General features: G+C 41.0%; 1 protein-coding gene across 1 annotated transcript; it reads left to right on the top strand.

Moving 5' to 3' along the window:
- The first annotated feature begins 93,797 nt into the window (after positions 1 to 93,797).
- Positions 93,798 to 137,275, top strand: LOC124722270 (glutaryl-CoA dehydrogenase, mitochondrial-like). Its single transcript, XM_047247457.1, has 6 exons — positions 93,798 to 93,811; positions 94,620 to 94,839; positions 112,758 to 112,987; positions 121,739 to 121,899; positions 121,985 to 122,107; positions 137,213 to 137,275. Exons 1-5 carry the CDS (start codon positions 93,798 to 93,800, stop codon positions 122,047 to 122,049), a joined length of 690 nt encoding a protein of 229 aa, XP_047103413.1. The 3' UTR covers positions 122,050 to 122,107; positions 137,213 to 137,275.
- The last annotated feature ends 6,904 nt before the right edge of the window (positions 137,276 to 144,179 follow it).

The following is a 144,179-nucleotide window of genomic DNA, read 5'->3' as shown; positions in this document are numbered from 1 at the left end:
GATCAGATCCATTTCATGGTACAATATTTGTTCTCCAATAGTGATCTGCAGCATCGTCAATAGAGTGGACTGCGGTCGTTTGATGCAGAGTCGAGTGGAGACTTTGAATCAGTGGCTCAGGCGGTTCTGTGAAGGTATAGGCAGCAGATTCCTTGACTTGCGCCATCGGGTGGTGGGTTTCCGGGTTTTGCTTAATTGGTCAGGAGTCCACTACACACAGGAAGCGGCTATACGGGTAGCGGAGGCTGTGTGGAAGGGACTGGGCGGTTTTTTAGGTTAATGGGCCTCAGGGAACCACAGAAAGGGCGTCTGTCTAGAAGGGGGCAGGTAAAACAGAGTAAGTTAGTTGTAGAAAGGATCGGTATTATAGTTGTAAATTGTCATAGCGGTGTTGGGAAAGAACCAGAGCTACGAGCCCTAATAGAATGCACTGAAGATGAAATAGTTACAGGTACAGAAAGGTGGCTAAGGCCGGAAACAAGTTCAGCATACATTTTTTCTAACGGTCTAACAGTTTTCAAAAACGATAGGTTAAATACAATTGGTGGTGGAGTATTTACAGCTGTCTTAAGTAGTTGACTTGTAGTGAAATTGAAATAGATAGTTCCTGCGAAGTAGTATGGGTAGAGGTTACACTTGACAATCGGACTAAACTATTGACTAGGCCATTTTACCGACGCTCCGACTCAGAAGATGTAGTTGCTGAACAGTTAAAAGGAAACTTGATTCTCATTTCAAGTAGGTACCCCACTCATACAATTACAGTCGGTGGTGACTTTGATCTACCCTCGATTTGCTCGAAAAATTATACGTTTCAACCAGGTGGCTGACATAGAACGTCATCCGAAATTGTACTGAATGCTTTCTCAGAAAATTATTTTGAACAGTTAGTTCATAAGCCAACTCGTGCGTAAATGGTTGCGAAACCATACCTGACCTCTTAGCAACAAATAATCCTGGACAAATAGTGAGTATCGTGACGAATACAAGGATTAGCGACCACAAGGCAGTAGTTGCTAGTCTGAATACCATAACTCCTACAACCATCAAAAAGAAACGCAACGTATATCTATTTCAAAAACTGATAAAAATGCTCTTAACGAATTTTTAAGAGACAGTCTGCACTCCTCCCGATTTGATCATGTAAGTGTAGAAAAGTTGTGGAATGATTTCCAAAAGATAATATCGCCAGCAATTGAGAGATACATACCACATAAATTAATAAGTGATGGTACTGATCCCCCATGGTACACAAAACGGATCAGATCACTGTTGAAGAAACAGCGAAAAATGCATGCCAAATTTAAAAGAACGCAAAATAACCAAGACTGGCAAAGTTTTGCAGAAGTTCGAAATATAGTGCGCACTTCAATGTGAGATGCTATCAGTAATATCCACAACGAAACTCTGTCACGAACTCTGGCTGAAAACCCAAAGAGATTCTGGTGATACATAAAGCACACTAGTGGCAAGACGCAATTAATAGGAGAACTCGGGGCAGAACGGGATACTTAAAGTTTAAGAATTTCTATAAAATAAGGGAACACAAGGAAACACTTTTTAAAGTGATTAAAAAAACACCTTGTAATGTAACCTAATGTACATTATTTTAAAATCACTTAAAACAATACATTTTGCATTTTTTACAATTTTTCGAAGAAAGTGTTGCATATTTCCCATTCTGCCCCACCCACGGGGCAGAATGGGATAAGGGTATTTTTTGTTAAATTATTGCATACACGTTGAATTTGAATTACGAATATCGTATTAAACTATGACAAAATGTTGTATAACAGGCAATTCAGACTAAGGAATGTGTAATTTAAATAATTAAAAAGTCATTCTTCAAAATAAGAAAATATTTTAATGTCATTCTGAAAAATGTACAATGCTTAATAACCACCAAACCACTAACTACTAGCCCTTTCGACAATAGTCACAAATCAGTATTTCCTCTTCATCTTCACTGTCTATGCCAGCACATGAATTGTGTGCCCACTCTGGCATGCTACCCAGCCCTCATTAGAAACGGAGTAGAAGTCCCCACAGTAGAGACACTCAGTATCCTCTCTCTCTGATCTCTCTTCTCCATCACTTCTTTCTTTTATTTTTAAAGGTCTTTGATGTCCTCTGTTTTGGTTTTTTTGGGTGTACAGTTTGATAATTTTGCCTTAAGTTGAGCTGCACCTGACATCTCTGTCCTGACATTGCTTATATTTGATCACCCTCCTGCTTTCTGTAGGCCTAGTTTACGTGCGACAGCATTATGCAGTTCCTTCTTATAAGGAGAATCTGTTAATACGACGTTTTTTCCTTTTCGTCTTGTACTCCGCCGAGTATATTGGCAGATTAGTGGGATTGGAATGACAGCCTCGGGCGATATCTGGAAAACTGTGTTGTTCGCCGAAAGTAGCTGGTTTGGAGAGTCTGGCATCCATGAACGTCCATGCTGGGTTTGCTTTCTACTTGCATCAAAATATGACGGAGCACAACGGGACACTATCCCATTCTGCCCTGTCCCGTTCCGCCCCAAGAGCACTTTTGAGGATAACAACTTTTATGGAGTGTAGTAACTAACGTATTTAAATGCATTAAATAACTAAAGTATAACAAATACCATGCAATTTAAGGGAATGTGTCATTTTAAGGTATACAATTAACAACTTACCTGGCGTTTAAACTCACCAACGTTAGAACAACACAAGCGGTAATGTGATGGACAACAATTCACTTAGATCTCGCACTTCGAACTAAATCAGAATGGCTGCCCTCACTTCCCTTACATTCGGAGAAATAGTTGCATGGCCATACAGCAGGTTGCAACACTGTGTAGTCTAGAAAAATGCAATTTCCCATTGTGCCCCGCTATCCCGTTCTGCCCCGAGTTCCCCTACCTTCACAGCGCGATAACAATACTGAAGTCACTAATGACACTGCCACTAACGAACAGATATTAAACATAATATTCAGAAACTCCTTCAACAAAATAGACGAAGTTAATACAGGCCTATTACAAATGATTGAAGCGATTTCATAAATTCACTGTAGCTCCATTCATTGACATATGGTCACGACACACTGCATATACGTAGAAAAACTCATAAAGTTTTGTTCGGCTGAAGCCGCAATTCAGGTTTCTGCCGCCAGAGCGCTCGAGAGCGCAGTAAGACAAAATGGCGACAGGAGCCCAGAAAGTGTATGTCGTGCTTGAAATGCACTCACATCAGCCAGTCATAGCAGTGCAACGACACTTCAGGACGAACTTCAACAAAGATCCACCAACTGCTAACTCCATTCGGCGATGGTATGCGCAGTTTAAAGCTTCTGGATGCCTCTGTAAGGGGAAATCAACGGGTCGGCCTGCAGTGAGCGAAGAAACCGTTGAACACGTGCGGGCAAGTTTCACGCGTAGCCCGCTGAAGTCGACGAATAAAGCAAGCAGGGAGCTAAACGTACCACAGCCGACGGTTTGGAAAATCTTACGGAAAAGGCTAAAGCAGAAGCCTTACCGTTTACAATTGCTACAAGCCCTGACACCCGATGACAAAGTCAAACGCTTTGAATTTTCGGCGCGGTTGCAACAGCTCATGGAAGAGAATGCGTTCAGTGCGGAACTTGTTTTCAGTGATGAAGCAGCATTTTTTCTTAATGGTGAAGTGAACAGACACAATGTGCGAATCTGGGCGGTAGAGAATCCTCACGCATTCGTGCAGCAAATTCGCAATTCACCAAAAGTTAACGTGTTTTTTGTGCAATCTCACGGTTTAAAGTTTACAGCCCCTTTTTCTATTGCGAAAAAAACGTTACAGGACACGTGTATCTGGACATGCTGGAAAATTGGCTCATGCCACAACTGGAGACCGACAGCGCCGACTTCATCTTTCAACAGGATGGTGCTCCACCGCACTTCCATCATGATGTTCGGCATTTCTTAAACAGGAGATTGGAAAACCGATGGATCGGTCGTGGTGGAGATCATGATCAGCAATTCATGTCATGGCCTCCACGCTCTCCAACTTAACCCCATGCGATTTCTTTCTGTGGGGTTATGTGAAAGATTCAGTGTTTAAACCTCCTCTACCAAGAAACGTGCCAGAACTGCGAGCTCGCATCAACGATGCTTTCGAACTCATTGATGGGGACATGCTGCGCCGAGTGTGGGAGGAACTTGATTATCGGCTTGATGTCTGTCGAATCACTAAAGGGGCACATATCGAACATTTGTGAATGCCTAAAAAAACTTTTTGAGTTTTTGTATGTGTGTGCAAAGCATTGTGAAAATATCTCAAATAATAAAGTTATTGTAGAGCTGTGAAATCGCTTTAATCATTTGTAATAACCCTGTATTCCTGAATTCCTATCAAGAACAACTGTCAAGATGAGAAACATAGAAATAGATATCCTTGGTGTCGCAAAGTAGCTAGAATCACTTAATAAAAGCAAGGCTTCCGTTCCAGATTGTATACTAGTCAGGTTCCTCTCAGAGTATGCTGATACAATAGCTCCATATTTAGCAATTAGATACAACCGGCCGTTCCCAGAAGGATCCATATCTAAAGACTGGAAAATTACTCAAGTGACACCAATACCCAAAACGGGAAGTAGGAGTAATCCATTGAATTACAGGCCCATATCACTAACGTCGATTTGCAATAGGATTTTGGAACATACGCCGTATTCGGACTTTATGAAGTACCTCGAGGAAAACGATTTATTAACACGTAGTCAGCATGAGTTCAGAAAATATCATTCTTTCGAAACACAACTAGCTCTTTATACTCATGAAGTAACGAGTGCTATCGACAGGGGATGTCAAACTGATTCTATATTTTTAAATTTCCAGAAGTATTTCGATACTGGTCCTCACAAGCATCTTCTAACCAACTGCGTGCCTATGGAATATCGCCTCAGTTATGCGGCTGGATTCATGATTCCCTGTCAGAAAGGTCACAGTTCGTAGTAATAGACGGAAAGTCAACTAGTAAAACAGAAATAATATCCGGCGTTCCCCAAGGAAGTGTTACAGATCTTCTATTGTTCCTGATCTATGTTAACGACGTAGGAGACAATCTCAGTATCCGTATTAGATTGTTTGCAATGGTGCTGTGATTGACTGTCTTATAAAGTCATCAGATGACCAAAACGAACGACATTATGATTTAGATAAGGTATCGGTATGGTGTGAAAAGAGGCAATTGACCCTGAGTAAAGTATAGTGTGAAGTTATTCACATGAGTATTAAAAGAAATCCGCTAAATTTCGATTCGCGGTAAGTCACACAAATCTGAAGGGTGTAAATTCAACTAAATAATAAAGGATTGCAATTACAAATATCCTAAATTGGAACGATCACATAGATAATGTTGTGGATGCAGACAACCAAAGACTGACATTCAATGGCAGACCACTTACAAGGTGTGACAGGCCTACTAAAGAGACTGCTTACACAACGCTTGTGCGCCCTATTCTGGAGTATTTCTGTGCGGTGTGGGATTCGCATCAGATGGGACTGGCCGATGACATCGAAAAAGTACCAAGAAGGGCAGCTCATTATGTATTACCGCGAAGTTGGGGAGATAGTGCCACAGACATGATACGTGAATTGGAGTGCCAATCATTAAAATAAAGGCGTTTTTCGTTGCAACGGGATCTTCTCACGAAACTTCAATACCAGTTTTCTATACCGATTGTGAAAACATTCTCTTGACACCCACCTACACAGGAAGAAATGATCATCACGATAAAATAAGAGAACTCCGGGGTCGCACAGAAAAATTTAAGGACTCGCTTTCCCCTCGCACCGTTCGAGAGTGGAATGCTACAGAGACAGCTTGAAGGTGGTTCATTGAACCCTCTGCCAGGCACTTTCTTGTGAACAGCAGAGTAATCATGTAGATATAAATGCTGTGTTCCAAGAAGACATGGTTCCTGTTCGCAGAGATCACATCGTCCATGACTGGTTTGTGACCAAGAGATTGAGTTGTCGCATCTCCCCTGGCCACCACCGTGAAAGATCTCAGCATTATTCAGCCTTCATCGTCAAATTGGGAATGGCGTGTACGTGATCACTACTCAGTTCCATCATCACTACCTGAAGTTCCCAATATTTTTCAGGAACAATGGTACAAGATTCCCCTGAAAACCGCACAGAACCTGTACATCGCCATTCTATGATGACTAGAAGCTGTTTAGAATTGCAACGATTTTCCTTCACCGCGTTAGGCGTGGTAAGATGTTGTACTTTACGTTTTTCCATATTTGTGTCCACGCCCTGTAGATGTAGATATAGACTGCTGTTCAAAAATGGCTCTGAGCACCATGGGACTTAACATCTATGGTCATCAGTCCCCTAGAACTTAGAACTACTTAAACCTAACTAACCTAAGGACATCACACAACACCCAGTCATCACGAGGCAGAGAAATAGACTGCTGTTGAAAATGACCAAGTTACGAAGTTCCTCCTTCTTTCTCTGCTTCTGAAGAGATGGCTGTGTAGTATAAGATTGTTCAAGCGAACGGGAACGGTAGTAAATCCGTCATCTGGCTATCCGACACACGAGAAAGCGTCGTAACGTTCCTGGAGGTATGCCTTCGCGTGTCCTCCGCTACCGAGAATACTCCCTTCCTTAGGCAAAAGCACAAACCCAGCGAGATGGCGAAGTGGGAAGATCCAGGACTCAGTCAGGAGGGCAGTGGTTCATATCTCAGTCAGTGCATTTACATTTAGGTTTCTTTCTCATCATTCTCCAGTCTAAGCTTATGCTTGGAAGACTGCAGGAAACCTAAATGTGGATGAACTGATAGAGATACAAACCGCTGATTCCTAACTGTGACTACTGGGTCATCCCACTTCGTAACCTCGCCGGGTTTTAGTGATGAAATTTTGTGAATGCGGTGGATGCCCTCTGTGGAATTTGTAAGGTTTTATTTTATCTCGAGAGCCTTCGCATTGGCTGTAGCTATTTTTGCTGTAGGGAACGCAACATTTTCAAGTACTTTCCAAAACTTGTTGTTTCAGCAGAATCCAACAACAGATAATAAACAATATCTGCAGCACATCAGCGGCCCGCATTGTATTTTATGTACGATGTGGTGCAGCCATGGAAACGCTGGACTCTCGTTCAGGAAGATTAACAATTTCTGATGTTTCTCTTACTCGTTTTATGCAAATGATGTTATGGCTTCTTCAATTAGGTTATGGCCAACTACTTTCTAAACTTCCCTTTCAAGTAAGATGGTGCCCCTTTGTAATAATTCTGTTTCAAGGTACATTAAACTCTAATCTTCATTACCACAGAGCACAGAGCGAAAGATAATACTCAAGAGTAAGACCATAGATTATTATCAGTGTAACAATGAGGTGGCTAAAAATCCTATGATATGTTTAAGATGCTCCAACTTTGATGTTCCTTACAATAATTGAATTAACTAGTGTTGACTGAAAACGATAGCATTAAGATTCGTGTAAAGTGCTATTTATCTGCATAACACCGGAGTGTTTTGAGCTGATTTTCTAAGAATTTGATGCTCTGAATTCAAACAATTCATTAATATTTGCCAAGAAGTTCAAAATTCTAAAATACAAGATTTTAGAGAAATATATGTTATACTGTTTTAATATAAGTCCATGGATATAAAATGAAACAACAGTTTTGTTATAAATTATTTATACATGTTATAAAAATATTATTATATACAAAATAAAAAAAGTCTTTGATGATAACATCCAGTCCCTGAACATTTAGGTAGCTTCTTGTGCATGAAATTCCTGAATGTATTATGGAGTGGTCCATTTTTAAATTCGAGCAGTAAACTGCCATCACGTGCACATCTGATCTTCCTTGGTAGCATTCGTCCACATGTTTTCATATGCAGACTTGCCTTATTTGTGAATCGTCAAATATTTCTGCTTGAATTTTTCCGTTCTCAGCTCAGACATTTTTCCTATATATGCAAAGCGTGACCCATTCTTATCAAAAGCCTTTACAAATTGCTTCAAAAGGCCCTACTTGATATGCAGTGGACGACAAATGATTATCTCTCGTCCAGCTAAGGGGTCGTTAATGACATTCTTCCTCCCTCTGTACATCTTGTCTCTCTTCGGCCGTCCTTTTCCAACACTTTGCAAACCGAGGAGGTAGTTTACATTCATAAGTCAAGACAAAACATCCATTGATGTTTATGAGACTTAATCTTCTCAAACATCAAAACTATGGTTTTATGTTCTTCTTTCCTTTCCCTTGAAGGAGCAGCTGACATTGAACTAAATTTGTTACCGTTGTGAATTAGTAAAAATTTCAAATTTGCCTTGAGCTGTGACCAAATACAAAAAAATCAAGTAGAAAACATTCAGGAAGACATATTTCCTCAGACGTCCACTAATTTCGTGCAAAACACGAGATTGTCTTCTTTGGGTATAAAAAATAAAAATGAAGGGCTTCCTGGATCAACAGGTCGTTACGACACCAGCCTGGACAAAATCGAATGGATACGATTCCACATCCGTTTGTTTAACATTTATTCCGATTTAGTTCGTATAGTATGAGATTTACGACTCTTATATAGGTACACGATACTTTGAAGTATTTACGAAATAGTATTCTTTTCCAAATTTACCTCTTTAGTGTGAGTTAAACCATGAAGACATAAAATTATGAAAACTGGTTATCCTACAGATTTCACTTTACAGAAGTCTATATTTAGAAGTTATTGTTAACCTTAAAGGTTTTTATTGGATTTCATTTCATATATACAGTTTTTCCCGTATATGACATATACTCAACAAAATTCTAAGTGTCATATGACCTGTAGAAAAACGTAATTGATTGTTTATCAGGCAATAGCCTTCAGTGAATTCAAAAACCGCAGTTAACTTCACCAGAAAATTTCTGCTTGACATAATCATTTAATACTACAATATGTAAACAAATCTTGGGGCGTGATGAATTTTTATATTTTGAAATTTTATTACATTAATATATAAAATTTCTTTTGCAAATCTCATTTTTGTAGCCAAAAAAAGGAATAATTTTTGCACAAATCTCCACTGTTTGTAAAAAAAAGATGTCATTCTAATAATTATTTCGACAAAGAATATTCTAGACTATTTTGGACAACAATTTTGTGTTACATAGAACTGTATGCATCCCAAATCAGATTGGACATAGTTGTTAGCTGAGTTGACTTTTAAGCTTTTGTATGTGAGACACTTGTGTAACGTTTTTGTTATCACCAATCTATTGAAAATGAGCTCTTTCTGAGTAAAAAGAGGTTTTGGTGATGAGACTACGTTTTTTTTTGTCTTATTGATGGGTAAAAATTTGACACCAAGAAAAAACTGTGTATTATGTTTTACTATGGGTGAGAAACTAATTGCGAAGTAAATCAAGACGAAATATTAAGAAATGGTATCTTCACTAGGTAGTAAACAATCTGAGAACCCATTCACACCCAAATTAGGTGAATGCTGCCGCTTCTCATTGAAACAAAATGAGTGTTTACTTTTATTCTACAAATTGTTTAATCATATCTTGAAAAAGTCATTTTCTCATGACGTTCCGTTGAACTAAACCTATTACATAGTTACAGCAGAGATTTATTATAATTGGAATGGCTCATCTGGGATATTTTGCCTCAGATGAACCATTTCAAGAGCAAGAAGGGTAGCATACTTTTTCTGTTCTATGGTGAAAGGTAACTTTGGTTCCTTGATCCAGTACATTTTTGTTGGAAGCCAGTAATTCAGAAGCTTCTTTTGACAGCTTGAGATCCCTGGTGGGTTATTAACTCATCCCAGTTTAAAACCTGAGGAATTAATGCCGTACCCGCATAGTCACTATCATTGTCATTAGTATCACAGGGACAACACCAGGCCTCACAAACAACAGGTTTCGGAGTGGCTTTTGTTTCAGACGTTTTCATTTCCCGGTAGTTCACAATCATATATGTTCTGTACAAGTTTTACAGATTTATTGTAAATGTCTTTACAAAGTCAGTAATAGGTTTTCGGTTTCCTTTCAGCGTTTATCCTTTGTATATGTAGCAAAAACCATCAAGGTGATTTACGCAACTTCTTCTACTTTAACTTACATTATTTCTGTTCAACAACACAAGTGCAAAAAACTACAACATAGATGTTTCCTAACTGAATTATCAAGCGACGTCATCCTCGCTCAGCCCTGAATGGCCTAGCTCACGCAGTAACCTCCAACTCCATCTGGTGGATATTACTGGAACTAATTAGAAAGCAGACCGGCAATATTGCAAACCTACAGGAACCAATCCTCATACATGTTAATTAGAAATGCACAAACCAGAGTTACAAATGCACATTTGATGTAGAAGTGCATATTAAATAACGACGATCAAAAAAATAAGAGCGGATAGAGGAAGACTGATTTCACTTTTTGATTCAACGCCCCAACCGTGGCTAAAATCAATTCTAAAATCCTAGATATAAAAAAAAAAACAGTTTGGTCTTGGCCTGTGTATTTACCTTATTGCTAGTTTCCCTTGAGATCTCTGGTGTGTTATTAACTCATCCCAGTTTAAACCCTGAGTAATTAATGCCATACCGGCTTAATCACTGTCATCATCATTAGTATCAAAGGGATAAAACCAGTCCTCACAAACAACAGGTAAAGGAGTGGCTTTTGTTTGAGACGTTTTCGTTTCCCGATAGTCCGCAATCGTAAATGTACTGTACACGTTTTACAAATTTATTGCGAAAGTCTTTACAAAGTCAATAATAGGTATTTGGTTTCCTTTCAGCGTTTATTCTTTGCATATGTAGCAAAAACCATCAAGGTGATTTACGCAACTTCTCCTACTTTAACTTATATTATTTCTGTTCAACAAGAGAAGTGCAAAATACTACAGCATAGATGTTTCCTAACTGATTTATCATGCGACGTCATTCTCGCTCAGCCCTGTACGGCCAGAGCTCACACAGTAACCTCCAACACCATCTGTTGGATATTCCTGGAACTAATTAGAAAGCAGACCGGCAATAGGGCAAACCAACAGGAACCAATCCTCGTACATGTGATTTAGAAGTGCACAAACCAGAGTTACACCTGCACATTTCATGTAGAAGTGCATGTTAAAGAACAATGATCAAAAAAATAAGAGTGGATAGAGGGAGACTGATTTCACTTTTTGATTCAACGCCCCAACCGTGGCTAAAATCAATTCAAAATCCTAGATATAAAAAAAAAACAGTTTGTTCTTGGCCTGTGTAATTACTTCCTTGCTAGTTTCCCTGAGTATCTTATAAAGGCGTAACAGTTATTAATGGTGACAGTATGTGTGCAAGGCGCCAATATAGATTTGACTTCCTCAGTCTGATGCATTAAATGAACAATAATTTATTTCTGCTTAGATAGTAGACTTGTTTCCATTAGAAATAGAGTTCGAGTAAATGATCTGGCCACTCAGATTAAGGTTGTCTATGGTTCATTTGATTCGATTCAAGCAATTTCCAGGACGATTCTTTGAATGAGACGCAGACGAATTTCTTCCCCATCCTTCTCCCACTGAGGAAGTATTCTGTACATAATCATACCGTCGTCGTTGAGTATTTGAGCCCCAACGTTACATTTTGTCTCCATCGTCTTCGTTGTAGGAAGACTAGTTTCGTTGTTTAGTTAATATCTTTGGTGAGCACGCTGTTCAAAACAGAAGATGGGGTATTGAACTTTCCTTCTTACTTTCTACTGCTCTTCTCTCAACAAAAGTTAGTTTCGTTGTATAATTAATATATGTGCAAAACCAGTACGCTCCACATCCACTAGCTTGGAAACAGCTCCAGTGCTAGATGACACGTTATGTGCTGTAATGCTATATCATGGGAAACCATTACTTGCTTCATACTTGCAACACCAGACAGCCGTGGAGATATATGCAAACATTGTTTTGGAATAGAAATCAGAATCAGCCAGTGGTTTACAAGCGAAAAATATGTACGAGAGATGAACCGCCCCGTCGCATCATGGACACTGCTGCCCTCATTAGGGATAGTGCTGAGGCACTCAGACAGGCAACACAACATGTTCTCCAAGAGTGCCCAAATGCACTGAAGTTGGCGCTGGGATACTCGAACACTGATTGTACACCGAACATCAGCTGTGATGTGACGTGTACGATAATACTTGGAGATGAATGTGCTAAAAAACAAATTTTTAGCTGATATTTTGTTAAACTAATAATGTTATATTTACTAACTGTTGTAAATGAGTGAAGCTGGCAATTTATTGAAGAATACAGAAAATAAATAACAATGTACATTAAATGTGTTCTGTCTCGAAAGTCATTCGGAATAGGGCATATGTCTGTATGAAGTTTTTTGCTTCAAACGATCGTTCCTGTGACCTTCATCAATGTTGACCATTCCTTCTGGGACACTCTGTGCCCCAGGGAAGTGTGTTGGGGCCCTTGCTGTTCATGTTGAATATTAATGACAGCATAGAATATATTAACGGTAACCTCAGACGTTTTGTAGATTGTGTACACTTGCTTGAAATGGTAAGAATGCAAAATTACGCACTTCGCAAAAAGAAAACAATGTAGTATTTTATAACTACAATATCAACGCATCTTAATTGGAATCTGTAAACACGTAAAAATACTTCGATGTAACAGTTTTTGTAGGTATCAAACGGGATGATCGCAGAATTTAAGGAAGGAGAGACACACGGCAATCATTCGCGACCCATTAGTTTTACTGCTCTTGCCTGTCTAGATTTCGGCTCTAAGTAGCCGTCTCCACATATGCAAGGGTTATAAAAGTAATGGAAATGCGACTGAATGCTGTGTTTCTCTCCTTCCTTTTAGTCTACGGTTCCTGTGCACATCAGTTCCTTGTGGAATCAAAGTTGGTCGCAAAACTGGTATGTTTTTGCAGATGATGCTCGTGTTTTAAGAAATGCCATTAAAGGGAAAGCAGTAGAAGACATTGTTAATGATGTTTCTATATGGCTTATTAACTGGTTCTCTGAAATTGGACTCACGTTAAATTGTTGGGGAAATACACTATATTTAGTACTGTACAATAAACAGAATAATATCAACAATAGACGTGGCGCAAGAACAGGAGTCACTAAACAGGGTAGAATGCTTCAAATTTTTGGGTCTACATACTGATGAAAACTTGAACTGGAAGAAGCGAATTGCTGAGTTTCTCAAACATTTAAGTTCACCTACTTTTGTTCTCCAACGCGCTGTAAGTTGTGGTGGCGCGCGCCTCATGGCCTGCATTTAGAGTGAGGGCGCCACGTGGTTCCAGCGCCCAATAGCGGCGCCCCTGATCAACACAGACTCAAAGCAAGGCCTCGGCGATTGTTGGTGACGTCACGTCAACTAGGCACGATGAACGCCAGGTCTGTTGCAGGCAGAAACGCCTGGGCGTGCTTATCACTGTTGTTGTAGTGGTCTTCAGTCCTGAGACTGGTTTGATGCAGCTCTCCATGCTACTCTATCCTGTGCAAGCTTCTTCATCTCCCAGTACCTACTGCAACCTACATCCTTCTGAATCTGCTTAGTGTATTCATCTCTTGGTCTCCCTCTACGATTTTTACCCTCCACGCTGCCCTCCAATACTAAATTGGTGATCCCTTGATGCCTCAGAACATGTCCTACCAACCGATCCCTTCTTCTAGTCAAGTTGTGCCACAAATTTCTCTTCTCCCCAATCCTATTCAATACCTCCTCATTAGTTATGTGATCTACCCATCTAATCTTCAGCATTCTTCTATAGCACCACATTTCAAAAGTTTCTATTCTCCTCTTGTCCAAACTATTTATCGTCCATGTTTCACTTCCATACATGGCTACACTCCATACAAATACTTTCAGAAACGACTTCCTGACACTTGAATCTATAATCGATGTTAACGAATTTCTCGTCTTCAGAAACGCTTTCCTTGCCATTGCCAGTCTACATTTGATATCCTCTCTACTTTGACCATCATCAGTTATTTTGCTCCCCAAATAGCAAAACTCCTTTACTACTTTAAGTGTCTCATTTCCTAATCTAATTCCCTCAGTATCACCCGACATAATTCGACTACATTCCATTATCCTCGTTTTGCTTTTGTTGATGTTCATCTTATATCCTCCTTTCAAGACACTATCCATTCCGTTCAAGACACTATCCATTCCGTTCAACTGCTCTTCCAAGTCCTTTGCTGTCTCTGACAGAATTACAATGTCATCGGCGAACTTCAAAGTTTTTATTTCTTCTCCATGGATTTTAATACCTACTCCGAATTTTTCTTTTGTTTCCTTCACTGCTTGCTCAATATGCAGATTGAATAACATCGGGGTGAGGCTACAGCCCTGTATCTTTCCCTTCCCAACCACTGATTCCCTTTCATGTCCCTCGACTCTTATAAGTGCCATAACTGGTTTCTGTACAAATTGTAAATAGCCATTCGCTCCCTGTATTTTACCCCTGCCACCTTCAGAATTTGAAAGAGAGTGTTCCACTCAACATTGTCAAAAGCTTTCTCTAAGTCTACAAATGTTAGAAACGTAGGTTTGCCTTTCCTTAATCTAGCTTCTAAGATAAGTCGTAGGGTCAGTATTGCCTCACATGTTCCAACATTTCTACGGAATCCAAACTGATCTTCCCTGAGGTCGACTTCTACTAGTTTTTCCATTCATCTGTAAAGAATTCGCGTTAGTATTTTGCAACTGTGACTTATTAAACTGATAGTTCGGTAATTTTCACATCTGTTAACACCTGCTTTCTTTGGGGATGGAATTATTATATTCTTCTTGAAGTCTGAGGGTATTTTGCCTGTCTCATACATCTTGCTCACCATATGGTAGAGTTCTGTCAGGACTGGCTCTCCCAAGGCTGTTAGTAGTTCTAATGGAATGTTGTCTACTCCTGGGGCCTTGTTTCGACTCAGGTTTTCCAGTGCTCTGTCAAACTCTTCACGCAGTATCATATCTCCCATTTCATCTTCATCTACATCCTCTTCCATTTCCATAATATTGTCCTGAAGTACATCGCTCTTGTATAGACCCTCTATATGCTCCTTCCACCTTTCTCAATTACCATTCATTGCTTAGAACTGTGTTTCCATCTGAGCTCTTGATATTCATACAATTGGTTCTCTGTTCTCCAAAGGTCTCTTTAATTTTTCTGTAGGCTGTATCTATCTTACCCCTGGTGAGACAAGCCTCTACATCCTTAAATTTGTCCTCTAGCCATCCCTGCTTAACCATTTTGCACTTCCTGTCGATCTCATTTTTGAGACGTTTGTATTCCTTTTTGCCAGCTTCATTTACTGCATTTTTATATTTTCTCCGTTAATCAATTAAGTTCAACATTTCTTCTGTTACCCAAGGATTTCTAGCAGCCCTCGTCTTTTTACCTACTGTATCCTCTGCTGCCTTCATTACTTCATCCCTCAAAGCTACCCATTCTTCTTCTACTGTATTTCTTTCCCCCATTCCTGTCAATTGTTCCCTTATGCTCTCCTTGAAACTCTGTATAATCTCTGGTTCTTTCAGTTTATCCAGGTCCCATCCCCTTAAATTCCCAGCTTTTTGCAGTTTCTTCAGTTTTAATCTACAGTTCATAACCAATAGATTGTGATCAGAGTCCACATCTGCCACTGGAAATGTCTTACAATTTAAAACCTTTTCCTAAATCTCTGTCTTACCATTATATAATCTATCTGAAACCTGTCAGTACCTCCAGGCTTCTTCCATGTATACAACCTTCTGTTATGATTCTTGAACCTAGTGATAGCTATGATTAAGTTGTGATCTGTGCAAAATTGTACCAGGCGGCTTCCTCTTTCACTTCTTCCCCCCAATCCATATTCATCTACTACGTTTCCTTGTCTCCCTTTTCCTGCTACCGAATTCAATAAATCTCTTATTTTTGGACAAAATGTTTGGTATTGTTTTGGATTCTGCAGTTTTATTTAGATGAAAGATTTTCTTACTATCGGAAAGCTACAAATGAAGGCCATAGTTTTGTATTACTGAATCTTGTCGAAACAAACGTAGGTCAATATGAGAAGATGCTTTGCCCCACCGCAAGCTTCGGAAATTTTACATTCAAGTAACTATATTTACTTGATCCATTTTGTTATCGAAACGTACCCCAAACCCCTTGCAATTACCTCGTTTCTTTTATTTATTTATTTATTTATTTTAGTTTGACATCGTCACTGGAAATGTAAACTAATTTACATGAGTAAATGTCCAACTGTTGCCAGTCATTAGATTACAGTCGTTTTCAACGAAAGGGATTCTAAACAGGAAACAAAATAACTCCATACATCGAAAATACCGCTGAGCTTAAACTTTTTTAAACATGCACATTAGAAAAGATAAATATTCCCCTCCTGCAACTGAAAGGAGAAACTTTATAAAATAAAAAGAATTATTTGATATAACAAGTATCTTTCTTTTGCCTCTTCTTCTGTCCCCCACCCCCTCTCCCAACGTGTACAATCGCAAGATATTTCATTAACATTCAGTGTTCCCCACCCCATATTCAACCAAGATACCTAAAGAAGAGCACCAATATGTTCACAGTTTGTTGTAAAGGCAACCCAGTACAAACGTAACTTCCTCAGATATACAAATAAGGTAAAGAAGCACCATTTCTGTTGCTGCTAGACCATGAAGTTGTTTTTGTATGTCAATCCTTAAAACAGGTGGAAATTTAAGTTCAGTAGTTCACTATTTGTTAAGAAGTGTATAATGAATTGCGGAATTAATTGATTGCAGAAATCTCTCAGAACAATGTGTGTTGGTCAACCACCGCCAATAGTTTCACATTTTCCTGTGTCAGACAGGGAGACACCACCATTATGAATATGCCTGCAACAGACCTGGCGTTCGCCGTGCCTAGCTGACGTCACGTCACGAACAAGCGCCGAGGCCTTCCTTTAGAGTCGGTGTTGCCCTGATAGAGTATTTAAGCGCCTGCCTCTCACTCAGCCAACCATTCGAGGGTTGGATTCCCTCTCTTCTTCATCGAAGAGTTTCACTGCCTGGGCTACTCTCAGGGTGCCACTTCGACGTGGACGATTCCCGCCGTTTCCTTGCCGTGTCGTCTGCTTGCCGTCCATACTGCTCGCCGTCCGGCCCTCCTCGCCGCCGCCTGCCGGTGCTCGCCGCCGCCGCCGTTTGGTCGCCGCCTTCCGGTCCTCGCCGCCGCCGCCGCCGCCGTCGCCGCCTGCCGGGGCTCGCCGCCGCCGCCTGGTCGCCGCCTGCCGGCGCTCGCCGCCGCCGCCGCCGCCGCCGCCTGCCGGTCGCCGCCGTCGCCGTCTACGCCGCCGTTTGGTCGCCGCCTTCCGGTCCTCGCCGCCGCCGCCGCCTGGTCGCCGCCTGCCGGTGCTCGCCGCCGTCGTCTGCCGCCTGCTCGACGTTCCACAGTCTCAGTGACACCCACGCCCCCTCCGTCTGCGTCATCCGCTGCTCAGGGTGGTCCTGCCCCCGCCATCTCCCCCTGCAACCCGTACCCCTGCCCCCTCTCCACCCGGTCGTGCCCACGAAACCTTCAAAGCGCCCGAATGTTGACCCTTCCCCCGCAGTCTCCTCCAAAAAAACCCCCAACCCCCGTGACCCACCCACCCGCATGGACGCGGCTCCGACCCCCGCCCCATCCCCGCCTGCCACCCACACCTTTGTCCTCTCCAATCCTGACCCTCAATTCCTTGATGCCCGCTCCCTCACCCTCGCCATCCGGAAATACTACCCCAATGCTCCCATCTCCCAACTGATTCCTCGCAAGGACTCAGTCCTCATCAAATCCCCCAGTGCTTCCCTCCACACCGATCTCCTCTCCCGCATCCCCCGTATCCAATTTGGCCAACGTGCAACCCTCACCCCCTACCACACCCCGTCCTCTCCCCGTCAGCCTCAACCTCCCCGGCGTCCGCCAACCTTCACCGCTGTGATCACGAAGCTTAGCCCCGTGATCACGGAGGCTGAGGTGTTGGCGGAACTCAACTTCCGGCCCGACATTCAAATCCGCTCGGCCAGTCGCATCTTCAATGATGCCGGGCCGACTTTTCTCATGCGGATATTCACCGAATCCTCCTCCTCCATTGACCGCCTCCTCACCGAGGGAGCCCTCATCTACAATCAGCGCCATAAGGTGGACCCCTCCCGTTCCCCCGTCCAATCCTACCGCTGCCAACGCTGTCTCACCTACAACGACCACATTACCTCTGCCTGCAGGAACCCCCCTACTTGTCCCCACTGCAAAGCTTCCCACTTCCTCAAGCATTACCCCAACCTCACCTCTCCCCCCTTCTGCAACACTTGCAACGAACCACATCCTACCTACTCCTCGAAGTGTAAAGCGAAACCTCCACCAGTAACCCCTGAGCTCACCGTGCCTGTCCGTCCTGTTGATGACCCCATCCACCCCAACAACTCGCTCCGCCCTCCCCCTACTGCTGAGGACATCATCCGTTTCACCACCATTGTGCTCCAAAACATCCACCCCTTCCAGCGCTCACACACTCTTTCCCAAATCGCCCTCGCTGCCCGTTCCATCTTTCATCTTACCACCTATGCCACATACTCCCACAACCAGGCCCACTTCACCTTCACCCCCCTCACCACCCTTGTCTAACTCTCCACTCCCATGGTACAACAACAGTACTGTATCCTGTACCACAACATTCGCTCCCTGCCCACCCACAAACTCCTCTTCCTCCACACCCTACGTCAGCACCGCGTGGATGCCTTTGTCCTAAATGAAACCTTCCTTCAACCCCGTATCTCCGTCTCCACGGCTCCTTACACTCTACACCGCACCGATAACCCGTACCCTCTCGCGTGTGGCGGAGTTGCTATAGGCCACCTCAAGCACCTCCCTGTCCGGCCCCAACCTCTCCTTAACAATCCTGCCAAGCATCTCACCCTCAGCCTCTTCTTCCCCACCCTTCCCATCACCTGTGCCACCATTTATGTCCGCCCTCGCACCCCCATCCCGTACGATTTCCTGGCCCACATTGACCGCACCTTCTCCACCTATGTGATTGCCGCCGACCTGGTTCCCCTGCCTCAGCACACCCGGCCCGAATCCAACACCACTCCTGATGTGATCCTTGCCTCTCCAAACCTCCTTGGGCGCATCACCGCGGATGTCCTTGACCTCATTGGCAGTGACCATGCTCCTGTCCTCCTCACTATCTCTAACGGTCGCCATCCCCGCCACGCTCCTCGCCCTGACGTCCCTCCTAAACTTGTCCATGATTACTCCCGTGCCAACTGGAATGCCTACCGGGATTCCATTCACACCCAGGTTGACGGCCACGACCTTACCCTCCAGTCTCCTGATGACATCGCTCGCACTGCTGCCTTCCTGCACCAGACATTGTCTGACGCCGTCGCCACCCATATCCCCACCAAAGCCATCCACCCTCACCGCCCCGCCCTGCCTCCACAGGCCGTCCTTCTCCTTCGAGAGTCCCGCCGCCTCTACCGCTCTTTTCTCCACACTCGTGACCGGGATACACTTACCCGCCACCGGCAATTACAGCGACACATCCGCAACCTGCTTGTTGCGAAGATACGCCGAGCCTGGCGCCAGACATGTACACAACTCAACACCACGCTCCCCATCAACTCTTCCAAGTATTGGTCTGCTTTCCACCGCCTTACTGGGAACCGCCCCACCCCCCAGTACCCTCTCCTCCTTAATGACCGTCTCTTTCCTGACAACCTCAGTAAGGCCAACCACTTTGCCTCCCACCTCTCTGATGTTTTTTCCATCCCAGATGATCCCCACTTTGATTATTCCCTCTTCCCTGATGTCATGGACCGTACGAATACCTCTGTTCCTCCCCTTGCTCCTAGCTTCCAGTACTTGGGCCACACCCCACCTTCTGCACTTAACACTCCCATCACTACACAGGACATCAGCCTCACACTCCGAAATAAACGCAACACTGCTCCCGGCCACGACTGCGTTACCTACCGCCACCTCAAACACTGCCCTCCCTCCTTCCTTTCCCTCCATACCACCCTCTACAATGTCATCCTTGCCACTGGCTTCTATCCCGACCTGTGGAAAACCTCCAGTATCCTGATGTTCTCCAAACCCAATAAGCCTCCATCTGATGCCTCTTCCTATCGTCCTATCTGTCTCACATCGGTGTTCAGCAAGCTCTTGGAATCCATCCTTTCCCGGCGCATCCATCTCCACCTCCACCAAAACCACCTCCTCCCAAACACCCAATGTGGCTTTCGACCTTCCTTCTCTGCTGATGACCAACTCCTCCGCCTCACTCATCTCCTCTCCCTCCAGCTTAACTCCCGTCGCTCCGCCATTTTTGTCTCACTTGACCTCGAAAAGCCCTACGACCGTGTCTGGCATCCCGGTCTCCTGTTTAAACTCCAAACCTACGCCCTTCCTATCAACTACATCCGTCTGGTGGCCTCCTTCCTCTCCCACCGCCCCTCCTATGTTACCATCCATCATGTCAATTCCCACACCTTCTACCCCTCTGCCGGTGTGCCCCAGGGCTCTGTCCTCTCCCCTCTCCTCTACCTCCTGTACACGGCCGATATGCCCCAACCCCCCCCTCCCTCCAGTACACCTCTTGCAATATGCTGATGACACCGCATTCCTCCCCTTGCTCCTACCCTTCAACGGTCCCAACGCCTTCTCCAGAATCCCCTTGACCTTTTTGCTGCATGGTGTAACCAATGGCTCCTGAAACTCAATCCTTCCAAGACCCAGGCAATCATCGTAGGTCGTACCACTCGCTCCTTCCGGCTCCTGGATTTCTCCCTTACTGTCTGCGCACATCCTGTCCGCCTCACCCCCACCCTCACCTACCTTGGCCTCACCATTGACCGTCACCTCACCTGGATACCTCATCTCCGCTCCATCCAATCCAAAGCCCACAACCGCCTCCGACTCCTCAAACTCCTCTCTGGCCGGACATGGGGGTTGCACCCCTCTACCATCCTCCACACCTACAAATCCTTCATCTGTCCCATCCTCTATTATGCCAGTCCTGCCTGGATATCTGCCCCCCCCCCCCCAAATTCTATCAGTCCCTCCAGATCCTTCAGCGTCATGCACTCCGCCTCGCCTTCCGTATCCGCCTCCCGTCCCCCATGCGGATCCTCTATGATCTCATTCCTTTCCCCCATATGCTCCTATTCCTCGAACATATCCGCATCCTCTACACCTCCCGCCATCTTGAACCCCCTCACCCCCTGGTTGCTCCTCTCCTCTCCCACCCCTGCCCCCTGCCACGTCTTCACCGTTGTGTCCCCCCTACCCTCCATCTCTACACCCTCCATCTCCTTTCACAAGGTGGCTTCCGTCAACTCCCCCTCCCGGATGATGCCCTCTCTCCCTCCATTTATCCTTCCTATCAACTCTGATCCTCAATCCCCCTCCTTTCCTCTGTCCTTTCCCTGGGCTCCCTCTTCCCCCCCCCCTTCTGTCCTGTTTTCTCCCCACTAACCCTCTCCCTACCTCCCTTCTCCCCCCAGTCCTTTTGTATTCCCCTCCTCTGCCTACCCCACTCCCTGTCGCGTCTGCCCCCCCACCCCTCTTATGGGTCCTCATCCTCCTTCAGCTCCTTTCCCGGTTCCCCCCCTTCGCTTTTACTCTCCTTTCCCCCCTTTTTTGTTTTCCCATCTTCTGTCCAGTTTCCCCCCACCTGCTCTCGACTGTGGTGTCACATTTGCTAACTTTTTAGTGCAGCGTTCCAGTAACTATTCAGTGTTGTTTGTCTTTCTCGTGTTGCGAACAGAAACCATGCTGTCGCTAGGTGTGAATTTTATGTCCTTTGCGAACAGAATCCAGACTGTCGCCGTGTTTTTTAATTGTCTATTGTTTTCCCTGTCTGCTTCGTATGTATTTTTATTAGCATCATCATCCCTGTGTTGTTGTTTTAAGTTCCACGATTTCTTTTCGTCTTGTTACTCTCTAAGTCTCCGTTTTTATCGCCTGTTTTTTATTATTTGTTCTCTTGATCCTTGTCACAAAATCTGTCGGCTGAAGAGCGGCATACTAAGCTGCTGCCAGCCCGCCCCCTTCGGGGGGAATTGAAATTCAATAAAGAAGGGGAAAAAAAAAAAAACTCAGCCAACGAGTCTAATCTTTCGTACGTCTGTGGACACATCACTTCGCGTCAGACAGCTTACTTACTTTCTTGTTCCGTGTACGAGTGGACGTGGTTGTAAGGTTTCCTTGTGGCTCCGTTGTTTCGATCTTGTTGTTGTTCGTTATGTCCTTCGTTGGTCGTGTCCATCCTCTCCCGTTGTGTTGTTGTTCGCGGACTGCTCCACGGGTCCCGCCGCACTTTCCGTCACTTCAACCCCACGACCTTTCCCGTCGCAGTTACAACAATCATTTGCACAATAACGTACTATGTCTGACAGGTAGCGCAGCAAGATTTATATATATATTAGAATCATTTTCCGTGGACAACGCAGTTCTACTTCATGGACGAACTTCTCTTTAAAAGCCGGTAGCCTGAGAAAGAAAATATTTTTAAATGTAGTTGAGCGAATAGGACAAAAAAATGTGTTCATTAATGTAAACAGTCGTCATATATACGTACACTGTAAACTGAATAATTCCATATCATTTGCTGAGCAGTATGGAAAGAAGGTCGCAGAATACATTTCATTGTCGGGATACTAGGAAGTACTCAGTCTTCAAAGGAGACTGCTTACAAAACACTCACACGACCCTTCCTAGAATATTGCACTAGTGTGTGTGATCCGTTCCAAATAGGACGAAAAAGAGCACTGAACGTATACAGAGAAATGACACAGCAACGATCACAGGTTTGTCTGATCTACAGGACAGTGTCACGGAAATTCTGGAGAAACTGGACTGGCAGACATCTACATACAAAGTGTCAGGAACCAGTTTTAGTAGACGAATTTTAGAATATACTACAACTCCTCTACAGCAATCGAGAGGACAGGATTAAGTTAACTCCAGCGAGTATAAAGGCATACAAATGGCAATTTTTCATGAAACCCGTACGTGAATGGAAGGAGAAGAAACCCTAATTAGTTCAGTTGGATGTACCCTCTACCACACATTTCATACTGGTTTGCAAAGTCTGTATGTAGATACACAGGGGTTCGACAATGGATGTAGATATACAGGTGTTGGACAAAAACTTGGAAGCACTGAGAGAAATACAAAGCATGCTTGAACATAAATGCGAATGCTATCAAACCTGCTGGGTGCGCTGTTGTATTTGATCACGAACGGCACCTGTGCAATGCCCTCAATACGTTGCAAGTATCAGTCGTGGTCAGGAGAGTGTTCTGTGCAACTGTAAGTGTGTTATTTCAGAGGTAAGTGAATTCATAAATGGCGATCTACATCTACATGATTACTCTGCAATTCACATTTAAGTGCTTGGCAGAGGGTTCATCGAAGCACATTAATACTATCTCTCTACCATTCCACTCCCGAACAGCGCGCGGGAAAAACGAACACCTAAACCTTTGTGTTCGAGCTCTGATTTCTCTTATTTTATTTTGATGATCATTCCTACCTATGTAGGTTGGGCTCAACAAAATGTTTTCGCATTCGGAAGAGAAAGTTGGTGACTGAAGTTTTGTAAATAGATCACGCCGCGACGAAAAACGTCTTTGCTTTAATGACTTCCATCCTAACTCGCGTATCATATCTGCCACACTCTCTCCCCTATTGCGTAATAATACAAAACGAGCTGCCCTTTTTTGCACCCTTTCGATGTCCTCCGTCAATCCCACCTGGTAAGGATTCCACACCGTGCGCCCTTTTTTGCACCCTTTCGATGTCCTCCGTCAATCCCACCTGGTAAGGATTCCACACCGCGCACCAATATTCTAAGAGTGGACGAACGAGTGTGCTGTAAGCTGTCTCTTTAGTGGACCTGTTGCATCTTCTAAGTGTCCTGCCAATGAAACGCAACCTTTGGCTCACCTTCCCCACAATATTGTCTATGTGGTCTTTCCAACTGAAGTTGTTCGTAATTTTTACACTCAGGTACTTAGTTGAATTGACAGCCTTGAGAATTGTACTATTTATCGAGTAATCGAGTTCCAACGGATTTCTTTTGGAACTCATGTGGATCACCTCACACTTTTCGTTATTTAGCGTCAACTGCCACCTGCCACACCATACAGCAATCTTTTCTAAATCGCTTTGCAACTGATACTGGTCTTCGGATGACCTTACTACATGGTAAATTACAGCATCATCTGCGAAAAACCTAAGAGAACTGCTCAGATTGTCACCCAGGTCATTTATATAGATCAGAAACAGCAGAGATACCAGGACGCTTCCCTGGGGAACACCTGATATCACTTCAGTTTTACTCGATGATTTGCCGTCTATTACTACGAACTGCGACCTTCCTGACAGTAAATCACGAATCCAGTCGCACAACTGAGACGATACCCCATAGGTCCGCAGCTTGATTAGAAGTCGCTTGTGAGGAACGGTGTTTTTATGGTATTTGCTTCTGTTACCAAGTAACTGAAGTGGGTCGTGTTTCATGAGGCACCGTATCAAAGATTTATACCGAATACAAAGAGAGCGGAAACGCGCCCTCTTAGTCACAATGCGAACGAAAGTGCGTGTTGAGTAACTGTCGCAAATGATCACTGAAGAGGACTGTGACGAAAAGAAGTGGACCACAGCTATAATAATCACTGCAGAACTCAATGTCGCACTCGAGTATCCTGTCAGCACCAAAAGCCAGGAAGGGGTCTCCATAAGCAGAGGACTGCAGGCCGATATGGAATTTCAAAACCAAGCATTAGTGACTGCAGTGGGTGGAAAACGAAAATGCGGTGCTGAAGCCATAAAACCTTAAATACGGAGCAATGGATGAAAGTCATTTGGTTGGGTCAGTCTTGTTTTACATTGTTTCCAATTGCTGCACGAGTTAATGTCTGGCATATGCATGTTCCAAGCCTATGTTACAGACTGCTTGCTGCAAAGAGCGAAACATGGCGAGGGTTCGATATTAATTTGGTCAGCCATACCCTGGTATTCCTTGGACACCATGGTTACTCTACAAGGTCATATTGCTGCCAAGGATTGTGTGTCAGTTTTGTCTGATCAGATCCACTACATGGTACAATATTTGTTCTCCAATAGTGACCTGCAGCATCATCGATAGAATGGACTGTGGTCCTTTGGTGCAGAGCCGAGTGGAGGGTCTGAATCAGTGGCTCAGGCGGTTCTGTGACGGTGTAGGTTGCAGATTTCTTGACTCGCGCCATCAGGTGCTGGGTTTCCGTGTTCCGATTAATAGGTCAGGAGTCCACTACACACAGGAAGCTGCTACACAGGTAGTGGGGACTGTGTGGAAGGGACTGGGTGGTTTTTTGGGTTAGTGGGCCTCAAGGAACGACAGAAAGAGCGTCCGTCTAAAAGGGGGTAGGTAAAACACAGTCAGTTAGTTGTAAAAACGATGGGTATTATACTTGTTAATTGTTGTAGCTGTGTTGGGAAAGAACCACATCTCCAAGCCCAAATAGCCAGCACTGAATATCAAATAGCTGGGTAAAGCCGGAAACAAGTTCAACAGAAAGGAGACAATCTCAGTAGTCGTCTTAGATTGCTTACAGATGATGCTGTTATTTACCGTCTTGTAAAGTCATCATATGAACAAAACGAACTGCAAAATAATTTAGATAAGGTATCTGTATGGTGCAAAAAGTGGCAATTGACCCTAAATAAAGTGTGAAGTTATTCACATGTGCACTAAATAAAACCGCAAAATTTCGATTCACGGTAAGTCACACAAATCTGAAGGCTGTAAATTTAACTAAATGCTTAGGGATTATAATTATAAATACCCTAAATTGGAACGATCTCATAGATAATGTTGTTTGTACAGATAACCAAAGACTGAGATTCGATGGCAGAACACTTAGAATGTGTGACAGGTCTACTAAAGAGACTGCTTACACCACGCTTGTCCGCCCTATTCTGGAGTATTGCTGTGCGGCGCGGGATGCGCATCAAATGGGACTGGCGGATGAGATCGAAAAAGTATAAAGGAGGGCAGTTCGTTTTGCATTATCGCCAAGCAGGTGAGATAGTGCCACAGACATGATACGTGAATTGGAGTGGCAATCATTAAAACAAAGGCGTTCTTCGTTGCGACGGGATCTTCTCATGAAACTTTGATACCAGTTTTCTCTTTCGATTCTCTTGGCACCCACCTACATAGGTAGAAATGATCATCACAACAAAATAAAAGAGAAATCAGGGCTTGCACGGAAAAATTAAGTGATCGTTTTATCCGTGTGTCGTTCGTGAGTGGAACGCAAGAGAGACAGCTTGAAAGTGGTTCATTGAACCCACTGCCAGGCTCTTTATTGTAAATAACAAAGTAATCATGAAGATATAGATGCTGTATTCCAGGAAGACATTGCTCCTGTTCGCAGCTCACATCGTCCAAGACTGGTTTGTGACCAAGAGATAGAGTTGTCGCATCTCCCCTGGCCACCACAGTGACAGATCTCAGCATTATGCAGCCTTCACCGTCAAATTGGGAATGAAGTGTACGTGATCACTACACGCTTCCATCATCACTACCTGAAGTTCCCAAGACTTTACAGGAACAATGGTATAAGATTCCCCTGAAAACCGCACAGTACCTGTATTTCGCCAGTTTGTGACTACTAGAATCTGTTTAGAATGCCAACGATTTTCCTACACCACCTTAGGCGTGGTAAGATGTTGCACTTTTGGTTTTTCCGTATTTGTGTCCACGCCCAGTAGATGTCATTATAGACTATTGTTGGAAATGACCAAGTTACGAAGTTCCTCGTTCATGGGGTTCGTCCTACAGGCCGCATGTTGTATTATGCTTCTGCAGAGATGGCTGTGTGCTATAAAATTGTTCAAGGGAACAGGAACAGTAGTAAATCCGGCATCTGGCTATCCGACACACGACAAAGCGTCCTAACGTTCCTGGAGGTACGCATTCGCGTAGTCCGCTACCGTCGCCCCAGCCCGCCTTGCGCCGAGCACACACACACACAAACAGACACCTGCGCATGCGCAATCACTTCCATATTTCTGTGTAGGTGAAAACTCCTCTCCGTAGACGAAAGCTTAAACCCAGCGAGGTGGCGAAGTGGGAAGACTCAGGACTCACAGTCAGGAGGACAGTGGTTCGAATATCAGTCAGGGCATTTACATTTAGGTTTCCTTCTCATCATTCTCCAGTCTAAGCTTATGCTTGCCTTCTGGGTCATCCCACTTCGTCACGTCGCTGGGTTTTAGTGATGAAATTTAGTGAATGCGTTGGATGCCCTCTGTGTAGTTTATAACGTTTTATTTTATCACGAGGGCCTTTGCATTGGCATTTGTGGATCGTCAAATATTTCTGCTTTAATTTTTCCGCTTTCAGCTCAGACATTTTTCCCTATATATGCAAATTGTGATCCATTCTTATCAAAAACCTTTACATACTGCCTCAAAAGGCCCAACTGGGGTGTGTTTTTCTCTGCTATTCCAGAGTCACAAGAAGCACTTTGCTAACCAAGGAGAAAGTTTACCATTCATATGTCTAGACAAACCATCCATTGATGTTTATGATACATAATCTTCTCAAACATCAAAACTAGGTTTTTATGTTCTTCTTTCATTTCCCTTGAGGGAGCAGGTGATATTGAACTAAATTTGATACCATCGTGTATTATTACAAATTTCAAATTTGCCTTGAGCTGTGCACAGAAACGAGAAAATCAACTAGAAAACATTCAGGAAGGCCCATTTCCTAAGGAGCCCACTAATTTCGTGCAGAACACGAGATTGTCTTCTTGAGAGTATAAAAAATAAAAATTAAGGGCTTCCTGGATCAACAAGTCGTTACGACACCAGCCTGGGCAAAACCAAAAGATACGATACAACATTCATTTGTCTAACATTGATTCCGATTTAGATCGTAAAGTGTGAGATTTACGACTCTTATGCAGGTACACGATACTTTGAAGTATTTACTAAATAGTATTCTTTTCCAAATTTACCTCTTTAGTGTGAGTTAAACCATGAAGACATAAAATTATGAAAACTGGTCAGTCATCCTACTGATTTCACTGTACAGAAGTCTGTATTTAAAAAGTATTGTTAACCTTAAAGATTTTTATTGGATTTCATTTCATATATATAGTTTTTCCCGTATATGACATGTACTTAACAAACTTCCGAATGTCATATCATCTGCAGAAAAACGTAATTGATTGTTTATCAGACAATAATCTTCAGTGTATTCAAAACCGTAACTAACTTTACCAGAAAATTTCCAATTGACATAATAATTTAATCCTGCAGTATGTAAACAAATCTCGGGACGTGGTTTAGTTTGGTATTTCTAAATTTTATTTCAATAACACATAAAATTTCTTTTGTAAATCGCATTTTTGTAACCATAAAAAGATATAATTTTTGCATCAATCGCCACTGTTTGCAAAACCAGATATCGATGTAATATTTATTTTGACAAAGTAAATTCTAGAACATTCTGGACAGCAATTCTGTGTTATATAGAACTGGATGCATCCCAAATCAGATTGGACATATTAGTTAGCTGAGTTCACATTTAAGCTTTTGTATGTGACACATCGTGTGTAATGTTTTTGTTATCAGCAGTCATGTGAAAATGAGCTGCTCCTGTGTAAAAAGAGGTTTTGATGATGAGAATACCTTTTAGTTGTCATCTTGACTATTGAAAATGTTGACTCTAAGAAATAACTGTGTATTGTATTTTATTATGGGTGACAAACTAATTGTGAAGTAAATCAAGACAAAATATAAAGAAATAGTATCTTCACTAGCTAGTAAACAATCTCAGAACCTATTCATACGCAAATTAGGCGGATGCTGCAGCTTCTCATTGAAACAAGATGCGTATTTACCTTTATTCTACGAATTGTTTAATCACATCTTGAAAGAGTCTTATTCTCATGACGTTCCGTTCAACTAAAACTGTTATGTAGTTACAGTAGACATTTATTACAATTGGAATGGCTCATCAGGGATATTTTGCCTCAGATGGAATATTTCAGTAGCAAGAAGGGTTGCAGATCTTGCATCAGAATGTCAGCTGGTTGGCTTGAACATGAACCTTTCCAAAACAAAAGTAATATCCTACAAATGGGTCCCAGCTGGAGATGCGAAAGTCAAGGACAGTCTACTAGAAGAGGTCAGTGAATATGTCTACCTTAGCCAGTTTATAAATATGAAGGGAGACATAAGGCCAGAAATCTATCGACGCATCAAGCTTGGCTGGCAACCATTTGGGAAGAATTCAAAAGTATTAAGATCAAAAATGACAGTAAATCTGAAGAATGCCGTATTTGATCAATGCATTCTTCCTGTGATGACGTATGGCTGCGAGACATGGACACTGAACTCATTCACAAAAGGGAAACACAGTGAGCCATGGAGAGATCAATGCTGGGCTATACAAGAAAGGAATGGAAAAGGGCAGATGACATCCAGTCTGTGACGAAGGTTAATGACATCTTAGAGAGAGTAGGTTCCTTGAAATGGCAGTGGGCTGGCCACGTTGCAAGAAGAAAAGACAACAGATGGACGAAGCTAGTACTGGAGTGGAGTCCGAGAGAGCACCGGAGGCCTAGAGGAAGACCACCAGACAGATGGGACAAAGACATCAAGAAGATCGCTGGTAACACCTGGCAGAGAACTGCCCAAGACCGTCCCACTTGGAGAAGACTTCTGAAAGCCTACTTGAATCCATGACTCGCAGAGGCCACATCATCTAATGATTGATTCGGCTGATGAAGATGATGATGATGATGGTAAAAGATAACCTTGGTTGCTTGATCGAGTACATTTTTGTTGCAAGCCAGTAATTCAGAAGTTTATTTTGACAGCTTGAGATATCCCACTTCAAACCTTCAGGAATTAATGCCATACATGCTTAATCACTGTCACCGTCATTAGTATCAGAGGGACAACACCATTCCTCACAAACAACAGGTTTCGGAATGCCTTTGGTTTCAGACGTTTTCGTTTCCTGGTAGTCCACAATCGTAAATGTTTTGTACAAGTTTTACAGATTTATTGCAAAAGTCTTTCCAAAGTCAATAATAGGTTTTCGGTTTCCCTTCACCGTTTATTCTCTGCATATGTAGTAAAAACCATCAGAGTGATTTACGCAATTTCTTATACTTTAACTTATATTATTTCTGTTCAACAACACAAGTGCAAAAAACTACAACATAGATGTTTCCTAACAGAACTGTCATCTGACACCTTCCTCGGTAAGCCTTGGACGGCCAGAGCTCACATAGTAAGCTCCAACTCCATCTGGTGGATATTCCTGCGACTAATTAGAAAGCAGACCGGCAATAGGGCAAACCTACAGGAACCAATCCTCGTATGTGTGGTTTAGAAGTGCACATACCAGAGTTACAAATGCACATTTAACGTACAAGTACATGTTAAACGACAATGACCAAGGTGATTTACGCAATTTCTTCTACTTTAACTTATATTATTTCTGTTCAACAACACAAGTGCAAAAAACTACAGCATAGATGTTTCATAACTGATTTATCAAGTGATGTCATTCCCGCTCAGCCTTGTTCGGCCTAGCTCACACAGTAACCTCCAACTCCATCTGGTGGATATTCCTGGAACTAATTAGAAAGCAGACCAGCAATAGGGCAAACCTACAAGAACCAATCCTCGTACATGTGATTTTAGAAGTGCACAAAATAGAGTTACAAATGCACATTTCATGTACAAGTGCAGGTTAAACCACAATGATAAAAAAAAAAAGAGTGGATAGAGGAAGACTGATTTCACTTTTTGATTCAACGCCCCAACTGTAGCTAACATAAATTCTAAAATCTCAGATATATAAAAAAACTGTTCATAGCCTCTGTAATTACTTCTTTGCTAGTTTTCCTGAGTATCTTAATATGGCGTAACAGTTATTAATCTTGATAATAGGTGTGCAAAGCGCCAATATGGATTTCACTTCCTCAGTTTGATGCATTCAATGAACAATAATTTATTTCTGCTAAGATAGTAGATTTGTTTCCAATAGAAATAGAGTTCGAGTAAAAGATCTGGCCACTCAGATTAAGGTTGTCTATGGTTCACTTGAATCAATTCAAGCAATTTCCAGGACGATTCTTTGAATGAGACGCAGCCGAATTTCTTCCCCATCCTTCTCCCACTGAGGAAGTATTCTGTACATAATCATACCATCGTCGTGCAGGATTTGAGCCCCAACGTTCTGTTTCGTCTCCATCGTCTTTGTTGTACGAAGACTAGTTTCGTTGTTTAGTTAATATCTTTGGTGACCACGCTGTGCAAAATAGAATGATGGGCTGTTGAACTTTCCTTCTTTCTTTCTACTGCTCTTCTCTCCACGAAAATCAATTTCTTTGTATAATTAATATCTGTGTAAAACCAGAACGCTCCACTTCCTCTACCTAGGAAACACCTGCAGTGCTAGATAACACGTTACGTGCTGAAATGCTAATTCGAGGGAAACAAATACTAGCTTCATACTCGCAACACCTGACAGATGTGCAGATATATGCGAACATTGTTTTGGAATAGAAATAAGAATCCGCCAGTGGTAACAGTTGATGACACCCGTGTAACACGTTGTAAGAACGATCGAAAATACGTTGCTGACCGTTGAAACTGCTCACCAGGAAGGATAGGAAATAATGACATTTTACTCATAGTGCGCATCAGTCTAGTAGAAAGAATACGTGAATAAATCTGTAGGTGATTTGGAAGTTTACAAGTTCCGAATTTTACACGGTCCACCACCTATGTTCAATGTCTTTGTAAACTGTTCATGTGCCACTGTGGTTAAAGTATACTGCACAGCCGCCGGAGTGGCCGTGCGGTTCTAGGCGCTACAGTCTGTAACCGCGCTACCGCTACGGCCGCAGGTTCCAATCCTGCCGTGGGCATGGATGTGTGTCATGTCCTTGGGTTAGTTAGGTTTAAGTAGGTCTACGTTCTAGGGGACTGATGACCTCAGAAGTTAAGTTCCATAGTGCTCAGAGCCACTTGAACCATATACCGCACATCCAGAACCGGCATTGAGGCAACTGTGGTGCACCACGGGCCATAGGTAACAGAGGTGAACGACGGCTGCAGTGTTGTGTATGAGGGAATAGACGTGCGACTGTTAAGCAATTGACCACCTAGATGACCCAAGGTAGCAACAGTGTCTCCTCAACGACCGTTCAGAGAACTTCGCTGTGTATGAGCCCTGGAGCAGGTCTCTGGTTCATGAACCCATGCTGACTGCGGAAAAGGCTGTAATTTGCACGCCAATACTTCAACTGGCGGCCACTGAGTGTCTCGAAAGCTGACCTTTTCAGATGAATTACGTATTATGTTCCATAGGAATGTCTGAAAGGAAACACACTGCTTACAGGAGGGAGCGTTATGATCTGGGCAATGTTTTCAGTGGCATTCCCTGGGTAATCTCATCATTATGGAGGCACAATATTTCAACAAAATGCTTATATCCATCTGTCCCCTACATGAATTTTGTTTTTCCTTGACATGATGCCACCTACCAGCAGGCCAAACCATCGTGTCACATAGCTTGCAGTGTATGTGCGTCTTTCGAGGAGCTATAGGATGAGTATATTGTGCTCCCCTGGCCACCAACCTCCCCGGATTGAACCTAGTTGAGAATCTGCGGGACCAGCTCGATCCCACCATGGAGCCTCAACGAAGAAACCTAGCTGAGCTGGTAATGGCACTGGAATCTGCATGATTCCACATCCCTCTCTGTACCCCTAGAACCTCACTGACTCCTTCTGCACATCTCACACTGCAAAAGGTGGTCAGTCAGGTTCTTGTCAGGTGGTCACATTAATGTGAGTGGCTCAAGGAGTAGGCAGAATTTCCACTTCTGGCAGCAACGGTGGCTCTAATCTGGCTGGGCATTGAGTTGAACTGAGCTTGTATGACAGACATGGGTGCAGCACGCTATGCTGCTTCAATTACATGCCAATCGTTGTGTCGAGTGCAAGCATCCTAGTCTCTTGGCAACCTGTGACCAAATGTATTCAATGGGCGAGAGATCTGGAGAACATGTTGGCCAGGACTATAGTTGCACACCCTCTGTATAGAGGTAGGTTTGGACAGTGTGGTTACATGTGCTCTTCCGTCATCTTGCTGAAAGATAACGTTTTGGAGTCCTCAAATATAAGGCAATATCACTGGGCTTAAGGAGTCGGAAATGTAACGAGTGCTGTCCAAGTTACCGGCTGTGAGAACCAGAAATGGACATGTCCTGTACCCATTGGCCCTCAATAGCATGATGCCAGGTATTGGGGCATGTATGACAATGATGGGACAGCTGGAAACCGTGATGGTATACGCAGAAAGAGTGTCATGCTGCCAATCCTGTGTTAGGGTTGCCACCAAGCCTCCCTCTGCTGCTGTGTCAAGGGTTGCAGCAGCAATGGTTTCTGCACTGATAGTCCGTAGTGCCCGAGACGTCACCTCACTCTCCGCGTGGATACTTGTCGTGTAGCAAACAATCCCGTTTATGGTTCTTGGCATGGAACGTTACTTTGTGATCCTGCACAGCTGAGTGAACATGTCTGTCCCTTGGGCTCCAGACATATGTGATTGTTGCGATCGCTGATGTCGCTGAATAGGAATCTACTGAAGGTGGTGGTACTCCTACTACACTGCGTAGTGACACTACGCAGAATTCTGGTAAAAGTATTAAATCTTTAATATAAGTGCTGAAAGTAGCTTGGAGGCCACCACGGAGAATTATAGTGACAGCGCTGGCCATCTGCCATGCTACGTCGACAAGTAGGGCACAATACAGATGCGTAAGTGAGTTATGGAATAAGTAAAGCTGATGGTAAATGAATAATGAATCAAAGAATATTGTTATATTTACTAACTGTTGTACATGTGTACATGTGTGAATTTGGCAATTTATTCAAGGATACAGAGAATAAACAAAGACGTACATTAAATGTGTTCTGCCTCGAAAATCATTCGGAATAGGGCATATGTCTGTATGAAGTTTTTTGCTTCAAACTATCGTTCCTGTGACGTTCATGAATGTAGACCATTCCTCCTGGGACACCCTGTTCCCAAGGGAAGTGTGTTGGGGCCCTTGCTGTTCAAGTTGAATATTAATGGCAGTGCAGAAAATATTAATGGTAACCTGAGACTTTTTGTAGATGGTGTAGTTATTTTTGCGATTGAAAGCTACCTGAAATACGGTCCACAGACATTCAGCCTAATCTTTGTAGGATTTCAGAATGATGCAAAACCTGGCAACTTGCTTTAAATGTTAAGAACGCAAAAGTATGCACTTCGCAAAACGAAAATAATGTAGTATCTCATAACAACAATATTAACGAGTCCTTATTGGCATCTGTCAACACATACAAATACTTGGATGGAACAGTTTTTGAAGGCATGAAACGGAATGATCGCAGAATTTAAGGAAGGAGAAGCACACAGCAATCATTCGCAAACCATTAGTTTTACTACTCTAGCCTATCTAGATTTCCTCTCTAAATAGCCGGCGTCACATATGCAAGAGTAATAAAACTAATGTAATTGCGATTGAATGCTGTGTCTCTCTCCTTCCTTATAGTCTACGGTCGCTGCGCACAACAGCTACTTGTGGAATCCAAGTTGATCGCAGAACTGGTACGTTTTTACACATGATGCTTTTGTTTTAAGAAATGTTATTAAAGGGAAAGCAACAGAACACATTGTTAATATACTTTTTCAAAGGGTGATTAACTGGTTCTCTGAAACTGGGCTCTCCTTAAATTTTTGGGAAAATACACTATATTTAGTTCTGTACAATAAATAATATCAATAATTGACGTGCCACAAGAACAGGAGTCAGTAAAAAGGGTAGAATGCTCCAAATTTTTGGATTTTCATACTGATGAAACTTGAACTGGAAGAAGCGTATTGCTGAGTTTCTCAAACAGTTAAGTTCAACTAATTTTGTTCTTCGTATAATTCCTAGCCTTGGAAACAAGCGAACAAACATCCTAAAATATTTTGCGCATTTACACTGAATAATGACCCATGGAATAAATTTCTTGCGAACTTACTAGTTAGAAACAGAGTAATGATTGCCAAAAGAGAGCAGTAGGAATAGTATGTGGTGTTCACCCGCAGTCGTCATGTAGGTACTTCTTCACTGAGCTGCGCATTTTAACTGTAGTGTCACAATTCATATATCTGCTAATGAAATTTGTCATAAATAATCCATTACAACTTGAGAAGAATAGTGATTTCCACACCTACAGCACTAGAGGAAAAAATGAACTTATTGCTCATTATTAGGCTGTGAGTGCCTCAGAAAGGAGTTCAATACGTAGAAAAAAATTGTTTGATTATTTGCCCATTAAAGTACTACGTCTGACGGGTAGCGTATCAAGTTTTAAATATAACTCAAGATCACTTTTCCTGAGCAACCCCTCCTACTTCTTGGGCGAATATTATTTTAAAACTGGTAGGCTGAGAAAAGGAATATTTTTAAGTGTAGTTGAGTGAGTAGGACTAAAAAACAATGTGTTCATTAATGTAAAAAGTCTCCATATATACGTACTTTGTAAACTGAATAATTCCACATCATTTAGACAACAGAATCGTTCAAGTGTTCTAGGGAAGATATGCTCAGCCGTAGGTAAAGTAGATGGCAGACGTCGTTTCATTGGTAGAATACTAGGGAAGTGCTCATTCTACAAAAGAAATTACTTACGAAACACTTGTGGGACCCTTCCTAGAATATTGCTCTAGTGTGTGGGACCTTTTCCAAATAGGACAAACAAGAGTATTGAACGTATACAGAGAAGGGCAGCAGGAATGATCACAGGTTAGTTTGATCTGTGGGAGAGTGTCATCGAAATGCTGGAGAATCTGAAGTGGCAGACACCTGAAGAACGACGCAGACTATTCAGGGAAAATCTACATATAAATTGTCAGGAACTAGTTTTGGATGACGAATCTTGGAATACACTGCAACGCCCCCATAGCACAAGATTTGATTAATTACAGTGAGTACAAAATTGTATAAACAGCCATTCTTCTCGCACGATGCCCATGAATGGAAGGAAAAGAAGCCTAATTAGTACAGTGGGAAGTATCCTCTACCATACATTTCATAATGGTTTTGCACACAATGGATGTAGATATACAGGGGTTGGACAAAAATATGGGAACACTGCGAGAAATGCATTGATTGCCTGGACATAAATGCAGTTACTAGCAAAACCTGCTGGTTGTGGTGTTGTATTTGATCACGAACAGGAAAAGTACAATATCGTCAATGCGTTCTGTCAGTCGTGGTCAGAACACTGTTCTATGTAGCTGTAAGTGTGTTATGTCAGAGGTAAGTGAATTCATACATGGCCAAATTTTTGGTGTTTTTATGGTATTTGCTTCTGTCACCAAGTAGCTGAAGTGGTTGGTGTTTCATGAGGCACGGTATCAAAGATTTATACCGAATACAATGAGAGCGGAAACGCGTCCTCTTGAGTCACAAATGCAGACGAAAGTGTGTGTTGAGTAACCATCGCAGATGATTATTGAAGGGGACTGTGACGAAAAATAAAAGGCCAAAAGCTATAAAAGTCACTGCGCAACTCAATGTCGCACTCGAGAACACTGTCAGCATCAAAACAACAGGAAGGGGTTTTCATAAGCAGGGATTGCAGGTCGATTCCAAAACCAAGCATCAGCAATTGAAATAGCCGTAACAGAAAAACGTGGTACTGAAGCCATAAAACCTTAACTATTGAGCAAATCAAAGAGAGCCATATTGTCAGATGAGACTTATTTCACAGTGGTTCCAATCTGGCCGAATTTAGGTCTTGCATACCCATGTCGTGAGCCTATGATACAGACAGCTTGCTGCCAAGAGCGAAACATTGCGAGGGTTTGGTGATGATTTGGGCAGCCATACCCTGGTATTCCTTGGACCTCATGGTTACTCTGCACGGTCATATTACTGCCAAAGATTGTGTGACAATTTTGGCTGAGCGGATCCATTTCACGGTACAATATTTGTTCTCCAATAGTGATGCTGTGTTCCAGGAAGACATGGCTCCCGTTCACACAGCTCGCATCGTCCAGGACTGGTTTGTGATGAGGAGATAAAATTAAAATTGTCGCGACTGCCCTGGCCACCACAGTCACAGATTTCAATATTATTGAGCTTTTACGGTCAAATTTGGAAAGAAGCGTTCGTGATTGGTATCCATTTCCATCATTGTTAGCTGAAGTTGGCATTATTTTGCACGAAGAATGGTATAAGTGAAAACCGTACATGACCCGTATTTAGCCATTCCAGGATGATCAGGAGCTGTTTAGCACGCCAACGATTTTCCTACACCGCGTTAGGTATGGTAAGGGTTTGTGCTTTTGGTATCTCCATATTTTTTTTCATGCCCTGTACATGTAAAAATATACAGATGTCGGAAAGTGACCTAGTGACGAAGTTCCTCCTTCGTGTGGTTTGCCCTACAGGCTGCTTGTTGCACGATACTTTTATAGAGATGGCTGCGACCTACGACATTGCTCAAGCGAACAGGAACAACAGTAAATGCGGAATGTGTGTATCTGCCACCTTAGTTTTTCGAGTGGCAAAGCGTTGCAATGTTCCTGGAAGTACGCCTTTGCGTGCCCCTACCGTCGCCCCAACCCGCCTTTCACTGAACACACACACACACACACACACACACACACACACACACACACACACACATGGGCACTTGCGCATGTGCATACACTTCCATATTTCTGTGTAGGACAAAACTCCTCTCCGTAAACAGAAGCTCAAACCCAGCGAGGTGGCGAAGTGGGAAGACACAGGACTCACAGTCAGGAGGGCAGTGGTTCGAATCTCTGTCAGGCAATCCACATTTAGGTTTCTTTCTCAGCAGTCTCCTGTCCAAGCTTATGCTTGGAAAACTGCAGGAAACCTAAATGTGGATGGACTGATAGAGATACAAACCACTGATCTCCTAACTGTGACTTCTGGGTCATCCCACTTCATCACCCCGCTGGGTTTTATTAATGAAATTTGGTGAATGGGGTTGATGCCCTCTGTGTAGTTTATAACGTTTTATTTTATCACGAGGGCCTTCGCATTGGCCGGTTCACGTGATGTAGTTATTTTTGGTGCAGCCTATCTAACATGTTCGAGTACTTCCCAAAACTTGTTCTTTCAGCAGAATCCAAACAGAGATAATTAACAATATCTGCAACACATCAGCAGTCCACATTGTATTTTATGTGCGATGTGGCGCACCCATGGAATCGTTGGGCTCTCGTTGAAAAAGATTAACAATTCCTAGTGTTTCTCTGACTCATTTTATTGTGACGTAACAAGACAGCTACGCCACACTGAAGTAGCCGAAAGGCACGCGTAATCTCACGTAGGCTAGATAGAGGTCTGAAACAGGATACTTATTAATGTTATAAAGAAAAGTATGTAGCTGCTGGAATACTTAACTTTTAATCCTTGTTGTATACATCGTTCTTGATGAGACATTTCATACGATAACTATCAAACTATGTAAGGCTAATGGCGCCTTGCTAGGTCGTAGCCATTGACTTAGCTGAAGGCTATTCTAACTGTCTCTCGGCAAATGAGAGAAAGGCTTCGTCAGTATAGTCGCTAGCAATGTCGCCCGTACAACTGGGGCGAGTGCTAGTCCGTATCTCGAGACCTGCCTTGTGGTGGCGCTCAGTCTGCGATCACACAGTGGCGACACGCGGGTCCGATATGTACTAAATGGACCGCGGCCGATTTAAGCTACCACCTAGCAAGTGTGGTGTCTGGCGGTGACACCACACATTTCATGCAAATTATGTCATGGCTCCTTAAACATGATTATGCCCAGTTCCTTTCCCACTGCCCTTTCACGTGAGATAGCGCTCCTTTGTAATAATTCTGATTCAAAGTACATTAAACTCTAACCTTCATTACCACAGAGCACATGATAATACTCACACGGAAAAGCATAGAATTATTATCAGTATAACAATGAGCTGGCTAAAAATCCTATGAAATGTTTAATAATGCTCCGACTTTGCTGTTTCTTACTATAATTGCATTAACTAGTCTTGACTGAAAACGATAGCATTAAGATTCGTGTAGATTGCTATTTATTTGCGTACCACAGATGAATAGTTGCTTTGGTGCCGAAGTATTTTAAGCTGATTTTCTAAGAATTTGATGCCCTGAATTCAAACATTTCATAAATATTTTCCTAGAATCTCAAAATTCTAAAATATAAGATTTTAGTGTAATATATGTTATACTATTTTAATTTTAGTCCATGGATAAAAGATAGAAACAATAGTTTTACTATTGTATTATAGAAATATTATTTTATACGTAATAAAGGAAAAAAGTCACTCATGAAACCACCTAGTCACTACACACTTCAGAAGATTCAGGAGATTTTGGAGCAGTCCATTTTTAAATTCCAGCAGTAGGCTGCCATCACGTGCATATCCGATCTTCCTTGGTAGCGGACCTCCACAGTTTTCATATGCAGAATTGCCTTATTTGTGGATCGTCACATATTCCTGCTTTGATTATTCCATACTCAACTCCAACGTTTTTCCCTGTATGTACAAGGCGTGATCCATTCTTATCAAAAGAATTTGCAAACTGTTTCAAAAGGCGCAACTTCATATGCAGTGGAGAAAAGATGATTTTCTTTCGTCCAACTAATGACATTCCTCCTCCTAGCGTCCATGTTTTCTCTCTTAGACCATTTTTTTCTAACCCAGTGGTGTGCTTTGGATCTTCTATTCCAGAGGCACAAGAAGCAAGCTTATTTAGTGACGCCACTTTGATAACCGAGGAGAATGTTTACCTAAGTCTAGACAAACCACCCATTGATGTTTATGATACTTAATCATTTCAAAAATCAAAGCTACGGTTTAATGTTCTTCTTTCATTTTCATTGAGTGAGCAGCTGATATTGAACTATATTTGTTACCACTGTGTATAAGTACAAATTTTAAACTTGCGTTGAGGTGCCCATAGAAAAGAGAAAATCATCTAGAAAACATCCAAGAAGACCCATATTCTCAGCAGTCCTCTAATTTCGGAACAAAACACGAGATTGTCTTCTTGAGAGTATAACAAATCAAAATTAAGGTATTTCTGGCTCGAAAAGACGTTACGACACAAGCCTGGGTAAACCGAAAGATACGATTCCACACCCATTTGAGTAACATTTATTCCTATTTAGATCGTAAAGTATGGGATTTACGACTTTTGTATAGGTATGCAATACTACGAAGTATTTATGAACTAATATTCTTTTCCAAATTTACCTTTTCATTGCGAGCTAAAACATGAGAACATAAAATTACGAAAATTGGTCATCGTACAGATTTTGCTTTACGAAGTCTACGTTTAAAAAGAATCGTTAACTTCAAAGGTTTTTATTAGATTTTGTTTCGTATATGCAGTTTTTCCCGTAAATCACATCTATTCAACAAAATTCCGAATCTCATATGAGCTGTAGAAAATCGTAATTATCATTCATCAGAAAATAGTCTTCAGTATACTGAAAAGTCGTAATTAATTTCAATTTCGGATGACGTAAATTATATAATTTTGCAATATGTAAACAAATCTTGGGATGTGCCGTATCTTGATAGTTCTAAATTTTATTCCAGGTATATAAAATTTCTTTTGTAACTCAGATTTTTGTAACCATAAAAGATACAAACTGACACTGTTTGTAAAATCAGATGTCATTGTAATAATTATTTTGACAAAGGAAATTCTAGAACATTTTGGACAACAATTCTATGTTATACTGAACTGGATGTGTGCCAAATTAGACTGGACATAATAGTTAGCTGATTTAACTTACAGGCTTTTGTACATGACACATCGTGTGTAATCACTTGAAAATGAGCTCCTTCCATGTAAAAAGAGGTTTTGGTGATGAAACTACGTTTTTGTTGTCTTGTTGATTGGTAAAAATGTTGACACTAATAAATAACTGTGTGTTGTTTTTTACTATGGGTGACAAACTAATTGTGAAATAAAACAAAAAGAAATATTAAGAAGTAGTATCTTCACTAGCTAGTAAACAATCTGAGGACCTATTCATACCCAAATTAGACGAATGCTGCCGCTTCTCATTGAAACAAAATGAGTATTTACCTTTATTATACAAATTGTTAAATCACATCTAGAAAGAACCTTTTTCTCATAAGTTTCGTTGACTAAAATAGCAGAAAAGAACTTTAGCTATAAAGATGCATAACATTTTCGAATAGGTGCGCTATTACGTAGTAACAGTAGAGACTTATTACAACTGGAATGGCTCATCGGGGATGAGTTATTAACTCATCTCAGTTTAATCTTTAAGCAATTCATTGCAAACCCGCATAATCACTGTCATCTTCATTAGTATCAGAGGGACAACACTAGTCCTTACAAACAAAAGCTATTGGAGTGGCTTTTGTTTCACACGTTTTCGTTTCCCGGTAGCCCACGATCGTAAATGTTTTGTACAAGTTTTACAGACTTCTTGCGAAAGTCTTTACAAAGTCAATTATAGGTCTTCGGTTTCTTTTCAACGTTTATTTTCTGCATATGTAGCAAAAACCATCAAGGTGATTTACACAACTTCCTTTACTTAAGTTATTTTATATCTATTCGGCAATACAAATGCAAAAATCTACATCGGAGATGCTTCCTAACCAAACTATCATGCGAAGCCCATCCTCGCTCTGTTTGGTACCGCGGGAGCTCACACAGTAGCCTCCAACTCTATCTGGTGGATATTTCTGGAACTAATTAGGAAGCAGACTGACAATAGGGCAAACATACAGGGACCAATCCTCATTCACGCGATTTAAAAGCGCACAAATCAGAGATGAAACTACACATTTCGTGTAGAAGTGCATGTTAAATAACAATAATCAACAAAATAATAGCGGATAGAGGAAACCTGATTTCACAACTGTTTGTTGTTGGCCTGTATAGTTATTTCTAGTTTACTTTGAGTATTTTAAAACAGGGTAACGTTGCAGTAGGCTGGTGTACAATTATTAATGTTGATAATAGGTGTGCAAAGCGCCAATATAGATTTGCCTTCTTCAGTCTGATGTGTTAAATGAACAATGATTTATTTCTGCTTAAGATACTAGATTTGCTTTCAGTAGAAGCAGAGTTCAAGTATTATGGGTTGTTGAATGTTCCTTCTTTCTTTCTATCGTTCTTGTTATAACGAAAATTAGTTTCGTTGTCTAATTAATATCTGTGCAAAACCAGAACGCTCCACTTCCACAAGTTAGGAAACAACTGCAGTGTTAGATGACACATTACGTTCTGAAATTCATGGAAAACCATTACTAGATTAAGACTTGCAACTCCTGCAAGATAAGGAGTTATATGCAAACATTGTTTTTGAATAGAAATCAGAAGCCGTCACTGGTAATCGTTGATGATACCCTTGTAGCACATTGCAAGAACGATCGAAAATACATTACTGGCCATTGAAACTGCTCACGAGGAACGATAGAAAATAATGACATTTTACTCATAGTGCGCATACGGTGTAGTAGAAAGAATGCGTGAATAAATCTGTAGGTGATTTGGAAGTATACAGGTTCCGAATTTTACACGGTCCAGTAACATTAATGTGACCACAGCCTATGTTCAATGTCAACATGCAATAACCACTCAAAGACATGACGTGACAGATGACACCACCAGCAGTGTCGGGGGGATGCGGAAAACAATGCAGTCGTTATCATAATGCGGAAATGGAGTGATTTATATGATGCCCAAAAGGAAATGATAATTGGCTTTTGGACCAAGGGTGGAAGTATTTCCGAAATGGCTATTTTTGTAAACTGTTCATGTGCCGTTGTGGTTAAAGTATACCGTGCATTCAAAACTGGCACTGAGGCAACTGTGGTGCACCTCGGGCCATAGATAACAGAGGTGAACGACGGCTGCGGAGATGTGTATGGGGGAATAGACGTGCAATTGTTAAGCAATTGACCACCTAGATGACCCAAGGAGGTATCAACAGTGTCTCCTCTACGACCGCTCAGTGAAATTCGCTGTGTATGAGCTCTGCTGCAGGTCTCTGGTTTATGAACCCATGCTGACTGCGGAAAAGGCTGTAATTTGCACGCCAATAATTCAACTGGCGGCCACTGAGTGTCTCGACAGCTGTCCTTTTCAGATGAATCACGTATTATGTTCCATAGGAATGTCTGAAAGGAAACACCCTGCAACCAGGAGGGAGCGTTATGATCTGGGGAATGTTTTCGATGACATTCCCTGGGTAATCTCATCATTCTGGAGGCACAATATTTCAACAAAATACTTATATCCATCTGCCTCATACATGAATTTTGTTTTTCCTTGACACGATGCCATCTACCGGCAGGACAAAGTTCGTGTCACATATCTTGCAGTGTATGTGCGTGTTTCGAGGAGCACCAGGATGAGTTTACTGTACTGCCCTGGACGCCAACCTCGCCGGATTGAACCTAGTTGAGAATCTGCGGGACCAGCTCGATCCCACCATGGAGCCTCAACCAAGAAACTTAGCTCAGCTGGCAACGGCCCTGGAGTAGGCATGACTCAACATCCCTCTCTGTATCCGTAGAACGTCACTGACTCTTTCTGCACATCTCACATTCCAAAAGGTGGTCTTTCAGGCTTTTGTCAGGTGGTCACATTAATATGAGTGGCCCAAGCAGTACACAAAATTGCCTCTTCTGGCAGCAACGATGGCTCTTATTTGGCTGGGCATTGAGTTGAACTGAGCTTGTATGAGAGGCTTGGGTTCAGCACGCTATGCTCCTTCAGTTACATGCCAATCGTAGTGTGAAGTGCAAAAATGCTAGTCTTTCCGCAACCCATGACCAAATGTATTCATTGGGCGAGAGATCTCGAGAATGTGTTGGGCAGGGCTACAGTTTTACACCCTCTGTATAGAGGTAGGTTTGGACTGCGTGGACCATGCGGAGTGGCCGTGCAGTTAGAGGCACCATGTCATGAACTGGGCGGTTACTCCTGCCAGAGGTTCGAGTCCTCCCTCGGGCATGGGTGTGTGTGTCGTCCTTCGCGTAAGTTAGTTTAAGTAGGGTGTAAGTCTAGGGATCGATGACCTCAGCAGTTTGGTCTCATACGCATTCACATGCATTTGAACATTTTGTGAAGTGTGGTTACGTGTGGTCTTGCATCATCTTGTGGAAAGATAAAGTTTTGGAGACATCAAAGATAAGGCAATTCACTGTCCTTAAGTAGTCGGAAATACAACGACTATGAGAGTATTGGAAGAAAGCTGACATCACCCCAAAGTACTGTTATCCAAGATGGCGGCGATGAGGTCATCCAAGATGGCGACGATGACGTCTATCAAGATGGCGGATTTTGTCGGGAAGTTTGAATTTTGGCGGGCGAGAAAGTGCCATGCCCCTGTCGCCCAGAAAAAATGCCGCGATGTTCAAATTCCACCATGATAATGCATGACACCCCCGCTACCTCTACTAAGCAGAGAAAAGGGTGGGGAAAAGGACTTGTCTTTATTATTTAACGAATTTCAGGCAGGTGTGTTCTCCACTGGGTCTGGACTGGAATTGGTTTAGTTCATATCGGTGCCAGCAGAGGGCGCTCTCCTGATGTCAGTTGATGACACAAGTAGCGTTATTGAAGATGGCTGCACCCAGTGTGTTCACCACGACCTCCAGAACCCAACTGGCTTAGTTCATATTGGTGCCACAGGAGGGCGATCACCTGACGTCAGATCACAACGCAAGTACCGGTATTCAAGATGACGGCACCCAGTGTGTTCACCGCGAGCTCCATAGCCCAATTGACTTAGTTCATATCATGCCCACCAGAGGGTGCTATCATGAAGTCGCGTGATGACACAAAATAGTCTGCTCTCTCTCCACACTTTCCCACTATCAGCATGGTGTTCATTCACGACCTAGCACTCCTATTGGCTACTGCATTAGTCACGTGATTCGGCATCATATAGGTAGGAATAGGTGTTCACTATACTTTCAACTACTTTTCAAAGTCCAGACCGCCACCTCTTCCTAGGTAACAGCGCCGAGAAATATGTGAGGGGTTTTCTAGAATGTGTTCGTGTATGCAAAGTCTGTGGTGGTATTGATACGCGTTCCCATGTTAATGGTAGCAGTCTTTCAAATGCAGAGGCCTGTTGGATTGTAGGAATGTATCATAGTTAACTTTACCATCTTCTAGACGACCGAATAGCGAACTAAGTATGTGCTGGGCGACTTTCGTGATCAAGTGTAACTTTGAGAAGATGGTGCGTTTGCGGTGGACTGTTATTCCCTCCCTTGTAAATTGTTCGGTCGACTGCTTCTGCACATTTGGTGCCTTTATTTAGTTGAGGGAATATCGATTGCGGTGTGTTGGACACATGTTTACCTGTTCCCTAGACGTGGGAAAGACCCTAGTTGGCTTGTAAGCAATATTAATCATCTGGAATCTGTTACATCACCGACTTCGGTATTCGAATGTGCAAATATTATTTTACTCTATTTGTTTGTAGTTAGTCAATTGTTTACAGCATGCTACACCTCGCTAAAATTTGGTGTTTGCGGAGAAATAATGTGTAGTCTATATCTTGTGCATTATGTTGCGTTACCGATCGGGAGGCTACTGCTGTCCTCTTCATATCGGGAAGCACGGCGAAAATTGTGTAATATTATGGCGAAAATATGGTTGTTCTATTAATCGAAGAGTCTAGAGATGTCTGTAGAAATGCGAGCAAGAAAGCGGAAATAGTAACGCGTTTGTGCCGGGGGGAACGAGCCTGTCTTTCATATCAGTTCTGAGGGAGTGACTTCGGTTCGCTGATGTAAAGGGGATGATTTGGTATGGTGGGGGATATGAACTGCATGTTTACTAGATCGAGACAGTACTCGGTGAAATATTCCCTGGTTGGAGATCGGTTTGATGCTCCAATATTCTTGCGAGTATCGTATGTATTTGATGCAGACAACTTTGCGATGTTTAGTTGTTGGTGCAAAATGGTGATCAGTGTAAAATAGTTTATTACCAATCAGTGTAGCGTCTGTAGAAAGAAAGAACAGGTTGGGCGTGTGTAGATTGAGGGAACTGTCGGTGCAATTTAGCAATCTTTGCAAAATAACGACTGAAAGCCCCAGGAAGAAAATGCTCGATTGATTGTGGTGGGATTTAGGAGCGATCAGAACATTTGCGTATGTTGAGAGCAGGAATGCTATCACTGTATGTCTGGGAGGAATACTAGATTCGGCGATATTTTGGTAAATAGGTTCTGTTAGGGCAGGAATTTTGGCACATACAAGCTGAGACAATAAGAAAGCGAGTGTTAACTATTTCTGGAGGGCCATAGAATTTAGTAGAGTTAGACTTGGTTATTATTTTAGATAGCAATGTGACTTGAATATAAGATTGATAACGTTGCTAGATGCGTTTGCGATGGTATATAGCTACACGCGGTGAAGCGTGAGTCAAACGTCATGTATGGTCCATTAGAATTGCTAAGGAGAAAGCAGGTTCTGCTACTGTGGAACGGAATTCTGCAGCGCCTTCGCCGGACTGCAGTTAGAGTGAGGGTAGCAAGGAATGCCGAACGCGCACGGCTCTGCTTGGAGTGCGCGCACTGTAAATAAGACCTCGGTCATTAACAGCGCCTGCATACAACTTTGGCCTGCGTTCGGCTGCAGCTCGCGGTTGCGCTTCCGCCCGATCACGTCAGCACGTGTGTGTAGGTGAAGACGTATTTGGATAGGAATTTCTCATGTGTTACGTATGAATTGGGGTGCATCTACCTTATGCTTGCGGAAGCCGAGCAGGGGCTGTACGCGGTTTCACATCTGACGGATGCATCACTTATCGCTACCTCCTGTGTACTCTATTGAACAGGGGGCAGTGGACTGTGTTGGGTGCGTTGATTGCATTAATTCGCAAGTGGCTCTGTAGTACCTGCTGTGCACTATTTGGACAGTTTACGAGTACTGAGCGTGTCTACACATCAGTGTGAAGAATTATTTAGGAGCAGTTTGCTATTGTGTACTGAAATTACGAGTTGGTTGCGTGTCTGTGGGCTGTGAACATGACCCCAGGCACATCGCGGTGGATGTTTTGTGTGAGTGTGATAGATATACTGTATCCTTAAATAAGTTGTTTGAAAATAAGTAGAGTGCACTCCATCCTTACTCTGCCCAGCAGCACAGAGCAGGCTGAGTCGTTTTGCCACCATTATCCCTGACCATCTCGGTTTACGTCAGGAAACGGACGACAGTGTCCTCTGCTTGTGGTACTGAGTACTAGACCTCGTGGAGAACACACTGTTTGCCGCTATCATGGATAACTGTACTTGAGTCATCAGTTGGTGTCACGGTGGCGTCCTCTGGCGGCGACGAAATGTACTAAGCCAGCTGGGGTCTGGAGTCGTGGTGAACCCACTAGGTGCAGCCATCTTAGATTATGGTACTTGCGTCATCACCTGACGTCACTACAGCGTCCTCTAGTAGCATCGATATGAACTAAGTCAGTTGGGCTATGGACTCAGTGGCGAATACACTTCGTGGTGGTGCTGGCTCTAATTGTTTAAATAAAGACTGGTGTATGATTTCGACTGTTGACGATTAGCAAGCAGAGTGTTTTAGATGGATTATTATTTTGACAATTTAGGAGTTGTTTGGCTATCTTGACGTAAATGCATTGCATTGTTTGTGAGTGGTTCGCATGTCTGTAGCTTGTGCAATATGTTATTTTTGACGGTTTACAATTAGCAAGAGTGTGTGTAGAGCGTTATACATGAGTTATGTAGGAGTAGTTTGCAGGTCTGTATGCTGTGGGGCATGTCAGAGCGTGTGTTCTGTGATACATATACTCCATCCCTAAATAAATTGCTCTCAAATAGCCGACCGGTGTGGCCGTGCGGTTAAAGGCGCTTCAGTCTGGAACCGCGTGACCACCACGGTCGCAGGTTCGAATCCTGCCTCGGGCATGGATGTGTGTGATGTCCTTAGATTAGTTAGGTTTAAGTAGTTCTAAGTTCTAGGGGACTGATGACCACAGATGTTAAGTCTCATAGTGCTCAGAGCCATTTTTGCTCTGAAATAAATAAAGTACACTCCTTCTCCTCTCCATCTGCCTAGTGTGGCTTGAGTCCTTTTACCAGCAACCCCTAGGAAGAGGTTGCCCTGGAGGCTTAGGTTAATGGCAGTGAGTTTTGTTTGCAACCATTTTTTTAGGTTGGTAGTGAAAGCCCAAGTGACCTTTCTTTACTGCCAGAATTCAAAATCGGCGCCGGTTCCTAGAAAGAGGTGGCGGTCTGGACTTTGAAAAGTAGATGAAACTAGGTAATTGAAAGTATAGTGAACACCTATTCCTACCAATATAGTCGAATCACGTGACTAATGCAGTAGCCAGTAGGAGTGCAGCATTCTAGGGGTGGGGGTGCTAGGTCGTGAATGAACACCGTGCTGATAGTGGGAAATTGTGGAACTTCTCATTTGATCATTGAATATTGAAATTGTAAATTGAATATGATTAAAATTGAAATGGAATTAAGTACTTGGGTAATTGATAGGTTATATGCGCGATGTGGGTGTTACTTTAGTTAGCATATTTACAGAAGACTATGTCCGGCGTGTGCATGGAGGTGGAGGCCGAGGGTGTGCGACGTTAAGGTGTCGGACGCCCGCGGGCCGGTGGCGCGGCGTGTGTTTAGTTATAACGCGCGTGCGCGAGAGAGAGCAGACGATCCTGTGTAATCACGCAACTTCATGGTAGCGCCCTCTGGTGGGCACGATATGAAGTAAATCAGTTGGGCTATGGAGCTCGCGATGAACACACTGGGTGCCGTCATCTTGAATGACGGTACTTGCGTCATCAGCTGACGTCAGGAGAGCACCCTCTGCCAGTTGCAGTCCAGACCCAGTGGAGTCACACCTGTCTGAAATTTGTTAAATAATAAAAACAAGTCCTTTTTTCCCACCATTTTCTTTGCTTAGTAGAGATAGCGGGTTTGTGATACATTGCCATGGTGGAATTTGATCATCGTGCCATTTTTTATGGGTTTGGGGGAGTGGCACTTTCCCGCCAAAATTCAAATTACCCTCAAAAATCCGCCATCTTGATTGACGTCATCGGATAACCAGAAATTGACATGTCCTGTACCCTATGGCCCTCAATAGCATTATGTCAGGTATTGCGGCACATATGGCGATGACGGGACTGATGGAAACCGTGAATCTATATGCAGAAAGGACATCATGGTGCCACTCCTGTGTCCAGTGTTGGCACCACACCTCCCTCAGCTGCTGTGTCGAGGGATGCAGCAGTAATGGTTTCCGCACTGGTAGTCCATAGTGCTCGAGAGGTCACCGCACTCTCCGTGTGGATACTTGTCCTGTAGCAAATAAACCTATTTCCTGATTCAACGCATGTATAGTTACTTTGTGATCCTGCACAGCTGAGTGAACAAAATGTCTGTATCTTGGGCATCAGATGTATGTGAGTGTTGAGATCCCTCATGTTGCTGAACAGCGATCTACTGAATGCATCAGTTCCATATCTGTTTGACAATCGTGGGATGTCAATCAACGGAAGTAGTGATATCACGGAACGATAAACCACTGTTTCGAATGTTCACGATGCTGTCACTGTCGAATTTTTACACATGCTGGTAGATGTTTCTGTTCTTACATGAGGTATAACACGATCATCTAACAAGCAAACAACATTCTGAGTGAGACACCCACATATACAGACTGTAGATAGTCTTACTCCTACTACAGTGCGTAGTAACACTACCCAGAATTCCGGTAAAAGTATTAAATCTTTATTGTAAGCGCTGAGAGTAGCATGGAGGCCACCACGGAGTATTGCCGGCCGGTGTGGCCGTGCGGTTCTAAGCGCTTCAGTTTGGAACCGCGTGTCCGCTACGGTCGCAGGTTCGAATCCTGCCTCGGGCATGGATGTGTGTGATGTCCTTAGGTTAGTTAGGTTTAAGTAGTTCTAAGTTCTAGGGGACTGATGACCTCAGCGCTGGCTGTCAGCCATGCTACGTCGACAAGTAGGGCACAATAACAGATGCATGATTTGTGAAGCAAGTGTAGCTGAGCGCAATGGTAAACTGCCCCACGCAGCAAAGAATGATGTAGTAAGTGGGTCATTGCCACTGCACTCAAGCAGGTCTCTCTGTTATGGGAAATGTGACTAGACATCAGGCGTTAGAGAAACAAATGGGCAGTAACGGAGTATAAATGAGGCTGAATTTGAGGACAGGAAGTTATCCGATTCAGGGATAGCCGCACTACGATGCTGGAGCACCACTGGACCAATAGACGACTGCGCATCGCCAGCAGCAGCCTCTGGTTCGAGACCAGGCTGTGTCTGCCGCCTGCTGTTCGTGTCTGCTGCCGCCGATGCTGAAACAGCGAACTCAGGGAGGGACTCGGCGTCACAACGTCAGCCACCGTCTGCCGCCTGTCTGTGGGGCATGGGTGGAGACCCGCGCACAGTCTTCTCCGCAACTGCGCAGCGAAGAGCACCGGGGCCGTCTCCTGGGGCCCTATTCTGTTCCGTTCATACCGATCGGTGTAGTACGTTAGTTTCGGTAGTGACGTCATTTTCGGTTCTTTATCGAAATATTCTATTCAGTAAGCTTCTGAGACTTGTTACCGAACGGTCCTCCCACCGATTTTACGACAATTGTAGCGTAAGTTTTGGACTTCGGTCTGGCCCTGTCTATCGGTGATGTGTGGTTTATGTACACCTATAATTTGTTGTTTTAAACATAGTTAGCGGTTTTAGCTTTGGATTTAGTGATTGCGTTACTAAAGAATCACGAAATGACGCATCAGGTTGGCAAGTGAGTTCATAATAGACTATTTTCCTTTGTTAGAAATATGGTTAGGTTAGGTTGTTACTGTGAATGATCACAACAAAAAAAAAGGTTTCCGGTCAATATTCTCTCAAAATAATTGTGTTTTTTATGCAAATAAGAGTTTAAAGATAATTAAATATCAAGACATTGGCTCAGCTTGCGTATATTACATGAGTGTGAACTGACGTTACTAGTGCCTTTGTGTATTTTTTCCCACAAATACATCTATATCCATACTCTGTAAGCCACCTGACGGTGTGTGGCGGTGGGTACCTTGAGTACCTCTATCGGTTCTCCCTTCTATTCCAGTCTCGTATTGTTTGTGGAAAGAAGGATTGTTGGTATGCCTCTGTGTGGGCTCTAATCTGTCTGATTTTATCCTCATGGTCTCTTCGCGAGATATACGTAGGAGGGAGCAATATACTGCTTGACTCCTCGGTGAAGGTATGTTCTCGAAACTTCAACAAAAGCCCGTACCGAGTTACTGAGCGTCTCTCCTGCAGAGTGTTCCACTGGAGTTTATCTATCATCTCCGTAACGCTTTCGCGATTACTAAACGATCCTTAACGAAGCGCGCTGCTCTCCGTTGGATCTTCTCTATCTCTTCTATCAACCCTATCTGGTACGGATCCCACACTGCTGAGCAGTATTCAAGCAGTGGGTGAAAAAGCGTACTGTAACCTATTTCGCCACGCGAGATTATCTGAGCGGTCGGGGGTGCTGCAGTCGTGTACTGTGCGGCTGGTCCCTGTGGAGGTTCGAGTCCTCCCTCGGGCATGGGTGTGTATGTTTGTCCTTAGGAAAATTTAGGTTAAGTAGTGTGTAAGCTTAGGGACTGATGACCTTAGCAATTAAGTCCCATAAGATTTCACACACATTTTTTTTGTAACCTACTTCTTTTGTTTTCAGATTGCATTTCCTTAGGATTCTTGCAATGAATCTCAGTCTGGCATCTCCTTTATCGACGATCAACTTTATATGACCATTCCATTTTAAATCACTCCTAATGCATACTCCCAGATAATTTATGGAATTAACTGCTTCAAGTTGCTGACCTGCTATATTGTAGCTAAATGATAAGGGATCTTTCTTTCTATATATTCGCAGCACATTACACTTGTCTACATTGAAATTCAATTGCCATTCCTTGCACCATGCGTCAATTCGCTGCAGATCCTCCTACATTTCAGTACAATTTTTCATTGTTACAACCTCTCGATATACCACAGCATCATCTGCAAAAAGCCTCAGTGAACTTCCGATGTCATCCACAAGGTCATTTATGGACCAACGCAGCACCGTTTGGCAATGAAGTCAACCTTTGTTCCTCTACGCAATAGTACAAGAATTGAGCGCTATGTTTTCGTTGTGTGGAGTGGGCCAGTGGTTAGAGCGCGGGAAAGCACTACGAAAGGACAAGGGTTTGCGCATGGGTGGAGGCAAAAATTTTTTTTCCCCTTCACATATGCAACACTTTCTGAGACATTGTTATTCGTGTAAGTTAAGATTTTTCAGTAATATTCGTTATTACTTACATGTAAGAGCGCACTTCCTCAGTAATGATTTCGTGATTTCTGTGTGTTTAAAACACGAAATATGAAATTGTCGGAGATGAAATTTCTGTGAGTGAAACAACCGACAGTGACCTTTATATTTTTTCTTGTCAGAAATAATTCACCATTTTTTCCGAATATGTAGCGATTTCCGAGTATGCGGTTAGACAGGAATCTAAGAGCAGAACTTAAATTACTGGGAATGTAACTAGCAGCAGTCATCTTCATAATCTTGCTTGTCACAAGTATTTATCTGCGATCGAATCCTCAGCCACAGTAGACAGAGATGAAAGATATCTGCCGTAATATTTTTAGACTGTTGCACCATATACGAAACATTCTCATTCATGAGATGCATGTTATAAACAGGAGACCTCGAAAATGCGTTTTTTCAATTTTGTTTTTAAGACCCAAATCGTTGACGTATCATATAGGGAAGTGGGCTACGTAATCATTTGGATCTCTAGGAGCGAGTTATAATCACATTCTGTTTATCTTCTTATTCTTTGAAACTCTCAGAATCAATTTTTCGGGTGTTTTTATAGATGTATTAGTACAATGTGGTACTACGCACTATTCCTAACTCATTTTCCGAAGCGTAAAATCCAAAACACGATGTCAGTGTGAATGAGAATAAGATGACATAATGCGGCATTTACGACAATCTGCAGAATACAGTCAAATACGCTATCGTTATTATGCATGCACGGAAACATGCGGTCAGAGAAGCTGTAAAAATTCATATGCATTTCAGCTGAGAATCATGGAGATGGATATACTGCACCTGGTACTGTTAAGGAGGAGGCAAGGGCGATGAAGGCGGGCATGCCGGCTTGATGGAATGCGGCGCATGCGTTATGGCAAGGTAATCACAATTTTCGGTACTTGGAAGAATAGCGCGCCTGTGTCGTCTGCTAGCCGCTTTGTGTTTGTGGCGCTGTGCGCGCTGCAGTGCGCATGCGCGGATCTGCGGCCGCTTGCTTTTGATTGGCTTGCGCGACACGCACCGACAACAGCGCTTTGGTTCTCTAGACCTGAACGGTATCGCTACCGAAATGCATACTGAATAATGCAGGGACTCTAATTCGAGTACTAGACGGTTCGGTGCTCTTGAGTACCGAAACGATCGGTACAATGGGGGAAAGATACAGAACAGGCACCCTGGAGTGTCGCTCCGCCGGGGAAGCGCCGCCATTACAATTGGCCATGGCCTCGCCTTCGCAATCAGGACAGAGTACTGACGTAGGATCGCTGAGCGCCGTCCTAGCAGCCAAAGCCAGCTGCACCGTCCGGAGCTCACGAGGAGAAGTGTGCCTGCTTCATGTAGAATTGAAGATGAAATAAAGTTATATTGTTTAATTGTGCACAGCGTTTCCACTGGTGCACTACCACCTACACCATCACCAAACAAATACGCTCCAGCCCCTACAGAGGTGCTACTAGAGAGTGGTCCATACAGTTGTGTGGTTGTGCTGAAATGTTAACCAATTCGGTAGCAAAGTATATTGTACACATCATTCCAATGTGGTGTTTGTTGCATGCTATGTTTGTGGTGTTGCAGTTTTCACGAGCAGCTGTGTATACCTCTTTGGTTCAAAGTACGATTGTGAGTATGTAGACACAGTGAAAGCTCTAAGTATTCTGGTACTGTAGCCAAACATTTCATACGTCAACCTCCTGTCCCTCATCCACTTTTAGTACTGCCCATCTCCCCCCTCCCCTCCCCCAAAAACGAAAATAACATTGCGAATTGGAATATTATGTCAGTTAGATGGATAATACAACAATTACACTCTAAGACAAAAAACGACACACCATGAAAGAATTATTCTAATGGCATGGAAATTGGTAGATGTGATGTACATATACAGATGAAAAAATGATTGCAATTTCAGAAAAATTGAATAAGCAAGTCAACAACGCGATGGTCTACGTGTGGAACTTATGCAAGCATTTATTTGGCCTGGCACTGATTGACAGAATTGTTGGATGTCTTTCTGAGAGATAACGTGCCAAATTCTGTCCGACTGGACCGTTGGATCTTCGAAATCCGAGCTGGTTGTATGTCCTTAGCCATAATGCTCCAAACTTGCTCAATTGGAGAGAGATCCGGCGACCTTGCTGCCAATCCATGGTTGGCGCGGACGAAGAAAAGCAGGAGAAACTTTCGCTATGTGCTGGCGCGAATTAGCTTGCTGAAATGTAAGCACAGGGTAGCTTGTCAAACGGGTCACTACATGAAATTACGACATACAAGTAATATCAGATAAAATAAAATGTTTATGAACCCGAAAAAAGTCATACCATAAGTTTAAGTAAACGCAGTCAGCAATATAACATAGGAATCGACATAATTTCTCAAGGAACTTCTCAACAGAATAAAAGGAGTGACCGATGAGGAAACTCTTCAGTTTCGATTTGAAAGCACGTGGAGTACTGCTGAAGATTTTTGAACTCCTGTGGTAACTTATCGAAAATGGATGCAGCAGTATACTGCACACCTTTTTGCAGAAGACTTAAGGAAGTGCGATCCAAATGCAGATTGGATTTCTGTCTAGTATTAACTGAGTGAAAGCTGCTAACTCTTGGGAATAAGCTGATATTGTTAATATGAAACGACAGTAAAGAATATATATATTGAGAGGCCAATGCCAGAATACCCAGACGAGTGAGCAGGGGTCGACAAGAGGTTCGCGAACTTACACCACATATTGCCCGAACTGCCTGTTTCTGAACCAAAGATATCCTTTGAGAATGGGAAGAACTACCCCAAGATATAATACCATACGACAAAAGCGAATGTAACTATGTAAAGTAGACTAATTTTCGTGTCGAACTATTGCTTACTTCAGATACCGTTCGAATAGTTAAAAATAGCAGCATTAAGTCTTAGAACAAGATCCAGAATGTGGGCTTTCCACGACACTTTACTATCTATCTGAACACCTAGGAATTTGAACTGTTAACTTTCACTAATCACTTGCCTATTCTGTGAAATTAAAAAGTCGGGGTTTGTTGATTTGTGTGTAAGAAGCTATAAAAAACTGACTCTTACTGTGATTTAGCGTTAGCTTACTTTCTACAAACCTTGAAGTTATGCCATGAATTGCACTACTTGAAACACAGCAAATGTTGCACACAACATCCTTTACTAGCAAGCTAGTGTTATCAGCAAACAGAAATATTTTAGAATTACTTGTAATATCATTTACATAAATAAGGAACAGGAGTGGCCCCAACACTGATCCCTGGGGCATCCCCCATTTGACTGTACCACACTCAGACCCCATATCACAACCATTCTCATCACTGAGAGTAATGACCTTTTGCTGTCTGTTGTTAAAGTAAGAGGTTAACCAATTGTGAGATACTCCTCGTATTCCATAATGGTCCAACTTCTGGAGCAATATTTTGTGATCAGCACACTCAAACGCCTTAGTTAAATCAAAAATATGCCTAGCGTTCGAAACCTTTTGTTTAATCCATCCAGTACCACACAGAGAAAAGAGATTGTAGTATTTTTCAGTTGTAAACGACTTCTAAAGCCGAACTGTACATTTGATAGTAAATTATATGATGTAAAATGATCAATTATTCTTACGCACACAGCCTTTTCAATAACTTTAGCAAACACTGATGGCATAGAAATAGGTCTAAAATTGTCAGCATTGTCCCTTTCTCCATTTTTATAAAGCGGCTTTACTACTGAGTACTTTAATCGTTCAGAAAACTGGTCATTCCTAAAGGAAAAATTAGAAACATGGCTAAATACAGGGCTAAGATGTGCAGCACAGTACTTTAATATCCTGCTAGGCACTCCATCATATCCATGAGAGTACTTAGTCTTCAGTGATTTAATTATTGACTCTGTCTCCCCCGTGTCAGTATCACCGAGGAGTATTTCAGACATCAATCTCGGAAAGGCATTTTCCAAGAGAGTTATATGATTCCCGGCAGAAACTAAGTTTTTATTTAATTCCCTCAGCACTGCTCCGAAAATAATTTTTAAGTACTGTACGTATATCTGACTTACCAGTAACACAAATGCCGGCGGCGGTGGCCGAGCGGTGCTAGGCGTTTCAGTCCGGAACCGCGAAACTGCTACGGTCGCAGGTTCGAATCCTGCCTCAGGCATGGATGTGTGTGATGTCCTTAGGTTAGTTAGGTTTAAATAGTTGTAAGTTCTAGGGGACTGATGACCTGCCGGCCACGGTGGTCTCGCGGTTCTAGGCGCTCAGTCCGGAACCGCGCGACTGCTGCGGTTGCAGGTTCGAATCCTGCCAAGGGCATGGATGTGTGTGATGTCCTTAGGTTAGTTAGGTTTCAGTAGTTCTAAGTTCTAGGGGACTGATGACCACAGATGTTGAGTCTTGTAGTGCTCAGAGCCATTTGAACCATTTGAACTGATGACCTCAGATGTTAAGTCCCATAGTGCTCAGAGACATTTGAACCATTTTGAGTAACACAAATATTTTTATTACGAACTGACTTTATATTGTCGACCTTGTGCTGCTGACCAGAGACTTCCTTCACAACTGACCATATGGTTTTCATTTTATCCTGTGAATTAACTATTCTATTTGCGCACCACATACTCATTGCCTTCCTAATAACATTTTAAGCACCTTACAAAACTGTTTTTAACGGGCTACTGTAGCTTGATTGTGACTGCTTCTAACATTTTGATATAATTCACACTTTGCTCTACATGATATCCTTATCCCACTAGACAGCCACCCACGCTGCCTTTTACTGCTAGCATCCCGTTTAGAACGTTTTGCTGGAAAGCAACTCTCAAAGAGCATGTGAAATGTGTTAAGGAAAACATTATATTTGTCATCTGTGATATCGGCACTATATACATCCTGCCGCTCTTGTTCCTTAATGAGGTTTAAAAACTTCTCTATTGCCGTTGGATTAGCTTTCCTAAATAGTCTGTAATTATATGTGTTTTAGCACAAAAGCCTTTTAGTGTTAAAATTTGTGCATCATGGTCTGAAAGGGTATTCACCTTTTTACTAACAGAATGCCCATCTAGTAATGAAGAATGAATAAAAATATTGTTTATGGCTGTGCTACTGTTCCCTTACACCCTGATTGGAAAAAACACAGGGTGCATCAGATCATATGAGTTTAGGAGATCTACCAACATCCTTTTTCTTGCACAATCATATACGAAATTAATACTAACTAATTTTTGGTACGTCCTACAAAGTGAACCAAGAACCCTCTCTAGCTTGAGCAGAAATGATCTGAAGTCAGAGTTAGGGGACCTATGAACAACAACAATTAGAAGTAACTAAATTCAACTGCCCCTACATAACATTCAAATATCTGTTCAGTGCAGTGCCGCGATACGTCTACGGACTGAAATAGAATACTGTTTTTTACGTACATGACCACTCCCCCACTCCCGAAGGAAGTCCTTGAAAAACAGCCAGTTAATCTGTATCCTGATACAGGAAGCCTCTGAATTGTCAAATTATTTAAGTGGTGCTCCGATATACCAATAATGTCAGAGTCAACATCTATACGCAGTTCGCTAACTTTATCTCTAATACCTCTTATATTTTGATGGAATGTGCTGATTCCTTCTCTACTTAGATACCTGGCCTCTTCTGAAGGTGATTCCTTTGTTAAAGGGCCTTACTTGAAGCAGGTATACCTACCAGCTGACTGTAATCTAAAAAAGGTGCAGCTCTAACACCAGCTACTACAGGAATTTTTCTATGAGTGATCCCACCACCCTCCACTACACTGTCACCTATAAGCTTTGCCAGCCTCCCCTTCCCATACCTTTTGACGTGCATGCCATGCCTAGTGAAACCCGATCTATTGATAGATTCAACTGGCACCACTGCAATGTGATGAAGTAGAATCGCCTTCAGTGGTTAGTCTCGAGTCGGTGGGATACCAACGTGACTGCGCTTAGGCGTGGTGGAAGAAACAGGGAGCAACATTCCGCATTGCCAATAGTTACAAAGCGTTGCTGAGGACAACAGTGAATAAAACTTTACTGCCACTGGAGTATGAACACGGCCCAGTCTAGTAAGCAGTTATCGCCGCCAAGCGTTAATGTGCGTTTAGATGGGCTGTATTTCACGGCAATATTTGGCCGGAATAGCGTTGCCGTCAACTATGCTGTTATGTGCTTGCAACAGACAGCAGTTACGCGCTATGGTTGCGCAGTATTGCTCATGTTGAATGCTGCTGCAGATAGTTGCCGCCGTATTGCCGTTGCGTTGCCGGTGTTGTCCACCAAGGGTGGAGAATGTTTTGTATTATGGGATGATATCCATTTCTGTCCTTGTCTGTAAATGCTTCCCTCTCTCCCTCAAGCTCGTTTCCTACTTATCTCACCGCCAGCGCTATAGTTTTGTGCCTGAACGAAAACGATATCGCTTCGCTTTTTTTTTTTTTAATGTTTTTGTTGTTACATATAGCCGCATATTCTGTAGTTGTTGAAGTCGTAAGAATTTTTGTGTTCAGTAATGGAGTGTAGAAGCATTTCACAAATACAACATAAATTGGTCCCATTACAACTAACGTAAGCGCTATACTTACACAGAACAGCGCATACAGTTCGCAATAACAATACTAATAGATTTTTACTGCATGTTGTGTTCATAGACAACAACAGATGAATTTTCCCTCATTTGTTAATGCATTTTGTAGGTCTTTCGTAATATCAAAGAGCTTGAAGTAGAAGAAATATATTTCGCAGTAGCGGAAATGAACAAGTGCTCTCCGGGCACTACACAGTGGGCTTGCGTCATTATCGTTGTCATGAGGGTCGTTGTTGGTTTATTCACTGAGACATGGTTCGAAAACAAGATCTTTTACCTCAGATGGTATTCGTTTATCTTCTCCCGTAATTTTCTGAAAGCTTGAGATGAGTGGATCTGAAGGCGCCAGAAGCCGATGGCATACCTCATACATCGTTTTTTCATGGGCCCATTTGCGCGTAACACATTCTCGACGATACAGGATATACTTATGTCGAGCTCTCTCCGCATCTGCAGACAGCAGGCTAATCGGCAACGGAGCACTTAGATTATGGCATATCTGTGAATCAAAACTGGACAGATGTCAGCATCGCGAGTCATGAGTTTAATAAACGTAATGGTGCGTCTGGGGACATTAAAGCAGTACGGTTTAAATTTCTCAACATCAGTGGCACGCCCGCTTGACATTGTCTGCAAGATTAATTTGCTTTTCACCGTAAGCTATTCATCAATCCCCAAAATCTGTACAATTAATGGCACATCGTCAAAATGCGCTTAACAGTTTTACCATATATTTCACCAATGTACCCAGTCATTGTTTGGGAACGTCAATGAGCCAACCGAAATTGTGTCTGAAACCGCTTTGAATTTTCCCTTCGAGAGCCGCGAGACGCTATTTCCGCTCTAGAGACCGAGCCTTCCATGTTTTCTCCGTTTCGTCGTAGCAGTTCTGCAATCTAAGTGTGTAAACCAATCCTTAAACTTTATCCAGACCTGGAGTGAAGACACTCCGAGAGTAAGTTTTGCGGAGTTGATCTACTTATCCACAAGTGAATCAACTTTGTTTGGATGTCGCCTTACAAATATAACAACGATGGCCAACAGTAAAGTGTCCGTCACAGCAGTTTTCACTGTGCTATCGACCGCAGTCAAAACCAAGTGATTTTTATCCACCATATTTCTGTCATTGGCAAGAAACTGAATCTGGTTTTTCACATATTGTTTATCAATACGAATATTGTCAACAGACTCTTGCCAGCCGTAGTGGCCGTGCGGTTCTGGGCGCTACAGTCTGGAGCCGAGCGGCCGCTACGGTCGCAGGTTCGAATCCTGCCTCAGGCATGGATGTGTGTGATGTCCTTAGGTTAGTTAGGTTTAATTAGTTCTAAGTTCTAGGCAACTGATGACCTCAGACGTTAAGTCGCATAGTGCTCAGAGCCATTTGAACAGACTCTTTCAAAACTTGGAATCTTTGCGGTCTGCAAAAACGTGTCGATGATGGATTCGGATTTTTCCAAATGAGACTTTTATCTCCTTTGTCAGACACAGCAGTTGGAACCCAGTGTGTTATTCTCGACGGCGAGTGTTCATCAGAGACAAGGGTATCGTCAGGAGTGCCCCAGGGCAGTGTGATAGGACCGCTATTACTCTCTGTATACATAAATGATCAACGGACAGGATGGGCAGCAATCTGCGGCTGTTTGCTGATGATGCTGTTGTGTACGGTAAGATGTCCAAGTTGAGCGACTGCAGGAGGATACAAAATTTCTGGTTCGCGTGACGAATGGAAGCTAGCTCTAAATGTAGAAAAATGTTAAGTTAATGCGGATGAGTAGGAAAAACAAACCCGGAATATTCGGATACAGCATTAGTAGTGTCCTGCTTGACACAGTCACGTCGTTTTAACGTTACAAAGCAATACAAAATGGAACGAGCATGCGAGGATTGTGGTAGGAAAGGCGAATAGTCGACTTCCATTTAATGGGAGAATTCTAGGAAAGTACGGGTCATTTGTAAAGGAGACCGCATATATGACGCTAGTGCGACCTATCCTGGAGTACTGCTCGAGTGTTTGGGATCTGTGTCAGGTCGTATTTAAGGAAGACATAGAAGCAATTCAAAGGCTGCTAGGTTTGTTACTGGTAGGTTCGAACAACACGCAAGTGCTACGCAGATACTTCGGGAATTCAAATGGGAATCCATGGAGGCAAGGTGATGTTCTTTTCGAGGAGCACTATTGAGAAAATTTTATAGAACCTGCATTTGAAGCTGACTGCAGAACGATTCTGTTGCCTCCAACATACATCGCACGTAAGGATCACGAAGAAAAGATACGAGAAATTAGGGCTCATACGGAGATACATAGACAGTCGTTTTTCCCTTATTCTTGTTGCCAGTGGAACAGGAAAGAAAACGACTAGTAGTGTCAGGAATACCCTCCGTCACGCGCCGTAAGGTGGACTGCTGTTATTGTCGTAGATTTAGATGTTGATGTAGTTCCAAAGGTGCGAACAAAGTGAAGAACACAGTTGCATCACTACTGTTCTCGTTGCGGTTTTTTTTTTTTTTTTTTTTTTTTGTCACGCCAATCAGTCTCACTCTCAAATATGCCTGTGGTCTCAGTTATACTCGTTTTTGGTGGATAACAACGTTTGTTATCTGACAATATTTTGGTATACGATGGATACATTGACGAACGATGGTTTTTATTCGTCACATCTCGTACCATGAGATATGTTGCCTTAGTAATATTATCCGAGACAATGACGTTCAGAGCTAAGTTGCCAGATATCTCGTTCAGCATCGGTGTTGTGCTTCGCGCCTTCTGGTATTTGATGTCTCGCTCCGGTGAAATTGTTGTAGCCACTTTCAATAAACTGGACGCTGCATGGGCACTGTCCGAACGAAGACTCATTTATCTAGCGTATACCAACTCGGCTCTGCTGGTCGATGATCTGAGTTCCTGCATCCTGTGACGCTTCCTTTTTTCCGTAAAGTCATCAGGTAAGGAACGAATCCGACCAGACGTATTTCTTTCAGTCTTCTGTTTGAGCTGCTGTTCTGTGGCTACGCCATTCTACAATGCAAAATTAGTATTGTCACACTACTATAAAGCAAAAAGTGTCGAAATGAACGATAGCATGAATGCTGACAGTACCCACAACAAATGTAATTGATCCGTCCAATCACTGTTTATTGGGAATGTCAAAATAGGTAGCGTTTCCGTTGAGCCTGGTACCACCTCGTCCACAGTTTCGACAAAATTAATCGCAATTGCTTTTTATTTTCAGCAGTCAGCTGAAACGGAATGCCTACGACTTGAGACAATTCTGACTCTACAGCCGCAAGGTGACTGTCAGTGTCTGGCGATGTACATCTTGCCACAAAGTCAAATATTTGCATATGTGTGCAAGCTTTAGAACGGGAAGTAGATGCTGAAAAAGAAATCATTCAAAATGTTCATTGCAGAATTATCCACAGCACACAATTTATTGATTACTTTTCAGGTCAGTAGTTAAGAAATTACTTAATTGATTGTTAATTGAAATATTAATTAATGTGCATTATTGCACAATAATTGTCTTCCGTGTGGCTCCGCCGCACGGTACAAAAATTACCGTACACCAAACACGAGAAAATAAGCGCTCGCAAACACATTTGAACTCGTTAACTAAACTATTTAAGTAGCAGGAGAGCTATTTACAAAAGTGGATCCACGCAGAGGAAATTTGTAGCCGACGATTTCGGATAAAATGGATACCATTAAACTTTTAAGTCGATATACGTCATTATACCGGTTAAAACATAATAAACACACTTTCTGGAGAGCTACCCATCATATTTTATCCTGATAACTGGACTGGGTCGCTGTCATACAGGGTGAAAAGTATTTAAACCGACAAACTCTGAGAGGTCTAGGGGACCTCAATACAAATATTTTTCCCTAATGTCATTTTTTCCTATGAGGATTATTTAAACCAGTGGAGGCCGTATTACGCTCTTCAGTTGTTAGAGGCCGTATTACGATCTTCAGTTGTTAGAGGGCGTATTACGCTCTTCAGTTGCAGGCAACTGCTGTCCACCAGTGTAGTAGTGCATTGTCTCTGTTTACTAATGGAGCGATACACCTGGAGTGAGTACACTGATATGGTTGGTGCGTACTACGTAGCGCACCACAACGGACGAGCTGCACAGCGGGTTTATCAACAACAATATCCTAATCGCCGTATCCCGACCTTTGCTGCTGTGTACCAACGTCTGCGTGAGACAGGGTCATTTAGCAGGTTACCTGGACAGGGACGCCGTCGCACGGTAAGAACGCTGCAATTTGAGGAAGCTGTCATGCAGCATGTGGAGCGGGATCCTTCAATCAGCACTCGTGCAATTGCACGTAACATGGGGACGAATCAGACGAATGTAAGAACAGTCCTTCTAGAACAATTGTTACGTCCACTTCACTTACAGCGTGTCCACAATCTGGAACCAGTTGATTATCCACCCAGAGCGCAGTTTTCGCAGTGGACCTGGAACAGTGTGAAACGCATTCTACATTTCCATCCTCTGTGTTGTTTACCGATGAAGCAACGTTCGGGCACGATGGAGTCTTCAACATGCACAATTCGCATGTTTGGAGTGAGGATAACCCATATGCCACAGTTATTAGCACTCATCAAGTGCGTTTCTTCGTATGTGTGGGTCTGTGTTGTTGGGGACTGTTTAATTGGGCCGTATCTGCTACCTAAGCCATTAAATGGCAGGCACTATTACTATTTTCTCGGCAGAGCATTTCCAGAATTGCTGGAAGACGTCCGGCTCCCTACAAGACAACGCATGTGGTTCCAACATGATGGGGCACCAGCACATTTCAGTCGTCGTGTGCGTAGATTCCTGGACCGACGGTCTGTTGGGATTCATTCAGAGTATGTGTCCATAGAAATCAATCCTCCTTTTCCTCATGGTTTTTGAGAGTCTATCCGACTTTGCGTACAGGGCTTTGTTTCTATAGAAAACTTGTTTGTTATTTCAGAATTTGGGACCCATGGTCTTTCTCAAAATTTTCCTCTCCTTGATTTCCAATTTCTCCATTTGCCCTTTCCTCCCTATGACTAGTGTCTCTGCTGCATAGAGTGCTTCCAGCTTAATTACTGTGCTATAATGCCTTATTTTGATTTTCTAAGAGAGGGCTTTCTTATTGTATGTGTTTTTGGTTTTCGAGAAAGCTAGTTCCATTTTATTCCTTCTTGCTTCTATTGCTTTCCCTTCAAGGTTGTTCCATTTAGTCCATTCCCCTAGGTACTTGAAACTCCTAATCAACTCTATTTTTTGAGCCCCTACTTTAATTCTCTTAGGAGTAACCATTATATTCGTCATAATCTTCATTTTTTCGTGAGAAATCTTAAGTCCTATCTTCCCTGCCTGCTCTTGTAACTTGGCGATTTGTTCTTTAGCTTCCTCTCATGTTTCCGCAAGCAGCGCCATGTCGTCAACAAATGCCAAACACTTAATCGTGCTTCCTTTGTTTTTTGTTCCAAGTCTTATTCCCCTCTCATTCTTGCATTCCATTGCCTCACAACCTTTTCGACTGCACAGTTAAACAACACTGGTGAGAGACCATCCCCTTGTCGGACCCCTGTTCTCATCTCAAAAGGTTCTGACAGTTCACAGGCAACTGCACAGAGAACTAAAATGTAATGAAGATACTGCTTTCATTAAATATGTTAGACTCTATAAAACTATATTTAAAAGAGTTGTCAAGGCAGCAAAACAACTGGCAAATAACAGGCTAAGTTTAAATCATAAAAATAAGACAAAGGCTGTGTGGTCTGTCATTAAATCTGTGTTAGGTGTTAAAGCCTGTATCCAAGAAATTTCAAAAGTTGACATTGAAGAAAATACTATTGTAAATCCAGCTCAAATGCCAGAGTACTTTAATGAATTTTTTTATAAATGTAGCAAAGTCTAATGTAGATGTAAGAGATTATCACAACAAAGTAAATCCCTTTGGCATAGGCAAAAACTCTGAAAACTTTATGAAATTCTCAAAAGTTTCTGTGGAGGATGTAGAAAATGCTATTCTAACATTAAGAAACAAAAAATCTGCAGGTTGGGATGGAATACCCACTAAAGTTATTAAAGTGGTACACAATAGAAATGCAAACTCACTAGCTCAGACAATAAATCAGTGTTTTGAAGAGGGCTGTTTCCCAGAGGTACTGAAATATGCTGAAGTCAAACCACTCTTCAAGAAGGGATCAAGAGAGATCATGGGAAATTATCGTCCTATCTCCATTCTCCCAGTCCTATCTAAAATATTTGAAAAACTTGCTGTTGCACAAATCCAAAACTTCATTGCAAAATATTCTGTTATTCTAAACAATAAATATGGTTTTCAGCAGGGTAAAAACACCATCAATGCAGTAAACAGTTTCATTGAGAAAATAAGCACATCGTTAGACAAGAGAAATAAGGTGGCAGGAATTTTCTGTGACCTCACAAAGGCATTTGATTCCGTAAACCATGCATTGCTTGTTTACAAACTTGTAAAGTATGGCATTAGCGGCAGTGCCCTACAATGGCTTAACTCCTACTTATCCAACAGAAAGCAAAGAGTTAGCATTTCTTCAAATGGCACATATTATTTTTCTGACTGGAAAAAAAATATCTCAGGGTGTTCCACAAGGATCCATATTAGGCCCAGTCCTATTTCTCTTTTACGTTAATGACTTACCATTAAATATCAGTTCCCCATCAGTTCTGTTTTCAGATGATACTTCTGTCTTAGTTAAAGATCAGGACTCGGAAAAAATTCCCAAATCTGTGATCAGTACCCTCAGTACCTTAGAAACTTGGTTTCAGCTAAATGGGTTGAATCTAAACATATCTAAGACTCACATGATAAAGTTCAGAACCAAACAGTCAAAATGTGAGCAGATTAAGGTTGTACACAACAACCAAGGTATGCAAGAAGTTGACTCAGTCAAATTCTTAGGTTTAAATGTAGATAAAAATTTGAGCTGGCAGGCACACATTGAATACCTGGCAAATAAACTGAGCAGCTTTGCATTTGCAATGCAACTGACATGGACACACGAAAAGTAGCATATACAAGCTACTTCAGAAACGATTAATAGGTATGGTAATGTTTTTTGGGGTAACTCGACAAACATAGTGTGGATACTAAAAATACAGAAAAAAAAATCATACGAAATATGTGCACTGCAAATCACAAAGAATCATGTTAACCATTATTTAGAAAACTTAAAATATTAACTCTGCCATCCTTATACATATATGAGATTATTAAATTTTTGTACACCAGACATGAATTATTTGAGAGAAACCATTTTGTCCATTCACATGATACCAGAAACTAAGAAAATTTTATGCTCCCCATCCACCGCTTCAGACTGTATGCCCAGGGACCTCAATACATGGGAATGAAAATTTGTAATAAATTAAAAGGGAACAAGTTGATGCAGGTGAATTTAGGTTCACTTAAAAGAAAACTATATGAGGTACTGACACTGAAGTGTTATTACTCAGTGGATGAATTCATGCAGGACAAATGGGAAATTTGAGCTGGGTACAATGTGTTATCCTTATAGTGCTGTTATTTATTATAGTGCTATTACTTATTAATGTAAAAATCATTGTAATTGTTTTATAAATTTTTGACATGTCTCCTGTACGCAAACCAAGTGGATTGCAAATGTACGTCATGAGATGGTTAAAACACAATTCACAAAAATTCACAATTCGCCCATGAATCTGACTTTAGAGGACGTATTCGTTAGTGTCTCCTTGATGATATTTAGAGTTTTGTCATCCAAGCTAAACTCCTCCAAAATATTGAACGACGACTCTCTGTCTATGGAATCACAAGCTTTTTGGAAGACTACAAAAGTCAATATATATGGTTTTGCCCTCCGCTTCTGATATGCTAAAATGTTTCTGAGGTTTAAGATCTGTTCAGGGCAAGATTTTCCTTTCCTAAACCCTGCTTGATACTCCCCAATCTGGCAATCCAGCTAGGATTCTACTCTTTTAAGTAGAGCTCTGGACAATATCTTGTAGGTCACATCGACCACGAAAATCCCTCTGTAGTTATTGGGGTCAGATATAGGACCTTTTTTGTGAAGAGGGTGTATCAGGGCCATTTTCCATTCCTCTGGAATGATTCCTTTCTTCCATATCTCTTCAAAAAGTTTCTGCAGTAAGACAATTTCATTTTTGCTTGCATACTTCCATAATTGGGCTGTTATCTGATTTTCACCTGATGCCTTGAAATTTTCCATATGATTTAGTATTGCTTGGATCTCACTTACAGGTGGGGGTTTAGAGCCTGGGTTGGGGGATGATTTCGGTCCACCATTGAACGCCGTCTTTTGGTGTAGTTCCTCACAGTTTAGAAGTTCCTTGAAGTATTTTGCTAGTATCTTACAGTTGCCCCTATTACTATCCTATGTTCCCTTTTTTGTCCTGAGGTGGGGGGGGGGGGGGAGGTCATATCTGTTCAGCTTCTCCCTGAAGATCCAATAATAGTTTCTCATGTTGTTCTTAGCAAATTCATCATTTATCTTCCTGAGCAGTTGGTCTTCTTGCTCCTTCTTAACTTTCTTGACCTCCTTGGACACCATCTTTCTAGTTTCCACAAAGTGCCGCCAGGCACTCTCATCCTTTTTGGTTTGCCAGATGTGCCACGTCTTCTTCCTCAGATCAAGTAGTCTATCACACTCATCATTCCACCACCTGTGCTTCTTCATCCTGGTAACAGGACCAAGCTGCTCTGCCTTGGTTATAAGTCTCTTCTCCATCTGTTTCCAGTCCTGGTCTTCTAGGTCACTGGTTAACTTGCCCCATTCCTCCTTCTTCACCTTTATTTTCTCTGGATCATATCTCCTTCATGCAAGGTTTTTGCTATGAAAGTTATTCTTGGGGATGATCTTCAGTTTCACTTTAGATAGATAGTGGTCAGAATCGAGGTTGGCCCCTTTGAGAACCCTAACATTTTGGATTTCCTTACGAAATTTCTGCTTTATTGCAACATGATCTAACTGGAATTCTCCCAGGAGATGGTTAGGTGAAACCCATGTCTTCTGCTTTCTTGGTAATTTCTTAAAGCTAGTTGATTTCAGGACCAAATTGTGCGCCTGGCATAATTCGATGAGCCTGATACCATTTTGATTCATCCTGTTATGTGCCAGGTATCTCCCCACTATATTCCTCAACCTTTTCTCTCTCCACATTTGGGCGTTAAAATCCCCTAGAAAGATGATGATATGTTTTTTGGGGATCCTTTTGGATCATGTCATCTAGTTTGTTCCAAAATAGTTCCACCTTCTTCTTATTCTTTTTGTTGTCAATGTTTATAGGGGCGTGAACATTTACAATGGTATATACTTTGTTGGTTGACTTAAACGTGAGTGTGGATAGCCTTTCAGAGGGAGACTCAAAGCTTATAATGGAGCCTATACTTTCTTGTCAATTACGAAACCTGTCTCAAGGTGGGGAACATTTTTCATAACTCTTGTCCCTGTCTTCTCCTTAAGTATCCTGAATCCTCCTGATTCAAAGCTCTCCTCGTCCAAGAACCTGGTCCATTGCCCAGCCATAATGAATATTCTATGTTCATTTAATGTGTACATTAGAGTCTTAAGTTTCCCCACATTCAAAAGTGAATTTGCATTAAAAGTTGCTAAGTAGTTTGCTTTCCTGTATTTTATTTTGTTTGAGGTTCCAAGACGTTCCGATTCATCTTTGTGTGACATTGCAGAATCATCAGAATCAAAATGTCTGCTTGCGCACTAATGTGCGGTGGATTGACCACCTGGGCTAATTAGTTTCACATCACACTTTTTCATGATTGATAATTCTTTGAGTCCTGATGGTGACTTCTAGAGCCACCATTTTTTACAACCAAGGTTGTTAACCCTGGAGGATTATTCGCAGCTGCCCCTTACATGGAGACAGACGCTGACCAAAAGGTGCCCAATTTGAGAACAGACGCTTTTGGATTTTGATTTGATTTTTAATTCACGGTTAACTCCACTAGGCTCTTCTGCTCTCTCCGCCATTGGGAATCGGATTCCTCTTCCACCTTCGAGAGCGTTGACCAGGTTTCACCGAGGAACCTTAGGCAGGGGCACTTACAGGGTTCTACCATCTGGAGCCAGATGGACACAGGTTTTTTTTAACGAGGTGTTACTCCTCCCCCTCCTCCTTCCTCATCACTTGCAACATGAGGCCCCCGGGCTTGGGACTGCCAGTGGCATATGGCTTTCATCTTATTGGTGGAATTTTTTATGTATTTGTCATTTGCCATTAGTTTTGCTTGTTTGACAACCATTTTGAAGATATTTTTATAGGTTTTGCAGTAAGTATCAAATTCTGGTGACGTGAGTTGTTGGGACAACCTGTGTAGTAATATCTTTTGAGGATACCAGAATTCCAGAAGTGATCCATTTATTTTTTGTTTTCTTTGTGTATATTTTGCTCTGTGTTGGACGGAAGCACAATTAAAAATAGTAGGAAAAATTTCTGATTAAGTTTTATATTAATTTTTCCATCCGTGTGTTTGCAGTTGTAAATCTTTTTCCAGTTTTCTTTGCTGAAGTAATGGAGAAAGTGATTTATATTTTCATTACTGTAGTTTCTACTGGTGGTTCTTAGGCAGTGTTTAAATTGCAGCTCAGTTTCCATTCTCAGAAAGAGTTTTTGAGCTGTGTGTGTTAATATATTGGTGAGATTTGACTTCCTAGGAAATCCATTAGCTTTAAATTGGTTCTACTGATTGATTAAGTGACTGATTATTTTTAATTTGGTCTCATTCATGTGGAAATGTTAACTCAGTATATACACATTAATGAATAAAATGACTACTCAGTTTGTAACGGTTCTACCTACTTTATTTCTTTGTTTGTTGTCCTTGGTGTCGACATACTGTGTTGCTACACTGGCTGAAAAATGATGTTTGTAATTTGGACACTGACTATGGTAAATAATGTATCCGACAGATGCATAGTTACTTTTCACAGTCTTTTACTTTTGCCGTTCACAACCCACAACCCCCCCCCCCCCCCCCCCCTCCCAGTAAAACACAGTGATATGGCCAGTGCACTATTGTTTAACCTTCGATAAGCCTCATTAATAGGTTGCAGGCAAACATTCACATACTGCTACAATAGTTTCCTGTTGAACATCTACAAGCAGTAAAACCTAACCACAAAGTCCACAGTTCTTGAAGAATAATCAGGTACGTATGGAGCAGACACTGTCATTGGTTTAACACATGGCCTATTGGTGTAACACTTATTTCATTGTTAAGTTGAAGCATTGTTGTTGTTCTAACCAACATAGGTTTCACGTCTGAAGCTCGGCTGTGGACTGACTGCCTCGTGACCAAAAATCGGGTCCTTATCAATAATAGGTACTGAAACTACACATTGTTCGAAGTTAAATTTACAGAGATTACAATTAAAACTTAACACATTAAATTAGCTGAATAAATTGAAAAATTCTGTCTTTTTAACAGTTTCTTCTACTACAATGTTTAGGTCAAATTATTTGGTTAAATGATGAAATTAACATATATAGTTATGTAAACAATACGTTTGACAAAACTGTTAATTACTTTGGAATTAATGAAGGGCAGGTTTTGTCAAATAAATACTTTAAGAATACTAGCATTTCATCTTCAAAATGGTTACAATTACTACAGAATTCATATTTGTTAATATTTCAACAGTAGAATTTAAGTTATGAAACAATTACAGATTTTACCCTATAACAAAAGAACTAACTAGGAATAGTCAAAATAAATGAGAAAATCAATTACATACCTAAAGCTAAGCCCAGAATTAGATCTGGTGTTAAATTCTTTAAAACTGAGGGCCAACTGTTCTCTTATATGAAAATACAGATTATACTCATGTATGATAATGGTAATTAGTTTAAGGAGGCAGATGGCAAAACAAGAGGGGAATTGAAACCAGCTTGCTTCCTCACAAGTTAATTTAGTTTATTACACTATCTTAATAGTATAAGGTTATTTCTGCATTAAATAATTTCTAGTGTCTTTGAGATAATCTCCTAATGTTTGATGTCTTATGCACTCTTTGGTAGAATGTGAAACAACTAGATTCCTGGGTCCCATCTCTCTTTCTTAAGCATTTTCATTCTGAGTAATTTGAGTCTTGGTTTTTCCATTGGGAACATTTGTATTTATTTCCAATTTATATTCATGGATAAATCAATGTATGACAGTTATTGAAACAGTTTCTACATGAAACTGTCTTCCATTTTCTTACAGTCATCAAAATTAAATCTTGCTCTTTCATATCAAAATAAAAGCTTTTTTTGTGGTATGAATGTTACAGTTTCTCACCACTGTTATTACATTTCTATATATAGTTTAAAAAATCTGTGGTATCCAGTACACAGCAGTTGTTCATCTGTGTAGGCCTATTGTGAAAGGTGCTTCATTGTAAATATAAATAAGCATAATTTATATGTCATTAGATCACCTGTACATCATCTCTACATAAACTGCGATCTAAATCTTTTCACCCTGCTCACTGTAGTCAAGCATTGGTCTCCTAAAATTTTACACGCCGTGCTTCCCTCCATTACCAAATTGACAATTCCGTGATACCTCAGGGTATAATGTATCATCTGATCCCCTCTTTTTGTCAAGTTGTCAAGTTGTGCTACAGATTTCTCCCCCAACCCCCAATTTGATTCAGTACCTCTTCATTTGTTATTCAGTCTATCCATCTAATTTTCAGTATACATCTGTTCAGTGCTTGATTTGTGATGGTATGTACCGGTACTCTGTACTGGTACATGTGGCAAAAAAAAAAAGGTCAGAACCACAGATTTTGAGACTGCTATGACAGAACTTTTATTGCAACTGTAGCAAAACTTGTATTCGCACTTTTAAAATGCTCAGAAAAATGTTAAAATAACATTTTTTTTTTACAAATTAAATATTGCTTCTTTTGCATCACATTTCATAAGCTTCTGTTCTCTTCTTCTGTACAAGGCTACCCTCCAGACAAATACACTTAAAAACGATTTTTGAACATTTAAATTTGTATCTGTTGTTAATAAATTTCTCTTTTCCAGAAACATGTTTCTTGCTTTTCCCAGTCTGCATTTTATATTCTTTCTCCTTCAGCCACTGTCAGTTGCTGATTTTCAGGTTTCAAGACTGTAACTAAAAGTCTAAGAAGCCAACCTTGCCTACGATATTGGACAGGTCACAGGTGGCGGATAGTGAACGTTCCATCAGATATGGTAGACAGCTGTGAATGCAGAATAAGCAGTCCTGGACCAAGGCAAAATAAAACTAAGTCCACTTTGTGTTTGTCCTGTAGCAAGCACAAAGTGGTCAGTGTCTGCTCACCAGCTGTGTGGCTGAAATTTATATTCTGGAACCAACCCTTCCAGTCTTAACACTTTGAGTTCACTCAGTGAGTCTACTCAACCCCATCTTATTCCAGGCACAATCATCATGGAGCAGTTTGATAATCACAATATTACACCAGGTCGTCAATCCACTGACAGTATTTCTAGCATGACTGGTCTTTCAGATTCTGGGGTAGCCAGTTTAAAATGCAGTGTGATTCAACAGAGGAAGTCAGAGTCCTCTCACCATCTTAAAACCAACACAAATACATTTTTTGCAACCAAGTAAACTTCATAAATTGGGAGATACATTAAAAGAACAGAAGATTCAAATTTTGGCACTTCAAGAAACATGAATGACAAACAATAACACCATGGATTTTTGCAATTATTGTCTCTTTAAAAGTAAAACTGATAAAAGAATACACCACATCTGGGAGTCACTTTTTCAGTCTCCAAAAATATTTTTAATTCAATGACGGAAGTAAAACCTATTAATAATAGACTAATAACAATTTCTCTTAAATGTGCAAATAAAGCGTACACTTTAATTAATGGCCATATGCCAGTCAGCGAAGATAACTGTAAAAAACGTGAATAAGTTAATGAAGCTTGGGAAATGTTAGAAAGCATCATCTTGAAAATTCCCTTAAACCATGCTGAAATTTTAATGGGTGCTTTTAATGCTCAACTAGGTAAAGAGAAGGACATATAAGAAAATGGTGGATGGATTTCCTGCTCATAAGTAGACAAACCAAAATGGTCAAACACTTGTTGAAACATGCAAAAATTTTAACCTTAAAATCACATCAGCACATTTTAAAAAGAACCCTTCTAAACAAAAGCTTGACAGGAGCTCAATACATTTATTGGGGAATTTCATATCGATCATTTAGCAATTTCACACCCTAACGACAAAGAAATTTTAAATTTCCAAGTTAGGAAAGGGGCTAATCTTGATTCTGACCATTATTTAACATGAATAAAAGTAAAACTTCATACTCAAAAACTCTTCAAAACAAAAAATGCTATCCCAAAATTTGACACTGCTAAAATAACCTCAAACCTAACAAGTGAGCTTGACAAAAAACAATCCAACAATTGGCAAAGCCTAAAAGAAAAGTTCATCAAACCAGCACAAAATTTAATTCCGCTTCGAAAGAGACAAAAACACCCTTGGTGGGAGGCATTAAAAATTGGAATAGTAACAAAACTGAAAATATGTGCAACACCTTTCTAACTGTAATAAAAGGAACATCTAAATTAATCCGACAGACTAAAAGAAACTGTGAAAATGCCCAACTTTTATAAACCAAAAAGACTTCCAAAAGAACAATACAAGAAACTTTTATAAGACATTCAAAACAATACTCACTGGTTACCAACCTCAAAGTCTTTGCTTCAAAAATGAAAATGGCAGTTTGCCTCTTAACAACCAGGAAAATTGTACGGCATTTGCTAATTATTTTTAAAACTTTTAAGCTGTCTAGAACCACCGAATAAATTCCAACCACAGCAAAATAACACCAACGCTAATTCTAAAGAACCTGATGAAATTAAAATAATTAAACAAATTAACAGACTTAGAACAATAAAGCTTACAGAAAAGATGGTATAATTGCAGAACTACTAAAAATAAGCTGGCCCTAACACTATAAAATAGATCACTCAACTAATAGGACATATCTGGCAATCTGAGGAAATACCTGAGGACTGGAAAATTGCCCTGATTCATCAATTGCATAAAAAAGGGGATAGAGCCAATGTTAATAATTACTGAGGAATCTCTCCGCTTCTGGTCACATACAAAATTCTCTCGCAATGTTTACTTGATTGAGCCCAAGGATAGTTAGAACCTAAAACTGGTGAATACCAAGAGACTATAGACCAAACAGATCCTGTCCAGAACAAATTCCTAATTTAAAACTAATCCTTAGGCACCAAAGAATTTCTGGTAACAATATTGTAAGTACATTTGTGGATTTTAAAAAGACCTACAACTCAGTTGATCGTGAATCTCTTTTTCCACATTTTGTAGGAAGAAGGGCTAGATAATAAAACTCTCACACTTAATGAGGAAACATTAACTGACACTAGCTCTAAAGTTAAATTCATGTGAGAAATTTCTGAAACATTTGATATAACAACTGGTGTTAGACAGGGAGCTGGACTCTCCCAATTACTGTTTAACTGGTAATTACAGAATGGCGATAGCAAACATCAAGTCAAAATATAGATCAATCAATCAAGTTAGGTAGAAGTAATATTAGAGTAGATTTCCTCGCTTTTGCAGATGATCTGGCAATTTTAACTAGTGATATTACCACAGGTCAAAAACAAATTTAAATTCTTAACGAAGTTGTAGAAAAAAGTAAGACTACAAAAATCATTTGAAGAAACAGAATATATGACATGCAAGAAACTAGCACCAAAATTTGTGACCACAAAAGATGGAAAATTAAAAAGGATTTCTCAGTTCAAATACTTGGGGGGAAACCATAGAAGAAATCAATCTGAAAAAAGCGGCAAATGAAAATCGCTGTCAAAAAATGGCAACTGCATTCAGATTAACAAAAAATATTTATAACAAAAAAATCACTTTCTAAATTCAGTAAACTTAGGCATTACAGCACTGTGTCAAACCTGAATGTTTTTATGGGGCAGAAATGTTAATTTTAAATAGAAAGAGGGACATTGAAGAAATTCAAAAGAAAGAAAGATTATTAAAAAAATATTAGGGCCCAAAATTACTGCTGGAGATATTTATAGGCTGAGAAGTAATAAGGCAATAGAAAAATACACAGACATACATGGTGACATGAGAAAACAAAGACTTAAATTTTATGGACACATTTAAAGAATGGCACCCACTAGGTTGACAAAACAAATAGTAGAACTCTACAAAAACAGAAATAAGGCCATAACTGACCAAATTAAATGGATTTCTGCAATGAAGGAGGATCTTAAAGTAGCTGGTATAACTCAGGCAGACATTACATGTAGAGAAACATTCAGGCATAAGATATTTGATTGGAAAGTTGGTCAGAGGGAAATTAGAAAATGGACTGCAACATCGTGATCTGCTGAAAGAAAGAGACGTCATTCTGAAAGGATGAAACAAATTTACACACAAAAGGGGAGGCCAACCATCAAAAGTGACATTGATGGATTGTACCTTGCGTAGTCCTATTGGGCCCATACATGAATAATAATAGTAATAATAATAATAATAATAATAATAATAATAAAACCCGTGGAGGCCCGGGGAAAGAATAGGCCTCTGGTATGTTCTGGCAGTCGTAAAAGGCGACAAAAAGAACAAACCACTAATCGGGCTAACCCCCCTTTTAGTGTGATTAGTTGGTTCAGGACAGAACTAATGAAGCCTCAAACAAGCGCTGTCATGGTCGGGGACGATGCTTGAACCCTATGCCCGTCCACAATGGTAACGACACTGCTAGCCACACGGAAAATGATTTAAATCCAAATAGAGGTGTTTTGCAGGATATGCTTCCTCCAACCAGTCTAGAAGGAAAACAAAGACAGAGGATGAGATGGTCAGTTAAAGTTAACCGACACCTCATGTTCTGTTATTACCAAGCAACAAACTTAGGAACCAACACAACTGGATACAGATCACAAGTATATGCAACATTTATTACCAGATACCCAGAATTAAAATTTTTAACAGAACAGTGACTAGCTGATCAGATCCATGTAATAATGAAAAATAACAGGATACCGCAGTCAGAATTAGAAAACATCAAACAACAAGTACAACAAATACTAGAACAAAATAATGTGGAATCAGAAGAAGAAGAAAATACAGTAATGGACTCAAACATCCCAGAGCAAATAAACAAAGAACAACATGCATCAATTAAACAATCAGAGGAAAACGAAATCTTAAGACAACCACCAGAACAAGCAAAAATAGAACACGAAGTGACACACATGTTACATATAGAAGAAAAATTTCAGCTTAATGAAATTTTGTCATATGATGACATGTTGGAGACCGTGGCTGTTGTTTGAAGACAAATGTTGATGGTGTTAGGACAGCAACCAGCCACAAATTTACTTTGAGTTCCTTTATTCAAAGGAAACCGTTACCGGTTTCGAATCGTTGTGACTCATCATCAGACGGTTTACACGATTTTATTTCTGACATTTGGTGTGTTTTTATAGATGAATTGTCCTAAAATATAAATAAAACGTAATTATAAACACGCCACACACAGATGGTTGCGTTACAGATTTTTCGTTGCATGTGACTTACGTGAAACGTCGGTTTCGAGTGTTTGTTTTCATAATGTTCGTCCAATCGATGTAAATGCATTCCCACTTATACAGCCTTTTTGTTCTTCATTTATAATTTTGTTCTGTGTTGTATGTGCTATTAATTTCTGTGTAATGACTGAAGTTAATTATAAATGAAGAACAAAAAGGCTGTTGCAAAGGAGCACGAGGATGTAAAGAGCAACTGATAATAGATGCAGAGGTGACATATCAAGCTAAAACTAAACAAAGGTCACTACACTATGCATACATTGATTACCAAAAGCTTTTGATAGTGTACCCCACTCATGGTTACTACAAATATTGGAAATATACAAAGTAGATCCTAAATTGATACAGTTCCTAAACATAGTAATGAAAAATTGGAAAACCACACTTAATATCCAAACAAATTCAAATAATATCACATCACAGCCAATACAGATTAAGCGTGGAATATACCAAGGAGACTCATTAAGTCCTTTCTGGTTCTGCCTTGCTCTGAACCCACTATCCAACATGCTAAATAATACAAATTATAGATACAATATTACTGGAACATACCAACACAAAATCACACATTTGCTATACATGGATGATCTAAACCTACTGGCAGCAACAAATCAACAACTCAACCAATTACTAAAGATAACAGAAGTATTCAGCAATGATATAAATATGGCTTTTGGAACAGAAAAATGTAAGAAAAATAGCATAGTCAAGGGAAAACACGCTAAACAAGAAGATTACATATTGGATGACCATAGCGACTGTATAGAAGCGATGGATAAAACAGATGCCTATAAATATCTAGGAATAGATAATACAAATATTAAAGAAGAACTAAAAGAAAAATATAGACAAAGGCTAACAAAAACACTGAAAACAGAACTGACAGCAAGAAACAAGATAAAAGCTATAAATACGTATGCTATACCAATATTGACCTACTCATATGGAGTATTGAAATGGAGTAACACAGACATAGAAGCACTCAATACACTTACATGATCACAATGCCACAAATATAGAATACATCACATACATTCAACTACAGAAAGATTCACATTAAGCAGAAAGGAAGGAGGAAGGGGATTTATCGACATAAAAAACCTACATTATGGACAGGTAGACAATTTAAGAAAATACTTTCCAGAACGAGCTGAAACTAGCAAAATACACAAAGCAATCACTCATATAAATACATCGGCTACACCACTGCAATTTCATAACCACTTCTACAACCCTTTAGATCACATAACATCAACAGATATGAAGAAAGTAAATTGGAAAAAGAAAACACTACATGGCAAGCACCCGTATCATCTAACACAGCCACACATCGGTCAAGACGCATCCAACACATGGCTAAGAAAAGGCAATATATACAGTGAGATGGAAGGATTCATGATTGCAATTCAGGATCAAACAATAAACACCAGATATTACAACAAGCATATTATTAAAGATCCCAATACCACAACAGATAAATGCAGACTTTGCAAACAACAAATAGAAACAGTAGATCACATCACAAGTGGATGTACAATACTAGCAAATACAGAATACCCCAGAAGAAATGACAATGTAGCAAAAATAATACATCAACAACTTGCCATACAACATAAACTAATAAAACAACACGTTCCCACATACAAGTATGCACCACAAAATGTACTGGAGAATGATGAATGCAAATTATACTGGAACAGGACCATTATAACAGATAAAACAACACCACATAACAAACCTGACATCATAATCACCAATAAAAAGAAGAAATTAACACAACTGATCGAAATATCCATACCCAATACAACAAATATACAGAAGAAAAAAAAGGAGAAAAAATTGAAAAATACATCCAACTGGCTGAGGAAGTCAAGGACATGTGGCATCAGGATAAAGTTGACATTATACCAATTATACTATCAACTACAGGAGTCATACCACACAATATCCACCAGTACATCGATGCAATACTGCTACATCCAAATGTATATATACAACTACAGAAATCTGTAATTATTGATACATGTTCAATTACCCAAAAGTTCCTAAATGCAATGTAACATATACCGTACAGTTAAAAGGAAGTCACACTTGATCAAGGTCCGCGTCACTTTCCATTTTTAACCATACATAATGTCTGAGAAAGGAAAGAAATAATAATAATAATAATAATCTGATAGTTCAGTAATATTCACACCTGCCAGCACCTGCCTTTTTTGGAATTGGAATTATTACATTTTTCTTGAAATAAGTTTATATTTCTTACAAATCTTGCACTCAAGGTGGACTAGTTTTTTTCATATCTGGCTCTCCCAAGGCTCTTTGTAATTCTGAGGGATTGTCATCCACCCTACGTGCCTTGTTTTGTCTTAGCTCTTTCAGCTGTCTACCAAATTCTTATTGCAGAATCAAATGTGTTATCTCATATTCATCTACTTCCTGTTCCCTTTCTATAATATAGTCTTCAACTTTATTTCCCTTCCACATATTCCTTCCAACTTCCAGCCTTCCTTTCTTAACTTGGTAGTAGCTTGCCAACTGGGCTCTTGACATCCATACAGCTGCTTCTGTTTTCTGCAAAGGTCTCTATGATTTTTCTTTAGGCAGCATATGTCTTTCCTGTAGTCATGCATGCTTTTACAGCTTCATATTCCTCCCCTAGTCATTCCTGCTTTACCATGTTGCAATTCTGTCAGTCAGATGTTTTACACATCTGCATTCCCTTTTGACACCATCATTTACTGCATTTTTGTATTTTCTCTTTTCGGTCAGTTACATTCCATATCTCATGTGTTATCCAAGGATTTCTACTGGGCCTTTCTTCTTGCCTTTATAATTCTATGCTGCTTTCATTATGCTACCCTTTCATTTTTTACTGTATTCCTTCTGCCTGTTTCAGTTAATTCGTAATGCTCCAAGTGCAATTCTCAACCACCTCTGGTTCCTTTAACTTAGGCAGCCCCATCTCCTTAATTTCCTGCTTTTCTGCAATTTCTTTAGTTTTAATCTGCAGTCTGTAACCACTATAATATGGTCTGAGTCCACATCTGTCCCTTGAAATATTTTTCACTTTGAAACCGTCTTGTGTCTTAAGGTCTTTTCTTTGCATACAAATTTCTTTTCATGATTCTTAAATCAAGTGTGGAAATGATGAAACTATACTCTGTGCAAAATTCTGTCAGGCTGCTTCCCCTTCCATTCCTTTCCTCTAGTCCATATTTTCCCACTATTTTTCCCATTTCCCATTTATTGCTATCAAATTACTGGCCCTCTAAACAAGGGGATACCAGCACCGTTAAACCATGCAATAGAACTGTGTGTCCTCAGCAAATCTAATAGCTGTAGTTTCCTCTTGATTTCAGCCAGTGGAGTACCAACATAGAAAGGCCATATTGGTTAATATTACAATACCAGATCAATCAATCATCCCAACAACTACTGAACAACCTGCTATCTCTCTTCAGGAGGCCTATGTTAATCTGAGTCAGACACCCCTCACATGTGGTTACACCTATCGTGCAGGTAACTGTATCTTGGAGGCACACAAGCCATCCCACTGCACCAAGGTCCATGGTTGGCTTCATAACTTGTAGCACACCCTGATCCAGGTGAGAAAATCATAGCAAATTAATGGCAGAGGTTTCTGAATACTTAGTAGGGAATTGCATTGGACACTGACTTAACAGCATCCCTAATTATGGGGTCAAATGAAATGAAGTTTCCAAATGGAACATAGTTTTGTGTTTGCAATAATCATTAAAGCTGACTAAGTGACTGCGTTATGTCCACACTGGCTGAGATCACAAATAGCTGAGGATTTTTAAATTTATGTGGCCTACAGATGTCTTCAAGTTAGATTGTCACATCCTATGTACATAAGTGACAAACCAGTTTTGCTGTGTTGTCACTCTGTTGCTTTCTTTGGGAGTAGCCTCTTTTGCTATGAATGATCAACCCACATGGCTTGCCAATGGGGTGTGTACTGTTATAGGCTGTTGATGGTATTGAACGTGAGGGAAGTGATGCAGTTTGAGCTGTACGGCACTTCTACTTTCAAATCTCCTGGCATTGCAACTTCCAAATCTGTATGATAGTCTTCTACTGTGTGATCATCTAGTTTTAATTACTCACAACAGAGTTCCTAAAATGGACAGTACCACTGTGCATTAGGAAGTTTGTATACGACTGTTCAAATTCAGAATTTAAACATATAGAATCTGGTGTTTTTAGTCTTTTTGCTGCTTGAAATTATAGTAAAACATTTAGGTTTTAATGATTACATCCATCAGGTGGTTGCTGTTAGGTACTGTTGATGAAGTCGATTGATATAATCATCAAAATTTTTAGATTTTACTCTGATTTCACATGGCAAGAAAACTGAAAACATTTTATACAAAGATCTTCATTTGTTTCATGGAAATGGCATTTACAGGTCAAACCACAAATATAGTACCTCATAAAGTTGCCCCTGATGCTTCTGGCACTGATATACAACAAAGTGGCTTTCCTTGTTGACATATGACTGGAATGGGCCATAGGCAACGAGACTGGGTTCATTAATGGCGTATATTTTCTCAGTACCTTAAATATTTGTGTCTCTATCCATGACAAGAAATTGTAACGGTTCTGTTATATTTTGACCTAATTTTTGTCTCAAAAGTTATCAAATGTGGCAAAATATTGATGAAGAGTATGAAGATGGAAGGGTTTGTGTTATAACCTTTAATCACCAATAATTGCGTGGATATTCAAACACACTCACTTAGAAGCAATAGCTGGTTACATGATAACAACTCAGTATCTCTTATTCGACTGCCGTGCCGTGACATGCGGCTGGCGCCATTCGTAGCTAGGTGGCGCTCCTGCGCTCAGCCGAGTTGCGGAGCGCCTCTATCGCTGTTTGCGCGTACTGTCGTGGCGGCACTGTTAAATGTCATGGCACTGTCACAACACTTTTCCCCTCTTGAAGAAAAAAAAAACACTCACTTCCTTGCAGACATGGACAGTACGGAGACATCCATGGCCTCTTGTGAGGCCCCGAGAAGATCCTGCGGAGAGACACGAGAGTATGGTCGAAAATGTCCAGGACAGAAGCTCGTGCGTGGAATGTGCCTCATGGATGAGATGGGTGAAAACTCCGGAGCAGAATCCATAGGTGTCGTGGACCTGGGGCTGTGCTCCAGCGAGATGGGTCCTGGAGAAGGCGGCGTCGCAACTGGGGCCGGTTCCGGTGTACTCGGCAATGGTAGCGACGGCGGCTCCATCAACACGTACGGTAGATCAGCAGCAGCGACAGGACTGGCTTCTCGGGCTGGTGGAGGAGAAGGAAGGGGTGGTGGCACCGGCGTGGCCACCACTCGTGGGCGCATCTAGTCGTAATCACGAACAACCATGCCGTCGTCCGTATGTATTTCACAAAGCCGGCGGCCGCGAAGAGCCTTGACCACCCCTGGAATCCATTTAGGGTGAGATCCATACTCTCATGCCCACATGTCGGCACCCACCAAGTATTTTCCCGCACTAGGGGACACAGCACAAGGCCTGACAGGGTGAAGCAGGTGCAGTAGAGTGCGCGGTTTGCGGCCATGCAAGAGTTCAGCAGGGCTGCGATCACCCAGAGGCGTGAAGCGATAAGAACTCAGAAATTGCAGCAGAGCGTCATCTGTGGATAAATCACTACGGAAGTTTTTCATCTGGCTTTTGAAACTGCAGACAAGGCACTCGACCTCCCCATTCGATTGCGGATGGAAGGGCAGTGCTGTAACATGATGAATCCCTTGTCCAGTACAAAAATCACAGAAGGACTGCGAAGAGAACTGAGGGCCATTGTCTGTGATGATCGTGGATGGAAGACCTTCTAGCACAAAGATTTTGGACAAAGCCAGCGTCGTCGCCGCAGTGGTGGCCGACGAACATCGAACAACAAACGGAAACTTCGAGAAGGCGTCAATCAACAGTAGCCAATAAATACCGAGGAAGGGGCCGAGAAAGTCAGCGTGCACCCGTTCCCATGGCTGTGCTGGATCAGGCCACGGAGAGGGCATTGTACGAGGTGCAGCCAGTTGTTGAGCACACTGACCACACGCAGCAACCATGTGGGCGATGTCCGAATCAATACCGGGCCAATAAATGTGCCTGCGGGCCAGGGACTTAGTCCAAGAAATACCCCAATGGCCTTCATGCAACAGTTTGAGAACATCTTTGAGAAGAGAAGCTGGCACCACGACCCATGGAGATGCACCATCCGTGGCCAGAAGAACAACACCATCACGAACAGACAGACGAAGGCGCAAGGCATGGTAGTTGCAAAGGGGATCCGATGCCCGGCCCTGGGTCCTGTCCGGCCAACCCCGTTGAACAAAACCGATCACCTGACGCAGGACCATGTCCTGCGCAGTAGCTGACGCGACCTGCGAACCTGTGAGTGGAAAACCCTCGACTGCACGACGTTCTTCCTCATCAATGTGGAAACAGAGTAGTTCATCACGATCGAAAACTGGGTCGGGGCCCATCGGCAATCGCGACAATGCGTCAGCGTTGGCGTGCTGGGCCGTGGGGCGATAGTGAATCTCATAGTGAAAATGAGACAAGTATAAGGCCCAACGTTGCAGGCGGTGAGCTACCTTATCCGGAAGCGACGCCGATGGGCTGAACAGAGAGACCAGCGGCTTGTGGTCAGTGATGAGGTGAAATTTAGAACCATACAAAAAAATGCTGAACTTTTTTAGAGCATAAATGATAGCGAGCACCTCCTTTTCGATTTGACAGTAATGCCGTTGCGCATCATTGAGGGTCTTGGAAGCATAGGCAATGGGTCGTTCCGACCCATCCTCATACCGATGGGCGAGAACAGCCCCTAGGCCATACTGTGACGCATCAGTCGCCAGAACCAAGTGCTGATCCGGACGGAATGTGGCAAGACAAGGCGCTGACTGCAAATGAGCCTTCAGGCGGACAAAAGCCTGCTCACACTCGTCGGACCAGCAGAAAGGGACGTTTTTTCATAACAACTGATGCAGAGGATGAGCGACCGCCGCCACGGATGGAATGAATTTGTGATAACAAGCAATCTTGCCTAGAAACGCCTGAAGTTCTTTGACCGTAGACGGCCGGGGTAGAGCGTTAATGGCCGCAACATGCTGACGTAGAGGACGTATACCCTCACGGGACAAGTGGAAACCAAGATACACAATGGAGGGTTGGAAGAACTGTGACTTGTCCAGATTGCACCTCCACCCAGCCGAATGCAAAACCCGAAACAGTGAACGCAAATTGCGAAGGTGCTCCTCAGTGGAGGCCCCCGTGACAAGAATGTCATCCAGATAGTTTATGCAGCCAGGAACGGAAGCCGTGAGCTGTTCCAAAAACCGCTGAAAAGTGGCCGGCGCGCGAACGACGGCAAATGGTACCCGCTGGTACTGATACAACCCACAAGGAGTGTTGATGACGAGAAATTCCTTAGAAGAAGCATCCAATGGCAACTGATGGTACGCCTCCGATAAGTCAAGTTTGGAAAAGAACTGGCCCCCAGTGAGCTTGGTAAATAACTCCTCATGACGGGGAAGGGGATAAGTGTCAATGAGGCTCTGAGCGTTGACAGTGGCTTTAAAATCACCACACAATCGCAGACTCCCGTTTGGTTTAGAAACCACCACGATTGGTGATGCCCATTCGCTGGAGGTAACAGGAAGGAGAATCTCCGAAGCTGTTAACCTGTCTATCTCAGCCTTGACAGGTGCACGCAACGCTAGCGGAATAGGGCGTGCCAGGAAAAACTTAGGGCAAGCTGTAGGTTTAAGAGTAATGTGGGCTTCAAAATCCTTGGCACGACACAGGCCAGCAGAGAACACGAACAAAAATTCAGAACCCAATCCATCCAGCTGTTGATACGGAATATCCTCAGATATGAGGTGCACATCATCATCAACGGAGAACCTGAACAACTGGAAAGCATCATAACCGAACAGGTTTTCAGTGCCCTGTCACGAACCGGCTCTACTGTGCAGGAAAAGTTAACTCCATAAGGACACCGTTACGGTGTAGCTAATGGCTGTAAAGTAATTTAGTAGAGCTGGCCATGATGTCTCCTTTGTTGATGCTGCTGTGTCTGCGTTGTCCTTGTGGCTTCTTGTTGTCTAGGCGATGATTCCTTGGCTGCTTTGGGTCCAAGAAAAAGGTGCGGGTTTTTTAATTATTACTGGACTATCGAAAAACGACGCAGTATTCCACGGTTTCTTTGTATCAAACACATTTATTGCAAGAACTATATGCACAACTACACTCAACCGCGGCCAACACACAAGTGGCTGAAAGCCCGTAGTAGACCAAAGAACACGGTCATAAGCTACAAAGAACATACAATTCCAATATCGATTATTGATCGCAACACCTAAGTTAGTATTATCTTAAGCAAAAACTTTTATAACACGACTTTAGTGAATAATAAAATAAAGTGATGTCTAATAGTGTATCATAACATAAAATGACGTCTATTCGTCAGTTCCATTACAGCCCGCATGATCCACTACATAAAATGTGAGGGGCCGAACAACAGACTTGTAGGCAGTGGAAGCATCAAACTGGCCAATGATGGGAATTTTCTGTTTATTATAAGTTCTCAGATTTCGCGTAACTGGAGACAAGAGAGGGGAGCCCAACTCCAAATACGTGCGAGAATTAATGAGAGTTACTGCAGAGCCAGTGCCCACTTGCATGCGAATGTCTTTATCCAGAACACGAACAGTAACAAACAACTTATTTGTTTGAGAAAGCACACAGTTAACATCCATGTCCGATGCCTTGTCCTCGTTGACAGGAACTTTAGGGGACTGACACACAGAAGCAATGTGGCCTTTTTTCCTACATGAATTACACGTGGCCCAACATTTTGGACACACGGCCCTGTCATGCTGTACGAAACAATGTGGACAAGAAGGAAGTGGGCAACGAACCTGCTTCCGTGGTTGCTGTTGTCGCTGCGAGCGTTGCGGCCCAACGCGACGTTGCTTACGCGAGTGAACCGCCGCCACATCTTCGTTCTCCTGTGAAACAGGCAAATTGTCCGGGTCGAAAGTTGACTGTACAGCGCCTACATCACACCACACATCTATTTGCGCGCCAGCAGTGTGAGACACTTCAAAGGATTGAGCGATGCTTAGAACTTCCGACAACGACGGGTTTGGCAGTTGTAGGGCATGTTGCCGAACTTCTTTAACAGGAGCAAGCCGTAGAATAACATCCCTAACCATTGAATCAGCATAAGACTCATGATGAGTGTCCGTGACAAACTGACATTTCCTACTCAGACCGTGTACTTCCACCGCCCAAGCCCGGTATGATTGATGGGGCTGTTTACGACACTGGTAGAACGCCACACGGGTGGCAACGACGTGGGTGTTTTTTCGGTAATAGTTAGACAATAAGTCACACATTTCCTGGAAGGACAGAGAGGCAGGTTCCCGCAGAGGGGCTAACTGAGATAGCAGCTGATAGATCCGTGGGGAAACCCAAGATAGAAATAACGACTTACACATAGGAGCGTCGACAACGCCGAAAGCCAAGAAGTGTTGCCGCAAACGCTTCGCATAATCATCCCAGTCTTCAGCAGCCTCATCGTATGGAGAGAATGGAGGCAGAGAAGAGGAAGCCAGACGATGAGTAAGCGATGTCAACAATGCCTGAATAGCAGCCGTCAACTGTGTTTGTTGTTCAATGAGCGCTTGCATAAGCTGTTCCATGTCTGCCCCGTCACGAACACACAAATCCACAACGCAGTGAAAATATCCGACCTCGTTGCCAAAAAGTGTTATAACCTTTAATCCCCAATAATTGCGTGGATATTCAAACACACTCACTTAGAAGCAATAGCTGGTTACATGATAACAACTCAGTATCTCTTATTCGACTGCCGTGCCGTGACATGCGGCCGCCGCCATTCGTAGCTAGGTGGCACTCCCGCGCTCAGCCGAGTTGCGGAGTGCCTCTATCGCCATTTGCGCGTACTGTCGTGGCGGCACTGTTAAATGTCATGGCACTGTCACAACAGTTTGAGTCTTTTACACAGCAGACAAAGAGATAATTAAGATAATATTTACTACAAAATAAGATTGTATGTTTTATTTTAGACAGAAAATTAGTAGTTATTTTTTTATTATCCTGAGCTGTATGAGAAAAGTTATTAACAATAGAAATGCTAGTTCTACATAGATATGTGCTATACTGTGTTCCCACTACACTGGGTTCATAAATGCCCATACAAAAACCTCTCTGCCCCTGGCAACAGGCTGGCCTCAACCTCCATCACTTTCACTCTCTACAACCTCCCTTGCTCTTCTCACATTTGGTCATAGTAGTTATGAAATTGTTTTCCTGCAAAGGAAAACTTGATACATTCATATCTCTGCTCCACAGTAACCTGAGTTCTGTGGCCAACAGTGCTGACAGGTGACACTCAACTTCATGGAAAAAGTTGAGTCCAAACATATACATGAATAAGATGAAAAATACAAGTTTCTTACCAGTTTTGCTTCTGAGATAGTATTGAGAAAAAATAAGAGTTCAGTATACAGTCCAGTAAAAAGTTAATAGTGACAGAGTTAATCAAGTGAAAGGTAAATGAAACAGTAAACTCTATTTTTTTAAATTATTGTGGTTACAGTTCTATGTAGTTGGAAAGTTCAGTTAGTTGTGATGTCTTCATAGCACTTTTGGCAAGATGATGCCACTAAACTCCATAGCTGCTGTGATATCTTTCCGTACTATATTTTTTAGAAGAAATTTTGCAAAAGGGGTTGAGTCACTAATTTACGGTGACTTGGGAGATGATAACTCACAGGTTCAAATATCTTGTGACTTACGTATTCTCAGCAAACATGGTAGCTTACATAAATGAATTTCTGAACCACTGCTACAGCATTAAGTTCAGTTAATAAAATGTCCTTACAGCAAGTCTCTGAAGCAACAGGGATCATTTTACAAAATGGTAGTTGATGCTTCCTTTGTGTAGCATAGCAAATGACAGCCATTTTGGCCTTTTGAGACTATTACCCCTGTAATCTTGGAGACTAGGACTTAACAATTGAATGAGCTCCTAATTCTGGATGGAGTGTCCATAATGGCAGTGGCTGCATCACCTACAATGGCAGCGTTATGTGGGATCAGGTGCCATGTCCTTCTTCACCAGTCCATGCTGAAGACCCCCTGGTGGCTGCTACTGCTGTCCTGTATCTTGACCATAAACAGTGGAAAGCTCCCACCTCTGACAGCCTTCTGTTTGTTTCTGTCACAGAGGACACACTCCCATGTCTTTTCTCCCTTTCTGTTGCCCCCAACATATTCTCATTGGTCCCCATTCTTGCTGCTTTGTTATGACAGTAATTTTATCATTGTGTGGTTCAGAATAGTACAAAAATTTAGTGGTTATTTTCGCTGTCTAAAATAAAATGTTAAAATATTATTTAGCAATTAACATAATAATATAAGAGTTTACCTGGTATAAGAAATGATAGCCTCTCAAGTTTTCTGCCAGTGACAGATGTGTGGCAGAACCATTACAAAAGTGAATTACATACATTCACACAATGCACCTGGAACACCTCAAAATGTTGCTTTTGGTATTGCCTGTAAGAGTCTCAAGCCCCTGTGTTTCTTGGAATTGCACAAATGACGCTGGACATGGTAGTAGGGACACTAAAGCGTGTATCTCCTAAGACTGTTGGTGACTGCATTATTCCAAACTTTTTTATTGGCTCTCCTGTTTGTTTAGTTGTTACTGAAGTAGTTGATGGTGTTGCTGAAGTTATTGCTGGTCTATTTCAGTTCTTATTGCTTGCTCTTCTCTGTGGAAGGGAATACATTGTACTTTATGAAAGAATTACGACTTATTAACAGGAACCATGGACCTTGCCGTTGGTGGGGAGGCTCGCGTGCCTCAGCGATACAGATGGTCGTACCATAGGTTCAACCACAACGGAGGGGTATCTGTTGAGAGGCCAGACAAATGTGTGGTTCCTGAAGAGGGGCAGCAGCCTTTTCAGTAGTTGCAGGGGCAACAGTCTGGATGATTGACTGATCTGGCCTTGCACCACTAACCAAAACGGCCTTGCTGTGCTGGTACTGCGAACGGCTGAAAGCAAGGGGAAACTACAGCCATAATTTTTCCCGAGGGCATGCAGCTTTACTGTATGGTTAAATGATGATGGCGTCCTCTTGTGTAACATATTCCGGAGGTAAAACAGTCCCCCATTCGGATCTCTGGGCGGGGACTACTCAAGAGGATGTCGTTATCAGGAGAAAGAAAACTGGCGTTCTACGGATCGGAGCATGGAATGTCAGATCCCTTAATCGGGCAGGTAGGTTAGAAAATTTAAAAAGGGAAATGGATAGGTTGAAGTTAGATATAGTGGGAATTAGTCAAGTTCGGTGGCAGGAGGAACAAGACTTTTGGTCAGGTGAATACAGGGTTATAAATACTAAATCAAATAGGGGTAATGCAGGAGTAGGTTTAATAATGAATAAAAAAATAGGAGTTCAGGTAAGCTACTACAAACAACATAGTGAACGCATTATTGTGGCCAAGATAGACACGAAGCCCACGCCTACAACAATTGTACAAGTTTATATGCCAACTAGCTCTGCAGATGATGAAGAAATTGATGAAACGTATGATGAGATAAAAGAAATTATTCAGGTAATGAAGCGAGACGAAAATTTAATACTCATGGGTGACTGGAATTCGAGAGTAGGAAAAGGGAGAGAAGGAAACATAGTGGGTGAATACGGATTGGGGGAGAGAAATGAAAGAGGAAGCCATCTGGTAGAATTTTGCACAGAGCATAACTTAATCATAGCTAACACTTGGTTCAAGAATCATAAAAGAAGGCTGTATACATGGAAGAATCCTGGAGATACTAGAAGGTATCAGATAGATTATATAATGGTAAGACAGAGATTTAGGAACCAGGTTTTAAATTGTAAGACATTTCCAGGGGCAGATGTCGACTGTGACCACAATCTACTGGTTATGAACTGTAGATTAAAACTGATGAAACTGCAAAAAGGTGGGAATTTAAGGAGATGGGACCTGGATAAACTGACTAAACGAGAGGTTGTACAGAGTTTCAGGGAGAGCATAATGGAACAATTGACAGGAATGGGGGAAAGAAATACAGTAGAAGAATGAATGAAGTAGTGAAGGCAGCAGAGGATCAAGTAGGTAAAAAGACGAGTGCTAGTAGAAATCCTTAGGTAACAGAAGAAATATTGAATTTAATTGATGAAAGGAGAAAATATAAAAATGCAGTAAGTGAAACAGGCAAAAAGGAATACAAACGTCTCAAAAATGAGATCAACAGGAAGTGCAAAATGGCTAAGCAGGGATGGCTAGAGGACAAATGTAAGGATGTAGAGGCTTATCTCACTAGGGGTAAGATAGATACTGTCTACAGGAAAATTAAAGAGACCTTTGGAGAAAAGAGAGCCACTTGTATGAATATCAAGAGCTCAGATGGAAACCCAGTTCTAAGCAAAGAAGGGAAAGCAGAAAGGTGGAAGGAGAATATAGAGGGTCTATACAAGGGCGATGTACTTGAGGACAATATTATGGAAATGGAAGAGGATGTAGATGAAGATGAAATGGGAGATACGATACTGTGTGAAGAGTTTGACAGAACACTGAAAGACCTGAGTCGAAACAAGGCCTCGGGAGTAGACAACATTCCATTGGAACTACTGACGGCCTTGGGAGAGCCAGTCCTGACAAAACTCTACCATCTGGTGAGCAAGATGTATGAGACAGGCGAAATACCCTCAGACTTAAAGAAGAATATAATAATTCCAATCCCAAAGAAAGCAGGTGTTGACAGATGTGAATATTACCGAACTATCAGTTTAATAAGTCACAACTGCAAAATACTAACGCGAATTCTTTACAGACGAATGGAAAAACTGGTAGAAGCCAACCTCGGCGAAGATCAGTTTGGATTCCGCAGAAATGTTGGAACACATGAGGCAATACTGACCCTACTACTTATCTTAGAAAATAGATTAAGAAAAGGCAAACCTACATTTCTAGCATTTGTAGACTTAGAGAAAGCTTTTGACAATGTTGACTGGAATACTCTCTTTCAAATTCTAAAGGTGGCAGGGGTAAAATACAGGGAGCGAAAGGCTATTTACAATTTGTACAGAAAGTAGATGGCAGTTATAAGAGTCGAGGGGCATGAAAGGGAAGCAGTGGTTGGGAAGGGAGTGAGACGGGGTTGTAGCCCACGTTGAGGTTCGCCGATGACATTGTAATTCTGTCAGAGACAGCAAAGGGCTTGGAAGAGTAGTTGAACGGAATGGACAGTGTCTTGAAAGGAGGATATAAGATGAACATCAACAAAAGCTAAATGAGGATAATGGAATGTAGTCGAATTAAGTCGGGTGATGCTGAGGGAATTAGATTAGAAAATGAGACACTTAAAGTAGTAAAGGAGTTTTGCTATTTGGGGAGCAAAACAACTGATGATGGTCGAAGTAGAGAGGATATAAAATGTAGAATGGCAATGGCAAGGAAAGCGTTTCTGAAGAAGAGAAATTTGTTAACATCGATTATAGATTTAAGTGTCAGGAAGTCGTTTATGAAAGTATTTGTATGGAGTGTAGCCATGTATGGAAGTGAAACATGGACGGTAAATAGGTTGGACAAGAGTAGTATAGAAGCTTTCGAAATGTGGTGATACAGAAGAATGCTGAAGATTAGATGGGTAGATCACATAACTAATGAGGAGGTATTGAACAGAATTGGGGAGAGGAGGAGTTTGTGTCACAACTTGACTAGAAGAAGGGATCGGTTGGTAGGACATGTTCTGAGGCATCAAGGGATCACAAATTTAGCATTTGAGGGCAGCGTGGCGTGTAAAAGTTGTAGAGGGAGACCAAGAGATGAATACACTAAGCAAATTCAGAAGGATGTAGGTTGCAGTAAGTACTGGGAGATGAAGAAGCTTGCACAGGATAGAGTAGCATGGAGAGCTGCATCAAACCAGTCTCAGGACTGAAGACAACAACAACAGCAACAACAACAACAACAGGAAACTTGAAACATATACCAGAATAATTGTCAGTTTGTCAGGACATTACATGAATAATGTAGACCTGAGTTCAAAATTTTTTGAACCTCAATTATTTGCATAGAACAGATGATAGAAATGTACTGAACTTCACTTCAGGCAAGGGAACCTTTAATGGACCACCAATCGTTGAAATACCTGTATCAATGTGCATGTAGAAGAACATTGCATTGGCATAAATAAAGATATTATGTTTTGTGGCTTGGGTACCAAGGAGAACTTTCAGGGCTGTAGAACTAGCCAATAATGTGTTGCTCAATTGAAATTTTGGTATCCCCACCAGCAGACAAATGTATGGACACAGATGAACTGCAGTGGGTTCTGTGGTAGAGTAGTGCAGAAGCTATCATGGACGTCATGTGTGGAGTGTCATATGGGCAGAACTGCTGACTCAGGTGTTTACTTGCCAGGGACGATAGGTTGGGCCAGTGAGTTCCTATGGAGTGATTGATTAACACTGACCTGACTTCCACATTGCAGCATGCTCTTGTTTCCACATGTTATTTGTTTGGTAATTCATGCTGGTTGCATTTTGTGCTTTTCTCCTTGTGTCTCTACATGGTGTTTGGACTCCCTGTTCCCCCATAGATCAACTTGCACATTGAGTTTATCCTCTTCTGCGGTCCAGCTTCCAGGCTCCTGGGTTGAGTGCCCACAGTTGGCTAGATTAGTGACATTTGTGCTGATGGCTATGTTTTGCAACGTTGTCGTGCCTGTGCAGATACAAAAGAAACAATTATGTTGAAGTATGGTTTTTCACTGTATTAAGTGTTGCAAGTATTAATTCTAGATTTGCATAAGGCATTTGGTTCTATAAATCATACAGTACTTTTATCCAAATTAGCGGTATAATAGCAGTATCACTAAAATTCATAAGTTATCTCTGAGATGGGAGACAGTATGCTAAACTATCTTATAAGAATGGAAGTAAGAATGCCCCACAGTAAAATCAGTATACAAGACTCTCAACTTTGGAGTTCCCAGGGAAGTATTCTTAGATCATAAAACTTAAAGCTAGTGAACTATGCTGCTGATACAGCATTTATTATCCTCAGCCGCAATGAGCAGATAGCATTCCAAAACAATAAAGACAACTTTGAACTAATCATGGAACATCTGATCATGAATAAACTTATGCCGAATAAGGCCAAGACTGTTGTGATAAAGTTGGTGCTCAATTGCAACCAGTCTCAAGTGTATATAAATATTGAATCACTGTCTACAGTTGAAACATCCAATAAACATAAATTTTTAGACATTGTTATTGATGAGTGTCTTACATGAAAAGAGTCTGTCAGCTACATCTGTAAAGAGACTAGCTGAAATATTTGGTTGCTAAAACACCTGAAAAATATATAACTCCTCCTATTATTAAACAAATGCTCTATGGATTAATCCCTTCTCATTTACAACACGAGACTGAAATTTGGGGTGGAGCACCCACAGTCTACATGGATAAAATATTCAGGCTTCAGAAGATACTAGTTATGGTTATTACTACTGTAAGCAAACACTAGTCGTGTTGGGACTATATTAAGTATAATTTATTGACTATACAATAAAGGTATATGCTTATGACAATTATATTTGTAAAAGAGAATGATGCAATAAGCATAATGAATAGAGATTTTATTAATGCAATACATGAACAAGGTGTATTCAAATAACTTAGGGGAATGCAGCTGGGTGACGACATTCTATACACTGGGAGAAACTAAGGTCTCATAAGGTGTTGTTATTATGATACTGAGTAACAAAAGTGCAACAAATGAAAGTCCACTTGCATTTTATAATAGGTTGCCAAATAATGTGAAGCAGCTCTGTGGAAATTTCTTTAAGAGCAAGTTGAAACAGCTGTTAATTAAAAGACTTTTATATCCACTCAGACATTTCTGAACTCCATTATCAGTAGTATTACTTTTGAATGTTGCAGTGTATTAGTGGCGTTGAATGTTTATATAATGGCATCTAATGTGCTTCTATTTTAGCTTATGTATTCCTTATATGTACGACATGATATCATCATTGTAAGTGTGCAGCAATTACAATGTTCAAGGCTGTAAAGGTATCATAGACAAATAAAGGTTAATAATAATAATAATAATAATAATAATAATAATATCATTTCTTATGTTATAAAAATCCTACACTGGTGCTTTTCTATGTTAATAATCATGCATAATAATATTGTATTGTATGGAACTGAGGACCTAGAAATGATGGAGAGGCTTCGTCCCTGCCATAGCCCACAGTGGTACACAATCCCACAACAGGTTACAGCAGTCCACTCACCCCACCGCCGCCCCACACCGAACCAAGGGTTATTGCGCGGTTCAGCCCCCAGTGGACACCTCCCCTCCCCCAGGAACATATCACACCAGACGAGAGTAACCCCAATGTTTGCATGGTAGAATAATGATGGTGTATGCGTACATGGAGAAAGTGTTTGTGAAGCAATCGCTGACATAGTGTAACTGAGGCAGAATAAGTGGAACCAGCCCACATTTGCCAAGGCAGATGGAAAACCGCCTTAAAAACCATCCACATACTTGCTGGCACACCAGACCTCAACACTAATCCATTGCATGGATTTGTGCCGGGGACCGGCATGCCTCCTACCTGGAAAGCAGTGCGTTAGACTGCACAGCTAACCGAGTGGGCATGCATAATAGTACATACCTGTAGCTATATTTGGGTATTTCAGACACATCATATTGTCATATGCTTGTTCCTTAATACTATCTATGATGAGTTTCCATTGTGTTGATTTCTTTTGATTTGAAAAGTGTACTTGTAATACTGCATCTATGTTTATGTAACTTATTGTCTGTTCAGGATAAGCAATGCCCCAGTTGCAGATATTTTAATTATTTGGGCAAAATGTGAAGACGGCAAGTTACGAGGATTCATTGTGGAATGGAATGGAGCTAAAGGATTGGCAACACCCAAAATAGAAGGCAAATTCTCACTTCGGGCATCTGCTACAGGAATGATTTTCTTAGATGAAGTTGAAGTTCCAGAGGAAAACGTTCTTCCTGGTGTGACCAGTTTCAAAGTAAGCTTGAATTTTGTTTTTGTCATGTGTCACCATAACTCACTACCATGATCCCTAATCTTATACCAGAACATACTGAATATGGGCAGAGTAATTCAGTCAAGAATTGCAATGTGTGAGACTGACAACTACGTTGCGACACCAACCAAGAGCAGTATTTAATTCTTTGTTAAATGAGAATTGTGTGTTGGTAGGAACAAGTGAGGGCAAAGTGTCATGTTTTGTGTATGCATTAACTCAGAACAGCAAGAAAAATTTCTTTATTCTAGTAGAAGCATCTTTAGGCAACAGATGCAAAAGTTACTTTATTTTCTACAATTTTCTTCTTTATTATGCCTGTAATGTCTAGAACTTCCTTTAGATTCCATAGATGAGTGTATTTTAATTCCCTTAGCTGAAGTTTTACCCAGCAAAGCAATCCAATTATCTGGCCAGGGTGCCGGTGCCCCTGTGTTCATGCCCTATAAGCAAGGAGGTGAGGTAGTAATTGTGTACCTTCCAGTACTGTTACAAGAGGAGTGCTGTCGCACGCTAAATGTCTATACTCACATCTAAATGAAGTACCCATTTAGAATAAGACCGGAATTGGGACACATAGTATATCTCACCTTGGCTGCTCACAGTGGGCAGCAGTAAGAAGGGCAATATCTGGAAAACTATCTTCCCCAGTGACATCGCTATTTTCTACGTGTGTATCTGTTGATTCTTTGCTGCTGTTTCATTGGAGGATGACAATGCTGACTTTTTGTTTGAATCTGTGCTGAGTGATTTTATTTATATTTTCAGTTCCTTGGCCATCAAAGTGTGTCTCCTCCACTCATCATCACACACTTTTTTGGCATGATACGTATACTTTCAAGTCTTCTAAGGACACAGCAGTAAAAGATAATGTCACAGCCACATAAGCAAAGTGACATTGTGGTCTAGTGGTTAGCATTTGTGCCTAGTAATGCCAAGGTCCTGTGTTTGATTCCCAGTGACCATCTCAAATTTTTCGTAGGTGGAAAGGTTTGGAAGGAAACCCACTTAGCCTTGTAATGCCAACTATAACCAGAAAAATTGATGCATAAATCACCAAAGTAGTGTTACATCAAAAGGTATGCACCAAGCTAGATGACAAACAACATTTATTTATTAGCAGCAGAGGCATGAGCTGTTAAGTTTTTCAGGTTAGAGAGTAAGATGTGTGATGTATCACGATTATCTTTGCAAGATTTCATAATAGTTCTGTAGGATTTAGGTCTAGATGGCATGACAGCAGTAAGAAGGGACATTTTTTGCAAGAGTTTACCAATTGAATAAAGAGAAAGTGTTTGTTGCTCCATAATTAATGTGAAAGTTTGGTTTTCTTTGTCTCTACAGATTTGTATTTTTTTTGCCATTTCTACATGATAGTCTGAAGTTTTCCTGTTGTCACAGAGAATATGTGAACAAAAAATGAAACTCTGCAGTCACAACAATGAAACGCTCTCTGGCACTGTTGTCTGATGACACTGTTCACACATTGCCACTTTGCAATATTTTTCACAGTGTAGTGTGTCTCGATCCATGGCTCATCTAAGTAAACCATTGGTCACTTTATGCTAATGCTTCATTTTATAAATTTTTTTTAAAAGTCTGATATCATGGGCTTTTTTGCTAGTATGTTCATGACTCATTCATTCTAGCAACTTCTAAAATCAAATCCCATAGATGGAACAGTTTTTCTTAGAGTTTCTTTTCTAGTAGGGAAGGCTAATTCAGTGAAACAACAGCTGTGAAATTTCTGCAAAGATTGTATTTCCTTCCATGGCCATAATATTGCAGCAATTTATTTAGATCACCAATGAAATATTTATTGTATGCATTTCTCTAATTCTGTTTTGGAGCACATACTTGATGTCCTACTCCACTTGGCATCATATCCCTCCTTCTGTAATTTGCACACCATTCCCTAACTGAATGCATCTTTTATCACCTTCTGTGTCAGCACTATCACACTTTTCTTGTTTTCATTGCCTGTAATATTAACGATATTAATAGCAAGTAGTCATGGCTTTCCACAAAGGTATTTTCTGCAGTCCCTTTTTGTGCTCACACTCTGAGATGGACTGGAACGTTACTGTAACAAGTCACATCGCCAAGTAGTTCCCATTACAGCCAGGTAACTGATTCACCTTGCCGAGTAATACAGAGTGCTTATTGTAATTGTTGAATTCATCAGTCTGAAGACTGACTTGTTTTCCTGTATAAACTTTTTACTACCTGCATAACTACTGCACCCTACATCAATTTAAACCTGCCTACTGTATTTAACATTGATTTCCCCCTGCAATTTTTACCCCTGACACGTTCCTCTAGGCCAAATTAAACTATTCTTTGATGCCTCAGGATGTGTCTAATCAATCTCTTTCTTCTGTTAGGCAAGTTTTGATGTTAAGCTCTTTGATGTCTAATTCCATTCAGTACCTCCTTGTTACTTATCCAATCTATACATTTAATCTTCAGGATTTTTCTGTAGCACCAAATATGCTTATATTCTCTTCACCATTTATTTTCTTCCTTTCACTTCTACATGACACCACACTCCAAATGAATACATTCATAAAAGGCTCCCTAACACTTAAATTTGTATTTGTTGTTAACATCATCTTGCTTTTCAGGAAAGTTTTTCTTGCTATTGCCAGTCTCTGTGTGTGTTCGATATTCACTCTGTATGTTCTAAATATTCTTGTCAGTTTTATATTTTCTTTTGAAATATGATGTAACAACTGAACTCTAAAACATACACTATAATCTAATCATCAGATGAACATGTTAACTGTTGCAGAGGATTGGTTTTCATGATCTCGCTAATATCCAAAAGCCACTCATTGTGAGAATGCAATTGCAGCAGTGCTAGACAGGGAGCAGTGCTGTAGGTTTTGTGCCATTTTATTTTGAGACTACAGCTTGCTGTAGTTTGACAGAAAGCATGGCAAATAGATGGATCAGGCTGAATGCCTTCTGTTTTCGTCCAAAGTTTTTTGTACATTTGGGTACAAAAATCTTCAGTAATTATCAAATTTATGTGTGCTTCAGAAGAATTAGAAATTCAGAGAAGAAGAAAGTTGCTTAAAATCTACTGCTGTCTTTTGAATGCATGGAAATAAAATATTCAAATTCATAATAGTGATTATGTATAAAACTATTTTTGTGTTTAGCAGAATATAAGCAGAGTTTAGTTTCTGAGAGGATGAAACGTACAAGGGTATACTCTGCAATGGTTTTAAGATAACGACTGAATTTGATGTACCATAAACTGGGTTAAATTATGCAACCTGGGTTACTTTACACACTTTCCATTAAGTTCTGTGGGGTGCCGCCCATGGCCTGTTTTGGAAATTCTGAGTAAAATGGCTGCTTAGATAAGACATAGTGAACTTTACTGGATTGAAAAATCATGACAGTGTTGTTCATACATCATGATGCAGGATGATAAATGCAGTTAATTGGATGTGAGCATCTTTACGTATTTTTACATTGCTTAGAAACTGTCATTGCCATGTCATAGTTATGTGGAACAGTAGGTGAAACACTTTTTTAGTGGAGACATTTTACTAGCAAGCTGAAAACAAGCAAAGGTGTGTGACTTTTGCTTGGGTGGGGGTAACTTTACGACGACTGCAAACAAAAGCAGAAAATAAGGTTACTGAGGAAATTATTGGACAAGTGCTATCTTATGATGAGATTCAAGTTAAGTTCGTGAAGATGACAGGTGACTCAACATAGACATTTGTATGGCCTGATGTTGGAGATATCTCCAAAATCAATAACTAGGGGCTACTTGATGAACCTGTGGTATTACAAAGATGATCTTTGTAGTTCAAAGAACACCTGCAATCTTTTATGTATGTATCCAGTCTTTATTGAAGTGAAATCAAGGTTAGTAGTGCCTCATCCTGCTATAGAAATACTATAAAAGTGAAGGTGAGAAACTCGTGCTCCAGACACAGCAGAAGCATTATTTTCAATTTACATAATAAAAACTTAAAATTTAAATGACTTGCCATATTGCATTTATCCTTGTAATAGGTTCCAACAAGTCAATAAAGCTATGAAAAGTGTCATGCCACTTCAGATTTCTGTTTTCTTTCCATTTAAAATTTCCAGACGTGTGTAAAGTTATCCATTATAAGGCAATACTGCCAAATATCTTGCAAAGTACACTGAAGAGCCAAAAAACTGGTACACCTGCCTAATATTGTGTAGGGCCCCCGCAAGCATGCAGAAGTGCCACAATATGATGTGGCATGAACTCGACTAACGTCAGAAGTAGTGCTGGAGGGAACTGACACCATGAATGCTTCAGGGCTGTCCATAAATCCATAAGAGTATGAGAGGGTGGAATCTCTTCTGCACAGCACGTTGCAAGGCATCCCAGATATGCTGAATAATGTTCATGTCTGGGGAGTTTGATGGCCAGTGGAAGTGTTTAAAGTCAAAAGAATGTTCCTGGAGCCACTCTATAGCAATTCTGGATGTATGGGGTGTCGAGTTGTCCTGCTGGAATTGCCCAAATCTGTTGGAATGCACAGTGGACATGAATAATGGATGCAGGTGATCAGACAGGATGCTTACGCATGTGTCACCTATCACAGTCATCTCTAGACATATCAAGGGCCCCATAGCACTCCCAACTGCACACGCGCCACACTATTACAGAGCCTCCACCAGCTTGAACAGTCCTCAGCTGACATGAAGGGTCCATGAATTAATGAGGTTGTCTCCATACCCTTACACATCCATCCGCTTGTTTCCAGTCATCAACAGTCCAATGTCGGTGTTGATGATCACAGGTGAGGTGTAAAGCTTCATGTCGTGCAGTCATTAAGGGTACACGAGTGGGCCTTCGGCTCCAAAAGACTATGTTGATGATGTTTCATTGAATGGTTCACACACTGACACTTATTGATGGCCCAGCATTGAAATCTGCAGCAATTTGTGGAAGGGTTGCACTTCTGTCACGCTGCACTATTCTCTTCAGTTGTCGTTGGTCCCGTTCTTGCAGGTCTTTTTCCAGCTGCTGCGATGTCAGAGATTTGAAGTTTTACTGGATTCATGATATTCACCGTACACTCGTGAAATGGTCACATGGGAAAATCCCCACTTCACCGCTGCCTCGGAGATGCTATGTCCCATCCCTTGTGCACCGACTATAACACCACGTGCAAACTCACTTAAATATTGATAACCTGCCATTGTAGCAGCAGTAACCAATCTAACAACTGCACCAGACACTTGTTGTCTTATATAGGCATTGCCGACTGCAGTGCCATATTCTGCCTGTTTACATATCTCTGCATTTGAATATGCATGTACTCTTTGAATGGAGTAACTTTACACACAATGTTGTTAAAACATGTCATAAACACGATTTCCATTCATTTTGAGGCTACAATTGCCCTTAAGAACCTGAATGATATACAGAAACCCATTGATATCAATTATATAACCAACCACCTCCCCCTTTGAACCATAGTCCTTGCCGTTGGTGGGGAGGCTCGCGTGCCTCAGCGATACAGATAGCCGTACCGTAGGTGCAACCACAACGGAGGGGTATCTGTTGAGAGGCCAAACAAATGAATGGTTCCTGAAGAAAGGCAGCAGCCTTTTCAGTAGTTGCAGGGGCAACAGTCTGGATGATTGACTGATCTGGCCTTGTAACACTAACCAAAACAGCCTCGCTGTGCTGGTACTGCGAACGGTTGAAAGCAAGAGGAAACTACAGCCACAATTTTTACTGAGGGCATGCAGCTTTACTGTATGGTTAATGATGATGGCATCCTCTTGGGTAAAATATTCCGGAGGTAAAATAGTCCCCCATTCGGATCTCCGGGCGGGGACTAATCAGGAGGACATTGTTATGAGGAGAAACAAAGCTGGCGTTGTACGGATCGGAGTGTGGAATGTCAGATCCCTTAATCAGGCTGGTAGATTAGAAAATTTAAAAAGGGAAATGGATAGGTTAAAGTTAGATATAGTGGGAATTAGTGAAGTTCGGTGGCAGGAGGAACAAGACTTTTGGTGAGGTGAGCAAGCAGTAAAGGAAACAAAAGAAAAATTTGGAATAGGTATTAAAATCCATGGAGAAAAAATAAAAACTTTAAGGTTCGCAGATGACATTGTAATTCTGTCAGAGACAGCAAAGGACTTGGAAGAGCAGTGGAACGGAATGGACAGTGTCTTGAAGGGAGGATATAAGATGAACATCAACAAAAGAAAAACGAGGATAATGGAATGTCGTCGAATTAAGTCGGGTGATGCTGAGGGTATTAGATTAGGAAATGAGACACTTAAAGTAGTGAAGGAGTTTTGCTACTTGGGGAGCAAAATAACTAATGATGCTCGAAGGAGAGAGGATATAAAATGTACACCGTCAATTGCAAGGAAAGCGTTTCTGAAGAAGAGAAATTTGGTAACATCGAGTATAGATTTAAGTGTCAGGAAGTCGTTTCTAAAAGTATTTGTATGGAGTGTAGCCATGTATGGAAGTGAAACATGGACGATAAATAGTTTAGACAAGAAGAGAATAGAAGCTTTCAAAATGTGGTGCTGCAGAGGAATGCTGAAGATTAGATGGTTAGATCACACAACTAATGAGGAGGTATTGAATATGATTGGGGAGAAGAGGAGTTTGTGTCACAACTTGACTAGAAGAAGGGATCGGTTGGTAGGACATGTTCTGAGGCATCGGGGGATAACCAATTTAGTATTGGAGGGCAGCGTGGAGGGTAAAAATCGTAGAGGGAGGCCAAGAGATGAATACACTAATCGGATTCAGAAGGACGTAGCCTCCTGTAGGTACTGGGAGATGGAGAAGCTTGCACAGGATAGAGTAGCATGGAGAGCTGAATCAAAGCAGTCTCAGGACTGAAGACCACAACAACAACAACATAACTGACCACACTTTATAAAATCAAGAAAACACAAAAAATGTGTTTGTAGTATCTCCAGTTGACAGTAACAGGAATATTCTTAGTTTTGATGTGAAAAGGAGAAAAATAGATGGAGGAGAATGAAATACTTTTTTTGTGCAATAAGAAAAACTATTGGCTCTGGCCAGTTGTATTAAGACAATACATGTTACTGATATTAAGCTTGCAGTGACTCATAAATGATCATCATTGTGTTGTTTTGTATTGTATTGTATTGTATTGTATGTTAACCGGGGGCCTAGAAACGACGGAGAGGCCCCATCCATGCCGCAGCCAGAGTGGTCCACAACCCTACGATGGCCACCGCGGTCCTCGTCACCCCTCTACCGCCCCACACCAAACCACTCTTTCAGGGTTATTGTGTGTTTTGACCACAGCTCTGTGGTCTAATGATTTTATCAACCAGACTGACCATCTTCATCTTAATGAGGGTGACAGTATGGTCTTCAGGAACTACGGTTACAACATTCATCAAATAAATGGAGTGCTTTCAAGTGAGAATCACAATAAGACCACCGACAAAAAGTGGGAAAAGAAACATGTCTTCTTGCCATTCTGTGGGTCCATGTTGAGCAAGACAAGCCACCTACTGAAAAGACACAAAATCAAATTGATCTTCAGGTCTCTGATAAATATTCGGAAGTCCTGAGACCAGTTAGAGATGGAGTAGGTCGCAGAATACCTCGGGTCTACAAGATGGTTTGTGAGCGCGGCCAGTCATATGTTGGAAATCGGTATGAATGGTAGAACAATGCAGACAGAAGAACAAGAGGCTTTATCGCATACACTACCTTGAGAAATCGACTTTAGCTGAACATGCTTTAGAAAACGGTCGCTTGATCAAATTCGATGAAACCACTGTTGTGGCTCACACTAATGGCTTTTGGGACTGTGTAATTAAATAAGCCACTGAAATAAAAATCATCAATAACGCCCTTAATGGAGATGGCCTCCTGCAGCTCAGAATGATGTGGAATCCAGGGATCACATGGTTGAAGTGGGCATATTGAATGCCAAGTCAAATTATGCCCATATATGGCAAGGCTGTGAGCACCAGTGATATCAGCTGGCAGCTAGCATATATAAGGGTGTACCAGCAGCCCACTGGCAGTCATACCTCTTGGAAAAGGCCAATGAGCACTTGGCTGAAAGCTTGTGACGTTCACCTGCTTTGTTTCTTCATTTGTCCTTGGTGTCGACGTACTGCATTGTTATACTGGCTAAAAAATAGGGGGTGGGGGGGGGGGGGGGGGGGGGGGTTGGAGGGTGGAAGTTCAACACTGACTACTGTAATTAATGTAGCTAACAGTTGCACAGTTGTGTTTCACAGTTCTTTACTGTCACTGTCCACAACCCCCAACAGTACATAGCTCACTATTGGTAAATTTTGATAAGCCTCATTAATAGGTTGCAGGCAAACATCAGCATACTGCTATGATAGTTTGCTGTTGAACATCTATGAGCAGTATAAACCTAACCACACAGTTCGCAGTTCTTGCAGAAGAATAAGGTATGTGTGACACTATTTCTCAAATAACTTGAACAGACATTGTCATTGCCTTAACACATGGCCTATTTGTGTTACACTAATTCCACTGTTAAATTTGATGCATTGTTGTTACTTGAAGCAGTACATAATTTCCCTCTGAAAATTGGCCGTGGACGGACTGTCTCAGGACCAAACATAGGGCCTTTATAAATCCTCACAGTAAATAGGCACTGAGACTATACTTTTTTGATGTTTTAAGTTACAGAAATTACAATTAAAACATAACTCATTCAATTATATGAATAGATCGAAAAATTCCTCCTTTTTAACAGTTCTCTCTACCACAAAGATTAGGCCAAATTATTTGTTTAAATAATGAAATTAGCAGATCTAGTTATGCAAACAATGCTTTTGACCAATCTGGTAATTATTTTGGAATTAAATAAGGGCTGACTTTGCTAACATGTTTTCGAATAGAGCCAAGTAAATACTTAAAGGATTCTAGTAGTTCTTCTTCCAAATGTTTATAATTATTACAGATTTTATTTTTGTTTATAAGTAAACAATAGAATTTAAGTCCTGAAAAAATTACTGATTTCACTCCATAACAAAAGATATTAACTAGGAATGGTCAAAATAAATTAGGAAATTAATTACATACACAAAGCTACGCACCAAATTAGACCTGGTGCAGGGAATAGCCTTGATAGGGACAGGGAATGTGATGTAGGTGGTGACCTGATAAAGATAGCTACTCAAACTGATGGCATCAATCTGCATTTCATGCAACTGTTTCCGCATCATGATCAGCCTCATCTTAATGCAGCTGTTAAGCACGTTAACATTGGGCTGGAGAGGGCACTGATGGCAGAGGGCATGGGTCACATTGCATTGGTGCCAGTTGAGTTTATCAGTAGATCAGGTTTCACTAGGCATGGCCTGCACTTCAACAGGTTTGGGAAGGGGATACTGGCAAAGCTTATAGGTGCAAGTGTAGTGGGTGGTGGTAGGACACTCTTGGAAAAATTCCTGTAGTAGTTGGTGTTAGAGCTGCACCGTTTTTGAATGAAGTCAGCTGATGGATATACCTGCTTAAAGGAAGTCCCTCTAAGGGCTCACCTTCAGAGGATGTCATGTTTCCAAGTAGAGAAGGAGTTAGCATATTTCATCAGAATATTAAAGCTATTAGAGATAAAGTTAGTGAACTGCTTATAGATGTTGACTATGAAATTATTCGTATATCGGAGCACCACTTAAATAATTTGACGATTCAGAGGCTTCCTTTACCAGGATACAGGTTAGCTGGCTGTTTTTCAAGGATTTCATTGTGGAGTGGGAGAATGGCCATGTATGTAAAAAACAGTATTCCTTTTGCGTCCATAGAGGTATGTATCGTGGCACTGCACTGAACAGATATTTGAATGTTGTGCAGTTGCAGTTGAATTTAGTGAAACTAAACTTTTAATTGTTTTTGTTTATAGGTCCCCTAATTTTGACTTCAGAGCATTTCTGCCCAAGCTAGAGGGGGTTCTTGTTCACTTTATAGGAAGTACGAGAAATTAGTTGTGTGTGGTGACTTCAGTATAAATTTTGTACATGATAGTGCAAGAAAAATGATGTTGGTAGATCTCCTAAATTCATATGATCTGATGCAGAATGTGTTTTTCCAACTACAGTGCAGGGGAACAGTAGCACAGCCATAAACAACATTTTTATTCATTCTTCATTACCAGATGGGCATTCTGTTAGTAAAAGGGTCAATGCCCTTTCAGACCATGATGCACCAATTTTAACACTAAAAGGATTTTGTACTCAAACAAATGTCACATATAATTACAAACTATGCAGGAAAGTTAATCCAAAAGCCAGCCGGAGTGGCCGAGTGGTTCTAGGCACTACAGTCTGGAACCGTGCGACCGCTACGGCCACAGGTTCGAATCCTGCCTCGGGGATGGATGTGTGTGTTGTCCTTAGGTTAGTTAGGATTAAGTAGTTCTACGTTCTAGGGGACTGATGACCTCTGAAGTTAAGTCCCATAGTGCTCAGAGCCATTTGAACCATTTAATCCAAAAGCAATTGAGAATTTTTTAAACCTTGTCGAGGAACAAGAGTGGCAGGATGTTTATAGTGCTGGTAACATAGATGACAAATATAATGCTTTCCTTAACACATTTCTGATGCTCTTTGAGAGCTGCTTTCCATTAGAATGTCCTAAATAGGGTTGTTGTGGTCTTCAGTCCTGAGACTGGTTTGATGCAGCTCTCCATGCTACTCTATCCTGTGCAAGCTTCTTCACCTTCCAGTACCTACTGCAGCCTACATCCTTCTGAATCTGCTTAGTGTATTCATCTCTTGGTCTCCCTGTACGATTTTTACCCTCCACGCTGCCCTCCAATACTAAATTGGTTATCCCTCGATGTCTCAGAACATGTCCTACCAACCGACCCCTTCTTCTAGTCAAGTTGTGCCACAAGTACCTCTTCTCCCCAATTCTATTCAATACCTCCTCATTAGTTATGTGATCTACCCATCTAATCTTCAGCATTCCTCTGTAACACCACATTTCGAAAGCTTCTATTCTCTTCTTGTCTAAACTATTTATCGTCCACGTTTCACTTCCATACATGGCTACACTCCCTACAAATGCTTTCAGAAATGACATCCTGACATTTAAATCTATACTCGATGTTAACAAATCTTTCTTCTTCAGAAACGATTTCCTTGCCATTGCCATTCTACATTTTATATCCTCTCTACTTCGACCATCATCAGTTATTTTGCTCCCCAAATAGCAAAACTCCTTTACTACTTTAGGTGTCTCATTTCCTAATCTAATTCCCTCAACATCACCCAACTTAATTCGATGACATTCCATTATCCTCGTTTTGCTTTTGTTGATCTTCATCTTATACCCTCCCTTCAAGACACTGTCCATTCCGTTCAACTGCTCTTCCAAGTCCTTTGCTGTCTCTGACAGAATTACAATGTCATCGGCAAACCTCAAAGTTTTTATTTCTTCTCCATGGATTTTAATACCTACTCCAAACTTTTCTTTTGTTTCCTTTATTGCTTGCTCAATATACAGATTGAATGACATCGGGAATAAGCTACAACCCTGTCTCACTCCCTTCCCAACCACTGCTTCCCTTTCATACCCCTCGACTCTTATAACTGCCATCTGCTTTCCGTACAAATTGTAAATAGCCTTTCGCTCCCTGTATTTTACCCCTGACACCTTCAGAATTTGAAAGAGAGTATTCCAATCAACATTGTCAAAAGCTTTCTCTAAGTCTACAAATGCTAGAAACATAGGTTTGCCTTTCCTTCATCTTTCTTCTAAGATAAGTCGTAGGGCCAGTATATCCTCACGTGTTCCAATATTTCTACGGAATCCAAACTTATCTTCACCGAGGTCGGGTTCTATCAGTTTTTCCATTCATTTGTAGAGAATTCGCATTACTATTTTGCAGCTGTGACTTATTAAACTGATAGTTCGGTAATTTTCACATCTGTCAACACCTGCTTTCTTTGGGATTGGAATTATTATATTCTTCTTTAAGTCTGAGGGTATTTCGCCTGTCTCATACAACTTGCTCACCAGATGGTAGAATTTTGTCAGGGCTGGCTCTCCCAAGGCTGTCAGTAGTTCCAATGGAATGTTGTCGACTCCCGGGGCCTTGTTTCGACTTACGTCTTTCAGTGCTCTGTCAAACACTTCACGCAGTATCATATCTCCCATTTCATCTTCATCTACCTCCTCTTCCACTTCCATAAAACTGTCCTCAAGAACATCGCCCCTGTATAGACCCTCTAAATATTCCTTCCACCTTTCTGCTTTCCCTTCTTTGCTTAGAACTGGGTTTCCATCTGAGCTCTTGATATTCATGCAAGTGGTTCTCTTTTCTCCAAAGGTCTCTTTAATTTTCTTGTAGGCAGTATCTATCTTATCTCTCATGAGATAAGCCTCTACATCCTTACATTTGTCCTCTAGCCATCCGTGCTTAGCCATTTTGCATTTCCTGTCGATCTCATTTTTGAGACGTTTGTATTCCTTTTTGCCTGCTTCACTTACTGCATTTTTGTATTTTCTGCTTTCATCAATTAAATTCAGTGTCTCCTCTGTTACCCAAGGATTTCTGCTAGCCCTCATCTTTTTACCTACTTGATCCTCTGCTACCTTCACTATTTCATTCCTCAAAGCCACCCATTCTTCTTCTACTGTATTTCTTTCCCCCATTCCTGTCAGTTGTTCCCTTATGCTCTCCCTGAAACTCTGTACAACCTCTGGTTCTTTCAGTTTTAATCTACAGTTCATAACCAATAGATTGTGGTCAGAGTCCACATCTGCCCCTGGAAATGTCTTAATATTTAAAACCTGGTTCCTAAATCTCTGTCTTACCATTATATAATCTATCTGAAACCTATCAGTATCTCCAGGCTGCTTACATGTATACAACCTTCTTTTATGGATCTTGAACCAAGTGTTAGCTATGGTTAAGTTGTGCTCTGTGCAAAATTCTACCAGGCGGCTTCCACGTTCATTTCTTACCCCCAATCTGTATTCACCTACTACGTTTCCGTCTCTTCCTTTTCCTACTATCGAATTCGTCACCCATGACTATTAAATTTTCATCTCCCTTCACTATCTGAATAATTTCTTTTATCTCATCATACAGTTCTTCAATTTCTTTGTCATCTGCAGAGCTAGTTGGCATATAGACTTGTAGTACTGTCGTAGGCACGGGCTTCGTGTCTATCTTGGCCACAATAATGCGTTCACTATGTTGTCTGTAGCAGCTTACCCGAACTCCTATTTTTTTATTCACTATTAAACCTACTCCTGCAGTTCCCCTATTTGATTTTGTATTTATAACCCTGTATTCACCTGACAGAAAGTCTTGTTCCTCCTGCCACCGAACTTCACTAATTGCCACTATATCGAACTTTAACCTATCAATTTCCCTTTTTAAATTTTCTAACCTACCTGCCCGATTAAGGGATCTGTCATTCCACACTCCGATCCATAGAATGCCAGTATTCTTTCTCCTGATAATGACGTCCTCTTCAGTAGTCCCCGCCTGGAGATCCGAATGGGGGACTATTTTACCTTCGGAATATTTTACCCAAGAGGACACCTTCATCATTTAATCATACAGTAAAGCTGTATACCCTTGAGAAAAATTACGGCTGTAGTTTCTCCTTGCTTTCAGCCGTTCACAGTACCAGAACAGCAAGGCCATTTTGGTTAGTGTTACAAGGCCAGATCAGTCAATCATCCAGACTGTTGCGCCTGCAACTACTGACAAGGCTGCTGCCCCTCTTCAGGAACCACAGATATGTCTGGCCTCTCGACAGATACCCCTCTGTTGTCTGTATCGCTGAGGCACGCAAGCCTCCCCACTTGGGAGGTCCATGGTTCATGGGGAGGGGGGGCTAAATAGGGTACTAGCAGTAAAAGGCAGCCTCGGTGGCTAACTAGTGGGGTAAGGATATTATGTAGAACAAAGCGGGAATTATATCAAAACGTTAGAAGTGGTCACAATCAAGCTACAGTAGTGCATTGCAAACAGTACTTCAAGGTGCTTAAAAATGTTATTAGGAAGACAAAGAGTACATGGCATGCAAATACAATAGCTCATTCACAGGATAAAATTAAAACCATATGGTCAGTTGTGAAGTAAGTGTCCGGTCAGCAGCACAAGGTTGGCAATATAAAGTCAGTTTCTGTTACTTGTATATCAGATATATGTACAGTATTTAACAATCATTTTCTGAGCATTGCTGGTGAATTAAACAAAAATTTAGTTTCTACAGGAAATCATATAACAATCTTAGCAAATGCCTTTCCGAGATTGATGTCTGAAATATTTCTCAGTGATACAGACAAGGGGGAGATTGAGTGAATAATTAAATCACTGAAGACTACGGACTCTCATGGATATGATGGAGTGCCTAGCAGAATATTAAAGTACTTTGCTGCACATGTTAGCCCTGTATTTAGCCATATTTCTAATTTTTTGTTTAGGAATGGTCAGTTTCCTGAATGATTAAAGTACTCAGTAGGAAAGTCGCTTTATAAAAAGGAAGAAAGGAATAATGTAGACAATTTTCGACCTATTTCTATGCCATCAATGTTTGCTAAAGTCATTGAAAATGCTCTGTATGTAAGGATAATTGATAATTTTATATCACACATTTTGATATCAAATGTACAGTTCGGCTTTAGAAGTCATTTAACAACTCAAAATGCTATATTCTCTTTTCTCTGTGAGGTACTTGATGTGTTAAACAAAAGGTTTCAAGTACTAGGCATATTTTTCATTTAACCAAGGTGTTTGACTGTGTTGGTCACAGAATGTTGCTGCAGAAATTGGACCATTATGGAATGTGGGTAATAGCTCACAATTGGTTCACTTCTTACTTTAGCAACAGAAAGCAGAAGGTCATTATTCACAGTGTTGAGAATAGTGGTGATGTGGAGTCTGAGTGGGGTACGGTCAAATGGGAGGTGCCACAGGGATCAGTGTTGGGGCCACTCCTATTCCTTATTTATATAAATGCAATGCCCTCTAGTATTTCAGGTAACTCTAAAATATTTCTGTTTGCTGATGACACTAGCTTGGTAGTAAAGGATGTTATGTACAACATTGGCTCAGTTTCAAATAGTGCAGTTCATGACATAAGTTCATGGCTTGTAGAAAATAAACTAATTCTAAATCACAGTAAGACACAGCTTTTTTAGTTTCTAACACACAATTCAAAAAAACCTGACGTTTTAATTTCACAGAATGGGCGTATGATTAATGAAACTGAACAGTTCAAATTTCTAGGTGTTCAGATAGATAGTAAACTGTCATGGAAAGCCCACATTCAGGATTTTGTCCAAAGACTTAATGACGCCATTTTTACTGTTCGAATGGTATCCGAAGTAAGTGATCGTTCAACATGAAAGTTAGTCTACTTTGCTTATTTTCATTCACTTATGACATAAGTCTTATGTCATATGGTATTATATTTTGGGGTAACTCTTATCATTCTCAAAAGATATCTGTGCTTCAGAAATGCACAGTTTGGGCAATAAGTTCGCAAACCTCTTGTTGACCCCTGTTCACTAGTCTGGGTATTGACATTGGCCACTCAGTATATTTATTTTTTACTGTCATTTCTTATTAACAATATCAGCTTATCCCCAAGAGTTAGCAGCTTTCACTCAGTTAATACTAGACAGAAATCCAATCTGCATTTGGATTGCACTTCCTTAACCCTTGTGCAGAAAGGTGTGCAGTATACTGCTGCAACCATTTTCAATGAGCTACCACAGGAGTTCAAAAATCTTAGCAGTCATCTATGCACTTTGAAATTGAAACTGCAGAGTGTCCTCATGTGTTACTCCTTCTATTCTGTCGAGGAGTTCCTTGAAAAATTAAGCTCATTCCTATGTTATATTGTTGATTGTGCTTACTCAAACTTATGGCTTGTCTTTTTTTGAGTTCATATACATTTTATTTTATCTGTTATTACTTGTATGTTGTAATTTCATGTTCTGACATGTTGCATGACCTTGGAGATTTGGTACTCAATTTGGTCCTACGGAACTTGATGTGTAAATAAAAAGAAAACAAGAGCTGTGTATTTCATAGTCTTGTCATGCAAAGATAGTACATTGTGACTGTAAATTTTTGAAATGGATTCATTTGTGGGTTTGTAGCTATTTATTGTATTTACAGCATCTTTACTTCAAAGTCAGCCAATCAGGCATATTTCTTTTCCTTTCTTATGTCTTCTCAGAAACTGGTACATAATTGTATATTTAGCATCATTTAATTCTGGTACATCCACCTTTGGCGAGTCCTTTTCTACCAATCTTTTTGTAATGTGTGCTGGCTTTTTCATGTTTGCCATGTGTGTGAGAGAGACAAGCCTATTACAATCGTGGAACTTCCCTCTTCTGTTTAACTATAGCCTATGAAATGTAAATTCTTTTCATTAGTGCAGATGATAGAAATACACAAAGAATATAACAGAATCACTTGTCTGTCATACTGTCAGAAAATAAGTTTTGGAGCAAACTTTGTTGCTTCAGTTAGTTATCAATAAGCTGCCAATTTAATTGTCTGTTTGGCTACATAGGAACCTTACATGTTGGATGTTCTGAATTTCCAGCACATTTATCTCATTTCAATGACTTGCAGTGTCATTCACTATTATAAAATAGTATTAACAAATTTGACATTTTTGTGGCTTGTGTTGTGTAGTAGTAATACTTGATCTGTACAGCTATTTTATTGGCAACCATTGCTGCCTGATTATTTACCATCATTGGAAAGCCATTAATGAAAAATCAAGATAAGAATAGGTTGAGGGTAAAACACTGAAAGAGTCTATACTATCTGATTTCCCATGCTGTATTAATTTTGTAAGTCTAACCTGGAAGAGGTCCAAAAATTCAAAAAGATTCTCAGAGGATACTGTTAACAAAGTATTTTATTCCTGTAAATGATTATAGCATCCTCTGTGATGTATCTTATATGGAAACCAAATTGGGAAGGAATCAGAAAGGAATTGCAACATGTCAATAAATATGATCATAAATAGTCTTCCAAAATATTTTGAAAAGTAAGTGGTAGGAGATAGGCAGGTTTAAAGTTGAAAGATACAAACTTATGTCTGCTTTTACAGGCTGATATCAAAACAGCATAATTTCATCTGTAGGAAATAAAACTAATTATTTTCTATAATTGTATTGCCAGTTAAAGATTTGCAATATGTATGACCATTTCTACTAATTTTAAGAAAATACAAGTAGTTTGAGACACTACTCTTTCATCTAAAGTGAGAAAATTTGTACAATTATGTTGCTACTCTTTTTCAAATTATCTTCTTCTTCCCCATTATGAGGCAAATCATCCTGCAGCTGAGCACCGATTTCATGAAGTACTGTAAGCAAATTGTTGACACAATCACTTTGGATGTTCTAAGTTCAATCATGGAATAATCTAGATTCTCATCTCCAGATATGTACATAATTCCCAAATCAACAATCAGATTGTCACGTAGATTAAAGTTGTATTCATTACACTCATTTATGATGGCTGATCCAATTTATTCTTCAAAGCCTAAAAGAAAAAAAAAAAAAAAAACCTCTCATCCCTACGATCTGTTATCTTGTGGATGAATCTTGGTAAACATGGCAAATGTATTCTTAGTTGAGGCACATTGGATTATATAATCAATACTCATTTGGTTCATACAGTTTACACAATGTGGATATAATGAACTCGAAGAATACTGAGGAATTGATGCATACTGTAACAGGCAAAACTAAAAAAGGCCTGATGTTTGAAGTGAAGATGATAAAGTTTTTCTGTGTGTTCTATTTATATTCAAAATAAACTCTTCCATATTTCACATTTTTATTGTAAGTGTTGGATCTGTTGTAACTTAAGGTTCTTTTTTTGTGCCCTTTTTCCCAGGGACCTTTTACCTGTCTTAGTAATGCTCGTTATGGTATTGGTTGGGGAGCCCTGGGTGCAGCAGAGTTTTGCTTAGCAGAAGCACGTCGATATACACTAGGGCGTCACCAGTTTGGACGGCCTTTAGCAGCCACCCAGCTCATTCAGAAGAAATTAGCAGATATGCTTACAGAAATATCAATAGGTCTTCAAGCATGTCTTCATGTGGGTCGCCTGAAGGATAAGAATTTGTAAGTGTACTAATTTTTGAGGAATAAGAATTTGTAATATTGCTGATTTTAATCACAAAGAGAAAACAACATATATTCAATCAAATCAAAACTTAATTTGAAATATGTTGAAAAAAACTTAGATAATCCAAACTTGTTCATTACTGAAAATAATTTTTTTAAATAAGGGTAAAATATAAGGTATATTAAAGAAAAATAACATTTTTCATCCTAGAATTCTGTCCTGTGGTATTAACTGCCTCTATAAAGACACATTGACTTGTAACTACTTTTATGTCATAATTTTCAAAGTTACACAAGAAATGCTATGTAATTCATTTGGGAATGAAGATGTTCACTTTCAACTCAGAAATTCCTGGTAACAAAACTCACTCAGGCTTAGTGTGATGCAGAAAGCAGTGGGTTATGCAGTCCCAAAATTAATTCACCCCTTATCCAAGTATGTGAAAAATCTAATATACAATATAATTAACTTCAAACGCAAACTGAAATCATGTCTGCTTGACATCTCCATCTCCATAGGAAAAGGATGGAATATTAGAGCTTAACATTGTCAATGATGAGGTCATTAGAAATAGGTTGGAGAGGAAATCAGCTGTGCCCTTTTAAAAGTACCTTTACAAGGTACTTTCCCAGCATTTGCCTTAAACTGTTTAAACAAATCAAGGAAAACCTAAATCAGGATGTCCAGGTGGGGATTTGAACCGAATGAGTTGAGTGTCTTACACTGTGCCATTTTGCTTGTATACAATTGAAAAATTTGTGAATGTACAAGACTGTAAAGTGTATGTGACATTGCACATATAGTGAAGTATAAATCAATGTATGTTGAAAAATAGAGATTAAAGATAGCTTAATATTAATTAAAGGACGATCATATAAATGGCTAGCATGTTACTATATTTTTCACTGAGTAAGTCCTTTGTAAACTAAATGACTCATTTGATTAGAGTACTGTGAAATCATGTACTTAGTTACAGTATATTCTGAGGTTCATTATTACACTGCAAAGTTCCCAAGGAAGAGTACTAATTACAGGAACTGGACACAAATTTGATGGAGGAGAGTTCAGATCCTCTCAAAGTTATTTATGTTTTCCTTTACTTCCATAAATTGATGTAGACATCTACATCTACATACATGCTCCACAAGCCACTTTATGGTGCTTGGCAGAGGTTACCTTGCACAGCAGCGAGTCATTCTCTTCCTTGTTCCACTCGCAAATGGAGTGAGGGGGAAAAGACTGTCTAATTGCTTGTGTATGAACCCAAATTTACCTTATGATTACTTCATATTCCTTACACAAGATGTACATTGGGTGCTGTAAAATTCTTCAGCAGACAATTGCAAATGCTGGTTTTCTAAACTTTCTCAATAGTGTTTCACTAAAAATATGTCGTCTTTCCTCCAGGGACTCCTATTCAAGTTCTCAGAGGATTTCCATAATACTCATATAACGATTGAACCTATCAATAACAAATCTAACAACGTGCCTCTGAATTGCTTCGATGTACTCTAATCCTACCTGGTAGAGTCTCAAAGACTCTAGTGGTATTCAAGAAGTATTCTGTATGTGGCCTCCTTTAGAGATGAGCCATACTAAAAAGACTTCTTGCAATAAAACAAATTTGACCACTTGCCTTCCCTGCAACTGATGTCATGTGCTTGTTACATTTGATATTGCTTTGCAACTTTACACCTAGATATTTAATTGATGTAACTGCGTATTTGGTTCACATGGGGTACCACAGCCATACTTGCACGTCATGTGCTGGCTTTCAGATCGGCTGTATGCACTGTTTAATAACAGGGTAACTGCACAACACATTAACACCTACAATGCTTGAAAATGGCCTGCAAGGCCAAAATTGGGCAATCACGCAATATATAATATAGGATGATTATAATTAAAATTAAACTTTCAAACCACTGTAGAAGTAACACCACTAGTCAGAATGACGTCAAATTGTAACGGAATGTTATTAGAGAAGGGGGAAAACATATGGCAGACGGAAAATAAATAGTTACAATATGTAGCAATATATGGCACTGTAAGCATTATAATTTAATAGTGGTCGACTACAAATGACAAATGAATCATACAACAATGCCTAAGGTGTACGTTTGACGTTAAACAAACTTAACTACTCAGTTTGCATGCGTGTACAGGTGTGATACTGTTAGTTACGTAAGCCCATCCACCACGGCAAGTTCATATCACATTGGATGGGAAAAATTGGTTTTTAATTGTCTTGAGGCCAAAAATCACATAAAAAGCATCACTTACATCAGTTTTTAATTGTCCTGAGACCAAAAACCGTACAAAAAGCATCAATCAAAATCAGATCACATTATTAATTTCTGTGTGACTGGTCCAAAAAATGTTCAGTATGCTGTCCACCATTTTCTGCAACAAGTTGAAATTGAGGAACAGAATGTTACACAACTGATGGAAGTGTTTCCGGAATCACATTCAGAATGTGTTGCGCAGTGCGTGCCTTCAATGCAGCGAAGTTTGCAGTCGGAACACTGAACACATCATCTTTCAGGCTGCCGGACAGCCAGAAGTCATACGGTTATGATCAGGTGATCAGGATGGCCAGGCTGTAAGAAAATGGCGGCTGATAATTCTAGCAATTCTGAAATGGCATTTCAGCAGCTGCTTAACTGGATTTGCAATGTTCAGAGGTGTGCCATCTTGCATAAAAATGATCCCATCCACACATCCAGGCTTTTGGAGAGCTAGAATAACTAGATTGCGCAAGAGACACTCATAGCACTTAGCAGAAGCACCTGTCTCTTCTAAAAAATATGGCCCTATGATAAATGATGCCGTAAACCCACACCACTCAGTGACCTTTTCAGGATGAAATGGAATCGGTTGATTTGCGTGTGGATTTTCTCTTGCCCACATTCGAAAACTCTGTGTATTGACATACCCTGTCAGATGGAAGTGGGCTTCATCTTTCCACAAAATCTTCCCTGGCCAATCATTGTCCACTTCCATGCAAGCAAAGGTCTCTCTTGCTGGCAGGTCAACAGGAAGCAACTCGTGCACATGGGTAATTTTGAATGTGTCGCAAAGAAGAGTGTTTTGTAGGATTTTACGCACAATGCTCATGGGTATGTCCAATGTTCAGGCAATTCTCCATGCACTACACGTTTGCACACCACTACTTGTCTCCTCCTGCACTGCTGTGGCCACTGCTTCCACTGACGTCGAATCAATTTGTTTCCTCTGTCTATCAGGTTGCTCACCAAAAGAACACGTCTTTTCGAATTTATGAATAATTTTCTCCAGACCCACGGCAGTCATTGGACCAACACCTTTTTTAAAACCCTACAGTGTCCAGTACTTCCACAGAATGATGTGTGCACAGTCATCGCTCTTGTAATACAGCTTCACAAGCAGAGCGTGATTCTGCATTGAGACAGTCATTGCGAACATCGCAGATGCGAAAGGAGGAAAAGCCGTGTACCTGGAGTGTTTATACCAACTTCAATGTGTCGTGCGCATGACAGGTGTTTTCATTTACCTATTCTGTCACATGAAGCACCATCTGTTGATCAATTTTCATACTATATTTTTCATCTGCCATAGGTTTTTCCCCTTCTCCAATAATTTTCCATTGCAATTTGACATCATTCTGACTAGTGGTGTTATTTCTACAGTGTTTTGAAAGTTTAACTGTAATTATAATCACCCTGTATAATACTCGTGAAAATCATCTGAGGTTGAAAACTTCAAGAAGTCCTTTAATGTGATTGCTGATAAAAAACATGACTTTCGTGTGTCATGTGACACATTTGCAGATGAATAACATGCCCAGAACTTCTAAAATGGATCCTAAAAGTGTGCTTGTCATACTTACTGATGAGAGTAAGAATTTTCCAGTGTTGTATCATGAAACACTTAAAGTTTAATTATTTATCAACAAGAATAATGTGTGGTAGCTTACCCATGATCACCTTGTAGACATTTGTTTAAGGAGTTGGGCATCCTCACTTCTGCTTCACAGTATATTTATTACCTCATGAAGTTTGTTGTAAATAATCCATTGCAGTTCATTACAGTACATTATGATGTACATAATTACAATACCACAAAGAAAAATGACATCCAATACTCCCCATAAAGGTTGTCTTTAGCAAAAGAAAGGGTGGTGTAATGCTGCAACAAAAATTGTTGATCACTTAATGAGGCATATAAAATGTCTGGCAGCCAGCAAAGCAGAAGTTGAGGACAAACTGAGAAAGTTTCTCCTTGACACGTCCTTCTATTCTATAGAAGAATTTATGTAATTCTAATGTGTTAAAGGTGATGGGTAAGAATTACCAAATCAGATCCGCATATTTAAAAAAAAAAAAAAAAAAAAAAAAAAAAAAAAAAACCACTTATAAATTTTGATACCATAACAATATTCACAAAATAATTTGTGATGGGATGTAAAATGACTCATTCCTACAAGACATTGATTTATATACAACAAACTCATTTAAATTGTGCAATTTTTACTATTAAAATAAAATTGTTTTAAACATGAGATAAGTTAGTACATTTCACACAGTGACTGTCTCGGAGTATTTCAACAAATTTAAACGGATGATGGGTGGGTATTGGGAAAAACTGAAGACCAAGCTTAAGAAAATTCCTCACACACCGATTGCCTATAATATTAATATTATGAACATCCTTCTGTCAAGATTGAGCTCACCTAATAACCCAGGGGGGATGTCATAATACCAGAGGTATTATGGAGTAATGAGGAATATAACCTAATAGCATCTAGCAAAACGTTTTGGCCTTATGACAGCAGTGACATGTCATTGCTCGGGCTGTGTGAAACAGTGTGTGTAGATAGCCACCCTGATCCGTAACTACTCAACTGTTGACCACAACACACAGAAATTGGCCAGAAATGGATCCAAGAAACATACATATGGTGTCCTATATGTGCTCAATATGATTAAGGTCAGGTGACCTGGAGGACCAGAAAACTTTCTCATTTCATGCAGTGTTCCAATTTGGGAGCAACTAGATAAGGGAATGTCTTTCTAAAGGTACAAGTCACCTGGAGAGGGAGGTGAGAGATTTAGTGTGCACCTGATTGGGCTGAAGGTGGTTGTATCATTCACCAGTGAGGAACAATGTTAGTCATACCAGGAACCACATTTCATTCCACGTACATGTCCACCATATGGTTATACCACTGCTACTGGCCTGAATGGTGTTCTTTTGGAAAAACAGCTCACCTGGTTTTTGGTGTAATTGTACCCCGCCATAAGAGTGTACCAGTGTGTTCTGCAGCTCGTCAGTTCAGGTAACTTTCTTTACTGTCAGTGTCCAGTGATGATATGAATAGCCATGCTCTTTGATGTTCAATAAGCATGTGAGAGTGGTGACTTCTACACATTATAGTGAGAGGATGATTGTGGGTGCTGACCAATCATCATTGTTGTTCATGGAGGTATGTTCCATCTATGCAACTAAATGAAAGGCAGTGTGTTTATCTCCATATGCCTTTTGCTTCTTTTGTCTGTGAAGCATCTTCAGTGGCATGTTATACATATTTCTTTTTTTTACATATAATAAATGTGTGTTCGCCCTGATGGCTGAGAAGTCGGCATGGCGGTCTGTCATGTCATGGGGCCCGGTTTCAATTCCTGGCTGGGTTGGAGATTTTCTCCGCCCAGGGACTGGGTGTTTTGTTGTCCTCATTATCATTTCATCATCATCTGTGGAAGGCAAAAGGAAACCACCACTGGAATCACTTCCCTAGACGCTCGTGGGGTGGACCTCTCTGATGAGGCTTCCTCCATGACAAGACCTGCCATAAGGCAGAACACAAAGTTTTAGTTTTTATAAATGTGTTATGTAGTAGTTGCAGAATGTAAGTATGTAACATTTTGTCATGTTTTTCTCTTGTTTTATAGATTAGAAGCAACGTTTGTATCACAAATTTTGTGATGTTAAATTATCATTTGGTGTTATGATTTCCAGTGTTGTTAGTCCATATGTGGTTCTGGAGATGTATTCATTCAGTCCCCATACTCCAGCTGGCCGATTTCTGGTGTTTGTTCACTCACATTTATCATTTTTCATTTATTGTGTGTGTGTGTGTGTGTGTGTGTGTGTGTGTGTGTGTGTGTGTGTGTGTTGTGTTATATGTAAATTTGTTGTTCATTGTGAGAGTGTGTGTTTTGTGAATATTGTGTGTGTGTGTGTGTGTGTGTGTGTGTGTGTGTGTGTGTGTGTGTGTGTGTGTGTGTGTAGAGAGAGAGAGAGAGAGAGAGAGAGAGAGAGAGAGAGAGATCCATCAATTATTTACTCTTGTCATGTTTCAGATTTCTGTTTGTTATTGTTTTAGTGGCTAACATGATCAGAGAGTTATTGCTTGTGTTGATTTGGTCATTAATTACTTTCCTTTTCATTGCAAGGGCTCTTTGCATGTGGAAGTTTTCTTCTAATATGAGGAGTTTTGTTGTGATCGTTCACTCTAATAATTTTATGTGAGAAGAGTGAACAGTCACAACAAAAAACTCCTGACATTATGAGAAAACTTTCACATACAAAGAGCCCATGCAATGAAAAAGAAAGTAATTAATGACCTAATTAATGTAATCAATAACTCTCTGATCAAGTTAGCCACTAAAACAATAATAAACATAAATCGGAAACATTAACCAGAGTAAATAATTGATGACTCTTTCTCCCCCCCCCCCCTCCCCATCTCACACACTCTCTCTCTCTCTCTCTCTCTCTCTCTCTCTCTCTCTCTCTCTCTCTCTCACTCACACACACACACACACACACACACACACACACACACACACACACACACACACACACACACACACACACACACACACTTATTCACTTAAGGAAAAAGAAGACTGCTCCCACAAATAATGTAACATTTACACATAACAAAATACACACACACAAAACAGATGAAAAATATGAAACCACACATAAAAGACAAAAGATAAACCACATGGTGATAGTTGGCAATACCACATACTGTAAACAAGCACATATTGATCACAAAATGAAAAGTGCAAGTAATGTGTTGTAATAAATGTGGGTGAAAAAACTGCCAGAAATCGGCGAGCTGGAGCATGGGGACCAAACGAACACAGCTACAGGACCACACATATGGACTAACAATACTGAAAATCGGAAGTAACATCAAATGATAATTGAACCTCACAAGATCTGTGTAATAAAAGTTGTTTGTAATCTAAAAAACAAGAGAAAGACATGGCGAAATGTAACATAGTAACGTATTGTAACTATTACATAATACATTTATTTTATGTATAAAAAGAAAAATGTATTACAGGCCACTGAAGATGCTTCATGAATAAAAGAAGTGAAACGTATATGGCATAAACAATCTAACTTTCATTGACTTACAGTTTTGAAACGTACCTCCATGAAATTTGAAGCAACTAAGGAATGACAGAGGAAAAAATGACATTGTTGTTGTTCTGCATTGAACTGGCTGTGGCCCACCACTTAAATCTTACAACCTGCACTAACTAAAGGAGCTAGTGGCAATCTCTTTCATCACTGTGTTATTTCTCATGACTTATGACATTGGTGGTAGTTATTTTCCCTATAAGCAAGTCCTCAGGAACACCCTTGAAAGAGTGGCATATGAAAAGCCCATCAATTGCATAGCCTCAAATGGAGTGTCTCACGTGCCATATACACATGATCTGATCTTGATAAAATATGCTAATATTGCATATCTTTAACATCCTGCTCTCAACTGTTATGCCAATGACCAGTACAAAATTTGATGACTGCCAGTCATGTGGCATGCCGAAGTGTTCACTTTGAAAACAGGACCACTCTCTTTCCTACACAGCAACTATCTCAAATTAATGTACTCATGGCATGACAGGTGCCAAGAGTGCAACTAAGTCATTCAGTGTACTCCGTATTCTGAGATTACAGAAAACTGCTGATCAACTTCAACAGAGGTCACATTTTGATAATTTAGAAGCTAGAAATGATTACTGCAAAAGCAGCATAGGTTATTGGATGTTCATATTCTGATATCACTAATATTTATCAAAAGCAAACTAATTATATTGTAACCTATTAGATATTAGAGTTTGAAATATGAATTTCCTAGTAGCAGAGTGGCAACTCAGATGAAGGTTCGGAAAAGGTGACATGGACCTTGTTGGGACCTGCGGTTGTTATAGAAGGCGTTATGAAAGCTGTGGAATATGCCAGTATTTTTATTAGTCACATATGCTCCTTCATAGTTTATGGTCTCCCTACCAGATGTGGCGTTCCCAGGAAAACACAATCCATACCAACAGGTCAAAATCACGCTACAGTGGTTTGAGGGATATTTGATGTCCTGATTGCACATAATCCCAGTTGAATTGGTCTGGGGTGTCATTAACCATGCATTGGGGACATGGAGACTCCATGTTCTGATAATGTGCAGCTGTCTTGTATGTCAAGATGAGGCAGCTATCTATTAGGTGACTAGGTGTAGTATGAAACTGGATGTTGTGATGCAAGAGTGGTCTCCTAATTATATGCTTCAGTTTCACCAACAAAAGTTGTCTTACATGAAAAGCCATTTGTTATTGCGTGTTTCATAATAATATAATAAAAATAGCTGTTCTCAAGATTTTACACAAATTCCTCACTTTCTCACTTACATATTAAACCATCTTCATTTTCTCCATATAAGTAAAGTTTCATTTTGTACATATTATTTTAAGGTGTACTCCAGAAATGATATCAATACTGAAATGTAATTCCTGTGGAAAAGCTTTGGACATTGCACGCACTGCCCGTGACATGTTGGGTGGGAATGGCATTTCTGATGAATATCATATTATTAGACATGTTCTGAATCTGGAATCAGTCAATACATATGAAGGTAAGGTCATATACTTTTCTGTCTTTTTCCTCTTTGTTTCCTGAATGCAAATAATGGACAACTGCACTTGATCAATCTGTTATAGGTACTCACGATATCCATGCTCTCATTCTTGGGAGAGCTATAACTGGAATACAAGCATTTAGCTAAAAACTGGACTAAATATTGTGTTGCTACTGAATATTTATGCATTGCTGTATTTTCTGAGGTATGTGTGACAATACTTATTCACTGTGATTCTAAAATATGTAAATAATACTGTACATATTTATTTATTTATTGCTGTATTCTGAATGAGAATATCCAGTGTGTTTTACTCAAAGTTTACCTGGAATAGAAAAAGTAAATCAGTCACCAATCCAAAGATTGCACTTTACCACCAAGCCACACTTACCTGCAATATGAAGTGTAAATTTTATGTCAACACTGTAAGTTCTAGTTTTCTGTCCATAAAATTTATTAATAATAACTGACACTGAACTGATGTTTGACTGTGTGTGGAAAATACACTCCTGGAAATGGAAAAAAGAACACATGGACACCGGTGTGTCAGACCCACCATACTTGTTCCGGACACTGCGAGAGGGCTGTACAAGCAATGATCACACGCACGGCACAGCGGACACACCAGGAACCGCGGTGTTGGCCGTCGAATGGCGCTAGCTGCGCAGCATTTGTGCACCGCCGCCGTCAGTGTCAGCCAGTTTGCCGTGGCATACGGAGCTCCATCGCAGTCTTTAACACTGGTAGCATGCCGCGACAGCGTGGACGTGAACCGTATGTGCAGTTGACGGACTTTGAGTGAGGGCGTATAGTGGGCATGCGGGAGGCCGGGTGGACGTACCGCCGAATTGCTCAACACGTGGGGCGTGAGGTCTCCACAGTACATCGATGTTGTCGCCAGTGGTCGGCGGAAGGTGCACGTGCCCGTCGACCTGGGGCCGGACCGCAGCGACGCATGGATGCACGCCAAGACTGTAGGAACCTACGCAGTGCCGTAGGGGACCTCACCGCCACTTCCCAGGAAATTAGGGACACTGTTGCTTCTGGGGTATCGCCGAGGACCATTCGGAACCATCTCCATGAAGCTGGGCTACGGTCCCGCACACCGTTAGGCCGTCTTCCGCTCACGCCCCAACATCGTGCAGCCCGCCTCCAGTGGTGTCGTGACAGGCGTGAATGGAGGGACGAATGGAGACGTGTCGTCTTCAGCGATGAGAGTCGCTTCTGCCTTGGTGCCAATGATGGTCGTATGCGTGTCTGGCGCCGTGCAGGTGAGCGCCACAATCAGGACTGCATACGACCGAGGCACACAGGGCCAACACCCGGCATCATGGTGTGGGGAGCGATCTCCTACACTGGCCGTACACCACTGGTGATCGTCGAGGGGACACTGAATAGTGCACGGTACACCCAAACCGTCAACGAACCCATCGTTCTACCATCCCTAGACCGGCAAGGGAACTTGCTGTTCCAACAGGACAATGCACGTCCGCATATATCCTGTGCCACCCAACGTGCTCTAGAAGGTGTAAGTCAACTACCCTGGCCAGCAAGATCTCCGGATCTGTCCCCCATTGAGCATGTTTGGGACTGGATGAAGCGTCGTCTCACGCGGTCTGCACGTCCAGCACGAACGCTGGTCCAACTGAGGCGCCAGGTGGAAATGGCATGGCAAGCCGTTCCACAGGACTACATCCAGCATCTCTATGATCGTCTCCATGGGAGAATAGCAGCCTGCATTGCTGCGAAAGGTGGATATACACTGTACTAGTGCCGACATTGTGCATGCTCTGTTGCCTGTGTCTATGTGCCTGTGGTTCTGTCAGTGTGATCATGTGATGTATCTGACCCCAGGAATGTGTCAATAAAGTTTCCCCTTCCTGGGACAATGAATTCACGGTGTTCTTATTTCAATTTCCAGGAGTGTATAATGAGGAAAACAGGACATACAATTTCCTAACTCTGGCTATGATTCCTATACAATGAATAATGTTTGTAGAAGTATGAAGCCACAATTATTTAGTTTATTGTTTATCCATAGATAAATCATATGTCTAACATCAGTTTGATACAAAGAGAAAACACAAGTAAAAGTTTACTGACAAGAATTAGGAAATAGATCTGCTGTTCACTTGCCCCATGGGTGATGCATCTGTTCATTTAAAAGATTATAAGATCACACTAACTTTTATTACTGACTTTCAAGTACTACGTAAGAACATGTTATTTCTCATAAATACTGAACATTTACTGGAAACACTGACTTCTGTTTCTGAAATGTTCAATATACTGTCTTCTTTCATAAACAGCACTGCACCCTGCTGCTGATTTTTATAGACTTACTAGCTGACAAACCCAGCATTGCGTGGATATTAATTTTGCCAATTTTCTATTAGAAATGAAACCTTGTATGTATTTGAGCAGTATACTTGGTGTGAGATGTGCAGTTTTGTGAACATCACTATGGCAATGCCTCTCCATATCTCTGTAGGCAGCTATAGTTTTCGTCTAATGCCGTTTGTGCTTCACAGTTCAAACATGCCAAAAGCACAAGCAGGTGTAAGGGATTACCTTAAGTTGACTTGACTAGGAGTGTTTTAGTACTTAAGAACAAGTTTATTTAAATGTCATGCATGATGCAAAAGTTTCTCCTGATCTGTACATCATACAATGATATAATTTTATAGTTACATTCAGCAGCTTTTGTGGATAGTGTCTGCAAAATGTGTTGTGAATAGAGTTAGTAGCAAAGGAGTAAAAAATGTAAATGTCATGCACAATGTAGCAGTTTTTCATGCATCTCAGTGTTAATGAAGTCATATGTCCTGAACTGTGGTGGGTAGGTGGTTCTTACCCCTCAGCAATTGTTGCTTGACAGTAATGGATATGTATATCATGTTTGGTTGAAATTGGTCCACTGGTTTAGGAGAAGATGTGGAACATACAAAACACACACACACACCAGCAGCAGTAGCAGCAGATAGTTTTGAAAGCTAGAGTATTTTTGTATAATTTTATATGTTTTGGCCGTACTAACAGTCTTGCCCCCAGAAAATAGGCACTGGGAAGAAATTCTGTCTCATAATTTATTGTTTTATCAGGTGAAGTTTTCTTTTGATGCAACAACAACTTTCTCTGACAAAACTACTGCTAGATGCATGTAAACTAACCTGCTTGTAAAGGTGTGTTTACATCTGTGTAACTTTATGTGTGCACGATAGTTCAATTCTTTTATCTTGGCGGCTCGCGCATGCCCGCCCAGATGCGGGAGATTGCTGCATTGCCAGTTGCACACGATGCACGCACCAAGAGAAGCAGTGCCATAGGATAGAATAGTTCCTAAGCTTACATTTAGGGGCGAGCGCGCAGTTCATGAAGTAAAGCTACCACGGCCGCATTAACCCTTTCGCTGATACAAAGACGTGCTCCCTGCATTCCGCGCTGTGCGCGTTTGTCACTGCACTGCTCGCCTGTGCAGACACATGGTGTTCTGACTGCTTTGACACACTTATCATTCGATTTCACAAAAACTATTTGGCCCAAAAATTAGATTTTTACACATCTTCTTGACTGATACCTTCCCCCCATAAATGAATTAATTTTGTTTTGATGTTCAACGCAGTTATTATGCAGCATTAAATATAGTAAACCATTGCACGAAATTTTTGAAGAGTTTGCAGAGGTAAAAGTCCATAGAGTATACTTTCCGTATGGTTGATTTTAGTTGCCACAACGTTGAGAATGAAATGTGGACAAGATACCTAAATTTCATGTAAAATTTACTGTATAACAATATCTCATTTAATTTAAGTACCACATAGGTGTCGTATGTAATAATGAGAAATATTCCATCTTTCGTGACTAACAAAAGTTTTATTTACACTGGGCATGTTTGGCTTTATTTAAAAGTACTTCAAGCGATCAAAAGGAAGTAGACAAAATACATTATACAAAACTGTGGACTTACAAAAACATTAGGACTCCATCTATCAGTGAAGTGTTCTGAGCTATGTCAAATATAATTTTTGTGTGTGGCACACACAAACAGCATTTATTTGCTAAAACACTGATCAGCCGACACAAACATTGAATATTGTGTTACCGCAGCACAAAACTATGAAAGGTGACTTGGCAATGGAGGAGACAAAATACTGTCCTCTGAAAATGCTTCAAAAGAGAGAAATGCGTCTGGTCTAAATAAGTCGCTTATTACAGTTGCAGAAGAGGAATATATTTCAGTACCATTGGTAAAACTGCAACTGTGGAACAAAAACAAGAAAGAGAACATGAGTACCATTGTGTATGTGTCATACCTTTTGTTGATTGAAGTGCTTTAAAATAAAGCCAAACTTGCCCAGTGTAAATAAAACTTTTGTTACAGTCGCGAAAGATGGAATATTTCTCAATATTACATATGACACCTATGTGGTACTTAAATTAAATGAGATATTGTTATACAGTAAATTTTATATGAAATTTAGGTATCTTGTCCACATTTCAATCTCAACATTGTGGCAACTAAAATCGACCATACAGAAAGTATACTCTATGGACTTTTACCTCTGCAAACTCTTCAAAATTTCGTGCAATGGTTTACTACATTTTGCTGCACAATAACTGTGTTGAACATCGAAACAAAATTAAGTCATTTATGAGGGGAAGATATCAGTCAAGAAGATGTGTAAAAATCTAATTTTTGGGCCAAATACTTTTTGTGAAATTGAATGATAAGTGTGTCAAAGCAGTGGGAACACCATGTGTCTACACAGGCTAGCAGTCCAGTGATGACAAAATCATGCACAGCATGGAATTCGAGGAGCACATGTCTGCAGCAGCGAAAGGGTTAATGAAGAGACAAAGCACTAGAAATTTCAAAAAATTGCATTCAAACGAATAAAATTCGTGAAGTAAGACACTGCGATATTGTTTTTAAATAAAGAAAATATTAAGCACCGCACAAGGTTTGAACTCATAACCTTTTGCTTAGTAGCCCAACACCTTAACCGTTACAACCTTTTGCTTAGTAGCCCAACACCTTAACCGTTACAACCTTCTGCTTAGTAGCCCAACACCTTAACCATTACGCTAACGCAGCTCATCTTACAATGTAACTACATGAGGAGTCTAACACGTCATGCAAAATACTGACAAACACTGTTGGTATGACTATGAATTACTGACGCTTCGTCGAAGTAAAATAGGAAATAAACACTTACCGCCGTTCTTTATTGCGAAAAAGCGGTTAGTGAGATTGATACAAACACCTTTCCTTGCTATCGCCTGAATTAGGAGTCTTATTACTTGTTAGGTTTAATTAATTAATAGAATATGAAGCAATTGGTATAAAGAATGTTTTTCCCAAACTTTCTATAAATGAAAGTCTGCTATCAAGACATTGATTTTGTTCTTTTACTTTATTTATGACTGAACGTTTCTAAAACTGAAACCACTCATCCATGCTCTGCACTGCAGTCGAGATCTGGCAACGTCGTTCTCTGTTCATTGGCTGATTGTGTTTTGTGATGTCAGATGCGCAGAACGAACCTAAACATGGCCGCCAACATAAATGACGCGCACTATAGGTGCATGTAGCCATTGAACGGAGAGGTGAGGGGGTGAATGCAACTTCGCAGAGTCACACGGGCTTCTGATTTGTGCACACAGGCTGCCCCATGTAGGCACAGGAATCTCCGCACTCCAGACAGGGAGACAAATGCAGCAGTCGTGTACGTCTATGTAATTTGAAGAATATTATCATGCATTTCTTGTTTGTGGCTGGTATATTCTGCAGATTATAAAGTCAGTGTGAAATGAAATGATTGTCTACAGTTTTTCACAACAAAAACAATCTAGAAACAATAAAGACACACCTGAACACAATAAAGCCATTGTTTGTACTTCTGACAAGTACGTATTGATGAGGAGTGATTCTGGGACTCTTGATGTGTCAGCATTGACCCGTTTCCTTTACATGTCACTTCAGTTCATTGATAGTTTGCGTATAAAAATAGTAGTAGTAGTAGTAGTAGTAGTAGTAGTAGTAGTAGTAATAGTAATAATAATAATAATAATAATAATAATAATAATAATAATAATAAAGTCCACCTTACTAAGGTACCAATCTGGCAGTGTCGCTGCAAGTCCTCAGTGGTGCATGAATAATTTAGTCTCAGATCCTGAAATTGTATTAGTTGGTGTTCTCACAGTTCAGGGACGAATGTAACACCATTGATTTAATTTTGATACTCTTCCTTATTTATTCAGATTAAGTTGCACGCAACTGATGACCAGTTCTCACACTTTTTCGTAGTATCAGCAGTTTATAAAAATAATTTCATTAGTAATACTCATCTAATCAGTCCACTTTCTCTCCAGATAATAACACTAGTTGGCCAAGTTAGTTAGCGAATATAATGGACTTTTAACAGTGGCAGGATAACTCATCGATAGCGCTCTAACAGGTTCAACAATCATGTCTCACTTATCGATATTTACACCTATCACTGACTGACTACACAAGGAAGTTCATACACGTTTATTTTCACAGCTGAGCACAGATCTTTTCACTGATGTGTTGACAAAATAATTGCTGATTGTGGGACTGATTAAGGTACAGTGCTCGTGGTGCAGGGTGCGGTGACTAGAAGCCAGGATGCTGCAAATGGGTGGTGGAGCTGAGGTCGAGCCCAGATGGCAGAGGACGGCAGCTGCAAATGTAACAAGTTCTTTTATTGACACATCTGAACTGCTTGATGCATAGGGTCAGTGTCCAGCTGGCTGCCGAATTCTGCTTGGCTGTCTGCCCGCACAACCCTTGTTGCCGGTGCGGCACTACATCGTGCCAGTGACCTTGTTACATAAGCTGGTTGCATGGACCCTGCACCATCATTGTGCAAATTTTATGCTGCTATGGCTTCTGTGGCCCCAAGTACCATCTGCTGACATCACAGCAGGGGTGCCCACCACACTAGACCCCCCGTCTGGCAGTGGCTGGTGTGCATGGGAAGAAACCTCCTGCCCCCTGGGCAGGAGTTGGCTGTGCTGCCGGGGATGTACATGAGTGGCCAGTGGTGTCATGCCTCCATAAGTCTGTGGAGAGATGTAGTGTGCAAAACTGCTGTCCTGCAGTGGCCTCGACTAATAACCTCTGTTGACAAGGCCATGTGGTGTCCTCATTTGGCACAGCTGCATCATCTCGGTTGGGCTGCGAGACTAAGAATTATTCTATTAAAAAAATGACTAGTGCTTGTGGCTGGCAGCAAGATGTGTATGCACCACTACCAGTAACAGATGGCATCTATATTCAAGTGTGTGCCAGTTTAAGGTTTTCAGCATTCCTGTGAGTCAAACAAACCTGTGACCATTCATACTACTTTTACTTGTTTACATTCAATATACATGTCAGTACTAATTCTTATGGGCCCCATACACTTGAAATGGAATGTGGAAGTGTTTTTAAGCAGTTTCCTGTGTAGATTGACTGCATTATCCTACTATGCTACCAATGAACAATGAACAATGTTTTTTTTTTAGTCCTACTGCCCCAACAGTTATCATTCCAGTGGGAGACAGCACCTTAAACCTGTTGGTAAAAGTGATAAGTGTAGAACTTTGAAGTTCTTCCCAGTCCTAGCCTTCCTCTGGACCAACCATTGACTCACCACTCAAAGTCTAGTTGTCGACATCTTGTATTTCCTGGAGAAGGAACAGTACCCGTGGGAGAGGATAGTAGTTCACGCTCCTTTGACAGAAGTCTACCCAACCATCCATTCACACCGGCTTTCAAATGCTTGATAGCAGTCTGGACAATTTCCAATTACTTGCAAACACCAAGTAGTCCACCCAGTGCCTGAGAGCAGCATTCACAGTGGGGCTGCATGTGGGTGGTGCGATGTTTATCTGAACAACAAACAGTAATTTAATTGGCTAGATAAAACATCTACTCACCAAGCAGTGGCAGAACACACACATAAAAGAATGTTGTAATTAGGCAAGCTTTCAGAGTCAGTGGCTCCTTCTTCAGGCAGAAGGGTTGAAGGGGAAGGAAGAGGGGTGAGTGAAAAGGACTGGAGAGGTCTAGGAAAAGGGGTAGACTTTGGGAAAGTCACCCAGAACCGCAGGTTGGGGGAGACTCACCACACGGGACGAGAAGGATAGACTGATTATTGAGGACTGCATTGGATGAGATTTGAAAACCAGAGAGCACACAGAGCGTAGTTACTGTGAAGAGATGCTGAGGTGGAAGAAGTTAACATAAATTAAGGCCAGGTGGGTGGTGAGAACCAAGGACATGTTGTAGTGCTAGTTCCCACCTGCGGAGTTCTGAGAAATTAGTGTCTGAGGAAGAATCCAGATGGCATGTTTGGTGAAACAGACACCGAGATCGCGATAGTCACGTTGTAGAGCCTGCATGTTTCATGTATACACCCTCTGCCTTTGTCCATTCATCCTAATTGATAATTTGGTGGTCGTCAAGCTGATGTAAAAGGTCGAACAGTGTTTACATGACAGCTGGTACATGACGTGTTGTTTCACAGGTGGCTCTCCCTTTGATAGTATATGTTTGCCAGTTACAAGGCTGCTATAGTTGGTGGTAGGAGGGTGCATAGGGCAAGTCTTGCAGCAGGGATGGTCACAGGGGTAAGAGCCATTGGGTAGGGAGATGGGTGCAGAAGGAGCATAGTGTCTGACAAGAATATTGTGGCGATTGGGGGGGGGGGAGGGAGGGTAGGGGAGGGGAGGGGAGGGGAGGGGAGGGGGGGAGGGGAGGGGGGGTGACGAAAAGCTGTTCTAGATGTGGTGGGAAAAATTTCAGACAGAATGCATCTCATTTCAGGGCATGATTTTAGGAAGTCATTGACCTGTCGAAGTAACTGATTTATGCATTCCAGTCCAGGACAAAACTGAGTCACCAGTGTTGTGTTCTGAAGCTGTTTTTTTGGAGGGATCAGCAGTACCAGGATTGGATTTGATGGCCCGGGAAATCTGCTTTTGAACTAGGCTGGTGAAGTAATTACGTGCAGTGAAGGCTGAGGTGAGACTGGTGGTGTATTGCTGTAAAGAGTCTACATCTGAACAAATACGTTTGCCTTGACATGTCAAATGTTCCCTCCCATACAGCTTTGACATTTGAGACAAATGTATTTGTTCAGATGCAAACTCTTTAGAGCAATACACCAAGAATTTCACCTCAGCCTTCACTGCACTTAATTACCCCACCAGCCAAGTTCAAAAGCATATTTCCTGGGCCATCCCATCCAATCCTGGTATTGCTGATCACTGTAAAAACAGCTTTGAAGCACACCACTGGTGACTCAGTATTATCCTGGTCTTTAATGTGTAATCAGCTACTTCAACAGGGCCATGACTTCCTAAAAACATACCATGAAATTAGATTCATTCTGTCTGAAATTGTACCCATCACATCTAGAACAGCTTTTTGTTGCCCTCCCAATCTCTGCAATATTCTTGTCGGGTCCTGTGCTCCGTCTGCACCCATCTCCCTACCCTATGGCTCCTAGCCCAGTGACCGTCCTCACTGCAAGACTTGCCATATGCACCCTCCTACCACCACCTATAGCAGCCCTGTAACTGGCAAAAGATATACTATCAAAGGGAGAGCCACCTGTGAAATGACATGTCTTGTACCAGCTGGTATGTAAACACCGTTTGGCCTTTTATATCTGCATGACAACCACCAGATTATCAATTAGGATGAATGGGCATAGGCAGAGGGTGTATATTGGGAGCATGCAATATCCTGTTGCAGAGCATGCTCTACAACATGATAACCATGACCTCGGAGTCTGTTTCACCACACATGCCATCTGTACTCTTTCCCCAGACACCAGTTTCTCAGAACTCTGCAAGTGGGAACTAGCACTACAACATGTCCTTGGTTCTCGCGAACCATCTGGCCTTAATATATGTTAACTTCTTCCATCCCAGCATTTCTTCACAGTAACTACTCTTCTCTTCACTCCACTTTAGTTTTCTACATCTTTCATTGTCTTACCTATCTATTTTTCACCACCCCCTCCCACATCTGTTACATACAATGTACTTATCTTTTTGCTCTTATTAACTCATGCATGATGTGTAAGCAGTAATCTCTGTCTTGCATATTACCCTGTGTTCCACCTTTAAGGTCTCAGGTTTTCAAATATCATCTGATGCAGTCCCCAACAATCAGTCTTTCCTTCTCATCTTGTGCGGTAAGTCTCCCCTGATCTGCGGTTCTGGGTGACTTTCCCAAAATCTACCCCTTTTCCTAGACCTCTCCAGTCCTTTTCCTTCACCCCTCTTTCTTCCCCTTCAATCCTTCTGCTCGAAGAAGGAGCCACTGGTTCTAAAAGCTTGCTTAATTACAATTTTCTTTTATGTGTGTGTTCTGCCACCTCTTGGTGAGTAGATTTTTTTTATTTATCCAATTAAATTTAAATTATTTTTTCAAAAACTGATTGTTTTTGTTGAACAATAAACAAGTAACTTTAAACTAATCTTGGATTTTTTAGTTTCGTGATTTATTACCCTACAAGGCCTCCAAGTTCCTTTTTAAGATATGAAGTTTCAACACCCAAGAAAGTGGCTTTTGTTAAATATCAGTGAATTGTTGAAGATTACTTTGTCTCAAACTTCTGTTGAAATCATCTTCATTAACAGATTCATGTGGGGAAATGATTTTCCAAAAATATATTGCTGCTAAAGTTTGCAGAGTACACAACTATAACTCAAAACCATTGATTTATTGTCAAATATGTTACACACAGTACTCAGAGCTTCCAAAAATTCTGAAAAATGTATCATTTATCACACGTGTACCAACTGAAATCAGGAGGCAGTGGTTGTCTAAATGATGGGTTCTGCTGCCAGAATGTAGTTTGCAATTGACATTGTAGTACAGATCTTTTGCAGCACTCACAGATGTTTGAAGATACACAATATATTATGATACACACAAGCCTTAATACAAACAATAAAATATTTCTAGAATTCTGCATCAGTTTTACCTGACACATGACGTGGTCTCACACCATGGAAAAACTGAAAGTTAGTTTACATATTTAAATTAACATGTGCAATGTTTGGGTCTTTTTACTTAGCTGAATTTGTCACATATTCTACACTAGCATGCCACAGATGAATACTGTAACATCAATTTATGTCGTTTATAAGAGTGAAAATTGTGGAATACCAACCATTTAGGGCAGCTAACAGCAGAATGATTAATGTTTCATGTTGTCTGCTCAGATAATCTGAAATCTGTTTCTTGTCACATTTATTAATGAGAAATATCTATCTGCCTTTCTTAACCTATCTAATAACACTCATGGTGGTGATGCTATAACTGCTATATCAGCTTTGATTCTCTGCTTTATGTTAACTAAATTAAAATGTTATGACCAATTTGTAACTAGATTTAAGACATTTCCCCTTATAAGTCACTTCCCTTACTAATTGTTCAAGGTAAATTTTCGATAAGGATTCATAACAATATCACACAAATCCCTGTTGTTATTGCTTGCCATAATCATTATAGAGTTTTCCAGCCTATAGTTAGTAAGTTGAAATCTTCCCATACCATAACGTAATAAGGTAACTCACAGTTTATGAATTTCCATTATTGTTCATACTGTTTTTGAACAGTAGCTGAGAGGGTGTGGTGCCATGTTTCTCAGTGATAACGATGATGAAAAACTTTGACAATACATACTGTTTAGAGTGACCTGCAATAAACTTAGCTGCATCAGGCCAACACACAACAAATGGAAAATAATATGGATGGACATAAATGTCATGCATGGGACTGATGACGTCGCTGTTTGTTCCCTCCCCCAAATCAATCAACCAATCAAACAAATGTCATGCAGGCAGATGAGATACACTTTTCAAGTAATTGAAATGTGTATACATATAGCTTGATTAATTGTGGAAATACCTTTGTATTAGCAGTGAAAAGGTGTGGTGCACATTCAGAGAACGTTTCATTATTGGTTCCTTTTCCTTTGAAGATATATGCAGTGGTAAATTTTAAACAGTTGTTTTTTCTGCAAGTGAGTATTTACTGTGGTTTGAAGAAACACCATTATTTTCTGTGCACAAGAGAGGTAAGTATTCATAGAATAACAGTCACCTAGAGTGCAGCACATTCAGTGACTGCAGCTCCCGCCCCAGCAATTGCTAAAATAAAAGTTTCATTGAGTAACATTGTGGATATGCTACAACCCTGTCTCACTCCTTTCTCAATGTCTCACTCCTTTCTCAACCACTGCTTCCCTTTCATGCCCTTGGTCTATTATAACTGAGATATCTGTATAAGTTCCATATAATCCTTCACTCCCTTTAGTTTACTCCTGCCACCTTCAGAATGTCAAAGAGTGTGTTCCAGTCAACATTGTCAAAAGCCTTCTCTGAATTTACACAAGCTGTAAACATGGGTTTCCGTTTCCTCAACCTATTTACAAGACCTAAGATAGGTTGTTGGGTCAATATTGCCTCACATGTTCCAATGTTTTCCAAAACCCAAACCTATCTTCTCCGAGGTCAGCTTCTACCAGTTTTTTTTCATTCTTATGTAAATAATTCATGTTAGTATTTTGCAACCATGACTTATTAAACTGATAGTTCAGTAATATTCACACCTGTCTGCACCTGCTTTCTGTGGAATTAGATTTATTATTTGAAGTCTGAGGGTATTTTGCCTGTCTCGTACATCTTGCAAACCAGATGGAAGGGCTTTGTAATGGCTGGTTCTCCCAATGCTATTAGTAGTTATGACAGAACGTTGTCAACTCCTTAGGTCTTTTGGTGCTCTGTCAAATTCTTCTGGCAGTGTCATATCTTCCATCTCATCTTCGTCCACGTCTTCTTTGATATCTATAACATTGCCCTCAAGTACATCTCTCATGGACAGACCCTCTATATACTCCTTCTACCTTTCTGTTCTTTGCTTGGTACTGGATTGCTATCTGATCTCTTGATAGCCATACAGCTAGTTTTCTTTTCTTCAAAGGCCTTTTTAATTTTTCTGTGGGTGGTACCTATCTTCCCCCTAGTTATACATGCTTCTATAGACTTACGTTTTTCCTCTATCATTCTGCTTAGCCATTTTGTACTTTTGTGAATTGCATGTTTTAGACATTTGTATTCTCTTTTGGCACTTCATTTGTCGAATTTTTATATTTTCTTCTTTCATGAGTTAAATTTAGTATCTCCTGTGATGTCCAAGGATTTCTGCAGGCCTGGTCTTTTTACCTATTAGATCCTCTGCTGCCTTCACTATTTCATCTCTCAAGCTATCAATTTGTCTTCTACCGTGTTCATTTCCATTGTTCTTGCAATCTATTCTTCTGTTTTATCCACAGTTCATGACCGATAAGTTATGGTCAGAGTCCACAGCTGCTCTGCAAATGTCTTACAGTTTAAAATCTGGTTCCAAAAATCTCTGTCTTGCTGTTATGTAATCATCTGAAACTTCCCATTATCTCAGGTGTCTTCCATGATTGTTGATTCTTGAGCCAAGTATTGATGATGATTAAAATATGCTCTGAGCAAAATTTTACCACGCAGATTACTTTTTTGTTCCTTTCCCCCAGTCCATATTTTCCTACTATTTTCCCTTCTCTTCCTCTACCTACTGCTGAATTCCAGTCACCCATCACAATTAAATTTTTCTCTCCCATAAGTGTCTGAATAATTTATTCTGTCTGATCATACATTGTTTCACCCTCCTCATTATCGGCAGAGCCAGTTCGCATATGAACTTGTACTATTGTTGTGGGTGTTGGCTTTATGCCTATCCTGTGTATAATAATGTGTTCACTGTGCTGCGCATAGTAGCTTACCCACATTGCTATGAGGGTCGCCCAGAAAATAAAGCACCAATTTTTTTTTCTCAGCCAAAAACAATGCTACAAATGCAGAATATTCCATATGTATTATTTGAAGTCTCCTGAGAGAGAGAGCGCGTCAAGATTCTGTCACTTCTGACAGATAGTGTAGCCGCAGGACAGTTTCAAAATGGCATCTGTAGGAGATGCATGTTACAGCAACATGCCATCATTGAATTTCTCACTGCAGAGAAAGAAACTGTGGTGAATATTCACAAATGCTTGTGCACAGTCTATGGAGCATATGCTGTCAACAGAAGTACAGTTAGTTGCTGGGCATGGAGGGTGAGGTCGTCAGAAGGTGATTTGGTGGAGCTCCATCATTTGCAGCAGTGTCTGTCACACCTGACACACCTAGCCTAGCCCCCTTGGACTTCCACTTGTTTGGGCCATTAAAGAATGCCATTCGTGAAGACATTTTGCTGATGAGGAGGTGATTCACACAGTGAAGCATTGGCTCCACCACCAGGACCCGGATTGGTACTGACAGGGCATACACGCCCTTGTTTCGCGCTTGAGGAAGGCCATAGGATGGGATGGAGATTACGTGGAAAAATAGGGTACGTAGATGAAACACCATTCTTTCATGTGTGTAATTCTTGTTATCTTCAATAAAGGATTGTTGAAGAAAAAAATGTGGTGCACTACTTTCTGGGCAACCCTCATATTTTCTTATTCATTATTAGACCTACACCTGCATTATCCCTATTTGATTTTTTATTGATGACAGTGTACTCACCTGACCAGAAGTTCTCTTTATCCTGCTACCAAACTTCACTAATCCCCATCCCATCTAACTTCAACCTAAGCATTTCCTTTTTTTAAAATTTTATAATCTACCTACCCAGTTGAGGGATCTAACACTGCATGCTCCAATCCGTAGAATGCCAGTTTTGTTTTTCCTAATGATGACATTCTCCTGAGTAGTCCCCACCTAGAGATCCAAATGGGAAATTGTTTTGCCTCCGGAATATTTTACCCAAGAGGATCCCATCATCATTTAACTATATGGTAGAGTTGCATGTCCTTGGGAGAAGTAATGGCTATAGTTTCCCCCTTGCTTTCAGCTATTCACAGTACCAGCACAGCAAGGCCATATTGTCTGACATTATTGTAACAGATCAGTCAATCATGCAGACTGTTTCCCTGCAACTACTAAAGAGGCTGCTGCCCCTCTTCTGGAACCACATTTTTCTGGCCTCTCCACAGTATTAATAATATAATATTGTTTCTTATATGGCAGTTACATTGTCTGGAAGAAAGTTTATTATTTGAAAGTCATATTTCTGTTAGAGACACAACTAGGAGGATCAAACTCAATGAAATATCTAATATTTTGAACAAAATTTATTAGTGTCAGTGTACTGCATATAAATGTAAGCAGTTTGGAAACACTCTTGATAAATACTCTTTTATTTTAGGTTGTACCAAAAGTGCCAATTTGTGTCATGAATGGTGAAAGTTTGTGATCGTCCTCCAACATGGAAAAAACTACAGTGAGAATCCATACTGTCTCAAAATCAGTGTACAGGTATGCAATACACATGGAGCATAGTATCAGAAGATGCAACACAGACATTTGTGCACAAGTTTTGGAATAATGAGTGTCCTGTAGCTTTAAGTAATTAACATCTAGTCTGTAACTATGAATCTAATACTGAAGACTGCAGATTATGATATTTTCTGTACACCAAAGTTGCTGTGGTATTGTATGAACTAAAAATGCTTTCATGATGCATTTGTTAATAAATAATTTTTATTTTTACTCAATAAAGTGCAATACCAAAAACATCATATTAAAAATTTTATTCTATATTATTATATGACTCTGTTGAAATGAAAGTCTGAATATTGTCAAAAAGATGCCACGTTTCTGCCAGAGAGCTGGGACCTAGTTTTGTTTTATATTTACCAACATGACACACACAGTTAATTACATCATTAAGAAATGAAAGGTAACACCAGTAGTTACTTTGTGATTGGTGTAAGAGGTAACAGTCAAAATGCCCACACATGCATGTTGACAATATGGTAATATTGCAATAGTTGCCTGAAAGATATGAAGAAGAGAAAAGGAGTGATTTCTAAACATTTACCTCAGTATTATATGCAATAATAGTGTACGCCTGTTTTGCTTTCTAGAGAAACAGTCACAGAGAAAAACTGTTCTGGTAAAATGACTATGATACTAAGAGACTTATATTAACATTGAAAGATCACAGGTTCACGTAAGTGTGAGATAAGCCATTGCAAATGTGAAGTGTTGGTAACCACTATAACAGCCAGAATGTTGCATACAAACATGCATGCATTGTGTTGTACAGGTACCGGATGTCAGTTTGTGGGGTGGAGTTACACGCCTGTTGCACTTGTTTGGTCAATGCAGGGATGGTTAATGCTGTTTGTGGATGATGCTGTAAATGATGGTTAATCCTGTTTGTGGATGCTGCTGGAGTTCTCATCCGATCATGTCCTATGTGTGCTCAATTGGAGACAGACCTGGTCATTAAGCAGGCCAAGGCAACATTTTGACACTCTGTAGAACATGTTGTGCAATGACAAGGTATGTAGTTGAGTGTTATCCTTTCAGGAAACACCCCCTGCAATGCTGTTCATGAATGGCAGCACAACAGGTCAAATCACCAGACTGATAAACAAATTTGCAGTCAGGATGCATAATATAACAATGAGAGTGCTCCTGCTGTCATACAAAATTGCACCCCAGATCCTAACTTCAGGTGTAGGTCCAGTATGTCTAGCACGCAGGCAGGTTGGCTGCAGATCCTCAACTGACCTCCTCCTAACCAACACATGGCCATCACTGGCACCAAGGCAGAACCAGACCTCCACCATGTCCTCCAATGACCTCTTGCTTAATGGAACTGAAGTCAAAAATGACAGTGATTGGGGTCAGTGGAATGCATGCTACAGGGCATCTCGTGTGAAGCTGTCCTTGAAGTAAACGATACGTAACAGTTCATTGTGTCACTGTGGTGCCAACTGCTGCTCAAATTGTAGCTGCAGATGCAGTATGATGTGCGAAACATGTTCCCTCTTGGAGGGTGACGTGACCGTCTAGAACCCGGTCTTCATGCGACCTTACATTCTTGTGAGCACCACTACCAACAGTCATGCAAAGTGGCTACATTCCTGCCAGGTCTTTCTGCAATATTGCAGAAAGAACATCCAGCTTCTCCTAGCTGTATTACAACTCATGGAGTCTCTGTCACCTTCTACATCTACATCTTTCATCCATACTCCGCAAGCCACCTGACGGTGTGTGGCGGAGGGTACCTTGAGTACTTCTATCGGTTCTTCCTTCTATTCCAGTCTCATATTGTTTGTGGAAAGAAGGATTGTCAGTATGCTTCTGTGTTGGCTCTAATCTCTCTGATTTTATCCTCATGGTCTCTTCGCGAGATATACGTAGGAGGGAGAAATATACTGCTTGACTCTTTGCTGAAGGTATGTTCTTGAAACTTCAACAAAAGCCCGTACCGAGCTACTGAGCGTCTCTCCTGCAGTGTCTTCCACTGGAGTTTATCTATCATCTCCATAACGCTTTCGCGATTACTAAATGATCCTGTAACGAAGTGCGCTGCTCTCCGTTGGATCTTCTCTATCTCTTCTATCAACCCTATCTGGTATGGATCCCACACTGCTGAGCAGTATTCAAGCAGTGGGCAAACAAGCGTACTGTAACCTACTTCCTTTGTACACTCCTGGAAATGGAAAAAAGAACACATTGACACCGGTGTGTCAGACCCACCATACTTGCTCCGGACACTGCGAGAGGACTGTACAAGCAATGATCACACGCACGGCACAGCGGACACACCAGGAACCGCGGTGTTGGCCGTCGACTGGTGCTAGCTGCGCAGCATTTGTGCACCACCGCCGTCAGTGTCAGCCAGTTTGCCGTGGCATACGGAGCTCCATCGCAGTCTTTAACACTGGTAGCATGCCGCGACAGCGTGGACGTGAACCGTATGTGCAGTTGACGGACTTTGAGTGAGGGCATATAGTGGGCATGCGGGAGGCCGGGTGGACATACCGCCGAATTGCTCAACATGTGGGGCGTGAGGTCTCCACAGTACATCGATGTTGTCACCAGTGGGCGGCGGAAGGTGCACGTGCCCGTCGACCTGGGACCGGACCGCAACGACGCACGGATGCACGCCAAGACCGTAGGATCCTACGCAGTGCCGTAGGGGACCACACCACCACTTCCCAGCAAATTAGGGACACTGTTGCTCCTGGGGTATCGGCGAGAACCATTCGCAACCGTCTCCATGAAGCTGGGCTACAGTCCCGCACACCGTTAGGCCGTCTTCCGCTCACGCCCCAACATCGTGCAGCCCGCCTCCAGTGGTGTCGCGACAGGTGTGAATGGAGGGACGAATGGAGACGTGTCGTCTTCAGCGATGAGAGTCGCTTCTGCCTTGGTGCCAATGATGGTCGTATGCGTGTTTGGCACCGTGCAGGTGAGCGCCACAATCAGGACTGCATACGACCGAGGCACACAGGGCCAACACCCGGCATCATGGTGTGGGGAGCGATCTCCTACACTGGCCGTACACCACTGGTGATCGTCGAGGGGACACTGAATAGTGCATGGTACATCTAAACCGTCATCGAACCCATCGTTCTACCATTCCTAGACCGGCAAGGGAACTTCCTGTTCCAACAGGACAATGCACGTCCGCATGTATCCCGTGCCACCCAACGTGCTCTAGAAGGTGGAAGTCAACTACCCTGGCCAGCAAGATCTCCGGATCTGTCCCCCATTGAGCATGTTTGGGACTGGATGAAGCGTCGTCTCATGCGGTCTGCACGTCCAGCACGAACGCTGGTCCGACTGAGGCGCCAGGTGGAAATGGCATGGCAAGCCGTTCCACAGGACTACATCCAGCATCTCTACGATCGTCTCCATGGGAGAATAGCAGCCTGCAATGCTGCGAAAGGTGGATATACATAGTACTAGTGCCGACATTGTGCATGCTCTGTTGCCTGTGTCTATGTGCCTGTGGTTCTGTCAGTGTGATCATGTGATGTATCTGACCCCAGGAATGTGTCAATAAAGTTTCCCCTTCCTGGGACAATGAATTCACGGTGTTCTTATTTCAATTTCCAGGAGTGTATTTTCGGATTGCATTTCCTTAGGATTCTTCCAATGAATCTCAGTCTGGCATTTGCTTTACCAACGATCAACTTTATATGATCATTCCATTTTAAATCATTCCTAATGCGTACTCCCAGATAATTTATGGAATTAACTGCTTCCAGTTGCTGACCTGCTATTTTGTAGTTAAATGATAAGGGATCTATCTTTCTATGTATTCACAGCACATTACACTTGTCTACATTGATATTCAATTGCCATTCCCTGCACCATGCGTCAATTCACTGCAGATCCTCCTGCATTTCAGTACAATTTTCCATGAAAATGGAAATCAATAATCGATAACTAAAACTTGAAATGTTGTTCTTCTTACTGGCCGATTGCATCAACTTAGATGCGTCTTCTGTGTTCTACTGTGCTGCTTGTAGTGTCTCCGCATACCGCAGCATGCAACAAGGGCTTGCAGACGATAAATGTAACCATTTCAGAGAGAAAAGCGACCAATGAGACGATCTGGTGTTAGGTCGATTCGATAGTAAATGACGGAAACGGGACATTTTCTTAGGTTTTTACTACATATTAACACTTTTCACATTTTCTCGTGTTACGTGGCTGCCAGTCCTCGGTTCATGCAAAATCTTAAGGTGCTCGGTCATGTCCTCATAGTGGCACTCCACACATTATATCTAACGTAAACAAACTTGGGTGTTGCAACAAACAGACTCAGTATTTGAGTGAACTGATCACAATTGTTCCAGTTCAGCAGTGGTGCAACAGAAAGTATGATGCAGTGGCAAGTGATTGTGTGTCTTATTGTTATCAGGCACGTGCACATGTTTATGGTAGTGATTTATTGCCAGATGTAACCATTTGCCACAAAGCCTTCTTAGCCTTACACGGTATTATAAATTGCCATGTAGAGACTTTGAAGAAACACTTCTCTGAAATCTGTGACTCTCAGATAGATGGTTGAAGTAAATATAAAACCAACTAAAATCAACTGTGTGAGTAAACTAAATCCATTTTTTTTCCTTCATGAAATCTATGAGAGGAAGGAAATATCACTATTCTTTAAAGGATACATCAAGAGTGTGCTTACCTGAAGGGCTAGATGAAGCCAAACTATATGTAATATATACTGAGTCTAACAAAGAACATACTGGTGGTTCAACAACTTTCCAAGAAATTTTTGATGGAAACTTCAATATTTATTTTTGGATACCCTGAAAAAGACACATACAGTTGTAATTGATTGAAATCATAGGTATCAGTGTCATTACTGATACTACTGTAGAACATGCCTCATTAGCCCAGGACCTACCTTACTTACAAAGATGACTTCCTCTCGTAGATTTCATGAAGGAAAAAAAATGGATTTAGTTTATTCACACAGTTGATTTTATTTGGTTTTATATTTACTTCAACCATCTATCTGAGAGCCACAGATTTCAGAGTGTTTCTTTAAAGTCTCTACATGGCAATTTATAATACCGTTTAAGGCTAAGAAGGCTTTGTGGCAAAGAAAAGACAGGATCATATGGTGAGAAGTGTGAAGTTTTATTCAGTCAAAAGAAACTGCTATAAGAATCCGGAAAACATGAAGAAATTGAGGCAATTATTGTTGATTAAAAAAAGAATCTGCCTACTCTTAATGTAACCACACCTGATGTATACAGTCATCGTCAACTGAATTTCATAACTTTTAATATACACGTATCATCAGACTAAACTTCAGTATTTTACATGTATGATGAAAGTGCCACCTGGAAGAGGACATATGATGAGAACAATCTCAGCCCAATAGTAAAACACATCATTCTTTTTTCCCAACTCAAATGCAAGTCAGAACAAGAATTTCATGGTTATGCATTTTCTGCACTACACAGCTCATGCACAGAAACAACGTACATCTGTAAAAGTAGTTTTCGCTATAAGAGGCCACTGTTATATGAAAGGTCTTGTCAATGCGAAATCTTACACTGAGACATCCGATGACTGGAGGGATGTCATCAGAAATACCAGAATCAAACCATGACCTTTCACTAACATCATTTGTGCCATAGACATCAAATTTGAAACTTAGACAGACTTTTTATGTGTGTTTTATGTTAAAAAGTGCCTTGTGGCAACACCACCAATTAGAAATTTAAAGTTGACCAAAAGGAGGCAAGATTGGTGCTTCACAAGACAAACTACTTTTAAAACTATTTGAAAGCTGTTTTTGCTGAGAATCAAGGCACAGAAAACAAGAAAGTGTAACAATCAAAGTGATCTAAACATACTGAGAGAACTTTACAATGGCAAACTGCCCCTTAAACCTGCAAAATTCAAGAATCTACTACATTTAAAACCAATCTTGACCAATCCCAATCCTCAAGAATTCTGTGATTCACTGGTTCCTGCCCTAGGTTTGGACGAGGAGATGAAGATGACATTAAGAATGTTGATGACCTGTCAATTAATTATGCTCCATAACTGGCAGAAACAGTCAAAAGTCCTGATGTCTTTTTGTTTTGAAATTAACTGTTCATGTTCCATGTGTTAAATGCAATTTTTTATTTCTGAATATGTAATAAATAATGTATTACAATGCACAATGCTTAAGAAGTTTATTTTTATACCTATTTTTAAGTTACTTATTTGACTTGAAACTTAAGGAACATTATTGTAGTGTGCAGGACTATGAACATTCTTACCTTTACCTCTTCAACAGCTTATCACATTTGAGTACTGCTTCTGACATACAAAAATTTACCAAAACTAGAGGTAAATTGGTAAAATTCCTTCCATAAACAAAGGCTTGTCTTATGAAAAATACCAAAGAAACAGAACAGGATACTTGAAGATTTCTGCTTTTTTTTTATAGACAATTTTTAATGTTGCCAAAGGTATGATCGCAAACAAAATGTTCTGGCTTCCTGCAAAGCCAATTATATGAGCATGATTAGCCATGATTTTACCACTGAGATGGAATGCAGCTGTGACTTCTGTATACTGCAACAAATGACACAATGTTTTTGAATCTGTGTAACACTGGCTGTATGTTCAGTATTGCAGAACAGTACTGTTTGTTCCCGCCAAATTATGTTAACAGAGGTCTTATAAAATAAGAATAAACCTGAAAGTGCTGCAGCGGCCTCCAAATGGTCTGTTCATCAGGGCACCTGATACTAACTTGACTGTCACTTTAAGCCATGTTGGGCTTACATTTCAGCAAGATAATACCTGCCCGCACATGACAAGAGTTTCTACTGCTCATCTTCATG

The sequence above is a fragment of the Schistocerca piceifrons genome, chromosome X (assembly GCF_021461385.2).
Source record: "Schistocerca piceifrons isolate TAMUIC-IGC-003096 chromosome X, iqSchPice1.1, whole genome shotgun sequence".
Classification (NCBI taxonomy): domain Eukaryota; kingdom Metazoa; phylum Arthropoda; class Insecta; order Orthoptera; family Acrididae; genus Schistocerca; species Schistocerca piceifrons.
The sequence above is the reverse complement of the archived record's forward strand: the minus strand, read 5'-3'. Positions and strand labels throughout refer to the sequence as shown.

Coding starts and splice junctions, on each gene's coding strand:
- LOC124722270 (XM_047247457.1), top strand. Junction 94,840..112,757: donor CTGGTGTGACCAGTTTCAAA/GTAAGCTTGAAT, acceptor CCTTTTTCCCAG/GGACCTTTTACCTGTCTTAG. Junction 121,900..121,984: donor ATCAGTCAATACATATGAAG/GTAAGGTCATAT, acceptor AATCTGTTATAG/GTACTCACGATATCCATGCT.